The sequence below is a fragment of the Ammospiza caudacuta genome, chromosome 9 (genome assembly GCF_027887145.1).
Source record: "Ammospiza caudacuta isolate bAmmCau1 chromosome 9, bAmmCau1.pri, whole genome shotgun sequence".
In the NCBI taxonomy this organism is placed as follows: domain Eukaryota; kingdom Metazoa; phylum Chordata; class Aves; order Passeriformes; family Passerellidae; genus Ammospiza; species Ammospiza caudacuta.
This window is the reverse complement of record NC_080601.1, coordinates 32,435,327-32,579,505: the sequence shown is the minus strand read 5'-3', so window position 1 is coordinate 32,579,505 and position 144,179 is coordinate 32,435,327. Positions and strand designations below refer to the sequence as shown.

Genomic DNA, 144,179 nt, shown 5'->3' with positions numbered 1-144,179 from the left:
GACCCTGAATGCAGCCCTTGAGAGGGGAGCACAAGGCACCCCTGAGAGCTGCTCCAGCTGCATCCCAGGGCTGGGAAAGCCAATCCTGCTCCCTGCCCAGGCAGCAGAGGACACTGCATGCAGCATCTGCCACGCTGCCTGGGTTTGACAGTAAAAACAGGGCACAGGCAGGAGCGTCAGAAGAAAAACTGCTTTTACTTGTGTCTATACTGAGTGAGCGTGTAAACAGCTACTGGAACCCAGCAGAGGAGGGCTGTCAGCCTGGCAGAGGCTCGCTCAGATTTTCAGCTGATGTAAATCAGGAGGACTCTGTCATTAGCACTGAGCTGGCTCACAGCAGCTGAGGCTCTAGCTGAGCCACTGAAGTGGTGAATAGTGCTGACAGCAAGTTGTGGCTTCAACAACCTTAAATGAACTCCATTAAGCGCTCATTTCTGAAGAGAATGTTGTTGAAACCTGGAAATAAGTCTTCCAAAGGTTTAACATATTTGTCTGTTGTAGAGGGGTTTGTTTTGAAACCAGATGCACTGAGCAGCTCAGCGTTGCTCCACATGGCAGCAGAGGCAGCAAAGCAGGGACGGATCCTGCTCTCTCCTTCCTGCTGGAATTGGAAGTAACCTCTGCACAGGCAATGTCATCACATTAGTGTCAGTGGGACGAGAGGTAGGGCAAGTGTGAGTAATTCCTTCCAGGGAGATGGAGATGATGACAGCCTGAAACCTATCTGAGTAATTGAAAAATGTTGGTGATGCTGCATTCTTGGAAATAAAACTGGCACACGTTCCACAGAAAACTCAAAGTAGCTGAAACAATTGATCATGACAGGGTTGAGTGAAGAAATGAACAGGCTCTGTGGGTTTGAGCGACTCACAGGCAGATTTAGTGAAAGGCAGAGTGGGCAGGGGCAGAATCAGGCAGCAAAAATCTAGAGAGAGCAACTTAGGGTGAAGACACAGGGGAGAGCTCAGGGGCTGGCCACACCAGGAGCAGGGATGGGGCTTCAAGAGATGGGGATGCAAGAGAACATCCCAAGGGACTGATGTGCCACACAACTCACAGCACCAGGCTGGAGATAGCAAAGGGCTTTCCCTGCTTCAATTTCTCAAGTACTTGGTTAAGATGTGCCTGCAACCTATTTTTAAAGGAGTGAATTTCACTGCAGCTGTGCTGAGGGAGAAGTTCCTAACCGTGGCAGTGGGGTGGTCAGAGCTGCTCAGGCAGAGTTTTTGGGTAAAGCAGCCCCTGCCTGGAGCAGAGTGGTGGGAACAGAGTGAACACATCCATTTCCAGGTGAACACATCCATTTCCAGGTGAGACTCCACCTCATAACCAGCAGCTCCAGGGGCCAGGGGAGGCTTTGTGGTTTAAGGGATGCAGTGCTGGATGGATGGTAGAACTCTGGATGATTTGAAGGTCCTTTCCAACCTTGATATTCTATGGTTCTGTGTAAGTATTTTTCACAAGTCAGGCAGCAGAAGGTGGATTGGCTTCTAGAGCCCTGCCTGACTCTAGTGCTGGTTCACTCAAGTGCCACAGCCTCTAAGAGAGATGCTGGAAAAGAAGCTGGCTGCCTGGAATCACAATAGGGTGAGTGGACATGTTCCATCACTGCATTAATGCTCCTCACCAGCCCACATTCAATTCCTTGGCCAGATCCAGCAAAGGACAGAGGCATCTCCAAGAAGAATTTCAATAGAATTCCAGAGAGTTACAATGGAATTACACAACAGCACAGAAGATATAATTTATTGGTTATTATGGCTTGCATCTTGTGGATTCCAAAAAAACTCGGTTGAATATAAATACTCCAAAAGCCACCAGCGTCCTTTCCCTCTATTAAAAAAACCCCCAAAACCCCAAAACTCCAAACAGGCACACTTGAAGCTCTGCTCAGTGTATTGTTGTTTATTCATTCAACAACACTTTAAAAGGGACACACAGGTGTGTCAGCAACAAGTTGTTCTTATCTCAGAGAGGTTTCACTGCAGAGTCAGGCTGGAGAAAGCACAAACCATCAGCTGGAGGAAAGAACAGGTGACAGAGGACGTTTTGCTCAGACTGCAGGATCTGCTTTTTCTCTCTTCCTGCCATTCCCAGCACAATTGTGGCCCTTGGCACTTGGGCTTGACTACAGTAGAAAATATAAACACCAACAACACAATAAGGTCTAAGATATTTTGAGGTTGGTTGTCTGGAAGAAACCATTAGGCATCCATCATGTGGCAGTGTGAACACAAGCTCTGTATGCCTCAGACTGGGAGGTTTTTTGGTGATTTTTCAAAATTTTCAACTGAAATATGCAGTTAAAATGGCATGTCAGTTATCTCTGTGTTATTGATGCTGGTTTTCACACTACAGGCATATTTATTGTTGGGGAATCATAAATACTTTTCATTTTTTTATCCTGCTTTACACTATAAGGACAGAGACATTTCTTTGATTATGAAAGCCTGGTTTGGTTTTGTTTTGTTCCCCCCTCCCAATTTCTTGTTGACATGAATAGTCTTTGTCTTTTCTTTTCCCACGTTGCTGGAGGATGGTAGCAAAACCATTAATGGACTTGGACCAGCAACACTATTTACAGACTGGGAGGGGATGAAGAAAGTCTCATTCTTCACCACTGAGGCCTGATGCTAATTCACCAGTTAATCCATGGCACCAACTTTGCTGCAACAGATGCAGGGATTCAAGTGAGCCACTAAATGATAAAAAAGTCTTTAACCTGATCAAATGAGACCAAAGCATAAATAATCTCATGCAGCTTCCCATATTAGATCCTAGAAAATGTATTTGTCTGTCTTGTAGCAAAGACCATCATGTAAGTATGCATTGCACAGAAAAATATCTTTATCTTACTGTAGGCAAGTATTGCAGCTAAATTATTTTTGATCATTTTCAGTGAATATGAAATCAGAAAAAAAAGATCCTGGCAATCAAATAGAAGATTTTAGGTTTTTAGTGAGCCTCCAAATGAAGAAGTCCAGCATCCTGTCAAAACCATGAAACAAAATAATAAAAATATCAGTTAAAAGCTGCATGGGCAATCAATACTGAAATGTGACAACTTTTAATCAGGGGATATTTTAAAAAGCCTTGGGAGAAGAAAAAAATAAAAAGGAAAGAAAGAAAAGAGAAGATTGTTTAATTGCAAGAGCAATATCTGGCACTTGGGAAGTTGAAATCAACTTCTGAAATCCAGCTTACCAAAAACAAGTACGTCAGAGTTAGGCTGCTGTTAAACAAGAGAGTTTGTAGCACTCTTAGATTAACATTGAGATACAGGACCTGTTTATTTAAGTGAATTCATGTGGTTTATGAAGAGAATTCATGTACTTTTTATGCTCAAAGTGCAATAAGGGGAATGAAGTAGCCCATGCAGAGAATTCCATTCAGACCTATGGCACAGCACCTGCAAACAAAACCTTCCTGACCACGACCTCTCAACAAACCCTACAAACAGCCACCCTGAAGCTATTACAGTGCAGAGGCAGCCAGTTCCCCAAATCTGAGTGGTTCCAGAGAAGATAAAATCATCCAAGCCAACTGTTACTTTGCATTAAATTTCCCTCAGCCAGTGTGTATTATTGCCATACCAGAGTACGTTTTGGGGTTTTTTAAACCAGTTTTGTACAACTCTGAATCTCCCCCCAGAGCTCCAGCCCATCCTGCAGCGCACAGAGGATGCTGGGGTGATGGGTTGGGCTGGAGCTCTTGCTGTGCATGCCCCAGGAGCAGCTGTGGGGCTGGCTGCTGCTGAATGGGCACTGTGCAGCAGCTGGGATGGAAACAGGGGTTCGCCATTCAGCCAGCTCCTCAGGAGCAGGGCTTTGGCACCTGAGACATTCCTGCTTGTTCTTTTATGTGACCCCATGGGACAGCTCCCTCTCATGAGAATCCACAGAATCACAGAATCACTGGGTTGGAAGAGACCTTGAAGATCATGGTGTCCAACCCAGCCCCAACCCCTCAACTCAACCCTGGCCCCCAGTGCCACATCCAGGCTTTGTTAAACACACCCAGGGATGGGGACTGCACCACCTCCCTGGGCAGAACATCCCAGAACTTTATCACTCTTTCTGTAAAATCTTTTCCCTTCTATCCAGCCTGTATTTCCCTCGAGGCTGTGTGCTCTGGCTGTGTCAGTGCTGCTGCAGACAGAGCCCAGCCCCAGCTGAGCACAGGGATGTCACCCTGGTTTTTTAAGATTTTCTAAGCCTTCTGATGTTGACATTCTTGTAGTGAACTTTCTCACACACTTTGTGTAAATAATGCATTGTTTTGCATTCTTTCATGGAGGAGGAGAAATTCGATGGACTGTTGGGTTGACCAGTGTCATTGGAGGGGTGGCACCGTCACCCTCCAATCCGTTGTCACTTTTGGAAAACTATAAATGTTGGAGTCAGAAAATAAACTTCCCTTTTTTCTTCACCTTGAGAACAGCAGTGTGTGCTTGTGTTCTTTCATGTCCTATGGTGACACAGGCACATTTCAGAGAGTGATGGGGGCAGCCCTGAGTCTCCTTTTCTCCAGGCTGAGCACCCCCAGCTCCCTCAGGGGTTCCGCACAGGGTTTGTGTTCCCAGCCCCTCTCCAAACTGGATTTGCTGTGTCAGACTCCAGCTGTGGGTTCCTTGGAGCACACACAGCCACAGCTCCTTCCCAAAGCCAGGGAGGGAGAGCCATGGTGAGCAGAGAGGGAAGGGATGCAGGGCTGGGACTGTGCTGCAGGAAAATCTCCAGCTAAACCACCATCTTCTGTACACGATTGCCTGTGCTTAGCTCATTCAAGGCAGTATTTTTCCAAATAAGAGGATTTTTGCTTTCAGATTAAGTGATTTCTAGATGATTTTTCCCATAGCAAATCAGCAGGGGGTGAGTTTAGCTGCATTTTGCCTGCTCCACAGAAAGAGAAGCTCAATCTTCTGAAAATCATCCACTAAATTAATGAAGACATGAACCTACATTAGGATGAACTTATTTAGCTTATTAAAGCCTCTCTCAGATCATTTCCCTCTGTGTGTCTCTACATCACAGGCTCTTCTGTTTGTAATTTCCAAAGCTGAAAAAAAGGGAGATTTTAATCTTTTTTTAGGGGTTATCCTCAGCTTTCAGCAGCCAGCAGCAATATGTACAGTAGTCAGCCTAAAATCCCATAGCAAGATTAAAGACTATGCTGTATGCAGTTATTGCAATAATGACAATTTCACCTCACTCATCAACATGATCTGAGGTGTGTGCCACTGTTAGCAAGGAAGGAAGAACCTAAATGTGATACCAGTTTATGTTCTGCTGTGTTGGACTTATTACTGGAATCTTTGTTTTCTAAAGTTTTGGCTAGGATCATTCTTACTCTCCTGAGGGAAATAAAATCTTTTGTCAATGCCAGTTTCTCTAACTCCCATTGTTTTCACTGTCTTTGGGAACAGATCCTTATTTTTTTTCTTTATTTTTTAATTCTCTTTTACATCCTCCTATCTAGTGAATAGTCTGATGCAAGAAATCAGCAAAGGGAAACTGCATTGATGGAAAATAAGGAAGTTTTAAAAAAAGTTACAGAGGCCATTTCAGGAGAAAGCAGAACAATTTTCTGTAGAATGAAGACGCACACTGTTCTTTTGTCCTGAAAGACAGAAGAATTTTTCTGCTGTTATTGGGCTGAGGTTCCCCAAGTAGGAAAAACAAGAAAAAATGGAGGACGGCATAAATGACAGATTCTAATCTGTGGTTCAGTTGTCCAGCATCTCACACCTCTCTCTCCATAAAGAGGACACAGTGGACATATCTGTGGGAGAGCTTGCCTTAAAAAGACCCACAGGTAAAACAGAACTTTTCCCAGTCAGAATAAGAACTTCAGCATTGCAATTGACTCAAATTAATGACAGAAATTTTTTGAATTTGAAGTGTCAGCAAATTAGGCTCCTTCTAGAAATTTCTAGATGAAAAAATATATAACATTCTTCTGCACTCATTCAGCACCTGGTGTTCCTGGGTTGAACAGAATTTTAGAAATGAGCTGCCATAAATTCTGCATAAATTAAGTTTTGCACCAAACTGAAGGAAAGCACCAAGATAATCTATTTGTAATAAAATACTTTCCCCTCTCTTTAGTAAACTCAGTGGTTCCCTGTAAAAACAAACTCTTTAGTTACTCAGGTGTGACTAGTCACCATATTAAATCACCATACTGCCTCCTCAGTGTAATAATACATTTATGTTAAATTGCATTTTAGAATAACTCTTCTCTTGCTGACATTTAATTTTGCACAGGAGTAACTATCATAAAAGAACACAGGTGTAAAAATATTACATTTTTAGTAATTATGTACTGTCCATTACTACTAAAAACTAGAAAAACTATCAATATTTCTCAAAATTACCTGGAATTACTAAGTTTAAACATTTAAGGGAAACATCTAAGAGCATAAATGTGTGCCAGCTACATTTGACCACTTGCTGAGGCATTTTTTAAAAGTGAAATTAAACTTTTGCAGAGGTAACCAGCGTATTTTAAGACTGTAACATTAACATTGCTGAGATACAGCTCAGTAAAATGCAGACAGCATCAGAAGAAGGAGAGACAAAGAGGAGTCACAGGTTTGGTGAATGCCATTTTGACAGGTTTGTGTCTTTGGCTTTCAGATGTTCCTTTGGCCTCCCAAATGAAGCTCAGCTTCTTCCAACGGGAACAATTATCACTGCAGTGCCTGTAAGTTCTTGGGCTTGGGGTGTTTCCTTCATTTTGATAACAATTCTAGCCTGGACTGAGAAACTTTCCACAGGTACTGTTAGAACCAACATGGCTCCCCTATCCTGACTTAAAGAAAAAGTTTTTAATTTAGAGAAGCAGCAATAAAGACATTCCTCCAAATAAAATGGCTTAATTTTTTTTTTTTCCCCAGCAAATTTTATTTCCAAATACACATGCCCTTGTAGGACTTGACCCAAACATGTCAAAGTCCTCTGGGTGAATGTTTCCAATTGAACATGAGCCAGATGAACACTGGATGTTTAAAGCTGAACAAATCCTGGTCCATGGAGCAAGAGAGAAGCAACCATGACTCACCTGCTGTAGGTGCCTGCTTCAGGGTGGCATGAATCCTCCCTGAAGCTTCTCCCAGTCTCACTCATGGAGACTCTACTTCCCCATGAATGAAGAAATGCCCATAGTTGATAACCTGTTGGTTATCTTGCTGTTAAACCACTCTGGCAAAGCTCTCAGATTAATTCCAGCCTGGTTTGTCATTAACCTGGGTTAGACTCTGGATCCTTCAAGTTCCACTACAAAAAGCCTCCAGTACACCAAATTAAGACAGAAGAACCTTGTGGTGACCCAGCTGAGATATGGGAGAGCTGACCTCACCAGTAGGTGAGGCAGGTGTCAAGGTCAGTGGGTTAATGTGTGCTGTGATGAGAGCCTGTCTCTGTTTGTCACTGTAAAACATCAGGGAGCCATGGCTTCATTCTAGCACAGACCAGATTAGACCATTTTTACAATAGAAGTTTTCATAGGCTAGAAAATATTACTTCCCCTTTCATCACTCTAAAAGACTATTCCAGAGGGCAGACAAAAATCTGCACTAAACACCAGCTGACTTTGAATTTTGGCTTCCATGCAGGGGCCAATATTATCTTTCCTAGGCTAGAAGGAGTCAGTCCATCCAGTTTTGATGCTGTGAGACTCAGAATTTACTCTGCTATTTGTTATTTGGGCCACTGCTGTTGTCTCAGAGCCCGAGCTGGGGACTGAGCCTGGATTGTGTTGTACCAGGTTAAAGAGCTGAAAGAACAGCTTCTCTCACAAAGTGACAACAAGACCTGAGGTTTTCTCCAGACCTGAGCTGTAGCAAGGCTGAAACAGCAGCACTGTGTCTTAGTAGACCCTCCTCCTTTGGGCAGATGTGTCCAAGGTGAGGCAGAAGATGTGGGGTTTCTCCTCCTTTCATAATGATCAGTGGCTGGGGAGGCTCTCCAGAGCTATCACAGCTTCTCAACTCCATCTTCTCACTATTGCTTTCCCTCACGATTTTCTTTGCTCTGTTGGCATTTCAGCACATTTTAATCTCTTAGATTTCTCTTTGTCCTTGTTTTTCTCCCTGATTTCTCTCAGAAATTTTCCCCACGTTGTTATCTGCAGCTCCCATCTCTGCCTGGTTGCTGTTCTTTTTCCCGAGCTGCAAGTGGTTTGCATGGTGGTTTCTCCTGTCATGTTTTTATCAGGCATTCTCCAGTAACATTCCTGCATTTGCCCATTTTTGCCCAAGGTTTTGTTTACCTTCTCTATCTGCTCTGAGTCCACATGTTTTGGGGCTGTTGGATTTCTCATAATTGCATGGTTTGGGTATTTTTTTAAAAAGGGTTGGGGTTTTATCTTGCTAAGATGTATGTTTCTCTTTTCTCCCTGCATTGGCCTGCTCATTTAAAAACTTTCTTTTAATCAAATGAAAGAAATTAAAAATGAGGAGCGAAAGCCCAAGAATTTAAATTCCAGTCCCCTTTCTACCACAAGGAACCAAGAATTCTTTCTATTTAAGACAATCACAGATTTTATCATTGTGACTGGTTTCCATTAACTTTGTAAGTAGAAAGACATTTAGTAAAGTTGAAAGCTGTCTCTTACATGATGACAGACTTTGCCTGTTTTAATATTTTTGCTGGTTAACTACCAAATCCCAAGTCTAGCACTGTCTACAGCCAACATTTAGTGTTCACTACTCCTCTGGCAAGAAACATGACTTAGAAATATCTCTTTCCTACTAAGCTTTTGAAATGTATAGTGTTTTGTGTTAGAAAAAAAACAGCCTCAACATGTGAAAGAAATTGCCACAGCAAGCCCCTCCGCCCCTGCAGAGAAAGAAACAGCAAAAGAAAGGACGAAAAGTGTCAGGCAGAGATTTTTCTTCAGTAAACACAAGACATGAGAATCTACTCTAATAAATACTGATGCATACACCTCAGGCAGGATCAACTGGTTATGTAGACTGGGAAACTGGTTAAACCAATGATGGTGCCATACTGGGATGCAGTGATGCCAAGAGGGATTTTCCTTCTGGAAGTCAGGACCCAATTTAGTAATGTCGGAGCCCTTATTGTTGCTGTCAGTGTGACAAACACGGCCCTGGCACCTGGGATGTCACCTGCCACCACACCTGGTGCCATGGCCACCTGCAGCTGCTCTCACTCCTCTCCTCGCTCAGGAAAATGGGAACAAGGGGAGATAAAAGAATTCTGAGCAGGAATGTATGTGCCACTCTTCAGTGTGAGCAGCACTGACTGGACTGATGCCAGCTTCCAGCTCAATTCCAGCCAGAAGCAGGAAGGCACTGCCAGCCCAGTTCTGCTGCAAGGAGTGAGAACACATCCCCTGGGAGAGCAGTGTTGGTAAAAATGGCTATGTGGGTAGAGCAGATGTCCACAGAGCTGCTCCCAGCACAGCTGGCTCAGAGTGACCCCACAGAAACCAGTTCTGGGGTGCCTGGTGCTGATGGGCACAGGGAGGGCAGAAATGCTCACCTGAACTGCCCCAGCTGCTGAACTGAGGCCCCTCATCCTCCATCTGGTTTTCCCCCTCCCCTGAGGAAAGCAGACAGGAAGCAAGGCATTTTGCTCTGCCTGTGAAAGGAGAAATTTGCTCTTTCTGATTCTTCCATGCTGCAGAGTCTATCTGGCCCCAGTGACACGTGACAAAGGTCCCAAATCACCTTCTGCAGCCAGGCTGCCTCGTGCTGCCTATTTTAGACTGAAGGCCAGAGAAGTCAGATTTGATAGAGGACTGAGAAGAGAAACAGCCTCCTCCCTTAACCCATATCCCACCTGCCCAGCTTTTCCTTCTTACAGTTTCTTGGGAAAGCTTTTCCGTTACAAAAAGTTTTTCTCTGATGTCCCTCTACACTGTTTCTACCTTCAGTATCTGAGCTTCTGAAAGGCTCCAATGCTACAAAAAGTTGGGAAAAAAGAAATAAAAAAGCCCCATACAGCTTTGCAAACTTCCTTTCAAGAGGGTTGCAGGGCTCAGAGGCAGGGATGGTGTGGAGTCACACGTGGAGTCTCCTCCAAGCCAGGCTGGGGAGGACTCAGGTAACCCAAGCGCCATCTATTCCCACCTGCCCTCAGAACTGCAGCTTTGGTTTTCATCCTGAGTGTTTGCTTCTCCTCAGATACATCTGTAGCTAATTGCATTCTCAGTTTATCATCGAAAAAAGTCTTCCCTACTTAATTATTAGAAACAGAGAATCCATAATGTACTCAAAGCTGTGAAAATGTAATCCTGGATAATTTTTTACTCTCAGAGAAAAGTCACTAGGACTGATCTATTCTTTCAATCAAGTACACCCATTTAGTTTATTTTTAACATTCTTTTCATTATGTTATGAGCTTCTTAAGGATAATGAAATAATTGCTTGTCTCTTTGATTGATCTTTGTTTTGAAAGGGAACTTTAATAGTGTTATTTCTAGAGCAGGCTTACAAAATAATACAATTAAAGGAAAACATGACATTAAAACACATTAAAGCACATGTTCCAATAATTAGACCTACAATTCTTGTCAACCAGAGCCCTGTGTAGGGAGGAGTTACTGTAAAAATTTATGAGGGAATAATTCATATTATTCTGCCGAATAAAGCAAATGTATTAATAATGGCATTTGATGACATTGTGTAGCTGTGGCAATCAGTGAACAAGCTCCTTCCACAGATTTCTCTGGAAAGCTGGAAACATGCTACAGGGGATCCCTGGCATTTTATTTTGTTAACATGAAAACATGTCAATAGAAAGTGGTGCAGAGGAGAGCTTTGTCAAGCTCTGGTCTTTCAGAACTAAGAATTCTAGTTTGCACAATTGTCTGAGATAGCAAATGGTGGGGGAATTTAAAACCTGATATCACTGGGTGTGAAATGAAATGAAATGTGGATGTGCATACATGCAAATTAGAAAGCAAAATAAAAGGGGTGAAGAAAGCAGAGATCCTGAACGTGGATGTTCGTGCTGCCAGTCAGGAATTCAGTTGTGCTGATGATTAGAATGAAAATGAGATAGTATAGCCAGATTACACTAGACTGGATAGGCAGGCCTCTCCCAGGAAGAATTAAACAGAATTGGTCAGAAGAGACTTTTACCCTGTTAGGACACTGACACAAGGCAAGGCTGTAGCACTGGTGTCAAGGATTTTCTAAAATATACTTTCTTGTCCACTTTCTGTAACTTTATTTCTCAGTAAGAAGGCTGAGATCCCAGATAATCAAAATACTCAGTTTTGGTGGGGTTTTTAAGGTTCAGTTGCATTCAATTTAAATATTTGGGGTTTGGCAACAAAGGATGGTATGGAGGAAATTTTTCACTTTTTTTGAATCCTAAACCAAATAATCTTTTCTTCATTTAAGATCAGTGAAATCATTTAAAGGCTGCTTAGAGTTTGGTTGGATTTGTGCTGGACACACAAAATCTGCCTTGGAGGAAAGGACAAGGGGGTCTGGAGCATCCTGGGGAGCTCTCTGTGGATGCATGTGGCTCAATCCTCTGATGAGGTTTCAGTGATTTTGCAGTGATTTTTTATAGCAAATGCAGCTATATGTAATTCTAATGAGAATTACTCTCTTTAACATCCACTCACACGTGGCACACGCAGTGCAAATCCACATCGGTGCTTGAGCAATACCTGGAAGGGTGATTTGGCAATTTAGGAGGGAAAGGGAAGACTCTGGAGTGAACTAAGAGGGTTTAGGTCATGCTCCGCACTTGTCCAAACTGGAATCACAGGTTTCATTCTTCTGCTTTGGAGGGGCTGTGACCACTGTTACCTCTGCGGTGTGGATGGCATCTCCAGGTCTTCTCTGAGAGCTCTCCTGGCTCTAGGTACATGCAAGAAGCAGTTCCAACCTGGGAATCCAGAACTGCAATCCCAATCCAGAATGCAGAGCTCATGCTGGGAAAGGACAGTGTCCTTGTTTTTCAGGATGCCTGCAAGGCTGAGCTCGCGAACGCTGATGACGGCAATAATGCCTTTGGGAGAATCTTGGCACATTGGGACTGGCTGTTTTTCTGATGGAGAGCTGAGATAGCAGGAGGAACCTTTATCCTCTGGCTGAGCGAGAACATCTTGAATCTGTTTATATGTGTATGAAAAAAATTAATCAAACCTCCACAGGCGAGATTCCTCAAGGATGATAAACACTCGGCTGGCTCGGGAGCCCTGCAGCAGCAGTGTGGGTTAACCTGGAGAGCTGCTTCACTCCAGATACACTTGAGGAGCAAGGCTGTGGGGCACACAGAGAGAAATATCTCCAGGAGAGCTCCAGCATTTTCTGTGCACAGAGCAGGTACTGGGCCACTCCAGTTTTACCCACTTGGGTGTCTTTCACTCTCTGTTATTAACAAAGCCAGCACATATTACTCCCCTTCTTGCTTTTATTTGGTGTCCCGGAGGTCAGAACCTGATCTCTGCCAGGATGAGTAAGGCTCCTGGCTCAGTGGCAGTTTCAGTTTAAGGAGGATTAAAAAGAAGTCAAGCACAGCAATCAAACACTGGTTTCTCTGGGAGATGGCAGGGGTGAGAGCGAGCCCAGCCTCACCTCTGCATGAGTGAGACAGAAGAAGGGTGAATGTAAAAGTGGTTTGGTTTAGCCTGCGAGGTAAAAACGAGGCCCCTGCTCAGTTTTGTTCCCCATCCCACCTTCCCTGCAGCCCAAGACCTGAGGAAAGCCCCAAGTGAGACAAGTAGCTGGTCAAACCTCTTGAATCATTCACTCACCATTCCTACACAGCAAGATGCTGATGATAGTTACCTCCAGGGGGGTGGGTTCAAATCCACTTCTCCAGAGAGATTTGAACCTGCCATCTCCCACACCCTGGCTGAGTGCCTTAAATATTTGGTAGAGTATCTGGATATCCTCTACAGAGCTGTAAACCTAGGCCAAAAATAGTTTCCAGCTGCAACTATATGACTGATTTGACCTGAGACTACTTGGGAAGGGGTGGGGGTGGTGTCAAGTATTTTATTCACAGAAGAAAAATAATTGCCCTCCCCTATTAAGAAGACTGAAAGGAAGAAGCTCTGTTGCTACAGGAAATGAGCAATGAGATCTTTCAGACAAGGCTGGAAGGCTACACTAATAAACGCCACCTTTCCCCAAGCTGTAGTTTGAAAAAATACAGAGTTCTTCTCCCTTTCTCCTTTTGTATGTAGCCATACAGTTATGTTTGGGGTTTCAGGATATCCTGGAGTCACAGCATATTCTCATCATGTGCACTAATAATGACACACATTTTATACCTGTGACCCCTGGGAGTGCAAGTGGGTGTCTCAAATACACAATGTCTTTCCACAAAAAAATAAAGACCAAACAATCTACATTCAAGTTATAGAATCATATAATTATTCAGGTTGGAAAAGAGCTTTAAGATCATTGAATCTGGGCCTAGGTTTTAAATGACACCTGAAGTGAGGCTTCTAGAGTCATATTTAGGCTTATAAATAAATAATCAAATTTTCATATGTGCCCCATTCAGCTTCTCTTTGATTACGCAGTTGCAGCTGGAAAGCCAACATTTTGGAAAATCGGCATAATTGGGGGCTTGAATGCAGACTTGAAGTAGAGATTTGCAAAGGGAGTTAGGAGCACAATTTCTGTGGAGAAAAGGTGTAGTAGTTCTACAAGCACAACTTTTAGGTATCCATTAGGAAAATCTCAGCCTTGCTGGATACACCTCTGGATTCCTGAGATTTTGTGCATTTGGCAGCCAGACCCCAAGTTCTGTCGTCTGACCCGAGAAGAAGTCTACTGAGTTCTGTATAACTTATGTAGCCTTTCTTTGGAAAATAAATAAATCACTCAACTGGAAATACTCAAAAAAAGCTGGGCACGTGTCCAGATACAGTATGCCTAGCTTAGTGGCAAAAAAAGTTACGGCACACATCCTGCATTGTCAAGAACACTGAATGTTTTGGCTGCCCTAATAGAAAAACAATAATTCAATCATGTATTATAAAGGAATTTCCTGGAGAAGTTTGGCCCCACTCAATCATCCTATTAGATTTATCCTTAATGTGGAAGAACAGCACATTAGATTCATTACATACATTAGGCCAGCGACGTTCATTTCCAGATGGGGTTTCCGTAGAGTGGTCAAAATGCCTAAAAAAAAGGCATTTTGAATGCCTAAAAAAAAAAGGCATTTTGAAGATGCCTTCATATGTAACTCCTAAAGCATGATAATAACTCTGCAGTCTCACACCATTGCATGCCCAGTAATTCTTCCTTGCAATGGAAGGACGCATTTAACACAACTAGCTGTAAGTATTTTATAAATCAATAATGGCAGGCCCACAGGGCTGGGATCATTGTTTTGTTTTGCTGGCAGGGGCCCACAAGGCTGGGATATTATGCAAAGAAGAGAGAGGATGTGTGAGGAGATAGTTATGCTAATATACAGCACTTCCTCCCTCCCTCTCTCCTCCCTGGAGTAACTGTCTTAGCATTACACGTGGTGATTTATCCTTGGCAGTTCCAAATTACCTACACCTGTTGGCTCTGGCACACTAAATAAATACCCCATTAAAGACTTCTCTATTCACCAAGAATGAGGAAAATGCAGTTCAAAGTGCTCTGCTGCAGCCCTACAACCCTCACTGAAGTTTAGCTGCCTTTCAGATGAGAGGAGCTACATCAGTATCAATACTTTTGAAAATAGAGCTGCAGGGTGATATTTGTGAAATTTTAGAGGTTTAGATTTCTCAGAGCCTTGCAGCCTTGGTCCTGGCTGGGGTCTGGGATGGTGCTGCTGGGAAACAGCCCTGTGCTGCCATCAGAGCCTGTAAGGGACTGTGTCTATGATGGAACAGAAACAAAAGTAAGGGAGGTGAGTCACCTCTGGAGACAACGATCTTTCTCATGCAACACTGGCTAGAATCCTTTTCTTTAAAGCTTCTCAAGGACCAAAACCTCCTGCGTTTGGGAAGACTGGCCCTACATTGTGTGAATTTTCCCCAGCTGCCAAAACACAGCTCTCAGCACGCTCTTGGTGTTGACAGGATACCTTTGAATTTCTCAGGGTCCTTTAGATGTTTCCCCCTCACATTCTCCTCCATCTCACAAATGTGCCACGTGTCCAGCTGCTTCTCCCTGGATAGGAGACCTGGATGCTGCTGGTCAGCCAAAGGCCCAGTGGTCACTGCCCCTTGGGGTCCCAGGGCAGAGGAAGAGCAGAACTTTGAGGGGCAGCTCTTGTGAGTGTCTCTCCATGAGAAAAGCAGAACTGCCTCTTCATGAGCCTATTGTGGGAGGTGGGTTTTGCTGTTCTGGTGTGCAGCACCTTCTCTGCTGATCACACTGCACACACTGCAGATGTGAAGGGATGGGTTGAGGTACTATTTTAGTAAAAAACATCACTCCTGAACTGAAATTGTATAAAACTGCTCCAAAACCACTCATTACTTTAGTAATAAAGGGTACTTATCTAAAAGACTTCACTTTTTGCTCTATGCTTTTGCACATGCAGGATGTTTTTTGCACATCCAGACCAGGACACAGTTGTGATTATGGAGCATCACAAAGCAGCTGGCCCCACTCAGGTGCTGTTTGGGGCCACTGCTCTACCAGGGTTACCAGAGATGTGGAGGTTCCACAGCAGGAGTTCTGACTGAGGCAGAGATGGAGGGTTGTTAATCACACACAGCAAACGACTGCAAACCATCACTCTGACTGTACTTGATGCTGGGAAAGGTTTTACTATTCTTGGATCTGCCACAAAAACATTTCAAGTTGTTACAATGCCTCTCTCTCTGCAGAGAGGCAGGAGGCTCCAGCATTTCAGCTGTGCCAGTGCAAACAGTTTCCTCACCACCTTCACTCCAGTGTCTCCTAATGACACCCCTGGACCCTGTGCTACACTCCATTACACAAATGTAAAATACATCTACCTTCTGTGCATGTGTAAATATACAGGCTTTGCATTCATGCATGTAATGCAGGTATCAGCTTTCCTAATTCCACAAGATCTGTAGCTCTACTGGTGCACAAGCATGTCCTCTGCATACTTAGAAATTGTATCAACAAGATATGTGTGCCAAGACTTTTCAGGAAGGAATCTGAACCAGCCAGAAATTTCAATAAATCCCCGTGAAGTACTGGGACATGCACTGGAGCTGCATGTTGTGTTCCTCCCATGCCAGCAGCAGGGGCAGGCAGGATGCTCTGTGGTGGAGCTCTCCTCCTGCACATCCAGAGTTTTTAAGGAATAACTCCTGTACCCTGCTGGGACAATTTGCCAATAATATAAATTTTACATATGTTTGAACTGCTTTTGTGGTCTTAAAAAATGTTAAAAGCACACGTATTTGTAGAAACTCTGGGTTGCCTGATGTGCTGGAAAGTTGCTAGGTGCCTATAATGTTTCAAACTGAATCCTTTCCCTGTTCAGGGAAACCTTGCCAGGTTTTCTGTAGTCCCAAGGGGTAAAGTTCTCATCTGTCAGTTCCAAGTTACTGAAACCATAAAGTTGAGAATACTACAATTATCAAAATCTCAGAAATGATAAATGGAGGGTCTATTTAGGATATTTTTCTATGTGAACTCCTGTTGTGATGGATCCAGTCCCCACTCTTCAAGCCCTGAGTCCTTTGTTCTGCACTGATGGAAATAGTTTAATACAATTTCCCATGTCCCACAGGAACAGTTCACTGTGGTCATTACATTAATTAATCTTTTCTCTGAACTTGCAATGTCCCTAATACTATATCTGTGTTTGTTGTCAAATCCCATCTGTAAATTTGTAAGTTTGTCATTTTCTTCACCTTTCCTGACAGTCAACACCTTCCTTCCTCAGTGTTTGTGATATCCAGAGGAAAAAAGAGGAAATGGAGATACAGGTCAACTAGACAGCCTTTCTGTATATCAGTTCACTTTTATTGTTTATTAAAATGGAGAAAACCTGATTTAAAAAGTGAAATCATTATTAAGCACACTATTAAAACTAAGTAGTAATTTGTTGCTCTTGCTACAGGGAAGCTCAGCATATTTTTCTTTCTTGTACATTTTCCTGCCTTATTTTTCTTATTTTTCTCCATCACTTAACATCCATTGCAGGAGAGCAAAGCCTCTCCCTGAACAAAGCTCTGCAGACAAACTGGGATCACAGGCTGCATTCTGATTTCCTGTATGTTACAGAAAATACAGCATGATGCCAATTACTTCGAGGGGGGAATGACTTTGGATTTAAACCACTGTATCTGAGATCATAACTGGGGTCACGTGCCTTCCTTTTTAACCTCAGCACTGCAATGCCTACGCCTCGTGCTGCAGGCTGAGCAGCCTGAACCATCCCAGATGACTGAGTCATGAACATTTTTCCTAGATGAATACATGAGACTTTATATGAGAGCAAGTAATTGCTCTTCATAAGTGCCTGGGATATTATTTCATTAACCAAACTACTCCCTATTCATGCAGAAGCCCTGAAGATCAAGCAGCTGCTAGTGCCAAATTAAGTTTTCCTTGGGGTTAGAGCACAAAGCCAAAATGTTTGGGTCCTTTTTCATTACCTTTCTCAATTTATGGCTTTAGACAAAGTCCCTGGGATCTCTGTACATCAGTTACCTATCTTAAAGTTGAATGAAAGCTTAATTTACAAGGGAAAGGAGATGTGAAAGTTAAGCATAAGAGGCCAAATTCTGTCCTTTTATTCATACTGAAACAGTCCCAGGTTCCGTGTTCCTTGACTGTTTGGCTCCATGATATCACCAAGGAAAGCTGCACTTGGTGTCAGTTCACGTGTTTACCCCTGCTCTCCAGGCAGGTAAAACACCCTGGAACAGGCTGAGATTCTCCAGTGAAAGCTGCCCTATAAATGCAAAGTGTTCTTGTGACTCAGGTTCGCTCTTTGTTTGTGTACAGATTCAACATCTCACTTCCTTGGCTTATGAGGCAGGTTGTTACTGCAACACTCTTTCCTACCTCTTAACACCTACTTAAACAGAAATCGCTTCTTATTGGTCTGATGTTCTAGGCAGAAATCTATTTAAACTTTCCTTGACATGAAGGAAATCATTAAAATCAACCTCAACCCCCCTGCCCCTGAGGGACTGCTGTCTTGTGACACCAAACCACCACAGGTAAAGCCTTCAGCATGCCTTTAACTATGCTTTTCTTAGGAAGGACCTCAGCTTCTGAGACTGAAGAGACTTCTCTGAAGCCATGAGCAAACAGCATGAGAAAGCAAGGGCGTGGGGGATAAGTTCTGCTCCCAAAGGAGGGGTTTTACATGGCTGAAGGAGGGAATTAAGACTTCAGATGGAGGCTTTAGCACCATGTTAGGTAAGTGGCACCTTTTAGCATAAAATCACTGTATGGGGAGTAAGCAGAAAATTATCAGCTATGTTTATATAATCATTTTATATGTTCTTATATTCATTTCATGCATGCATGGGTGGCTGTATAACCTATAAGGCACTAGAGGTCTGTTTTGTCACGTTTTCTCCCCATGGTAGTAACTTTTCTTCCCTATGTGTAATGTTTATGCTGTAGTCATCCAGGTTAGTGATAAAAAAACGCTATTTTCAAAATCCCACAGCTGTAATGGTGGCAGGTTGCTTTAATACCAGGATGGGGTCAAACAGAATGGCCCTGAGCCCAGCAGACACCCACTCAACACCCCCTCACACACACTGGACACTTCTTACCTTGCTTTTCACAAGCCCAAGAGCCCAAACCCATCTGTGTTCCAGAGATCTATTAGTGCACACACTAAAGAGCATATTTATGATACCACAAATATTTAAGCATGGTCTCTGCAAGTGGGAGGAGAAACTGCTCTCTCCAAGAGCTTTTGGCCATAGGATTTCCCTTTCTTGCCAGCCTCCATGTGTCCCCCTGAAGCAATGGGAGGCCTCAGATAATCATCTGACATCTTCCACAGGGCTCATAAAAAGAGCTAGTCAGAACTCCTTACATATTATCATATGCATTTGAGTTTCCACAGGACAGAGCAGCACTTCCAGGAAAGGAGGGATAAGCGTGCAGCGGGTGCTAAGGCATTCAGGGAGCCTGGAGTGGGAAGGAAGGATCCTGCCAATGTGTCTCACAAAGCTCTGGCCAGCTCCTTCCCTCTTTGCTTTCTTGTTGGGAAAATTCAAGTTTTTTAGCCTATATATATAGTGAGACTGTGAAATGAAGCTGATGAAAGGGTCAGTGTCAGAGGAGGCTCCCTCCTGAAGGGCTCAGAAGGTCTAAAATGCCAAACAGATTCATTTCTCAGGGAAGTCTGCTGCCTTCCTAGAGTCCAGATTAAAGATGTGAAGAGAAAGCTTTCTGCCCTGGTATGAGTGCTGGATTTCTATCCATCACTGATTTTTCAGGTAGGAAGTGACAAATTTGTGACAAGAATTTTGACCGCGATCAAGAGAGGCTTCAGGGGCTTGGGACAAGAAGTTAAGGGATCAGGAGCACAGGCAGTGCTCTCCTCCATCTTTCCAGTTGCAGAGAATGATGAGGGAAGGAACAGGAAGAGCCAGCAGATCAATAGCTGGCTCCAAGCCTGATGTTATCGACAGAATTTTGTGGTTTTTGATCATGGGTCAGTTTACACGACACTGAGCTTGGTGGCAACAGATGGGGTACACCTGTGTCAGAATGGGAAAGGATCCTTTCACAAGACTTAGCAGGGCTCATTGAGACAGCTTAAAACTAGAAAAAAAGACAGCTTAAAACATTTGAAGGGGGAAGGGATAAACCCAGTCTTGCTAGAGAGAAGCCTGGGCCAGCGCCCCAAAATTTGAGGGGCAGAGTGCTGGTGAGGTCCTGTGGTCTGCTCCTCAGTGAAAGAAGGGACAGAGATTTGTGCAGCAGCAGAGACATGAGTGTTATTGATATGTTAGAAACCATTGAAACACCTGAGAATTGTCAGGCAGGAATTAGGACTTCTCCCTGGAAAAGGTGGCAGGAGTGTGCAGGGGAGGATTTCCCGGCACAGCTGGTGAGGGAGCCAGCAAGGAAAGGCACCCACTGAACCTCTACTTGTGAACAGAGAGGGACTGGGGGGATGTGATGGTTGGAGGCTGCCTGGAGCACAGGGATCATGGACTGATAGAGATTTTCATTCTCAGAGAAGTAAGGAGGAGGATCCACAGAACTGCAGTGTTGGTCATCTGGAGGGAAGACTTTGTCCTCTCTAGGAGACTGATTCATGGGGTCCCTTGGAATAAGAGATGAAGTGCAGAGGAGTTCAGGAAGGCTGGGCATTCTTCAGGAAGGAAACCTTCAAGGCTGAGGAGCAGGCCATTCCCATGCACTCAGAGATGAGCTGGTGGGGCAACACTGGCACAGGCTGCCCAGGAGAGTGGTGGAGTCACCAACCTTGGAGATATTTCAGAGTCCAGTAGATGTGGTGCTCAGGGACAGGGTTTTGTGGTGGCTTTGGCAGTGATGGGTTAATGGTTGGACACAGGGATCTTAAAGGTAATTCCAACCTAAGAAATTCTATAATTCCATGAGTCTAAAAGATGATTTAAAGTGGATATTCAGTATCCTAGTTTGGACTAATAAATAGCCTTCCTGTAATATGCTGCTTTGCAGAATGGTCGAAGAGAGAGCCAAACTGAGCCTCTGCAAAATGGAAATGATCCTTGTCCCAGAGTTTACATTTTCAGCTGAAAATAAGGGATCAGGTTCTCTCCCTCAGGCTGAGCAGATTCTTACTCTGCAAGTAATTGTGCTGAAACCAGTGGTAGTGCAGTGGAGTTGAAAGATGTCCTCGCATGGAGGCCCCTAGCTTTGATTCCAAACTTCCATTCACCTTTTTTACTTCTGTACTAAAAAGCTGTGAGTGCCCTACAGGCATTGCAGTATATTGGGACTGAGATGCCATGGCTGAGCTTTGCTGCCTGCTTGGCTCTCCCAGCATACACAAAGAAATCCAGGCTCAGAAATGAAAAATTTGTCCAAAAAGCCATTTTGGTTGTGTTTTTTGATTGTGGCTTTTTTTTTTTTTTTTTTGCTTTTCCTCCTCCCTCCAGCCGAATTCTCAGTCACACTGGTAGAGTGAGCATACTTCACTGGATACCCTGACTTGAATAAAGGAGCTTTTCCACTAGCAGATGCAAAGGGTGGACCCCATGGGCATGGTCCTGCTGCATCTTTTCCTGAACAAAGCCAATTAGTTGAAGTACCTGCTCTGTGCCCCCTCTGTGCTGCTACATATATTTCTTTCATTTCCCATGACATTAATACAACTCTGCATGTGGTGCTATTTCCCCATGGCATTAACGTAGATCTGCACATAAGGAGACAGGAGAAGAAAGAGGGAGCTCCTGAAGACTGACTTGGTTTATCCTTTAGCTCTCACAGAAACAGGCTGGAAAATCTCAGAGAGGAATTTTTTACACTGGCAAAATGCCAGACTGATTAAATCAAAATGAGTCTCCCAGCATAAATCTGAGGAGTTCCTCAGGTTTCCAGTGAGGTCAGTGGGCTGGTGATGGGGAGAGCCCTGGCCCAGCCCTGCTAGAGCCACAGCTCCATGAGATAACTGGGTGTGGGTCACCACTCTCTTTATCTGGTTGTGTCACTGTAGGAGCTCAGCAAGCTGATGTAATTCGCACTGGACCAAGCTCATGGCTCGGATGCTGAGGCTGTAAGGCCAAGCTCTGCTCCCAAGAGCTTGTGATGGGCTCAGGAACCCTGCAGCTCCAAAATCTGTGCTTTTGCAAACACCTGAATCACCCCAAACAACACCCAATCACAAACAGGGTCACAAGGGGAAGGTACCCCAAAAAAGCATTCAGAACATTTCCAGGTGGTGAGGAGGAGCTCAAAGGCAGTAATTTTGGATGCCTATACCAAGTTAATTTACCCTCCATCCCTTTGGCTGTCTGGTCCTGTTCTCTTTTCTCCTTCCAGGCTGTCACCCAGTTTTTAAATGGCTTGAGGATCCCTGAGTGCCTAAAGGGGATAAACCCTGGAAGAGTCCAATTATTAATCTCTAGAAGTCTCTACTGAGTATACGATTTCTCTTTCAATTTTCTTTCTTATAAATAGATTAATAGTTTAATTCCCTTGTTTTTCAGCTTGAATGATGAAAATTTTGTGAGGCAATACTGAATGGCAAATAAGGCCTTTTCCTGGGAAGTTCTGAGCAACCTTGGCATGAGGTGGGACTCAGGCAGTGCAGGGTGGACTCACAGAATGTTTAGAAAAGCACTCCAGTGGTTGTGCCAGACCTCCCTAGAGCACTGCATTGAGTGGATAAATGTATGTGATCTGCCCAGAGGTCTCAGGGAAGCAAGGCTAATTCCTTGTTTCATTGTCTTTGATGTGATTGTTCCAGAATCTCCTTAACCTGCCCTACATTGCCATAAAACTCTTTCTTCTCATCCAGATCTTGATGTCGTCTTCTCTCTTCCCTTCCTGGGATCTCTGTAAATAATTTTAAACACATTTTGTACATATTTGTACATATTTTGTACATACATTGTACATATTTTGTCCTAGAGCCCCATTTCATCTGCTCCTCTCAGGTTGCCTCTCCTCTGCTCGGTGGGGATGCCAGAAGTGCAAAGATATCACAGCACAGAATATTTATGTCCTCTGATCTCTGCCACCTCCTTTACTGCAAGGATTCAGAGGCAGACCCAGCTGTCACTTGATGTCCATGCAAGTGTCCAACACACTGGGGTGGATCTGTAGAGAACTCATCTTTAGTGATCAGGCAGGTGCTTTGTCACTACTGTTTATTAAAATCTATAATACTTGGGATCAGCCTTTTATCTCCAAGAAAATAAACAAATTTTCCCTGTTCCCACACAGGAGGCAGAGAATGAGGCTGGTGCTGAGCTGGAATTTAGCACTGCAAATCTGCAGTTTTTTCCCCTGGATCCCAAGATCTCCTCCCTGACTAGGAGAAGTTGCCTGGCAATGCAAGGAAACAGTCTGTGCCTGCGCTCCTTCACAGTTACAGACAAAGAAACAGGCACGCTGTGCTGGCTTAGGAAAATGGTCTGTCAAGTTCTTATAAACAATAATAAGAAGTAAAATAATGTTTCATTTTCTCCAAATTAGGAGGGTATTTGTTTTGCAGGCATAAAAAATCCTCTGAAATGGATCAGTAGCGACATCCAGTGGCCACAAACTGAGACAGACAGTAATTTTGGGATGTAACGGCTCGGGCAGGATTTGCCACTATTTAAATGTCTCCTAAAAGTGTTCTGTATGCAAAAAAAATAATGTTTGTAGATTTTATAAGTGCCACCACCCAGGGAATGAAGAAAAAAATTTATTTTTATATATATATATAAATATATATATATATTTTTTATATATATATATATATATATATTTATATATATACACATATATAAATCTTATCTACATATACTTATATAAATCTTATATATATATACATATACACACACACACACGCACACATATATATATATACACTTATCCACCCAGATCTTAAACTAAGAGCTACTCTTCTGCTCTGACCCACACAACATTCCCTCCATAGGTATTGGCCTTCAGAATAAGCTTAATTCACTCAATAAGGTATTTTGGAGTTAAAGGTAAAGTATGGATGAACTTGGGGTGTCTATGAAGGTTGTCAGCTTGTTTAATCAGTTTTTTCCAAGGGCTTTTTGGCTCTCTGATGGTTTCTATTTATCTCCTTGGCTTCTTAGGCATTTTCTGGCAATGCTGTCTAAACAAAGGGGCTTTCTGCACTTGGCAGAGGCAAACAGATGTCGTGGTTTTTGTATGATGAGTGAAGGATCTGCTATCAATGATTTTTTAAAAAGAAATGTGTATGAAATACAGTGCAGACCCCTATTAAAACCTTCACAGCCCTATTTCCAAGGTTTAGATGGCCACTAGATCCAGGTAGTCCAAGTCCAACTTGGCAATCCTACATCATGAGTGATTTGTTTCTACATCATGATTGCTTTTTTTTTCTTACTGTGTTCTAACCCACAATGTGTTAAATACAGCAAGGGGAATACTTCAGTCATCCAAATGGCTCCCTGGCCTTGAAGAAGCAGACACAGGGCCTGTCTAGGATTGCAGCCACTCTGCTCCACTCCCTGCTGAGCCAGGGCTGCAGAGTGATTCTTCATGGGGACACGAACCAGACCACCAAGGAGTGCATCAGCTGGCTTGGACGAGTTGGGGAACTTGAGAACACCTTGATTCTCTTTATTGGTGGGTTAGAAACACACTGACCAGCCCAGTGTGAGCCAGACACAGATTATTTTTTACAACTGTGCGCTAGGAAATGCTCAACTCTCCCTCAGAGACAATAGGCTTTTCTTTAGTGAAGTGCTGATGCTGTGACTGCAGAAAGGAAATCCTCAGTAAAACACTGTTCCTTACTTGACCAGACTTGCAATTTAAGATGTTAAATTTACACCTTCTCTGGCAGCCCAGTGCCTCTCACTCAGTTCAGATCTGAAGCCACTGCTGTGGTTCAGTTGAGGGTTGGGGAAGATAATCAAGTTACTGTTGGCTGGAGAGTTGCTGTGTGTTCCTCGAGGCTGGGGGTTCCACCACATGCATTCTTCTAGACTCACAAACACTCAGCAAAAGTGTATTATCTTAAATCTTCCTCTGCTGACATTTAAATGAACACATTTTTCCTCAAATATGAGACAGGCCAAGAACATCTGGCTCCACTGATGCTCAGTCAGTAACTGATTACACTGCAAGAGCTCACTCATTTTTGAGCCCTGAGCTTTGGTAATGCTCTTGCCTGGTTTATGGCTCTGGTGTACTTGATTTGTGCTTGAGCCAGGGTTTTATATTTAGGCACTTGAGCAACAAGTTTTGCACAGAGATCCCAAACCTTTAATTCACAGTTGTGGAAAGGGCTGCAGTAAAACCCTGCTCACCATTCATAGCTTACATTTAGAATATGGAAGTGCAAGGAATGACAGCTGGATCTAAAAACTCTTGTATTGAAGCTAAAAAGCAGAGGCACATAAGCCAGCCTTTCAGATCCTGCTGATGTTTTATCTGAGGTAGCAGCCTGATAAAACATCCTGCTTGTCTTTTCAGGGTGGCTGTTCAAGGACATCATGATGATGACTGACATTTCTGCCATGTCACTCTTGTCAGGATGACTCTTATTTCTCTCCTGCTTCCATTTCTTGTAATGTTTGTTTGCCAAAGCTTAAAAGATGCTAAAGCTCCAAACAGGACCCAGATGGCAGCAAGCTCCTATCATTCACATACAACTATTTATACTCATCTTGTACTTACAATCACTTGTAGTAACTTTAAATTCTGATTCTTCAAGAAAATTTTGGGATGCCTTTCCAAACCAAATCCAAGGAATTTACTAATACTTCAGTAGTATAATTAGCAACTCTGCTTAACCTTCTGAACAGAACAAGTCCATCATTATTGAGGTTTGATTCCTGCTAAGGAAACAGAAGGGGAAAGTAAGCAGTGCCTGAATCCATAGAGATCTGAGCTACTCCCCTGTCATGGGATGTGAAACATCCTCTAAGCTAGGAGAGAGCGAGCAGATTACCAGATATCAGAATCACATCCAAGGAAAACATCAGGCTGCAAGGCAGGAGTTAAAAATGGAAAGCTTTATGTCATTGGTGCCAGGTGGGTGACAGAGCAGAGTGGTGGTAAAAAAGCAAGAAGTGAGTAGGTGACAGCACTGGTCTCCAGCAGAGTCTTTATGAGGCAGTGTAAGTCTAGCAGGAGTTAACAGAATGTAATAGGATTAAACTTGGCTGAGTTCAGAGCAAACAGTAAGATTTGCTTTCTCAGAAGTTTGAGATGTGGCGGTTTGGCACCTCAGTAAGAAATGAAACCTTAAAAGGGGTGGTTGGAGTATATTTTGTCACTATTATTATTAATATTTCCAAAAATCCCTGGCAGACATAAGGTCCTTAGGCGACCCATGTGCAGAAGAGGGAATATGTGTGGAGGGTGGCTGCAGGCTGAAAGGAAAACCAGCTGTGGACTGGCCATGCCTTGCCTTGCCTTGGAGCATGGTGTGGGTCTGCTGGGGTGCCCTGGGCTCTCTCCAAGACTTGAGATCACCAACACTACCACAGTGAGGGGTTCATGACAGCTACCTGCTGCTGGGGATAGTGAGCATAAAGATGTAATCTTTACTGTGTGTGGAAGAGGGAGCAGTTCCATTTGCACAGACAGCAACTGCTGGCTCTGTCTCATTTTTTTTTTTTTTTTAATTCTTGTAGCAAGAAATAGAGTTCCTTGGGCTTCCTGGAAAGAAAGTTTTGTTGGAGGAAAACAGAGTTTTACTTCCTAACAGAGTTTTATTTCCTAACTACTTCCCTCACCTATCCCACACTCTCCTGCCTCCCCAAAATGAAGAATGTTATGGCATTGTCCAAGTCCATTAACAAGGCCTGTTCTGCTTTTATTTCCCTACAGGATTTCTTCATCCCTGAGCTGGAATGGTCTCTCACTTTACACTGTGGAAATGCAAACAATGTTTGAGGAGTCACCTCATGGAGCAGGCACTGCACTGACCCTAAGGCTGTCCTGCATCCCTTGGAAAGGGACCAGCCCAGCTCCCAGTGAAGACACAAGAGAAATACAGAGAAAGATACCAAAATCTTTATTAAATTATGCTAAAAAAATATTGTGCATATGTCCAGAAAAGTCTCAGTATTGAGACAGCCAGGAAGTCAATCACTTTTGTGGTGGTGATGGTGCCACAAAACAGGGGATGTCCCAAAGGGAGTGGATTCAATGACTGGATTCAAGTCTGGTTCTAAGTGGACCTCCCTCAGGATCTGGATAGACATGATTGTGATGTTTGCTGGCAGTCTTTTATTTTTTCTCAACTGTTTTCTTTGAACATCTCTACTAGATTGTGGATTATCTATAGCTGAGGTACCAAAACTGCATGGAGAGAAATGCACTCATGGTCTTCAAAATTTGTTAAGAAATGGGGATTGTGCTCCTTGGTGAAGGCACCAGTTTTATCATTAAATAGACAGAAAAAAAAAAATAGCCATTAATGCTGCAAATTTTTATGAGTGAGTTCAGGCCTCTTTGTGCTGATTCTACCTCAATGGGGGCTCAGTCTGGGGGCAAAAAAGGGCAGAAACTGAAAATCTTCTCCATTGTAATGATTGCTTGAGTATGTCTACAGAACTGCAAATCTCTTCTCTTAACATCACTAAGTAGAACTGACAAGATATAATGGCACGTTACTGCCTGCAGAGGAAGGCTCTGCACTTAGCTTTTCCAGGATTCCTCTGCTGCTGGATTTAGTATCCTGTTACAGGAAGCCTGACTAAGACAAAGCTTGGCAAGATCTAATGGCCTCATACTCTTTGCTGCTCTGTTTTACCCACTGCTCTGCAGATGCTGATCTGTTTTGGAGAAAGCATAGGCTGGCTCTGCATCTTTTGCTATTCAAAAAGAACAAAGTTTCAGAGTCCCCTGTCCCAGAAGATCTATGAGGATGAAGCCTTGGACCATATTTTATCTCTTCAAGCCAAGAGTATCTTCAGGAGGAAGTGTTCAAAAGATAATATATTTGTATTGTGCTGGCCAGGCTTTTAATGTCACAGGAAATCTGAGGGTGCAGCTATGAGTCTCCATGGGGTTCACTCCTGAGGTATTTAATTAATTGAAATATTATATTTCACCCTTAGTGAAAAAAAAACCCAACCAAGTTAACAAACAAACCAAAAAACTTTGAAGAGAAAATCACAAACGTCTAGTATCTGTAATATAAGACAGAGGATCCCTTCCTTTCTTTCCTACATGAAAATCTACTTCATTTTGTTATGATCATTCTCTATTTGCTTTTACTTCCACACAGCTGTGCTAGTCTACAGCTCCTATTTAGCAATAGCCTGTTTGGGTCTGAATGTTCAGCAAAATCTTGCAAGTTACTCCTTGGCATCTTAATTGCATTTCCAAATAACTTGTTTTTCAAGTTCTCCACCTGCTACTTCATCACAGCACACAGGAACACACACACTGTTTGCCAGACCATGCAGGACCTGATTTCCTTGGATGAGCTAAATCAGGAAACAAGTGTAGCTAAGGCAGAATGGACCAAGGCAAACTCAGAAAAGGCACTGGGAGTTTTCTTCCCAGGTGAAAATAAGGAAAAAAATGCATGTGATTTACTGAGCATGAAATCTTCAGATGAAGAGAATCAGACATTGCAAATTCTCATAATTCATCGTGAATAGAGAAGCACTGAGTACAGCAGGGGTATTGCTCAAACTGTGAGCAGCTGGCTCTTGTGTAAGCAATGGGCTGTGGAAAGGAGGTGTGTTTGCATCAAGAAAAGCAATCCCCAGAAAAGCTGTGAACCAGAACTTTTCACAACCACCAAGAATCATTCTTGTGCTGTTTACCCAAATCCAGCTCTCCTAAATGCTTCTGTGCTAGAAAAGGACACTTTGTGTTGTTGGTAGATGGCAAAATGAGGTAGTGTGCAAGATGAGTCACCAAACCACAGAGAGAAAATGCAGTGAGGGCAACCACAGCACCCTCAGTGCCCCTTGTTCCTCCCACAGCACCTAAAGCAGTTTCCTGCAGCCCTGGCCTCCAACAAGAGCTAAATTAGCTAAATTATCTCACTAGTGTAGATAATGGTGAGGGATATTTATTCCAGCTGCCCCAGATGTGTCTATGTGTCCAACTTATCGAACCAGCCTGTAATTTTAATAAGCACATTTATCCTGATATTACACATGCAACTTCAGGGTTTGAAGACCTAAGCTTCAGGTGACCAAATACCTTCTGAAGATAATGAAACAACTTGGCTGGTGAGAATTCAGGCAGGAATCCTGGCATTGCTGTCTCACAGGGCTGTTCTCTCCAGGTCTGGTATCCAAATCATTAAAATACCCTCCTTAAGTGTTGGGATGGGGCAGATTCAAAGTAAAATCACCTTGAGAGCTGTGCATATTAAGCCCAGGCTCACAATAACAGAGAAACAAAATATTGAGCCAGAATTGTGGGCAAGGAGGGAAGGCAGCCTGTGCTGATGAATTGTAACTAAACCTATTTCTGTAGGCAACACTTGTGTCAAAAAAACCACCAAAACAACAATAAAATTAAATACAAAATGCAAAACAATTATAGATTGTTACTGCTAACTCTACTAAATATAAAATGTATGGAAAGCAAAAGGGAAAAAATCAATGGTGTTAGAAGGACAGCAATAACTTTCTATTAAATCTTCATTGCATCTGTGTGACCTTGTCTTCACCTAAATTTGAACCTGTGCTGGCTCTTAATGTCACCTATCTTGTGTCAAGTGAAAAATTTCCCCCAGTAAACACACATGAGGAGAAGACATGAAAAAGAAGTTACTGTGGGAAGATTCATGCTGATGAGGGTAACTGTAGGAATCAAATAACAACTTGGCCTTGTGGAAAAGCAATATTTTTATTGTTCTGGGAGGGTTTCACAAATAACTTGGCAAACACTTTGAAAATGTCCTTGATGGTGCCCTTCTGACAGCAAGTGAGCTCACATTACAGCATCAGATATGCTGAGCAACTGGTGTGGAGGAAGCACTGATGCCACAAATCTCCTGTGTAAAATCAAACACAGACAATTACCTCGCTGATGAGCCATGGTGGTGTAACAGCCTTCAGCCAGCAGCCTGTCCGGCTGCTCCTTGGCACAGATCCTGAACAGACCTTGCAGTTGGTCCTAAATCTTCAGCTCCTTCCCAGCCAGGAGCTGTACTGACCGCACTAAGCGTGCACAGAGCTGCTGATGGCTGCCCTTTTCCTAGAGACAAATTGCCATCAGCAAAGCCTCTCCCAGGCTGTCCCAGCAAAACAGCATGAGTGGAGGGGGGATATGGTCCTGAAGAATGGGGAACTTCCCAGGTAGCTGCCATTAGGAGCACAGCTGAATTAGCTGAAGAAATCTGTGCTCCTGTGCTAACAGAAGAGAGAGGAACACTCAAATGAACCAGCTCTGCCCAGCCCAGGCAATTCTGTTGCACAAATGGATATCTGTGAATCCCTGTTAAAGACCTCTGGTGTTCCTTGAAGAGATTTATAAAGGGACAGAATTCAATCCTTTCACCTACCCTTCTACACACTCTGTTCTTGACAAGAGCTGCTGTTAAACTCCCATTCATTTTTTTCCTTCTCAACACACATTTTTTACAGGTTTACCTGTGATTCCCTTCCCCTGCCTTTGACATCCTTTGTGCCCAAGCTGCTCCAGAGATGGACCAGAGCCCTGTGTACAAAATAGAGTGGATAATGGATGAATACACTCTCATGCTCCCTGTTATGTGCTCCCTCCAAAACAGATCATTTCTGCATGGTACAAACAGTATTCCCAGACTATGTTTTAAGCATTTAAGCTGATGAAGCAAAGATTAGCCTCTCAGAAGTCTATTAACAAACTTAGGAGGGTTGTTTTTTTACCCAGTACGTGTATTTATATATAATTAATGAAGTCTGATGCTTGCAGTACATGCCTCTATCCCTCCTGTATAAATTATTGCTATTATTGGTCCTTGCTGCTTGTCTTTTAAGAAGCTAACAGTGGAAAGGAAGATCTTTCTGTTCCTTTCAGAAATGAAGCCCCAGTATCAATCAGCACAGGGCTGAGCTCAGCCTTTTTCTACCTGCTTTACCTGCCTGAAATCTACATTTCCCTCTCAAACTGTAGGGTTGAGGAATCAGGGGAAAACAGTAGGATTACTCTGAGATAAAAAAGGAAAATGCTGCTTACAAGGAGGTTTGGAAATCCATGCTTGCCTTAACTCAGTCTTTATGCTAGAATCAGTAGGGGGTGAATCTTTGGGGACACTGGTCCAAAGGAGCAAGAAAATGCAAGAAAAACTCACACGCCGCTTCATTTCTCAGAAAAATATTAGCATTGTTCCTGCTCCTCCTCCAGAAGCAGCCATTTGGGATCCCTGAGATAAACCCAACTGTTTCTGTTGTTCTTGCTCGCTTAATCAAACTCTGCTCCCACAGCAGCTCCCCCGCTGCAGCACCTGACAGAGCTCACAGGGCTTTGAGGAGCTTTCCAGCTTCCTCCTCCTCCTCCTCCTCCTCCTCACCCTCCTACCTTCTAACTCTGCTTCCCCCAGCCCCACTCCCAGGCATGATGAGCCTCCCCAAACTCCTGTTTTCTACCATTCTGGTGGACTGTCTGCCATAACCTGCTCCAATTTTCCTTTTTAAATTCTTTTCTATTCCCACAGCTCTTCTGACTCCTCTCAGAGGAGAGAAAGCTCTGACAGGTTGATTTTTCAGACCAGCTGCCTGTTGATAAATAATGATGCAATATTTAGTGGAAATTAACTGATTGCATGGGGAAAAGCAAGCCTGTGGTGATCTGCAGAAAAACAAGGCAGGGATCATCCTTTCAAGCCTCAGCAAAGGAGTTTTGTTGGATGATTAGCTCACAGCAACATCTGCATTGGAAGCAGTTAATAGCTGTATTTTTTAAAAACCATGAACACAAGACTAAGAGCATTTAAAAATATCTGTTCTTGATGTTGCTACGGAGATCTTTATTGTAGCCACTGTACGTGATGTGCATTGATTATATTCCTCAAAGGTAACATTTCTCTCTCAGACTACTAGGAACTGACAATACTCCCCCTTGTAGGAGGTGGTGGGAGGGAGTACACAGGCTGTGGAACCAAACAGCACTTGAGAGGAGCTTTACTCCGTTTTCCAACCCTTAAAAATCTGCAGATGTACAATTGCAGCACTCTGTTAACAGCTTCTTGCCTTTGCAGATATCTCTTGTTTAACACATTTTGCCTTTTTTAAAGCAGAAGGGCTTAGGATCAGTGCTTAGGATCATTGTAATTAGGGTGATAAATGCAGCAATCCTATTATAAAAATAAGGGTTATCATTCACATGGCTGGCAGTGCGTGCATTTGGAGCTCCCTCAGTAAAATGTGAGTAGTTTCAACACATGGCGTTCACATAAAAACTGCATGGACTGCATTGAAGATTTCATTTGTCTTTAAGCTGAGCTGATCAGGTCAGTACCAATGGCAGAAAATGCATTGCTGGTACTCATGTAGTTACCTGGGATGCTTTTTTCAAAAGATTTGAGAAAATGTTGCTGATCAAAAGCAGTTAAGTCAAAATCTTGGCAAAAACCTCCAAATTTTTATTACCATATTCTAAGCTTTACTCGTTCCAATAAAAATAACATTATTTGGAAATACAGCCCTCATAGAACTTCAGTTTCACTTTTTAGATGACAGTTTTCATCTTTCTGGCTTTTTTTTTTTTTTTTTATTTTAATGTTGATTTGGATTAAATAACCTTGTGGGGATGACAAATTTTAGCAGAAATTATTCAGGAACCCAAGCTTCTTTAAGGCTTATTTCAGAGAAGTTTTAAATTTCATATTAAAAATATTTGCTTCAGTTTTTCCATTTGTTAGATGCAGAGCTCAATAAGTAAATTCAAACAGAAGTCTATAGGCTGCATTTCAGGCAGCTGTGGTTTTAGAGACATGCTTCTTAAATCAGGGAAATAACTGAAAAGTTGTAGGCTGGTAGTGGGAGGAAATGCCAATCTGCTGTGATGCTGAGGACAACAAACAGGTTCCTCACTTGTTTGAGCCTGCAGACTGGAATTTCACCTTCTCACTCAATTCAGCATCCTCAGCATCACTTGAGTGCCCAGGAAAAGAGAGAGGAAATCAAACAGATCCAAAACTGTGCAAACACCCATGAGCTTTTTCTTCTGGCCAAATGATGCTACAGGAGTACAGTTTGTCCAAAAAAAAGGGGAAATTGTTCTTCAGTTAAGAGGGATTTGGAAATTTTCCCTTGTCAGAAGTTTGGAAGTGAACATGAAGATCCTTGTTTTAAATTGCATTTCTGCCAGAGATTTCAATCTATTTTACTGATTTTCCATACTCTTTTTCTTACTTATTGTTGTTACTTCCTTTGTGTAGGCAGCTCACTTAGCCCATTCCTCTGCAATGTCTTATGCACAAAAAAAAAAATAGTGTTAAAAAAAGTGTTAAAAAATTATGGCCTAGACTCTGTGTCAAAGGATAAGGCCAGATTTCACTGTTACTACAGAGGTAATACAGTTTTCCAGCTTGCAAAATGTTTGTGGCTTTACAAATTGCTTCAGTCCTCTGAATGTATCACTTTCTGAGTGTGAAACGTGAGGTTGTGCTTCTGGGTGAATTTAAATTTGGCCAATGTTTGTCTTGCTCTGAACAGTAGCAGCACAGACAGAGTGGTATGAAACCAGACTATTAAATAAAGTCTAAAGGGAGAATGCAGGAATTGTAATGTTATGCTTTCTCAGCTGAAATGTGTTATTAATGGTATTTACAGAGATTTCAAAAATATAGCTATTTGTCTTACATAGTTAAACAAAGTAACTCATGTTATTACAAATATGTAGCCCAAATTGGTATGTATATGTATTAAAATACAAACATATGTACATATATTAGAATTATAGTTCAGATATGGTTGCAAGGATCATAATTTGTCATTAAACATGGCCTTTGGGACAGCTTCTGAGAAAATCTACTTGAGTTTGTGCAGAAATATGCTGTGAAGGGAATGAAACTACGTGTGTATAGATTAGCCTTGGGAACCCACATGCATATTTTCATTCTCTGAATACAGAAGCATCAGTACAAGCAGGGGAAAACTTGTAAAATCCTGTTAGTAGGATGAAATAGAAGTAAGAATATGTAAACAAATCTTTCCATTTACCTCCTGAGCTTCTTACCAGTACAAAAGTTATTTTTTCCCCCCCAGATTTATTTACTGATCTACTTTTGAGTGCTTGGAACAAGTTATGTTGATTTTAGTTTAAACTGCTGGGTTGAGGGGAGGAAGGGAGATGCAAGGATCTGTTCACTGGTTCAGCTCCTCACACACATTTACAGATGCTGAGATGGACAGCTTTATGTACAGCCCTGTGAAGGTGCCTCAGAAGTCCCAGGAATGCCAGGGGACAGGACACAGTCATGCCTGCCCACTGCCCTTACACCTAACACACCTTTCCCACAAAGTACATGAGCTGATCAGTAATTTCAGTAATTTCCTTTTTTTTTTTTTTTTTAATTGTTTTAATAGCTTGAGACTTTGTATGAAACTTAGCAGAGATGCTAAGGTGAATAATAAAGAAATCCCAGAGTCTTCCTTTTCTGAGAAAACTTCAATATGACCTAAAATTTCTGAGATACTCCCTCCAGCTTGAAGAGCTGGAGCAGGTTCCCCCAAATCTCCTGTTCCTCTGCTTCTTTTCTCTTTCCAGCAAAGCCAGCATCAGGATCCATGGAGGCTGTGAGCAGCTACAGGAATCCAGGACCTGCCACAGCTTGTCACCAATCCCAGGGCTGGAGCTGCTGGAATTGGATTAACGAGCATTTGCACAATTAATCACTCTCCCAGGACATGAACTCGGGCTGGGATTGTGGCAGTGCCAGGTGGTTCTTTGCCCCCAGTGCAGCCCTTTGCCCTCCCTGCTGCAGGACACAGAGGCTGATAAAGGGTCAGATACAGAGACTGATAAAGGGATAAAGGGTCAGATACAGAGGCTGATAAAGGGTCAGATACAGAGGCTGATAAAGGTCAGATAAAGAGGTGATAAAGGGTCAGATACAGAGGCTGATAAAGGTCAGATACAGAGGTGATAAAGGGTCAGATACAGAGGCTGATAAAGGGATAAAGAGTCAGATACAGAGGTGATAAAGGGTCAGATACAGAGGCTGATAAAGGTCAGATACAGAGACTGATAAAGGGATAAAGGGTCAGATACAGAGGGTGATAAAGGGTCAGATACAGAGGCTGATAAAGGTCAGATACAGAGGTGATAAAGGGTCAGATACAGAGGCTGATAAAGGTCAGATACAGAGGCTGATAAAGGTCAGATACAGAGGTGATAAAGGGTCAGATACAGAGGCTGATAAAGGGATAAAGAGTCAGATACAGAGGCTGATAAAGGGTCAGACACAGAGGCTGATGAAGAGATGGACAAAGAGGCTGATAAAGGGATAAAGGGTCAGATAAAGGGTCTGATGAAGAGATGGACAGAGGCTGATGAAGAGTTGGACATAAAGGCTGATAAAGGGTCAGACACAGAGGCTGACAAAGAGATAAAGAGTCAGATATAGATATATATCATATATATATGATGAGGGTTGAACATACAGGCTGATGAAGCATCAGACATAAAGGCTGATGAAGGGTCGGACATCCAGACAGATGAAGAGTCCCTCTCTGAGCCACAGGACTGCAGCCCAGCCACGTGTGCAGCCCTGACCTTTCCACAGGGGTGATCACCTCCAGCAGCAGGGAGGGAAGGAGGGAGGGAAGGAGCTCCCTTGCCATGGCCTGATTTGGCTGAGCTGATCTGGAGGCTAACAAGACACAGCAGATGCTCCACGACCGGCAGCTGCCAGACATGACCAACTACCTGTGGCCTGATGCAGGGAATTACACTTTTAATGAAGGGCAAGTGAGGCACAAAACCTCCCAGGGACCCTCATCTCAAACCCCACATTCATCCCTGAAGTGTGTATTAACCCTTTAGCCAGTGAATCCCTGTGCAAACCAAAATTGCTTTTTAATGCAGTTTCCTGAAGCATCTCCATCAGCCAGAGGCTGCTTTGGACTAATCCAGGAAATGAGCCAAGCATTAAAAAAAATAATGTGAGGTTATGGAACATCAAAAACATATTGACCATAGTGTAATTATACTTGAAATGGATTAGGGAAAGTAGCTAAAACAATCTCCATTCTGAATAAGATAATTTGGGAGCTTGCAAGAGGGCCTTGGGGAGGGTGCCTGCAATTCTGAGTAGGGATGTGAATGTGCTTCAGAGCACGTAAGGCAAAGGTACCAGAGTGAACACTAAATGACAAATGTGATCATCACTGTCCCAAACATATCACTTTGCAGAGCTTAAGCAAGCTGGCATTTACATGAATACCACAAGTCAGCAAAGGAAATGCAGGAAAAAGCGAAATACGTGTGACAAGTCTCACCCGCATCTGTGAATTAAGTTACAGTTTCTGGACTTAAGATGTACCAGCAGACAGGGAATAAAGGAAATCTTCAGTTTGCCTTGCATTCTGGTAATACTAAAAACCTGAATTTGTTATATTTACAATTAAAATAGCTGGTTTAATTTTTTTTTTTTAATCTTGGAAAAGTTATCTGAGAGCTACAGTTCCTAAGTGGAGTATCTTCCTTCATGATATAATAAAAACCAGAGTCTGTGTAAGATAGCAACAGAATCCCTAATTAAGAACCCAGATACTTTAAGCTTGAGTATCATGAGCCTCTTGAAGTAAGTATCCAAAGCATCTTTACATCCAAAATGTTAAGCTCTTGATTAAACAAGCAGAACATACTTTAAAAGATAATTAAAGATGAGCTTCAGTGAAAATACTGGGTTTGTATTTGGGCCAAACTAAATCTTGGATGCAAACCCTTGCTGTCTTTTTTGTTTTAACATGTTCAGATCCAAAGTGGTTGGGCTCTAAGTCACTGTTACCAAAAAACTCAAGTGTTGTACTTGTTTCAGGTAAGATTGATAAATGACAGCATCCCTGTTGTGAGACAGATTATACTAGATCTGCAAATTTGGACCCAGAGTTTTTCTTTTTCAGAAGTGTCAATTCACATCTTTATTCAGCCAGTGGAGTTCTTTTGTTTTTTTCCTCTTGCTGCAGGCAATATTCACAATTTCAAAGTAAATTCTGTAGTTTCTCTTTATCTCTGAAAACTGAGGGTTGGATATGTCAGGTAGGATCCACTAAAAGCAATATCTAATATGCACTTCCATCTTGAAAAAAATAAATCTTCCAGTGAGACATTTCTAAGATAGGAATAAAACCTTCCAAAATTCTCAGTTGCCCTCCTTAAAAATAACTAGAAGTTGGGGGATGCATGTGTCATATTTTTTAGTAGGATAAATGGATGCATTAATGCAAGAGAGCCAATGATTTTTTCCAGCTGACTAAATGCTGGTGGTTCACTGCAGCATTAACACAGCCTAAATATGATTGAGTCACCCAAACTGGAATTTTTTCCCACAAAATTCTGAGTGGGGGAATTTAGATTATAATAGTGAAATGTACTTGAGAGATTTGGAAATGAATATAGAACCCCAAGCAATGGATTCTCCTCTGGACAAGGAATGGGCTCAGAGGGGGCATGAGACAAATTCGAACAAATCTCCTCAGGGCCCAGCCAGAAACAGGGTGAGCTCTCTCTGCCAGCTCTGGGAGCAGACTCACAGTGCAACCTGCCCCTAAAAAGGCAGAATTAAAACAAAAGTGGGAATTCAGATGGCATCAAAGGAAATCTCACCCGAAGCTCCAGTGTTTTTAAAGAGGTTTATACCAATAAAACACAGAATTGCCTGATATTAAGGTAACACTGTTCTTGGCAGAGTTCCGAACCAGAACTGGAAGAAGTACCAATCACTGTGTTTCCTTTTTTTTTGGGTTTTAACACATCTTCAGCATTGGAGCAGAGCAGCTGTTCCCTGTACTGAATTTGTAGAAGCCTGAGGACAGTCAAAGTGAAAAGACACCCGCCAGCTGTCTGTCACAGTGCAACTTGCAGCAGTCTTTGTGTTTAATAGCCTTCAATGGATTGTTTTTTCCTCATGAATTTACCTAATCACTTTCTAAATCCTGTTTCATGCAGCACCATGAGAATGATAATCTAATTTTGGTCTCTAAGAGATGTAATACAAAAACAATAGGAGGCCTAGGAAAGAATGAAATCATTTTGCCAACAGATATTGCAAAAGAAGGCAACAATTCCACTCCAGTGATGAAGAAAATTACTAAAACCACTCATTACAAAACATCCTGCTTTGAAAAACAATCTATTTAGACTACTTTGCAGTTCTGAAAAAAATAAAACCCACCCATCTGTAACTGCCTTTCCAAGATTGTGGTGTGGATGTTTCTTTCCTTGGTTCCACAACATGAACTTTAAAGTGTGCAGCTTTGCCTGCTCCTGCTGCTTGGGGTTACAGAAAATGCTCCTAAAGCCCAGTGATCCTTGGACCAGGCAGGAGGGAGATGGATTGAGACAAATGTTCCCAAGGCACCCCCACTCCTTGCTTAGAACAGGACAATTGCCTCAAACATATCCCTTCTGTGAATTTATGCTACTTGCTCTGTGTTATCAATTATGGAACTCTGCATATTTTGCAATCTTTGTGCACTATCATTGTTGAAATCTCCCACAAAAGCGTTGAAATTAGATTTGCTGCCGTCATGTACTAAATTGATTTACAAATGAAAAGAGTATTTTCCTTATTTAAATACAGGTAAAATATCCCTTTTAATAAACTATTTCCTAGTACTTTTAAAAAGATCAGTATAAATATAGGCCTTTTTATTTTGCATGTCTTGAGCCCCATTTAATAATTTCCAGCTATTCAAAGAGTAAACAATTGAGTACATTCTACAGAGTTTTACAAAGCTCTGTGTAACCAGGGTGAAATTGGTGAGACTACATAAACCTTTCTATTCATCTAGACTTCCAGAAAATGCAAATAAGACCTTCCAAATGGAAGCCAAAGTAAAATATGTTCCTAAAGGCCCTTTTTAGACAGTATTAAAATGAATCTTCATTTTCTCCTCTACCTGCCAAATTTAAATATCTTTTCCTTTTATTTCAATCCCATGTTATATAACATTTTTGCACAATCGTTTTGTATTCACGTTAACACATTTGCTATTTCCCTCCATTCTCCCACTCTCATTGAAAACTCTAAAACACGCCCAACTCTTGCTTCAGAACGTGGCTTTTAAGATAACACAGCTCCTGTTGAAAATGTTCCCGGGGAAGGAGAAAAGCCATTACTGAGCTGAACGTTTCCGAGGCTCTTAAGCTGCCATCAGGTGTACAGAATGTGCCAAATTCCCTATTCTGCTTGTCTAACAGGAGAAAATACTCAATTGAGACATCTGCAACATGACTTTTTTTTTCATCCTCCTGCTGTTCCTCCTGACCCAAAAGCAAGGCTGCTATTGCCTTTTTGAATAGATTAGTCCTTATCTGAAAAGCCATTTAGTTGCAAATCCCAAACCTTTCCATTATTCCCACGTTTGGCTGTGTTAGCCACGGTGAAGGTAACAGAGCAGCTCAAATGTTGGACTAATGACCTCTCTGGCATTTCTAAAGGAGTGCTCTGTTAAACACCCAGGCATTTCAACTTTCAGTCACAAGACCTATAAAAAATTCATACTCTGAATCTCTAGTTTCAAACCACAGCACTGCATCATTAAGAGCTTTTCAATCCTCCCACCCCACACACTTTACGAAGGGGGATGGGGAAGAGAGCTTTTATCTTCTTGGCAATAAAATTTCACATTTTCTTCTCCTCTTGTTTGCATTTTTAAGCAGTCCTGGAGATTGGGGGAAAAAACAACCAACAATGGGAGCATGAGTTTTCTTTTATTCCATAAAAATATAACATTATCAAAGGACTTTTAGCTAGGTATTTAGTGTAAAAGAGTGTAAAAAACAAATTGAATGATTAAAGTAACTTTTGCCTCATTTGTTGCTGCCTTTCAGAAATCATAAAACTTCTATTCCAAGACTGAAAGAAAAGACTACCCCTGACAAAGGGAAGCACCTGGAAAAACAGTGTACAGCTGTACATTCTCTAGCAGTACATACATTTTTGATCTGGCCCTTCAATGAGTTTGCTGAATAACAGAAGTGTCTTTTGGATATATGTTTATATTTTCCAGTAAAAATATGGGTATTTCCTATGACAATTCTGTAAGCCGAATTTGAACGGCTCTTCCAAGTTAACCTCTCAGAATGTTCATAATTATTCTGAAGGGTCCCTGCATGCTGTAGCCCTGCCTCATGTCACATTTCTTCTTTCTCTCCTCGCTCACTGGTTTTGAAGCAGTGTTTTAATGTCCATCCTCCCTGTAATGTCCAATGTCCCCAGTTGGATGGGCTGTCACTGGCTGTGCGTGACACATCTGTCACCTCCCTGCAAGGTTCTGAGCAGCCTGGGCTGTGAGATCCCTCCTCTGCTTTCCTCTGTGAGCTCATCGAAGCCAGTTTGTCCTAAAACAAACCTCTGTCCTTGGTTGTCCTACCCACAGGACAGCAGCGGCCTCACACACATCAGAGGATGAAATATCACGCAAAGCTCTCAGCTTTCTTTTCTTCAGGCTCCTTCTCTCCACAGGCTTGGTAGGGCTTTTTTACCTCATGCACTCAATGACGACTTTTAAGCACAAGTAGATAGCTGGATGGGACGGAAACAGATTTATATCTCATCACCAATAATAGCAGAGCTGGATAAAATGTCATCTGGGCAAGGTTTTGGGGGTTTTTTTTGAATGTGCTAAAAGTATCTCTCATCAGAGGAAACACGGAGGTTTCTAGGAAGTCACACAACGCCCACGAAAACAGACTTTATGTCATCGCCCCTCTCCGGAGCAATTTCACCGAAGCAATCCCCACCCACCCGCCGATTTTTGAAGTTGCTCCATGTCCTTTTTCTGTCACCGCCCCTCGGTGCTCCTCAGGCGACCAAGTGCCACGGACACCGGTCACCTTCCCACGGGCGGCGCGTCCCCCTGCCCGCACCGCCACACGGGGCACGGCCACACCGGGCACCGCCACACCGGGGACCGGGCCCGGCCACACACCGGGCACCGCCACACCGGGAGCGCGCTCTTAGCGGGTGTCGGAACTTGCCCGCGGAGCAAATCAGGGGAGCGCTCACCGGGGGCGGTCGCGGGAGCGCGCCCCGGCACAGGGTCTTGGGACGGTGCGCCGGGAGCGGGTACGAGGAGCGCGCCCCGGGAGAGGATTCCCCGGGAGCGCGCCCTGAGAACGGGGCTCGGGAGCGATTTTGGGGAGCGCGCCCTGGGAGAGGAGTCCCTGGGAATGTTTCCAGGGAGCGCGCCCTGAGAACGGGTTTCGGGAGCGAGCTTGGGGAGCACGCCCTGAGCACGGGTCTCGGGATAGATTTTGGGGAGCGCGCCCTGGGAGAGGAGTCCCTGGAAGTGTTCCCAGGGACCGCGCCTTGAGCACGGGTCTCGGGAGCGAGCTTGGGGAGCACGCCCTGAGCACGGGTCTCGGGAGCGAGCTTGGGGAGCGCGCCCTGAGCACGGGTCTCGGGAGCGAGTCTGGGCAGCGCACCCCGGGCCGTCTCTCGGGAGCGCGCGCCGCCCCTCACGGCCGCGGGTGACCCCTCCGCGCGCGCCCGCCCCGCTCCGCCCACGCACCCCTCCCTCCCGCGCACGCGCCCGCCGCGCCGTGACGCCACAGCGGCGCCCGGCGACATCACGTAACCCTCTGGGCCCGCCAATCGGAGCGCGAGGAGGGCGAGGCCGGCGCCGCTGGTTGGCTGCCGCCGCCGCCCCGCCCCGCCCCGCGGCCGGCGGCGGGGGGGACCCGGATGAGGCGGCCCCTGGCGGCCGCGGCCGTTAAACGCCGGCGGGGCGCGGGCGCGACCCCCGCGATGGCGGCGGCGCGGTGAGGGCGGCGCGCCCGGGGCAGCGCGGAGGCCCGAGGATGCCGCTGCTCTACGTGATCCTGCTCTCGGCGCTGGCCGGCTGCTGCCTCACGCTCCTGGTGCAGCTCCTGCTCGTCTACAGGAGGAAGCCGGAGCCCCCCGGGGCGGACGGAGCCTACGGCGGCATCGTCTACACCCGCGTGGCGGCCGAGCACGGCCTCAGGGAATACCTGCAGGGCGCGGAGCCGGCCGGCGGCCCGGCGTCCGCGGAGCCAGCCCCCAGCCCGGCCCCGGCCTCCGCGCCCGCCGCCGCCCCGGGCCCCGATCCCGGCCCCAAGCAGCAGCACCAGCACCAGCAGCCACCGCAGCAGCAGCCGGAGCCCCCTCCAGCCCCCTCCTCCCGCGAGGAGACGTGCCACTTCCTCAATGCCATCTTCCTCTTCCTCTTCAGGGAGCTCAGGGACACTGCCCTGGTCAGAGACTGGGTCATCAAGAAGATCAAGGTGGAGTTCGAGGAGCTGCTCCAGGCCAAGATGACAGGGAAGGTGCTGGAGGGGCTCAGCCTCAGGGAGGTCTCTCTCGGCGATGTCCTGCCTGTCTTCAAGTCCGTGAAGCTGATCCGGCCGGTGGCCTGCAATGAGGAGGGCTGTCCCGAGGAGCTGGCCTTTGAGGTAGACCTGGAATACAATGGTGGCTTCCACCTGGCCATCGATGCCGACCTGGTGTTCGGCAAGTCGGCCTACCTGTTCGTGAAGATCTCCCGGGTGATGGGGAGGCTGAAGCTGGTCTTCACACGCCTGCCCTTCACTCACTGGTCCTTCTCTTTTATGGACGACCCCGTGATTGTCTTTGAGGTGAAGTCTCAGTTTGAAGGGAGGCCCATGCCTCAGCTCACTTCCATCATAGTGAACCAGTTCAAGAAAGTGATTAAGCGCAAGCACACCTTGCCCAATTATAAAATCAGGTGAGTTGGCCTGCGTCCTCAGCGTTATTTGGGTGCTTTGCAGCTGAGTTGCTGTTTTGCTCTTAATGGGTGCTTAGCACGGTACATTGCTTGTCTGCTGGCAGGAGCTTTCCTGAAAGGAAGGATCATTTTCTATTTATGACAGGTGAAGAAGCCTTGCACAGTGGGGTTGTTCCATGCCCTCCTCTGGGTGTAACTAAGTGGCAGAATCAATACGTATGAAAAGTTTGGGGGTCTTGTCAGGTGTGTGACGATAGGACCACGATGTCCCTCTTTGGAGGATGGCTCCATGGAGAGTGTGTGCATTTGGGGTGTCCTCCCAAGCTCCTGCCCTTGGTGTGAGCCACCAGGGCAAGGCTTGTGGCTGCTGCTTACCTCTAGAGGTGAGGTGATTGTTGCTTAATGTCAGAAAAGGTAGAGTTCTCTGTGTAAGGAATATTTTTGAGATCCCATGATATAGGCAGTCTGCTTCTTTTCTGGTCTGCTGAATTCCCTCAGTAAATCTTGGGGGAAGTCTGAAAGTTGATAAGAGAACTATCACCACTGCTGTGGGAACTAAACCTTCTGGGTTTCTGCTTTTTTTTTTTTTTTTTGGGGGGGGTATTGTAGTAGCTTTCCTTTACAAATGCACACACTGCAGCGCAGACTGCATTATATAGTGAATATAATGGAATATGCCCTGATACTTCTGTAGCAGAAGTGGCAAGAGACATGTTCACTTTGTTTCTATCCCATGATAATGATATTGAGTGTCTTACCACTGCTCAGGTACTGTTTCCTTTCTGTTGAGTCTCACCACTCTCAGGGCACCACGTTTCCTTTCTCTTTTGTTTGTTCTTTTGAGCTTTTGTTATGTGTTAAGTAAGGATTTTAGGTTTGTTTACAGCATTCCTCTGCAATAAGCCTTTTCCCTGAAATTCGTGAGAGATGAGCAACTGAAAATGCCTGTTTGAGTTTTGAAGTGTAATTAGCTTTGTAGTGGTGTAATTTCTGAAGACTTTTCAGCTGCTTCCCCTGCAATTGAATGTATGAGTGCTCTCATGAAAGTGGATTTTTAAAATATCCAAGATTTGGATAGCCCTAACAGAGCAATAAGTTTTTTTGAGTAATGTAGTGGCTCTTTCAAGTTTTGAGGTGCTGAACTCTCCAGAGGAGAGCAATCCCTGGCCAGCAGGGAAGCTGTCACGGCAGGTTTGCTTCCATTCTGTTGCTGTTTTGGAAAGGGTGAAGCTGCAAAGTGGAGAGGAGCCCGAAGGAGAGGTTGGGATTGCACAGTCGTGGTGCAGAGTCAGCACTCCCAGCACACTCAGACAGAACAAATGATCTTTGCACTCCAGACAAGTTTTTAGGATTCCTGTGCAACCTGTGATGGGTGATGTGCTCCCCCCCTCCAGCAGATGAGGACAGACATCTTCAGTTTGCCTCTGAGAGATGCAGAGGACAGTGAGGTATTCTCATCATTTAGTTGGAGACAGTCAATTTTTCACGGGTTTCTCAAATTTTCTGCCCCCATAAAGAATGAATGAGGCATGTGTGAGGGACTGGAGGGGCAAATAAAGAAGCAGAGTGCAGAGCCTGAAACAGAAATGAGAAGTGTGATGATAGAAGGTAACTGACACTCAGAATGATATATGAAGCATAAATAATTCTAAAACTAAGAAGAATTAACAGTTAACTTAAAATGTTCTCTGTGGTTGAAGGAGTTGGGAATCTCTGAATGCTTCAGAGGAAAAAGCAATACCATAGCTGATTTTCCCACTGGATAGTGGGCTGGTGGCCTGCTGTGCTCAGTGCAAGTGTCCAACCCTGCTTGGTGCTTCTGAATTTACATTTTATCCCATGCACCGAAGGTATCCTTCCCACCCCCGTGTTGTGAGGGGACACCAAGGCTCAATGCACATGAACGGAATTGTCCTCAGGGAGGAGGGTTGGCTCCTTGGTGTCCCAGCTGTCCACACCATGGCATTTACAGCTTCAGCTGGGAGCCTTGAGCTGTCCACAGGGGCCCAGGGTTTTCTGGAGCACAGACTAAAACTGCAAATTCTTGCTCAGCGTGTCCAGGCTGGGTTTAGGCAGGTGAATCCCCACTCTTGGGAACAGCTGAGCAGTAGCAGTGCACGCTTAAGTGGTGGCACAGCTGAGAGTTCAGGTGTCACTGGAAGCTGGTTTGGAAAATCAAGCCCCTTGCTGATAAGATGCAAAAGTGGGGCTTTAAATTGGAAGATTACATTGGATTTGGGATTATGGTATGCTAATATATTGCTTAGCAAAGAATATCCAGGAGAAAGTCAGGAGTTTCACAGCTGCTTAATAATAACCTCTTACCTTACCTAAAGCTGAAAAGTTTCTCATCTACATGAAATGTGATTATTCTCTCCCGTTTTTTCCCCATTGCCCACATGTCCTTAAGTACATAGAATTCGCTTCCATGTGTAGTTCAAAACCCTTTTGATGTCTCCCTGCTCTTGCTCAAGTAACTTTGTAAATAAAACTTCGGATAACAGCGATTGCAACTTTGTAAACAAAGGTACTTGGAGTGTGAGGAGTTCTCTCTTTGTGGGGCCAAAAAGGGGCACTTTGCTACTCTGTTGGCTTCCACATTGACGATCACAAAAGAGTTTTATCTTGCTTCAAGGTGTTAATTAGTATATAAAAATATGCCATTTTCCTTGTCTTTTGTGTTAGGCAACTTCTAGAGGTTGTTACTGAGTGGTGAACGGCATACAAAGAGAACTTTTGCCAGTAGTTGATTTTGAACATGTTATAACTCAGTTTGTGTTACAGATCCTGACCTCCTCTGTTGTTCAGTTACAAAATACTGTATTTAAAAATATATATATTCCTATGTGCACTGTCTGTTACTAAAGCCAAATTACTACTCAAGTACTTTGTATTCTTTCCAGTTAGGTACAAAATTTATGCAGCACAGCAGTGCTGAGTATTTTCTATCATCCATTTCTACAAGCTTTGTGTGATCTGCAGAACTGTACCTTGAAAGCAGGAAAAGGCATCTTGCATTCCTGCTGCACTCCTCAGAGTCTAGGGAGAGGCAGTGAAGCCTAGTTTAAGTGCATGTAAAGTTTGTCTAACATTTTATGCACATTTTTCTCCATAAAAGCAATTGTCTACTAATTGAAAAAGAAGGGTTGTGCTTTATGTCTAAACTAATAAGTAGTAATTTGTGTTTTACTCTAATAGCATGTAATCACTTTTCTCTGTCTCTTTAATAAATGTGTTTGTGTCTGGCAAAACCCCCTGTTCTGTAGCTGCTCTGCTATTGAATGGGAATTGCTGTCTTGTGTAGTAGATTTGAGGAAATCCCTGGATGTAAGGCTGTGGATAAAATCCAGTGACTGTAGGCTAGGTTTGTTTTTTTGGGGTTGTTTCTTTTTTTTTGGTCATAATTGATAAAGGATGTATGCAACTCTGTTGATAATAGCAATAGTTAAATGTTTGTATTTAATGTTAATGTATTTGCTGCTTTATTCTAGAAATGCAAACAGCTTTTTCTGCAAACATTTTGGTATGTCAGAGCAGTGTCTTGTTCAGATGTGGGGAAAACCTAATACAACCTTGTTTTCATGTAGATTTCTTTTGATAGACCAGGGCAATGAATGCTATCAGCACAAAGTGGAGTTTATCTTGTAACCTGAGTCCAGCTTTTGGTTTGTCATTGTATGCACTCCAACAGTTCTTTAATGCTGTGGACACTGTTCATGGGGGTTTTAACTTTATCATGTCCCTTTAACAGTGGCCATTAAGGTGGTTAATAGGATTTAGAGGCACAGAGTAGGGGCTGTTTCAGGTGTCTGATGGTGCTGCTGCAGTACTCGTGGGTTCATCTGTGTTAGCTCTCTAATGAGCTCTACCTTGCTCATTAACCTTTTATTAAGTTGCTTATGGTGACAGCCTTGCTGTGCCCTCTCTCACCTCTGGCTTATCAGTACACTGATTATGCTGTGGCCAGCATGTTCTTAATACTTGGGTGTATTTTTTCTCTTTTGCACAGCTCTTGATCTTGCTTTTAGATTTTGGAGAGGTTTGGGTGTCAGGTTGTTTCTAGCCAATAAAAATACACTTTGCCCTAACAAAGATCCAAAGCCTGTTGTGTATGTGTAAAGTGCTTCTTCTGCCAGATTTTAACTTCCTGCTGTTTCTTAAGCAATGATGTAAAAAAACCTGACAGTTTTTTTTTTTTTTTCTTGAATTAAACATCTCACAAGTTCATCCATTCTAGGCAGACCAGGTGTTGGTTAAGCAATAGGTCAGTTCTGTATATTTTAGGAATGTTTGGATCATATTCCAATATAGGAACACTTTGTTTCTTGGTTTGTTACATTAAAAAACCCAACTCTTTTGTATTGATGCTGGTCTGCTTTGAGAAAATCTGTTTGCTTTGTTTTAATGCATGCTACCACTGAGGGGAATAACTTTTCTTTGTAAGTATTCTCATAAAGCATTGCTTCTACCATTTCTGTATTGGATGTTTACAGGACCTCCTCTGGCCACTGTCAACATGAATTGTCCTTAGAACTGATCATTTGCAATATATTTAGTCATGTTAAATAGTTTTATGCTTTATTTGGAAGCTGAGGCTATATTGAATTTCTCTAGGAAGAACAATTAAACAAGCCTATTTCTATTTACCATTATAGAATGCAATTTGAGAGTTACATAGTAGTTTCTTATTTTTGGCAAAACTTAAGCCTAGAAGTAATTTAAATAGATATTGATTTGAAATGTGTTTTACAATAGAAATTACTTCATAATATGGAAATTGATGTATTGGAAAAAGTATAAAATAAAAAAAAAACATGTATTATTCATATGATGAGGCAGGAGTACCAGAAATAATCAGATTTTGGGACTGTGATCATGTCTGTGCTTCAGAGACCTTTCTCTGTAGCTGCTGCAAAGGGAAGGTTTTTCTTTTTGAGTGGATTTCCACAGCAGTTGATAAGAATCTCTCTAGTTAAATCTGTAAGACACCCCTGTTTGAAGTTCTCATTCCTGCTGCTGCTGATGGGAAAGAAGGCTGGTTTGTTTGTGGTTCTATTTATTGGGGTTTTTAATGCCATGCCTGTTTTAGGTACAAAAATAATCTACTGTACAAAAGCATTAAAACCCTGCAGGAGTCCTTTTCTGAGTCCTTTTCTGCTCTGCAATTTGATGGTAAAGCAGCACTGTGATTTTCACATGTCCCAGAGACACTGCCCTGAATGATGGCAGCACAGACTGTTCTGCTCATGGCAAAGGGGACATAATTTCACTCAGTGGATCTGTCAGTCTCTAGTCAGTAGTTCCATGCTTGGAAGATCATCTTAATAATGGACAAGCAGCTTTGCTTTGTCTTACAGGAATTGGATAAATGGGTCTGTCGGCAACCTGACACACAACGAACACAACTAAACCTCAGAACAGCAAATAATTATTTCCTTTTTTTTTTTCTTTTTAAGGATGCTACATGTAGAAGGAAGATTTTGGAACTGCAGAGCTTTTTACTGGTTTTGGTTTTTTTTTTTTGGGAGGGTTCCATCTCAGGCTTACATAATTTCTGGAGGGTCACTAAGTACCAGTTTCTTCAGAGCGTATGAAATTATATGGTACAATGGCTGTATGTAAGTCTTATGTAGCTAGCAAGTTCAAATCCTTTGGTTCTAAGGGGTTTGAAACATTTTTAGTCATCTTCCCCAGCTCCAGCACTTCATGAGTTTTCACTCTGGAAAGACTGAATTCTGAAAGAATGCCAGTTTGAAACTTGTTCATGGTAAAGTCAGAAGTAATGAGTGCCCAGCTACATACCAGGCATTTCCCAGCACACAGGTGGCATTCTTTGCAGCTTAAGAGTGAGCCTTTTTCTGTGGTTAGTCAACAAATCCTGCATTTCCTATTCTTACCTCCAAGGGTGAGGAGCTAACACATCACTGATTTGAGATGGATTAGTGAAAAAACTGCGAGACAGAGGTGTGGGGCAAAGAGAAAATGTCAGCTGGAGGGAGTGATGGATGAAGGTACAGGATAAAGGAATGTTTTGATCATTAGCATCTGCCTTTGCTGCAGCTGGAAATCCAAAAGGCATAATTGGTCTGACATGAAAACAGGACCTCCTTCAGCTTTTCTTCTTTATTTTCATGTACAGTATATAAAACACTGTACAGTAATAATGTAAAGAAAATTACCTCATTTAATCCTTTGCTGGTTTGTGTTAGAAGTCACTTGATCTTAGTCCTGCAGTGAACTTTCATGTGGATAGTGAATAAAGACTGAAAAATCTGCTGAGATTTATTTAGTACTTGATGGAGTTTTGCATGCACCAGCATTGAGACCACATTTCTGTTCATCTGGACTCTGCCCTTGAACTGATCATGCTGCTCAGTGAGCACAAATATGGATCTTTTTATTCAGTTGTCCTCATTGCTTTCAATGCATTTAAATAAATATTAAATAAGCAGTAGTAGTGTTTGTTTTTTTAAGGGTAACTTATTTCAAAATGTAGATCATATAGGAGTTAATCACTTCACTGAGCTGTGGGCACCTAAGAAATGTGAGGATGGTAAGAAATGTGAGGATGGTAAGAAATGTGAGGATGGTAAGAAATGTGAGGATGGTAAGAAACGTGTGGGCAGTTTCTGAGCCTGTCTGCTGGAGCAGGGAGGTGTGCTCAGGCTCTGGAACTGGGCTGTTCTCAGCCACCTTCTACAAGCTATATTATGATTTTTAGGCTCTGTAATAGGCAGTATGATTAGTGTCCCCCACTTGTCACGTGTAACTGAGCACTGGGTTTTCCTGAAGCAGATTATTTCAAGGAAAAGGACACAGAATTTGCCTGTGAATATCTGTAGCTAATACCGCTCTCAGTAGTTCATTGGGTGTAAAAATGTAGGAGGCTTTTTTGTCAAACCTATTTGTATGTATTAAATGCATGAAACAGTTAATCTTTTATTCAAATGGCACTTGATCAGAAAGCCCTTAAAAGCAGCCTGGGTGAGCACAGTGGGTTTTAGTGGGGTAGAGCAGTTCAGTGCTGGTGAAGCTCAGCCTCAAGCTGCTGCATTCACTGTTGGAGCTGATCCTTCCATGTTGTGGCTTTCTGTGGGAAGCTGCTTATTCTGCATTCCTGCAGGGATGGCCTAAAGTCACCCAGTGTGCTCCTGTGTTTGCACTTCATGTTCACACTTGTTTGATTTGAAACTGTTGCAACATTTGGGTATTCTTGATGTTATTTTTTTTTTTAGAGTATAGTAAAAGACTTAAAATATAACACTTCTAGGATTAATAAGCTTTATTTTCTTAACTGAGTATGGAGAGGAATTAGCAACTCACATAGGTAGGTTACATGAATAGATAATTTGTGTCACCCCAGTCTGTTAAAATCCCTGAATTGTGGAACTACAGGAAACTTTGTGTGGTGATCTCAAACCATCCTTTCACTAGAAAACAAGCAATGATCCAATGTGATGATGAAGATTCCTACACCTGCCCAAAGCCATTTGGGTACATCTGATTCCCTAAGCACACCCTACCTTGTGGAGCCCTGCCTGAGTTCAGTCCCCTCACGACTTTCCTGTAGGACCCAGCTGGGGGCTGGCAGGGTTTTGGACCTGTCTGTGGCCAAACACAGCTCTGCAAAGTGCCAGGAGATGCTGGGTATAGCAGAGAATAAAAGAAAGAGGGGGAAAACCTTAAATTTTGTGAGGTAAAAAACGCACAGAAATTACGTTCAACCCTGAGCTAGGCTCTGGAGAGCTACCTGGTTTGATTTTTTATTTTTTTTCCCTACTAGCTGCTCTAATTCTATTTAACCTTAAAGCTACTGAGTACAACTTCCCTTCATAACATCTAAATTCTGCTGTTTGGTGCTGCTGGAGCTCAGCAGAACGGGCTGTGAGCAGCAGTGTCCCCTCCATTAAAGCTCTTCCATGAGGAATTCTACTACACCAGCACACTTCACCCATTTTTGAAGGCTTCCCAGATGCCATAAAGCTCTGTCTGAAATAGAGTGTATTACAATGATCAGACACTGATAATTAATCAGACAGTTACACTCAAAGGCAGTAATTAATTGCCAGATATGATGAGCATAAAATTTAATTAGGATAATCACTTGGGAATTAATTTTTTGGCAGTTTTTTTGTTGCTCTGGCTGAAAAACTTAGAGGGACACTTTGAGATGTAAATTCAAATCATTATTTCTTACTTTGTCTTTTAGAAATGATCTGATGATATCCAATGGAAATCAACACTCACATACTTTGTTCCTGACTTTCTTTACTGAGACTGATGCTAAGCAGGATATTTTCCTGCATCAGTGTCAATGGCAACATTGCTATGAAAAATGCTCACTCAGAAGGAAATGTGTACAAATATTAAAATTCACTTTTGTAATGGCATTAAGTACAAGATTGTGGTGTTTGCCAGTGAAATGAAGAAATACTGGTAGTAACTACTACCACATGTGTAAAATGCTTTAAATTATACTTAAACCTGTGAAAAATATCCTGTGACATAAGTTTTATGTGTGTTATCTTAAAGGTAACCCATTGAGTAGTAAAATTAAAATGGACTTTTTAATGAATGTCACTTGTGTAGTAAATGGTTTAAACCATTATTGTTTGCCTGAACTGAAAAAGGAGGAGTAAAAATGGAAGATCCCAGTCTGGTGGTGACATGGCACCAGGGTTCCTGGTGGTGTTTAGATCACCTCTGAATGATCTGGCTTGGTGAATAGTTCCTAAGTAATTAACCAGAGGAAATTACTCCAAAAACTTCAACAGTTGTGTGGTTTTTGTTGGTTTGATGTTTTTTTAAAGAATAACCATATACTTGCTAACAAAACTTGATGCAGTGTGTTAGAAGAAACAAAACAAGCCCAATGTTTCCAAGCAAAGAGTGAATTAGAAAGGGAGGTGGGGTGGGAACAGCAGTGATAGGCAGTGGTATTGTTCTAAAACAATTCTGCAAAAACTCAGATGGTTTTTCTATTCCTCTGTTCCTCTGAATGAAGGGCAAATTAGAGAAAGTGTCCAAATTCATCATTTGAGCAGCTGCTTCTATCAAATGTAATCACAAGTTGTAATGTGCCATGAGTGCTGCAGGATTGGGAAAGTGCAGGAATCCTTCCTGTTAATTAACCTGCCAAACCCTTCCTGTGTTTGATTGTCACCAGTGGTGCCACAGGTCATGTCCAGACTGAGCTTCTGTGTTACTTGATCCTGTTTACCCTGTGGCTCTAGAAATAAACTGCTGTGACTTGCCTGGGGTGTTGGCTTTGCTTGGGGACAGCTGGCAGGTGCATGGCCGTGGTGTGTCCCTGGGTCTGTTTGTGCCCTCCCCAGCCCTGCAGTCCCTGAGCTCTGCCAGCCAGCTTCAGGGTGAGCTGGGAGTCAGCTCAGCTTTGAAAATGCTCCTGCTGAGCCTGAGCTCTCAGGCTGTGAGTTGGAGCATCTTCTGTCTTGTCAGAAGTGACTTGATAAATGTAGATTGAGGAGAAGCTTCTGCAGTTTGAGCATTTCTAGAACTAACTGGAGCAGTGAGGATAAACCTTGGGAAGCTCTTGCCTAGAATTTCCAGCAGATACTAATATTTTTTCCCTTTTGGTTTACAGCTGTCAGGGACTGCTTTCAGCAGTGAGACATTTTCTGGCTCAGCAGCCGGAGAGATTTTATGTCACTTTATTTCACATGGATGTGGGCTAGGGTTTGGAGCAGAGGATTAAAACTCTTCAGCTCAATGAGTGAGTGATGTTCAGAGCTCAGACCTCTCATAGAACATCCTCCTCTTTTTGCTGTAACCAGGATTGCAGACAGGTGATGTTTGTAGACTCGAGACTTCCTTATGGGAGAACATTCTGCTGAAGTGAGCAAAAGCAAATGTTTGCCTTACTCACTGGGACCAACCTCCGAACCAGCTGGCTGAAGGCAGAGCTTTGGGGTGGCTTGGGTTTTATTTGCTTTTTTTATGTGTGTGCTTTTTAGTTTTTGTTATTTTTTTTCCTGCTGCTGTTTTCCTTGAATGCTTAAAAGCTGGTTGCTAAACCACACCTACTTCTCTTTCAGCTCTATGTGAACATAAGCACATTCTGTATTTTCTGTCCCATTTGGAGCAATGCCACAACAATTCAGGCTTTTTGGTTAGACAGGGAAAATTTGTCTACATCCTGTCAGAATTACAGCAGGATTTTCATCCTTTAATTTGAATCAACAGAACCTGGAAACAGGGACCAGACATTGACTACATTCAGTTAATAAAGCTGTTTCAGTATTTTTGCAATTTAAAATTTGGCAAGTATTCCGGAAATACTAAAGAATATGCACATGGTCAAGTTGAGCTGGTTTGTGGTGATTAGAAAGAAATTTTGGTTAGATTTTTTACCTGTGGCTATTCCAATGCAAGCAGTAAAACCATATCATTGAGACCGTCCATGTTGTATTTGCAATTTCTGTCATATAAGCAAGCAAAAAAATCTGTGATCTTTTTTGAAGAAGCTACTAGACTGTTTGCATTTCTTCTTTTGTTTGTTCTTGGGAAGTCAAGAACAAACTGAAGTTTGGGAAGTGTCTTGTCTCAAATGTATGATTCAAGATATACCTCAGAACTACTGAGAAGAAAGAAAACTATTTTAAGAATCTGGAAATGTGTGAAGTTTCTTTGAAAAAAAAAAAAGACTAGTAAAATCTTTTTTTTTTCTTTTGAGGTCTTGGTTTAAAAAAAAAGGACTGTTCATCTATTGGGACCTTGTGTGTATGAGCCTCCTACATGTGTGTGGCAGAATATCCTGTAAGACAGTGGGTTGATTGCTAGATCTGATTTGCAGTTTACCATAAAACTTACTAGGAAAAAAAAAATCTTATTGCAGTGTTTTTTTTCAGGCTGCTTGTAAGCCAGATTTTCATGGCTGTGAATAAAGCTGAAATCTTATTTGTTATAGAAATCTACCTTAAATTGAATTGTTCAATCCCTGAGTGTAAATACTGATAGAGTTCAGCAGCAGCATAATTTCTTGAGAAATTAATGGAAGCTGGAAAATTGCTTTTGTAAAATCTATAACAAAATCTATAGAGAAACCATTACTGCTACTATTTTTTTGTTCAAAATAAAGATAAACCTCATTTTTATATCTTCAGTGTAAAGAATGATATAAGCTGTTTACATTATAATACCTGACAAGTGTAAATGTTAGCTGATAAGCACTTCTAAAATCTTATTAAGGTGATAATGTAATTTTAGGAGTGGATTGTAATATTTTAGAATTTTTGTAGAAGTAAAACTTCATCTTAAATTACATGCAGTGTAAGAACAGAGGACTTCTTTATGTTTTAAAATATCTGCTCTCAATCCCTCTTTGAAGTTTACATGCTTTACTAGTGCCTGACTTGTGTTTCTGTGACTCAGGTGAAAAACGCAATCTAAAAATGACTCAATTCTTAGAGTAATTTTTAGATTGTATTTTGTTGCATAATTCTGTTGCATAATTAGTTAAACATTTTGATTAATCCCCAAACTGAAAATAAATCCAGCAGTTATTCTTTCAACAGTATTTTAGATAAAAGAAGCTTCACATACAGTAGCACTTGCAAAACTGAAATCTAAATACAGTCTCTCTTTGGATTGTGATAGAATTTTGCTTAACATTCAAGATGAAAATAAAGACTTGCAATGCATTCAGAGTTGCTTTATGCTGAAGATGTTTGCATTTTTGGTTGGTTGATTCTTCTGAGGTTTAAAATCTTTTTTGCTCTTTATTAAAATTCAAATGTTCAGTTAGTGTAACTTCAAAATTCCCAAACCTGAAAATGTTTTATCTTTATGTCAATAGAGTAGTGCTGGGATTCATATAATCCAAGTGTTTAATGTGGTCTGAAACTGATAGTCAGTAATTTTAAATACTGTTTTAGATACCAAACTTCCTTTTTAAAACAGAGAATAAGTTAAAACTTCTCCTATAACTTATTTTAGAAAAATATTCTCACTTTTTAGCAAAAGCTCTACAAAATCCCACCTTCTCGTGCCCTTGGCAATGAAACCATAAGACTTTCTACTTCTCCAAGTAGAAGATGGAATACTGACAGCTTTTGAATTTTGTTTCTGGCTCTGTTTAGCTCTGAACAATTATTGGTTTTTTTACTGTGATTCTGGATATTAACTGAAGCAATGAGCAGACACAGAAGCATATGGTTATCATACCAGATAAATCAATTTTTTTTATTTCTCAATAGATTTCCTGATGCAAGTAAAAATATAATTAAATAGGTACTGAGGTGAGCAGTTCATTTGGGGATTAGGTTAATTAAACTAAGGTATGAAAGACTTCTGTCCTCTTTTCTGTTAAAAGTTGGCTAAAGAACCACAAAACAACCATCACAGAATGGTGAATTTAAATTAAAGGGAATGTAGGTCAGACATCTTTAAAATGAAATCCCCAGATCAGACTTGTTCCAAGGAGATGAGTTCTGCCTCCCAGAGCCGCCAGCTGCAAGGGACAATTCTGCCATCCCGGGGCTGGAAGCACTCGAAGGGAAGGGAAGGAGCTTGGTGTGCTTGGGGTTTTTCTGGATACACTTTTGATGTAGACTTTGAGGGAGGTGCTGCTGAGAGGGAATGAGCCACTGAAGAGGGAATGAGCCACTGAAGTGACTCTGAAGTCTGGCACGGAGGGAGTGCAGGAGTCCTTCACGCCAAGGAGACACTGCCTGCAGTGCCTGGAAACATTTTTGCTGTGCTTTGTGTATGGAAGAGCTTAGTGTTGTGCTATTTTAGTGTCTGCCTTTAATCCTATATATTAATTCACTAACTTTATCTTAATTACCTTCAGTATAATCATCTGACTAATTCCTCATGTGAAGGAAGAATTTTTACTGTTTATATCTTGCAATATTTGTTAAGGAACACTCACTGTGCTACTGCTTCTTTTAAATATTTTTTCTGTGGAGTTGAGATTTTTTCATTTGCTTAAATGTCACATGATTGATGAATATTCCACTTCATATTAATGCTAAGTTTTAGCTAGCTTTTTCTTAAGACTGTGCTGTCTGAATTTCAGACCTTTGGACAAATGAGTTTGTGGAGAGACTCTGATAATTTAAAAAGTTGAAAAGGCATGATAAGCATTTCAAAGCACTTTTAAAAGCCTTTCTGCAGAGAGAGCATCCATTGCTGGCCTGCTGCAGTCCTGCCATCACAAGGAGAGGAGAGGGATGGTGGCTCTGTAAGGTGTGCCCTGCTTTTAAAAATTGGGGAAGTTCCCAGGGTTTTCCTACCATGGGGAGAAAGATGGGAGTGCTGTGATGCCTGGCCTGTTGGGAGCATGGATTTCCTGTGGGTGATTTTACAACATGAGGGAATGGTCCCACCCTGGTACCAGCAGTCCCCATCTGGGTCTGTGTTAGCTCACCAATTCCCAGTGGGAAAGTCTTTCCCAATAAATGGTGTTGTTTTCTGCTTAAATATTCTGACAACTATTCAATTCCCTAGTTTGTAATTGAAATCTACAGGAAGTAGTAATTTGTCCAATGTTTAATTTTAGAAATGCACAAACTCTCTGTAAATTAAATAGATAAGTGCTATGATATAAATTTGGAAGGCTCCAGAGCAGCACTAAAACATTAAAAATGCATTTAATGTGAGATATTCAGCTCTTTGTACGTTGCTAGTGCCAATGGAAATAGGTGATGTGTTCCTTTTTTTTTGCTAATGATTTTGCAAATTAGTTGTGATAAGAATGTGAACATAAGTGCTTCTTGGAAATTAAACATGGTGTTGAGACTGCCTTTTAATTCTGTATTTGTAGAAAATTTCAGTAGTACTGCACCAAGTCCCCCAAGCACTGCTAAGTGTTTTATATATTCATGTATATAACTGTATTGGTATTTTAGAATGAATTCCTCTTTAATTCATTGTTGTATAAAATTTTAAAGGGATTTTGAGAATAGAAATCAAAATTACAATAAACATTGTCTTAACCTAGCAAGGAAAATAGCTTTTTCTGGGGATTGTTTCATTATTCTGTGCTGCAGCAAAGGCTTGCAGTGTGTGTTGTAGCAACACTTTGTTCTGAAGTCACTTGAGGATGATGTTTTTAGTTTGAATGTGTAGGTGGATATGTCTGCATCCTTACTGGAATGTTTCAGTGTTATTTTGCTTTCCTGTTCTTACTTTTAGGATATAAAATAGGTTTGTCCAAGTTTGAGTTCTTGTAGATGTCCTGCAGGATGTGTGAATACATCATCCTGTGAAAGACCTTCAAAATGCCAACACTTTTAGGCATGGTATTTGCAGAAATTGGGAGAGCTGATGGTAACCTAATGAATCCCCTTCCTTTGCCTTTTTTCCCTGCCAGAAATCTTGTTTCAGTAAGTCACTGAAGCTCAGAATGGTTGTTGTTAGTTTGATGCTCCCATGGATAACTATCTTTATAATAGATTTGGGAGAAGGACTACTGGCAGTTGCTGGTACTAACTGAAAAGCAGTTTATTAGTGCTTAAAAATCCTCAAACCTGCAAGTACCTATTCACTCAAAACTTACTATTGTTTTCCAGTGTGCTTGCCTAACTCATCCTTTTCTGCTTAACAAAATCTGAGCTAAGTCTGTATTTTGAGGGGATAAAATCATTCCTAACTGGAGCAGGGTACCTTTGCTTGTACTTGAAGTGAGAAACGTGGGGTGGGTCTGGGTAGGAGGTGATCAGGCACTGAACTGGGATGGAGTTTTGCAGAATTGAAGCAGTGGGGTCATCTTGGTGGTTTTTTCCCTATCATTATGATGCTTGCTATTACTTTAGTAATTCAAGACCTATAAGGGAGGATTATGAATAAACTACCAGATCAGTCAGTACTTGAACAAGGCCTATTTTGAGTTAGTTACTTTTGTTATGCTCATAAACCTAAACCATAGCCAGAGTGATTTAATAGCCTCATAATTTTCATGCACAAGACCTTTAAAAAAAAAGTATTTAAAAGTGAGTATTTTTATGCGACATATTTCAAAATAGTTTTCTTTATGAAGGAGTTAATGAAGGAGAAACTTGGAACCAAATTAAAGTTAGAAGTTGAATTGGATTTCAGGAGAATAGCTGGAGTGTTGAGTTGTGTTTATTCACAAAGAGAACAAAAGAAATTACTTTCTCATGGCTCTGTATGAGGCTGTTGCTCGCACAGAACCGAAGTGTCTGGAATCAGAGCATGGAGCTGCCTCCCAAAGTGTGTGCTGACAGTTAAAGGATGCTTAATTATTTATTGGAGTTTCTGAAAGTCTTCAGTTCAGCTCCATGTGACTGTTTCCTGAACATATTGTGATCTCCGAATGTGACAAGCAGATGCCTCTGATGGTTGAGCGAACAGTGCTTATGAAAGAAAGAGTTTTTCTCATGGAATGGCAGAGCCGTCCCGCAGCCTCTGCTGCTCCTTTCCTGCTGCTTGTGACTCTCCACACGAATACTTGCTGGGGGGCTGCAGCAGTGACAGAGGATGGAAACCAAGGCACAAGGCAGTGCTGGGAAATGGAGCAATAAATAAAGACAGAAAGAAGGAATGCCCTCTAAGAGTTTTTTTGTTGTTTTTTTTTTCAAAAACTTCAGCACAGATGCTGTGATATCATTCTTTGTGCAGGGTTGTGGCCCTTGCTGTTGGGATTTTCTGTGTGTGTCAGCCATGTGATGGGGCTGCAGCTGTGCAGCCTCTCCCCCTCCTTCCCTCCCTCAGATCAGGGCTGTGTCCGACACCAGAGCACTATCACTTAAAAACCAAATTGGTATTTATAACTCAGCATTTTCTAATCAAAGACACAGAATTATGTGGTGAGATAGCTGGTGTTTTGCACAGTTATCTTGAACATGAACTGCTTTTCCTGTGAATCACACACTGCAGTGAGGGAAATAAAGCTCAAGGGCAAATGTTTAGAATACCTCTATCTTTATTTTTATTCAAGAGGGCTGGCTAAGAAGAGCCACTTAAAGTTTTTTACAAAGTGAGAGAAGAATCAATCTGTGTAACTAAAGTGAACTGTTCACTAGGGTGCACCAACAGTACTGTCATAAAAAGTTTAAGCTTTAGGGTCATAGCACATTTTCATCTTTCTTTGCTGTGATGTTTATGCAGAAAAACTTAAAGACCTGCTAAGATATTTACTGCAGTAGGACTCTTGTGTTAAGTCATGTTTGCAATTGTAAAAATACAATGTGATTTTTACCAGCTTCCCACTTCTTAAAAATTATCTGTGCTAGTAAATGTAATTCAGTCTATTCCTGTGAAGCATTTTTTGTTTGTATTTTTCAGTCTGCTGCATTCAAAAAGCTTCAGTAGCTCCTACTCATTCATTTTGACCAATGAATACATAGGAATGGCAGTATTTCTCTTTTTAAAGAGTGTTAAAGATTCATTACTGTCCTGTTACCTTTTCTATATTTTTGTGTGTTCATGCTGTGTAATGTGAATTAAGAGAAGTTTCTTCTGTATTTTTCAGGTTCAAGCCATTTTTTCCGTGTCAGCTATTGCCAACTGATGAATATGAAGATCGAGACCTCTGTATACAGGATTTTCTGTTGATAGAAGGTCGCCTGAGGGTCACATTAATTGAATGTACAAGGTATATTTTGGTATATTTTTGTGCACTTTTGCTTATTCTTGACTAAGCAAGGACCTGTGTTTCCTCAGTTTGTAGTAATTATTGTTGTAGGGCAGTTCTGATTTGCAAAGTGGCAACTTTGGTGTTATGATTGCACTCCAAACACAACCTGTACTTTGCTTGAAGTAAAAATGAACAAATGAAAGTTGCAGTTACTTTCTTGAGGCACTTTGGGTTTGTGTGGGGGCAAGCCTTTGCCTTTCTGAATTTTGCCTGGTTACAAGCTCTGTGCCTCCTCTTATTTGCTTGGTTTGCTTTTCTGCCACACCAAATTATGGGTCTCTTTCCAGGACAATATAAATGTTGTAATTATATTACTGTGTTATGTAACCAAAGGGAAATAATGGTTTCACTCAGTCTTACTCAGAAAAATCCAAATCACTTTTATAAGGCATTATTTACTGTCTTGGTCTTGAGTAAACAATGGAAAGAAATAAAAATCTATTTCCTCCATTCATTGAAGAGAATATTATTCTCTTCAAAGCTGGAGAAAAGGTGTGTGGGCTCTTGGTTTGTTGGGGGTTTTTTGTCAGGCTCTTGGTTTATGTTAGATCTTATCCAAGTAGTGCTAAGGCTTTGATCTAGTCATGTGCAGTTCTACTCTTTATGAACTAAACTGCTCTGCAGAAAGTCTCTTTTTTAACCTGTTCTTTCATTGCTTGTATTCCCATCCCAAATTCTCTTTGCACTTTTTTTTTTCTGTAGCAGTGAACAACACTGTACAACATTTGAGCTGTATTTGCTGTACTAATGTGGTGGTCAGGATTTCCTGAAGCTATTCTTCTGCTTCTAAGGGTTCTGTGGGGGCAGCAGGGGTTATGTTTTTTGTGATAAAATTCCTGCTTACCTGTCTCCCTGTCTTTGTGGTGGTTTCTGTGGATGATCCAAGGATGCTGAATAACTCTGCATTCCTCGGCCACCAGGAGCATTTCCCCTTTGACTGTACTGAGTAAGAAAACTCTCATCACTTTTCATAACAATTCTCCAATTTCAGCCCAGTGATACATTTGTTTTTATCATGAGGGCCAAAATGACCACCTTGCACTGTGATCAGTTGTTCTTTGTTTGGGAAGTAATCTTTAAAAGTTGTCTTTCCTGAATCTGAAACACTGAGCAGCACCAACTCTTGAGTTTCTTTGCACTGAGAGCTCAGATTGCTCAGTCTGACATCATTGTGAGCTCTCAGTGATTTCAGCTGTCACAGATGCTTATCAGATGGCTGGGAGAGGATGCAGTTGCTGATTTGTCAGGTCTGACATAATCCAAGTGTTTTATGCAGCTTGGAATTTTTCAACACACACTTGGAAATTGTCTCAGCAGACACTTCTCAGGCAAGATGCCTGACTGCTGGACCCACAGTAGTTCCTCAGATCTTCCAGTTGTCCATTCTTTTTTTGAACTAAACAGCTACAACTGCTGTCCATAGAGTCCCTCAGTGAGTAAACACTCTTGTTTGATTTGCATCTGAAGATATTGATGAGGTACAAAGAGAAACAGAGAATTTTGGTAGTGAAAGAAGAAATATACACTACATACAGTGATCAAATTTCCCTTTTTCCTCAGCCCTCTGTGAGTGGTGTGAGTTTGGCTGGGCCAGTTCCCAGTGCAGCACTGGGTGCTGACATCCAGGGCTTTCCACTTATATCTGCCATAGGAACCTGAACATTTTTATCCTCTCATTCTCATTCCAGAATGAAGGATCACTTTAATTTCTGTGTGGTTTTCAGTTTTGCTCAGTGCCCCAGAAGGTTTTATATTTTCTCAGTAGATGATCTCTGACTTCTCTACAGAATTTGGAAGTAGAATTCTTCCATCTAGTCAGGTAACAGAATTCTGCTGCTTCTCTCATTTAAGTCTGGACATCAGTGTTAAACCTCTCATTGTAAAATGTTTAGCAAACTTTTTCTGTATTATAATGGCTTGTTTAATTAAATTATACTCTTCACATGACCAAGTACTTGCACTTTTCACACTTCTTTTCTAATTGCAGGCTTGACCATAGCAATTTTCTGCTGTCATGCTGTTGAAAGAAAAATTAAATTTGTTAAAAATTAATGAAAGGTTGGGAACTTTGGTGTAAAGAAATAATAAGGAATATATCTTGCAAATCTTTATCTGACCTGCACAAAAAACTGAAGTTTTCAAAAAATGCAATGCCCTCAAAGAACTGAATTGTTGCAAAAATGCTGTTTTCTGTCATTATCTTAAAACTTTGAAGAAAAAGGGAAAAACAAAGCAACACTGTTAAATTTTGGCTTTATTTCTTTTTAATCAGGAAACACTCTGAAAAAAGTAACAAAGGTAACAAACTCTGGTTTTATTAGGCAAGAATACACTTCCAAAACTGTGCCATAAAGTGGGCACTTCTCAATCTGTAGGATATAGATTTAATATTTAGTAATATATAATAATGTCAGTCTTTATGTGCAGCTGTCTTACAGGATAAATCTTCTTTCTTTGCATATTAATGGAGATACTGTTCAAACAAAAAATTTCTTAGTGCAGCAGAAGTTACAATTTTGCCTTTGTCTTTCTGAAATTGGAAATTGAGCTCCAAACTCCAGCAGAGTTTGAGCTCCTAAGAGCTCTTTAAAATTTAAATGTGTGGTTTGGCTGCCCTGTGGTGTTTGTTCACCTGACACCAGGTTTGCTGTTTACCTGCTGTAAGGTGAAATCTCAGCATGCCTCTTGGTTTTGCTTGTGGTTTGGCTAAAAATTGTTCTATTCCTCTTTTGAGCTGACTCATGTGCTTGTTTTTCTATCCAGTACAGCAAAATAGCTCCTGGGCTGATATTTTAGAGGAGGGCAGTAAGTGCCCCTGAAAAATTTCCCAAGAGTGGGTCTCTGTGAGCAAAAGCAAGTTTGAGAGCTGTCACAGTCAGAGAGGTGTTTACCCTTGGGTTGTCTTAATTTTACCAGTTCTGATCATTGGTGAAAGTTGTCTTCAATAACTTTACTTAATTTTCAAAGGATGTTTACTACAAATCCCCACATCTGAAAGATGAGACTTTTTGATTATAAATATTTAACCTAGAAACATTATTTAACAATGACAAGATAAACTGAGAAAATTGATGTTTTCCTGACAGCTTGTGTCTGTATCATCTAAGGAGTTGTATAACACATCACAATCACAAATAAGATACTTGGGATGAAAGCTTAGAAATTGTTCTTGTAAAATGTGTATAGAAAGTTTAGGGGGGAATTAAAATCTAACAGCTCTTTTGAATGAGTAAGGTTTGTTTGAATTTTTATATTCCAAAATATTTATCTGCTTCCAGCTACTGTGAGATAAGTTATGAACAACTTGATTGCTGTTCTATAGCCTAAAGTTTATAGTCTGGGTTGTTTTGTTTTGTTTTTTTCAAGTACTAATATCTGTCTGAAAAGCTTTATAGCCTTCTGGAATAGGGTATCATGCATGAAGAACTACTCTGTTATAAATGTTACAAAAATCATAGATAAGAGGATCCCAGTTTAGTGAAATACAAATATAAGCAGTAGTAAACTGACTTTAATCTACAGTAGCACTCTCTTAAACCAACAAGAGCTTCACTTTGTGATGTTTAGGATTAAAGTGGAAGACTCTGGTTGCTCTTCCTAAAATAAAACAAAAGCCCTTTATGGGAAAATGCCAATTGAACACTTTATTTAAAAACAAACCAACCACTCCCCTTCCCCCCAAAAGAAAAAAGAACAACACTGTAGGAAAAAAGTCAACCCAAAAAAACTCCCTAGCTAAAAATTCTGTTATATTTTACGGTTTTGGAGTTCTTCCACTAGAGGGTGGCAGTGTCTTTCCTTTGGTGTAAGGCTGTGCCTGTGCAATCTGTTTTCTCTGGACTTCTGTGTATACACATTGGTAATAGTCATGTATAGATGAAGAATAGGGAATTTAATATTACAATTCTTACCATAGGCTTTTCTATTTCAGGTTACTGGTGTTTGGATCCTATGAAAGAGAAACAAATGTTCATTGCACAATGGAGCTGAGCAATAATGTTTGGGAAGAAAAATCAAGAAGTTCTATTAAAACGGTAAAAACAAAAAGGGTGTCATCTTTGCATATTGCACTTTGTCTTCTGCACTTGATACATGGTCTAGAAAGTGTCTTTAGGTAATCAAATGGGTGACAGACCAGAAAAAACCAAACCCAAACAATAGCAGACCAGTTATTTACTTTTTAGTCCACTGACAAATTACCACGTATGGATAACATCGTGCTCAGTTCTCACAGCCGTGCTTGAAACTGTACCTGGTTTGAATATTCTGCCAGCTGTCCAGCTGCATTAAAACAAATAGTGGAAAAATATTCATTTTATAGTCCTGTTATATTTGGGTGGGGCAGTGTTTAGAAAGCAGTGAGTTGAGTTCTATTTGGGGTATATTTGGGTGGGGCAGTGTTTAGAAAGCAGTAAGATTCACCTGTCTTTACCTGGCCAGTGTTGTAGAGTTGTGTTTTACTAATTATTGCACTTGATAACAGGAATTTAGCAGCATACAGCCTGCAGATTGCCTGCCTTTTTTTTATTGTGAGGGTGAGATTGACCTTTTTCTATTTCTTCAAAGAAGAGGTGTGATGTATGAAACAGCCTTTCAGTTTTACATTAGAGGGGTATTGTGTTAGTAATCAAATTAAATTGGGCTTGTGCTGAGCATTAAGTAGTGTGCTTATTGAAGAAAACCCCCCAAAGCTTTAACAAGACTCTGTGTTAACAGTTGGTTTCATGTAAAGAAATCACTGGAACAAAAATCCTTGCCCTGAATTTTACCCTCTGCTGAGTGCCACTAACTTAAGCCTTTGCCTTTGTTACCTCTGACTGGAGTTGTGTTTGGAGACCAGCATTATTTTCCACTGGAGCAGCAAGAATGCAGAATTTCAACATCTTATTCAGTTTTCCACCATTGAATTCCACTTTGCATTGGGTCTAAAATCCTTGTAACAAATGTTGTGATCCTTGTTTTCAGCTTATGTATATTATGTTTTGCCAAAAGGGGAGTATGGCTGAGCAGCAGCTGTGTCTGAAAACATGCACAGATCTGCAGGGTTGGTGCTCTGACAGTGAAGGTGGCAATGCATTGATTTACCAGTGCACTCCTCTAGACAAATTAGCCTGTGATTATTTTTACAGCACATTCTTTTACACAGAGGAAAGAAAAAACGCTCTGCAGACACTGTGGCACTGATGTGTTTGTGACAGCAGATGGCAGCAGGAGTAAAGGAGTGAGGGTGGAATGGCTTTTTTAAAACTATGCAAAAGTACTCCCGGGGAGGCTCTCAAAAACTCATCTGCTGTGTCAGTATCTAAAGTGAAATGGCAGGTTTTTAAATTAAATGGCAGCATTTAAAAATGTCCTAAGTTTTTGGAAATCTGGCCCTCAATGTACAGAGGGTTTTCTGTGCATCTGTGGTGCTGTCCTTCATTCAGTGGGTTCAAACACTGCCAGAGCAGAGACTCCTCAGTTTGGGTTGCTGCATCTTGAGCTCAGCTGGCACTGGAGAATTCACTGTGCCCAACCACCTTGAACTTGAGGATTCTGGAATGCTTTAAAGCTCCTGCTTTTGAAATCTCAGTATGGGACAATATTGAAACTGAAAGTTCGCAACTTGCAGAACTATTTTTTATTCAACAGATGTAGCAAAGTCATGTAAGTATCTTTTTTTTTTTTTTAGGAAATCTGGTTAAATTTGCAAGCTAAGTTACAAAATGTTAAGACATCTCACTGAGTGGTAAGAGTATTTTCAAAGATCCTCAACAAAATAGGAAGTGTTGCTTACACATTTAGCACTGGAACTTAGTTATTTTCAGAAATATTAACTGTTTGAGTAGTTAAATAGTAAGTGTTATTTTTCCACACAAAAAGTTTGCTTCTAGCCTTAATTGTGATTATTAGCACTATTGCAATATTGACTATGAAGCAGCTGATGGCAATACTTTAAATCTTTTTAATATTAAATCCTTATTGTAATGATCAAATTTGCAATACTTACTCAAGATGAAGTTAGAATGAATAACAATTTCAGAAACTACAAAAGAGAAATAGCAGAAAAGTTAAAGGTACATTCTGCATTAAAAGGTCTAATTTATACAAGCCTCACAAAGGCATGACAATACATCCCCTGATTCAGACCATGTTCTACAATATTCCTGAGGAAAATTCTCATAACTTTCTATACTTCCTGACATTTTCATTCTTTTTATTGTGTTAGTAGTAGTGATAAAAGATTAGACAGGTTTAATACTTTGTAATGAATTTTGGCAAGACTTTAATCTGATCCCAGAATTTATGGAACGTTAGTAGATGTCACAATTGATTTTGAAAAAATGCTGTGTTATTGAATATATCTGGAGCATTATTGAAGTGTCTGTTACAATACAAAGGTGTCTCAGGTTTATGTTTGTCAAATCTGAAACAGGAGTAAGACTTCAGAGAGTGATTTGGCACATTCCCATGTGAAACATGTAAACATCTTTAAATACCTTAATTAGCAGTACATGCTGCTGGAATTAAGGTTAATGAGTGCATTGCTATGTAAAAGTGATGTATGGTGAGGATGCAGTAATTAGCATTAGCAGCATTGGACTGGCAGACAGGTGTTCTGTGGTTAAATAATGAGATCTCTCTGAATAATGAAATACATGATTGTAGATATGAAGTGGAGGCTGTGTCATAACTGTGGATGGGTGTGTCCACTGGACTGCAAGTCAGCAGTACCAGGTTGATTTCTACAAACAAAAAGAATTGTTCTATTTTTCTTGGAGCACATCTGTTCAGTGAACCCTGTGCCCTTTCTACCCTTGGTGAGACTCTTTACAGTACCAGCACTTCCTGTGTAGTGTTGTGAAAGAACAGCATGATTTTTCAGCAAAAATCAGAATTTCTTTATTTATAAAAGGAAAATAGAGTCTGCTTTCTGTACAACTGGCAGAAGGATGGACATGGAGATGAAGTATGAGTAGCAGAGACCAGAGGTAGCTTTGTAAGTACTCTGTGCATTGACTGCTCTGTATTTGCTGGTGCTTTTCTCTGGGTCCACCTCTGTAGAGAAGAATGACTCAAGAGTGCAGTTGTATTGAAGTGAGAATCTTGTCTCTTATGAACTGCTCTGCAAATCTTTGTAGTCATGTTTCTTTTATCTACATACTGATTTTTCTGATAAGGATTAAGTAATTATCTAGAAATTGTAGAAACTATTGGAAGGAATTTGGTATCTTCTGATAATCTTATACATATGTAAACTGTAAATGGTTTGTGCTTTTTATTGGTTATAAGAATCCAAAGTAATGTGGAGAGGTTCTCCACTGCACACCAAAAATATCTGTTCCAAATTTTCTCTTAAGGTCTTTTTTTATAGAAATTCAGGAGCCCAAGGGAACCATTATTGATCATGAAATAAGTTACATAACCCAAGAAAAATTTGAGGGAGCACCTTTAAACTCTGGTGTCAGCTATGTTGTCTGAGGTGGTACTGCAGGAATAGCCATGGGTTCCTATTTCTCCACAGTTTCTTATTTCTACAGGCAGTAAGTCTTGGAGTTTTTTAATTGTTGATAGGGTTTTTCATTATGATTTTTTTGAAATCCCTTCTATAAATATTAACTTTGGCAATACTGAAACTGGATTTCATATTCTGCAAAGTAAAAATTTGTGCTTTTTATTGGCTGTAAGAATCCAAAGTAATGTGGAGAGGTTCTCCACTCCACACCAAAAATATCTGTTCCAAATTTTCTCTTTAAGTCTTTTTTTACAGAAATTCAGGAGCCCAGGAGAACCATTATTGATCATGAAATAAGTTACATTACCCAAGAAAAATTTGAGGGAGCACCTTTAAACTCTGGTGTCAGCTATGTTGTCTGAGGTGGTACTGTAGGAATAGCCATGGGTTCTTATTTCTCCACAATTTCTTATTTCTACAGGCAGTAAGTCTTGGAGCTTTTTTTATTGTTGGTAGGGTTTTTCATTAAAATTTTTTTGAAATCCCTTCTATAAATATTAACTTTGGCAATACTGAAACTGGATTTCATATTCTGCAAAGTAAAAATTTCCATCTAAAATGCCACGTCTGGTAGCCCATAGGATTCACTCTGGCAGCAGTTGTCTCAGAAGCACAAAAATATCTCCTGAAGTAATCTAATAATAGAAGGAATTAAAGAATTAAGATTAGCATCCCAGTGCTTTTTTATGAATACTGCTTGGTGTTTTCTCCAGTTCATTCTGAACATTGTGATCAGCACTGGAGTAACTCAAGGGGAGGACCTATAACACCACCTCACCACCTTTCAATATTGCACTATAAAAAAAAGAGCAATATTTCTCAGCTTTTCATAAAACCAGATTTCCTTTATCAGGGATTAAGGGCAACTTCAAGGTATTCCAGTACCATAACATATGAATCTAAAATGAAAAATAATGTAAATCAAATCCAGCACCTTCTGAAATGAGTTGCCTGAAGGTACTAAACTATAATGTCAAAATTTAAAGCAACTGTGAAATGTTAATTTGTGAATACATGGAGTTAAATGCCTCACAGTTGGCATTTCACTGTGCTTATTTAACAGCCTGCCATTTCAGTATTTAATCCTATCAAAAGAAAGAAGGAGGATTAAAGCAAGAAAAGCTTTTTGAAAATGTCACTTTTTATGAAAATTCATGATCTTGTAAAACTTGGTAATATTTGTAAATACAATGGGGAATAGTTCTGAGATTTGTGCCTTACATAATATTCTGTAATCTGTCTTTCAAATAAACTTGAAGGCCACCAGAATTTTTTCAGTCTCATCCTAAACATTTAAGTCTTTTGACTTGGGGCTTCAGAAAGCTTTGCTGTGATTTAATGAACAACCTTCTGTGAAAATGCACTGTAGTTCTTTATTACTTAGTAACTGTTCAATATGAACATTTAAAAAACCCCACCAAAACCCCACTGCTAGAGAGATTTATTTCAGTGTAAATTCAGATAATTCCTTAGAGCCCAATGCCATTATTTCAGTCACAGCCTGACCTGGAAGTTGTTACCTGCTGCATCCTGGCCATGAGCACCCTTGCTGGGGCAGGCACAAAGTAGAGCTTGCTCCACTCTGGCATTTGGCAGCAGACAGTCCTAAATGCAGAATGTGCATCCAAGGCTGGGGCTTCCCTTCCCTGCTCCTTTTTCTCCCTATGTCCAGATCTAATCCTGAGTAAGCCTGAAGTTTCATGCAGCTTTTGTCCATGAACAGAGAAAGTCTCCCTAAGGACAATTCACCCAACATACCCAACTAAAAGGCTGGAGCCTCTTCCATGACTGATAAATCAGGTCACTGCCACATTTTCAGAGGTCAACACCTTGCAAAATATCAGCTTGGAAAACCTCAGCTGGATAGACAGCATCACCATCTGCAATCCAACTTGGCTACAAAATCTAATGGAGATTTCAACTGGAATTAGGTGGCTTCAAATCAAACTCATTTCACTATCCAAGATGAGTAGCTGGTTGCAGAACTCCTAAATCCAAGGAGCATGGATCAGCCTTGCTGGCAACTGAGAGTAAGAGCTGGGCATGGGGAAGTGCAAGAACACAGAGAGCACTAACAGACATTGACTGCTTGCAACAAATCTGACTTGAGTCTCAAATTGAAAATAGTAGATGAAAAGATTAATGGATAAAATAACTTGGATGAGAAGCTGTGCTGAGCAGTGCTTAGTGCTCTCTGTGTTCTTGCACTTCCCCATGCCCACCTCTTACTCTGTTGCCAGCAAGGCTGATCCATGCTCCTTGGATTTAGGAGTTCTGCAACCAGCTACTCATCTTGGATAGTGAAATGAGTTTGATTTGAAGCCACCTAATTCCAGTTGAAATCTCCATTAGATTTTGTAGCCAAGTTGGATTGCAGATGGTGATGCTGTCTATCCAGCTGAGGTTTTCCAAGCTGATATTTTGCAAGGTGTTGACCTCTGAAAATGTGGCAGTGACCTGATTTATCAGTCATGGAAGAGGCTCCAGCCTTTTAGTTGGGTATGTTGGGTGAATTGTCCTTAGGGAGACTTTCTCTATGACTGTTCATGGACAAAAGCTGCATGAAACTTCAGGATTAGTCCTGTTCTCTTTTTTACAGAGCTGATCTGAAAAGAAACCCATTTTTGCTGTGCTTTTACTCATGGAATAGCCAACCTGAGTACAGATTCTGAGTTACCTTTCAGTTGACTATTTTATGTATCATCCTTGATACATAGGTACCCAGTTTGACTGTCAGTTGTAAGCTTTTCTTGTCATATTTTAATGTACTGGTTCATTTTTAAAGATATGTAACTATTTACAGTAAATTATGCCTTTTCCTTAGAAATGCTTGTAAAAGTGATGACTGTTTCAGAGTGTCACCAGATGTGGTGCTGGTGACTCTATTTTTTCCCTTATTCTTGTTGCCTGTTCTGTAACAGGCCCAAATACTGAATGCAGTAGAGAGTTTTAAGTAGGTTTTACAGCAGCTGTCTTTCTCATTCGCAAAGAAATTGATTTACAGTGATAGCTGATCTTGCTAAATAAATAGATGGCTGATGCATGAAAGCTAACTTTGTGTAAACAGCATGGCTTATTGTAAGAGAGATAACACTGTTTTATTGACCAGAGTACACAAAGTGGTTCCTGGCTAATTCAGTATTTCTGGAATGGCTTTTTCAATTATTCTGTTACATCCTATTGCAAAATTGCATGGCCAGATGAGCTGGCAGCTTGGAGGCTGCCTCACATGACTGAAGTGGAAGGGGAGGGACTTACTTCAACACAGATATCTGCAGCCAGCTTTGGAAAAATTAGCTGGTTCTGTTCTCATTGGTTTGTAGGTTTTTTTTCCTCTTCAGCTCTTAAGTTTACTTTTAAAATATATTTTCTCTGATAACTTTATAATAGTTAGCCTTTTCCTAATGTAGGGATTTTTTTTTCAGATTAAGAGGCTGGGATCTGTTCTTACTAAGGAGATAGTAACTGGATTGGAGCTAATTTACTCATGTGTATGGATTTTAGTGGTATTGCAATGTTTCCTAGCAAATCAAGACCTCTTTAAGTTGAGCAGGCTGACAGCTATTTTCCTTCCATTGGTGAACAGTTATGTCTCCAATAATGAAGAAGGGGAGTCTGTGCTTGAATGTGTAATTACTGAACAGAAACATTTTCTAGAGAGAAAGCCTGGGAGTGGGTAAAAAGTTGTGAAAAAGGGGCCCATGGCTATGAGTAAAAATCTTGTTAAGAAATAGCAAGGTATTGGCACTTGGTGCTCACAAACCCTCCTAAAACCAGTTATCTCCCAACATCTGTGTGAGATGTGTGCAGGTTTGACATGACAGAGTTGCAGAGTTGTTCTTTTCTGACTGCAGGTTGCTCAGTAAGAACCTGCCTGAGCGTTACTGCCACAAGCAGTTCATCATCTGCAAGTTCATCTTGCAGTTAAGGAAGAGAAAATGACATTGGAGTTTCTGCAGATTGTCAAAGGATAGGCAAGTGCTTGTAGTGTCACAGAATAGCTGATGTTTAAGTTCTGCCCTTCAGGAATCTGATATTGTCCTTGCTTCTGAGTATAAATATCTCACCTGTTTATAGACTTGGAGTGCATTAGTAACTGCTGGGAAGACCATACAAGAAATCTCAGCTGCTTGGTTCTAATTCTTATTTTTTTGTTTACACTGGCTGAATTAACAATGACATTAGCTTAAACAAAAGCATCATCAGGTTGCATACCAGGAAGAAATTCAGAATGGAGATTTTTTAAACTATCCTTAATTAATAACTATAAAATAATTATTTATATTAATTATTTAACTAATAAACATACCATTTTTAATGTACGTATCTGGTGCCCTTCAATGGGATAGAAATGAATTTCCATATACCACAAATAGTTGATGTCTAGTAATTTTATATTTTATGGTTCAAATGTCAAAATACAGGCATAAAATGTACTGTGTGACTGCAAAGAAAGCCTTTAATTTTGTGGGAGGAATTGCTTATTCTGAGTACAGTCTAATATATTGTAACTATTTTTATGAAGTCAAATGCTTTTAGTAGTTCAGATTCTTGAACTCAAGGTAATGCAGTGTTGTTACATGTGTCACATCTTGCCTTCCTAGAATGTAATTCTTTAACTAAACGTTATCTCAAAACAACTGTTTATCTTTTTTTCTTTCTTTCTCCCTCTTCAATCACAAGCTGAACCAGAAATTACATGCTTGTCTCAGTCTTACAAGTCTCTTCTAGGTCTGGTGGAGCTCAACACTTGGAGGCCACACAGAGTGAACGAGAACAGTGGTATATTTATAGTGTTGTTATAATTTTCAGTGGTTACTGCATTACCAGTTGCTATGGCCGTTCTGTCTGTAGAATAGCAGGAGTGGAATCTCACTTTGTAGGCAAAAGTGAATAATAAGATAATTATCAGTGTAAGATAAGTGATTTTTATTGGTGACCAAGCATCTTAAAAAATGTTTCCATAATTTAAAAAAAAAAAACTATAAGCAAAAATTTCCCCAGAGAAGTGCAGTGCATGTTCTCCCAGAGCTCTGTAATGATGGCAGAGAGCAGTAAGAGAATAATGTGAGTGGGCAGTGCAGCAATTGTCCTGGAAAAGCCTTGGGGATCAAACCTGGAATTGCCAATTCCCGTCACACAAATGAAATGACTAAAAGGTCACCTAGTGTATTAAGGTTAGAGGGAGCAGAGTGAGGCTCTGCAAAGGCCACCTGCAGATCAGGAGTGATCAGGAGTAAATAATCATTAGAAAATTGAGCATTTCCCTTAATGCAATCTGGTAAAAGGCTGTCTCTGTCAGACTTTGGGTGAGATAAACAGAATTTAGGAACTATGAGTGTCTTCACTGATACTTTAACCAAATGTCAGTATATTCAAATCTATACTTCTGTCATCTCTTTCCATTTTTAGATGCTTAGTTTGGAAAAATATCATGTCTGTGCACCCTCAGATCCATTTGATATTAATCGAAGCTTTAGATTTTCCTTGGCTGAAGGAAAAAAAGAAGCTTAATTCCTTAGAAAATTGAGGCAGATATGCAGAAATACTTTTGTGTGTTTTGTTTGTTTGGTTTTGTTTTTTTAATTATAAAACCCATCTAAAAGCATATATATTATAAATATGCACATGCACTGTTTAAGTCTAAGTTGTGCATATAAGTACATGCACTTATATATATGTACAATGAAAAACATCAGTTGCTCTACTTCATTTGAATTGATATGGAAGTCTCATGGATAACAAGTTGACCATGCATTAAAAAAAAATGTTGATACTTGTAAATACAATAAGCGACCCTTGAGAAACTGGAATTGACTCACCCAAAGTTCATCAGCAGAGTCAAGAAATAACAAAGTTGATGTTTAGAGAGCAATTGCAAAAATCAGTTTCTAGGTTCCACAGTAGGTAAATCACACATCTGTGGGAATAGATCAGGAATAGCCTGTACAGCAGTTTGTGAACTAAAAACAATCACTTTATATAATAATGTAAGCTACATGTGAAGGGAGCATAGGATTACAGTGTCCAGAACTTCTAGTGCAAACATGTGGCTCATCTCCACTGTAAATCTCCCCCTTTCAAAGCAGTGAATTCCACTGGTTTCAATCAGATGCACATTTACACATTTCATTGGACTGGTTAAATGTACAACAAGTAACTCGCTTAAGTCACAAACTGCTGTTCAGTCCCATGGTATTTCTGTGAAATGTGGAGTCCAGTTCTGTTTGAGCTGTACACTCTGTTCTTGGGGACTATGAACCACACCAATATGACAGTTAGTCTATTTCTGGATTCAAGACTTGTGTGTAGACTCCAGATCAACTTCTCTCTATGGACATGTACATAAATGAAAGAAATTTGCAATATTTAGCTAGGGAATCTTTAAAGTGCCTGATTAATGTATGTTATTTACAGGTTTGAGAAACTCCCAGGAATTATGTGGTTGTATCACCAGAAACACTCAGCAGAAAAATTGGCTTGATTCCAAGCATTTCTTTATAATTATATATAGTCCAAAAGAAGATGAAAAATGGTATCTGGACAAGGTATCTGTTTGAGTGGAGTCAGTAATTTAGAATGGAAAGGACCTCTGGAAGTAATCTGGTCCCAGCTCCAGCAAGGTCAGTGCCAAGCTGGCTCAGACCTTCTTCCTGCTCATTGATAAAAGAGTCTTTTTTCTTCAAATTCTATTTTCACTTTTGGTAAATAGTACATGACAGACTATGCTGTTACACAGGGAGGGGAAGGCAGCAGAGCTATCTCGTTTCAACTAGTTAAATAAAAATAATTCAAAAAATACTAATTTAGTCTTCAGACTAGCCTGAGAATATATCTGTAGGGATGACTTCAGATGGAATAAACTTTCTTTGCATAGCAGACAGTCCAGGCTGGAGGCAGTTTTAGCCTAAAAACTCTTAATTAAATCACATCAAGATTACATCTGAGGTACAGACCTGCTGGAGAGAGAAAGTAATATTAAATGTCTTCATTCTGGCTACAATGGATGTTTAGCCAAAACATGGGAACATCTATGATGGATTTTTACTCCTTGCAAAACAATATTTGAGAAAATAATTCATTCTTTTAAACAATTTTCTTGCCAATCTCGATAAACATTTTTATTTCCGCTGGAGTTGTTGAAGCTTTCGCTATTGGAAGAGAATGTGAAATAGGGAGTATTCTAAAAATGTTTGTAATAACTCAGAACAAACTCTTGGCTGCTGTTGTGAGCAGAGGCATTCAGATTCTTGCCAACTGATGTGTAGAAGTGGATGAGGAACCAAAAGTCTTGGTTGCATATGATTGAGGTAACCAAGAGTTGTAATTAATTCCCGAGCTTAAAAATAGCTGCTAGGAGGAACAGATTTTATGAGAGGTCATTAAAGCAATATTCCCTCATATCTAGTAATTGTAATGAAAATAAAAGAGATTTTCCAGAAAATTAAGAACCTGATTCTCACTAAGAAGAAAAAAAGTTACTTCTGCAGAGATTAGTTTTGTTTCTGAATTTGTTTTAACAGATGGAAGTAGTAACTTATAAAGACACTGGAAATGTGTCCTGGACACAGCACACACTTTTCTGCACATTCAGAAATAATTTAGTGGAGCAAAGGGTTCTTTTTGATTTTGCCAAATCCTCAACCTGGTGTATAACTCTTCAAATGCTGAGGTAGATGTTTTAAATCTGCAGTAGAAAAGACTCAAGGAATGCTGCTGTGGCTGCAGGAAGAACAATGCGGGCAAAGATGCTGTGTGGGTCTTGACAGATTTTTGTCCTGGGACTCCTTTTCAGCAAAGCAGTGGTAGAATGGGAGAGGTACAAGCAAATTCCTTTCTCTTTCTTCTCTTCTGTCCATATCAGAAATAAATCTTTGACATTGAACTTTGGCACTCTTTCTTATTTTTTATTTTTGCATTTTACTGGGAAGTAACTTTACCAACCAGCTTCTGAAAGAGATTCTTATTCCTTATGAAAGCTAGATTATTTTTTTCTTGCAATGTGCTCTCCTGATGATTGGTGTCTAGCAGTTCTACAGATTTACTAGGTAAGTTTCAAGTGTTCTGTATTAACAAATGCAAACTGCAAGAGTATAAATTTCTACTATCAATGGAACAGATTGAAATTTTTTAAAGTGGAATTTCTCTTGAGACAGCAGCATAAACCCAGAATAGCAGAGCAGTGGTTAATTTGTCGTTACTGAAAAGTTAAAATTTTGCAAAAAGTCATGAACTTGAAGTGTACAGTCATCTCTTTATGAATCTATAGGTATCATGCATTTCTACATAGCATTTCTTAAGGAAGGAATAGCAGTTGAGAGTGCTGCATGAGCAGGCAGCCAGTAACTATCAGCTGGTCAGAAATACTTTAAAGCAACACCTTCTGTAAGACAGAGAGTGTGACTGATATGAAAATGTGCACGGTAGATGCAGACAAGCTTTTTTTGAGTTTCTATCACTTCACCTCTTCCCCAGCATACCTTTAGTTCTATTTTTTGAGTATTACTCCCATTTGTCTTGAGTACTCTGTAATGTGAATGTTGGCAAGGAAATCTAGGGAATCTATGCACTAGAATCTATCTAGTGTATAGATTTTTGTAAAATTGTTTATTGTTAGTAGTCTAATTTTTTTGTTATTTGAGAATTTCAAAAATCATATTTTAGCCACGCTGCTTTAAGGTTGGTAAGTCAACTGAGTGTCACTGAAATCTACAGGCATAACTTTGATAATCCATTTCAAAGTGCCTCATTGCTCTTTGGAAAAGTCTCATGTTTGTATTAATTTAGCTATGTCTCCTTTTTTGGTATTTCTGAGTGTCTGTATACCTGTAGATTTTTTATTTTTTTTTTTTTTAGGAAGGCACAGTTATTTGTAAAATAGAGCTGGAACTTGTGTTGGAAAAAAGTTGTTTACCCAGGCAGAGACTTAAACCAAGAAGGTGGCCTAGCTTGGCTCTAGTCCTTGCTAGTGTTGTTGGCCCTGTGTCCTCAGAGCTTTGCTACTTGTATGAGTTTTTTTAAATTGTATTTATTTCTCATGCATTGTATGGTGTTGACAAATTCTTTGTTCAATTTTCAATTAAATGAGTGAGTTGTGAATTCTTTGGGGAAGGTGATTGGCCACAGTCCCAAGCCAGCTGGGTTTGTGGTGGTGGAGGAGAGACGGAAAGCGAAATAAAAAGATGTTGGGTTATGAAACTGGGTGAGTGCTTTGCAGAGAGCTGCAGCAAGCCCAGGTGGAAAGCTCAGTGTTTCTGTGGGGTGGGTTGGCTCTCAGGTCCCCCCACTCATTGGCACCTCCCCAGCAGGGCAGCCTGGCTGCCAGGATGGTCCTGCTGCCATGGGCATCCAAGGTGCTGCTGTGGGACCACCTTGTCCCTCTCCACTCACCTTTGGGCACGGGTGATGCTGCCACCATTGCCACTGTCCCTGTCACGGCTGGGTTTGCCCCTGTGACCACAGCTCTGGCAGCTGCTATGGAAGAGAGTCTGCAAAAAACCCAGATATTCTCCATGGTAGCAAGCACATCACTCTCTGTGTAATAAAACCATAGCTCTTTCAAAAATTATTAATTCAATAATTTCAATAATTATTAACAGCTCACTGGTTGATGTTATCATAATATTCAGATTGTGATCCTTGCATACCATTTTTAACTTTGGTCTGCTTTCTATGCAAAATACTTTTTCAACTTAGAAATGTGTCCTTGTATGAAAATGGCAAAGAATCAATGATGTTTCTGCTGAAAGCATCTAAATTACAGTTAATTTTGATGTTTGTCTGACTTAACAGGATAGATTTACCTGAGGCTGAATTACTTTGTAATGTTCTTGATCAAATGGTATGAAAGTCACAGGCTGGATTTTTGGGCTTCAGGAGTTCATGGAGAAGGGCAGGTTGTGCATGATGAATACATGTGTTTATTCATTATGATTTTCTTTGGGTAGAAAGAAAATAATTTTTTTACTCTTAAGTAAAAATAAAGCATTGATAGTTTCGCTTTCTTTGCTCCCAAGTTGTCTTTTTTTTCCCCTTTTTCATTAGAAAAAGGCAATTCTCTTCTTAATATATTGTAATGTATGCATGGATGTCTACTGAAATGTAACACTGTACACAAATAATTGAAAATTATCCATTTTAAGTTTAATCCATTGGTTTCTTGTAGTTAATGTGAGTTAATTAAGTTTTATTAATCGGAGGTCATGGGAATGGGAAAAGTACAAGTGTATTGCTGTCATAGTGCAGCCATGGATTTACAAACTGCAACTTAATTCCCTGTCCAGATCTGTTGGTTTTTTTTCCATCTCCAATCTCCTTTCCCTTCCCATCTCTACATCACCCAATCTTTTTACCCTTTTTTTTTCCTCCCCAAACCCTGATTGAATATAATTTTTCTGGTAGTTTTTTTTAGAATGTCATAGAGGTTATAAAAAATTTTGAGCTCTAGTGGGAGTAAAGTGACTGTATAACATTGAGAGCGAGCTGATGATTAAATTTGTAATTTTGTATCCTGAAGCTTTGCTATTGGGAATTTTGTAGGATTTCCTCTTCTTTTTTACTGTGAAGTATTTCATCATTCATCACATTGCGCATTGGTTTTTTCTATGGAGTCGTAATGTCTTAAGCCTGTAGGTTTTAAATGAAATATTTTTACAAGTACCACTTGAAAAGAGCAACCTCAGACTTTGGAATACTTAGTGTTGAATGTGCCGTTTATGAACGGTGCCCTTACTGTGGTGATCAAACAAGTATAGTACCATGGTCTGAACCAAGTATTCAAATAACTTCACAAGTTTTCATCAACTTCTTGGATGCAATTTTCTTATTTTTATTATAAGGGTCATTGAAGTTATTAAGTAAGCTGAGTTATTCCTATCTTCTTCAATATGAGGTTTTTTTAAACTTAGATTTATTTCTCAAGCCTTGTATGGTATTGACTAATCCTTTGTTCAATTTTCAATTTAATGAGTCAGTTCTGAATTCTGTGGAAGAGGTAATTGGTCACAGTCCCAAGCAAGCTGGGTTTCTGGTGACAGAAGAGAGAAGGGGAAAAGGGAAGTAGAAAGATGTTGCTTTATGAAATCCTGTGGGTATTTTTCATATATATTTCACCAACTATCAATAAAATATGTTGCTAATTTAAAAATAATAGAGCATAAAACCAGAGTGTATGAAGTTATAGTGAGTGCTGAAGTAAAAGAAGTTTTTAAGCTTGACATAATTTCCTATTCATTCTTTCACTTACCTTACAAAAGGGAGATGAGGAAATGGTATCTATTATTTCCCTGAGCCAGAAGATACTGAAAAAAAAAAAAAGGTCAAAAGGAATGAACTTTTACTTCCACTCTGGGTAGTGTTCTGCTTCTCTTGCAACTTTTTTTGGGTTTACTCTTAATAAGCTGTTCCTGGAAGAATATTTCTTTTTATCTCTTTTACACTTTAGTGTTAGAGAGGTCTAAAATTGGCTTCTGGAGAAGACGTAGTTACACAAATTGTTTTCTTGTCATTTAGCTAGCTGACTATAGGGAAAGGAAATCCTACTTTTTATTAGGCCCTTATGGTCACGTTGGTTGTGTGGAGAGAGCATTGCAGACAAAGATCCCTTCTGTGAAAAGTTCAGATGTTTGGATTTTCGTGAAGCGTTTTTAGAAGCTCGGTTGCAAAGCGGGTGGGTATGTGCATTCCAATTTACAGCTAACATTCTGTTTCTAAGGCATTCTTTGAGTGTATTGGGAACTGATCTTTATGTGTATTAAAAAATAATCTGGATTATTTTTCAAGTGCAGAGGCAATAGAGCTGGCTATTGATTTTTTTTTTTTTCGAAGTGAATTGTCAGTATTTGCGTTGATGTAAAGATATTTTCAGTTTGATAGTTGTGACAATTTTTATAAGTGGTGATCGTCGGTAACAGAATGAAAATCTAGTTTCTAGGTGTGCTGTTGTCTTGGTGCTGCTAATTAGATGTGACATTGAGCTGCTGTTTCACTGCCTGCCAGGGACTTGTGCTCTATAACCATAAATAAATTGATTTGATGTGATGTGTTCAACAAAATAACCAGAAATAGATGTATGGTCGTGGAAACCTTTACTGGTTGTATATTTGTGTGTTTATACTGCAGTGTTTTGTCCAGAATTTAATTGAAAACAACTCAGTGTGGCTTGGCTGCCTTTCTAGGTACAGAAAAAATTATTATATACAAAACCTTGGCCTTCTTGCAGCAATTATTCAGAATAAGTTAAATATAAATCCTCATTTCTTCTGGCCATGGTAACACAGAATTTCAGAAAAGTGTTGGTCTGGATTTTCTGGGCAAAGGGTGGGGCTAGGGCTTGTATGCAGCAGGAACTTCATTTTGATACAGATGGGTCTTCTATTTAATCTCTGAAGAGCTGTTAAGATCACGAATCATTTTACTACATCTGCTTCAGTTCCTTTGGGCTTAGCTCGTTCGGTGGGAATGTGGGAGTCTGAACACTGTGGGTCACACAGGGCTTGGGCTTTGCTTTAATAGCCATCTAGCCATTAAAGTTGATGAGAAATGTACCACTTGCCAAGAAAATAGTGTTTCTGCTGAAAAAACAAACTATTCTTTTAAGTTCTATGATATTTCAAATTGTATGATTATGGAGCTTCCAGGTGCACGTGAGGTCCCTATTCCTTTGGCTGTGTTATTGATGAGAGTGTAATTTGTATTACCTGCAATCTTAATGCTTTGTTGGTGAGAGTGTAGCTTTTCTGTCAGAAAACTTCTGACAGAAAGTAGCTTCTAAGCTTTTAAAATGTGACTTTTAAGCCCATTATTGAAATCAAAGAGTTACTACTTTTTAGTGCATATAAATTATATTGTGTATCTTATTTCCATGGAGACTAGCATCTGTAATGCATATTATTGTAATCACAGTGGATAATAACATTTCATATTTTTAGTTCTGATGGCAATATCCATGTCAGTATTCAGATATTTAATGCTGCTGGGTCTGATAGTGAAAATTGCCCAGCAGTTTCTCTGTGTGGAGAAAACTCTTCACTGTGTCTGTTAGTTCCATTATAAAGAACTTCACCTCATAGTCCAATATTTTGAGTTTATTGCAGGAAGATTAATAGTAGCTGTCATATCACCATTAATTAGATACTTCTAAGATATGTATAAATAATTACTATTTTAGAGGGTTTACTTTTAATGCATAGACTTGAATGTTTTCAGTTTTTTTCTTCCATCTCACAGGTTCTCATCAGTCTCCTTTATCTGTAATTTGCAATGCAGTGATTGGTAAAGTTTTTATTGTTTTGATGTCACACATGGTATTATTAATGAACTTAGTAACATTATTTCAGTATTTCTTATTAGACTACCTGAGTTTTGCACAAAATATTTATATGATGACAAAGTACTGCTTAACCAATATTGGAGGAAGCCTTTTTCCTATCAAAGGCTTATATGGCTGTATAACATTAGAGAAACAAAAGTTGATCTTTGTCATTTCTTCAGAGCCAAAGGAAATCATCAAAGTTGAATTTAATAAAGACTAAAAGGATGTCAGTGAGTAAGAGCACTTAAAGACGAGCTATGTTGGTGTTTGTGCTAAATTGCTCTGCAAAGAAGAGCTCCACCTAAGACTGAAGGCCTTTATTTTACCTGCTTTTGACACTTCAAAGTTAAATGCAGGTTTTCTGCTGCCTTGTCTTTATCTCCTCCATTCAAGTCCTGTAATTGCTGTAAGAATGCCCCAGCAATTCATGGTAATTGCTAAACAGTTTGCTTTTTACATGTCGTGTAACCTGCCTCATGCAATTGGAAGGTGCAATTTTTTAGGAGTAGCTTAGCCAAAGAGTTCCTGCAATGTGTCAGAAGTATTTGGGAAAATAAGGTACAGCTCCTTGTTCTGTTCAGTAAAAAGCCTGTTCTGGATTTTGCTGATGTCTAAAGTTTTCAGTGCTCATCAGGCAGACATGCAGATGTTTCATCTTCCTACGATGAATTGTCACATTTCTTTTCAGACAAGTAGTTTATGATGGTGAAGTTAGACATGTGCATAACATTTGCCATATTGTGGTGTTAATGAATTGCTATTTTAAATATGATCTTGGCCCAATATGTAACTCGTTTTGGAATGAAATTATCGTCATACTTATATTTTTTGGGTTTTAGAAGTTAAATGAGTCCCACTGGTTTGCTATTTAGGATGACTAGTAAGAAAATATGGACCTTTGTCCATAAGTACACTTCTTCCTAAAAGTAAAACAAACCAAACAGAAAAATGCAGTGTTCATTTGAGATGGTTGTATCTGCCCGTGCACAGACAGTTCACAAGGCTGCAAAGATTAATAGCAAAAGGTAGAACATCCCACTTCCTTTTTTCACTGTTTTATAGTCATCAAAAACTTGGTTTTCCCAATATTCCACAAAACATTGGTGCCTGTTCATTCAGTAACACTCAAGGAGACACCAAGGTGTAACCAGTCCTATAAAGCTGCTCCAGCTGATGGGGTATGGAATGCAAATATATGTCCAAAATGCAGAAATTAGAAAATGGGCAGTGTTGAATCAAAGGAAAGAAGCTGAAGAACTTATTTTCTGATATTGCACTAGATATTTTCTGATATTTGTACTAGACAAATTGATTGTGAATAATTAATCTCAAGATGATTTTGAGTGTTGGCCGATTCCTTTGTTTCACTGATGAAAATTGTTTTCAGGACAGAGTGTGTTGTTCAGAGGTGTTGTTCAGAGAGAAAGGTGAGCAGTGTGAAAAGTTAACTTTTTTAGGGGCTTAAGCAAGTGGAAGTCTGCTCAGGACAGCAGTGAGTACAGAAAAACTCTCCTCACTCATGGGCTTTCAACACACAGTCAGAGCTGCAGTGGAGGAAAGCAGAACACCAGGTTAAGCAAAAAAGCAATTAATTAAAACTGTCTAAAATTTGAATATGTCTAAAATTTGGTCAACTTGGTCCAGAAACCCACTACAAACACTCCAGTGAATGTTGGGTACAAGTAAGGAATGGTTTAGCTATCAAATAAGAGGCACAGAACAGAAAGAGAAATTACAAAAATATGGTTGAAATTTTATTGTTGTTTGGTGATATCTCCTTGTGGTAAAAGTCCATTTTAGTAGCTTTTTCAAACTTATTTTGGTTTTGCATGTTAAGTTTTTAATAGTGTTATCAAATTACTTCTTTCAGGCAAAATCAGCATAAGAATATTTTTATAGTAGTTGCTCAGCAGGAATTTTTTTATAAGCAGCAGATAGTTTCCTTTTGATTTCTTTTTGGCAGTTCTATTCTCACACACACACATATATATATATATATTTAAATGTTTAAGTGTACTAATAAATTTAGTTATTTCACCCCCCTTTCACCTACCATTCTGTATATCTAGAAGAAATACGTATTCATTCAATGTATTTGTCTGATATGTTTTGTCAAAATATTAAAAAAATGGAGAGGACAAATCAAATTGTTTATTAAAATTAACTGAATCAATGTAAACCTGAGAATGGTAGAAAAATACATTTAAATTTCCACTTGAATGATACTAAAGATGTGTATATCTTTGGCATGGAGGAAGGATCACATAGCAAGGAAGAGTATGTTAGTTACTGTTATAGAAGTCTTGATACAAATTGTGGAACAGTAGCAATTTTAGATTTAGGATTTAGATTCGATTATGGAAAAAAATTGAAGCAGATTTTTATTCAAGAAGTCTTTTGTTAATTATTTGAAAAAAAATTATTTCACAAATCAGTAAATTAATTTCCAAGTTTGTAAATGTGTTTTCTAGTATATTTTGGTTTCTAGAAGGACATATTGCTTCTAGCTATAGTATATACTGATGTTTTAAGTAGCCAGTGTATTATCTTTTACATTACATTACCATCAGTCTTCTTCTAATGAATGATTTGTAATTAATGCCTCTTTCTAGTGGGGAGAAAAAGAACTTAAGTGAATTTTCTATATAGATTTAATTTGATTGCAGGGATTATTTCCTTCCTTTCACTGTTGTACTGTATGGTGTAGTTATTCGGTAAGTATTACTACAGCTTTTTATTTTATTTAAACCTTCTGTCACTGTGTTTCAAGATTTCTGAAGCCACTAAAGGAAATTCCCAGGTTAAATCTGGAGATGGAGGCACATCCACATGTGTGCATCGTTGCACCTGTGCACGTGTAAGACATAACAGTGAGTACAGTGCAGAACTGATAATTAAGGGATACTTTATTGATACTGAGCTATTTAAACATCCCAAGAACAGGGGTAGCTCTTGAATGCTCAGAAAACATTTCTCTTTCTGTAATTGGGAGTTTTCTCAGTGCCTGGGAAATGAAAGTGTTTCTGTCATCGTGGATTCCTTAGTCCAGGTTTACATCGGAACATTTCTGATGTTACCGTGCCTGTGGACAGGAGGGCTGGAAAAGCCTTGTTCCACACTGCCACAAGCTCTCCTTTTAGGCTTCAGGGCTGTGACACAAGGAGAAGAAAAACACCTACTCCTGTTCTAAACCATAGATTGAAATCCTCTCAGAACATTACAAGAAAATTATTTTATTCCCTTTGCGTCCAGGGTTTCTAAGGAGCAAATCATGAGTTTGGCGATACGCGTTTCCTTTCAGTGCCTCCTCTCCCCTGTAAATAATCTCTCAGCCTCTTTGCTGTGCAGGTCATACATAATAACTGTATTCAGTAATAGGCTTGAAAAAAGCAATAATATTAAAGTCAATGTTTTAAGGATGTTTGCCAAAAACGTTTTTTCAATAATACAAAGAACTGAATCTTCTGAAGAGAAGAAACTGCTTCCCAGTTTTTACTTTAATGTTTTGGGGGGTTTGACATGAAATATTCCTTCCTCTCCTGTCGGCGTGCAGGGTTGTCTGGGAGAATGTAATATTTTACAGACATTCTCACTTTTTTCCTCAGAAGGCATTGGACTATACCTTGCAAGAATACCTAAGATATCACCTTTAACAGCGCCGATGGTTTGGCCAAAAAGAAAGATTTTTATCCACAGTACAGCACGGACATGGGTTCAGTTTCTGCTACATGGAGTGTTACACACACCTAATGGGGAATACGAACAATTTGGAAAAACAGTATTCTTCTAGTTGATGTAAAGTCAGTAAAAAAAGATTTCTTATTTGTGATTGGGTGATCAAGCTTTTTTAGCAATTATTCAAAAGAATGTGACATACTTACTAAATTCTAGTAAAGGTTTATGATGTTAATGCTTACAAATAGTTAAGCAAATCTAGACTATTGCACATTATTTTACAGTGTACAATTAAGCTTACAAAAGCAACTATTTATTTTTTAATTCCTGAAAATAAGCAGTTAAGTTTAAAAGCAAAGCTCTGCTGCTCCAGTTATCCTGCCAGGGCTTAATTTTGTCATTTTCTATTTTTCTATGCACCTAATAATTTTTAAAGTTTAGCTGAACAGTGTTGCAATGCTGGTAAGAAATTGTCATACACACTTTCCTAGATGTTGTAATCTCTGTATTTATTAATGGACATTATTTATTATGTCTTGTCTGAGAAATTCTGAATGGAAATGCTGTATCTAAAGTTAACTAGATTCTACTTATGAGACTACAGTATTACTGTTGGCATTCTAACCTCCGAATCAAATAATAATCTAACTTCATACATAGTTCTGGAATAAATAGTAAATGAGATGGCATCACATTTGCCTGTTGCCTGTAAAAGGGATGTTTATCATCCCATTTTATTTGTAAATTATTTCAGACTGATAATTTCATGAAGCATTTGCAGATTAAAACTACATCATGTTTTGACATTCATGTAAATATTTGGCCATTTAAACGATACTAGCAAGCTGTAAACCTCTGATTAATCTCTGTGGAGTTCAGTACTGGTATATTTGAAAAGGTTTGGAAAAATTTCTTTTCACTGACATTCAACTGCTGGGCTTTCAGAACAGCAGGGCTGAGGCAAGGAAAGGCTGTGAGACTCAAGGTGATTTTCTCCTTCATTGTGTTTCCAGATCACCCATCCAGTACTGAACTGAAAGTGGCAGTGAAACTGTGCTGTGCAATTCATGCTTGTGGACTTTGTGCTGTAAAAGCCAAGTGTTCACAGCTCTACATCAAATTGTTCTATTAATTCTCAAGTTAATTGGCATCTTGTGGTCTCTTGTTTTGTTGTTGGATTTGGGGATATTTTTAATAATAAAACACTAAGGAAATTACTACCTTTTTTTCTCTCTCTAGGACAGTCATTCCTGTTTTGTTGCATCTTAATCTCAACAAGTATTTCATAAATAGTCTGGGGATTGCTTGCCTTTTTTTTTTTTAAGATACATTTTCTAAGCTCTGTGATACAATTTAGCTCTATTTCAATATAAAATACATTGAATGTATGCTTGTCACTGACAATGAAGTACTAATGTCTGCTTTGTCTTGCTCCTTATTTAAATAACTACTAAGGTTTGCAGGAACTAGTAAAACGAAGCTATTAATTAGAGCAAATTAAAATAAACTTGCTTTAATATGATATAGCTAATTGGTTAAAATTTCCCTTTCTCCTGGGTGCAGCTGTTAGTTTTTCTCCCTTGCAGCAAGGTTTCTTGATAATAAATGTCCTTTCATTATTAGCAATTTTCTTCCAACCTCTGTGTCATTTAGCTGATTTTCATCCTCCTTGTGTTCAGTGTTCCAATAAGTCTTTGGCTCTTCACATTTATTATCAAGTCTTAATTTGAGTGGGAGACAGAAAGTAGCTGTGCTGGGTATACAAAGATGTTTGTTTTTGTGAGTGAACTTGTTGGGGTGGGGGATGTTTGAGAGCTCCAAATGGTCTTCACCTGCATTCATCTTAGCCTGAGATGGCGTGGTGTTTCTTGCAGGTGCCAGAAAGAATAATCAAGAAAACCATTCATCTGTTTTGGGTTGATAAATAAAACCACTTTACTTCATGAGAAACCTTGTGACTGTGCCAAAGTTAATAAAAAAGTTGAGATGAACTTTGCTTGTTATGTTCAAAGGCACTCTCCTTCCAAAAACAGCTTTCCATCAGATACTGCTGGAATATGGGAAGTCTCCTTGCCATCAGTGAGTCATACATGTTGTAATCTGCAGGCTGTGTCCCTGCATGGGAGCCAAATGTTCAGAGATACCTACATATCTTGGGTCCCAGCTGTCCCTCATTTCTTTCATGTGGTCTCTCCCTGGAGGAGGAGGGAAGGGTGAAATGCTGGGGATCACCTCAGGAGTTTCTAGTCTTTGCACTCCAGAATATTTTCACTGTTAAATCATCCACTGTGTAGTTCTGCTCAAAGGAGTTCTTGGGTTCAAAGGAAACTCAAGAGCATCAGAGTCTGTACTGACAAGCGCTTTAAAAAAGAGCTTTTGGTAACTTTTTTATTCATTTTTGCTGCCTAATTATGCCCTTTCTCCATATCTGCTCATCATGCACTTTGCCATGATTGCAAGTACCAACAGTTTAGAGATCATTGCTGCCTTTCTTTAAACAGTCAGATGTTGCAACACCAGCTCTTTTCCTGACATTCTCTTTGAGACAAGACTTTCTGGAGAAATCTTACCACCTTGGGCCATTTTTTGAAGAGATGAGAAAATACCAACTGTAAAAGGAAGGAGTAGGTTGGCCTGAGGTAACTCCTGTGGTGGGGTTGTGATGGCCACCTTTCATCAGTAGGTGGGTGTTTTACTCCTCTGCTCAGAGACTGCGTGGACAAGAGTTATCTCATATGGAGAACAAACTCACAGCAATGTCTCTTCTGCTGCCATGCAAAGCTAACAGGGTGTCCATCCTGGCTGGGCCTTGGCTCTCAAACGTCTTGTCTTGCTAAAGAGCTCCAGTCCTGGGCTGTGAGCTACAGAACTAATGTAAGACTTCAGAAGAAACTATATACAGTCAAAATAAATGACTTCCTAAAGGAGTATAATTAAATGGCCAGAATAACAGGGTGTTCAAAGGAAAACCATCTTGAGGTTTTTGTTGGGGTTTTTTTTCCTTTCACTGTTCTAAGCATCCATTTCTTTCCTGGAATTCACTCACTAAACAGCTTTCTACTTCAGTGCACTAACAGAAATTAGGGGGGAAAGTGGTTATAATTTGTTTTTCAGCCCTTTGCAATTTTCATGTTTGTCAGCATTCCTTAAATGCGAGTTTACTTCCTGATCTTCATTGTGATAGTTCCTCTTCTATTCAAACACAATGATTTGGAAGTATTTTTTTGAGCTTAATCACTTAGAGTGAGACTTACAAAGGAGCCATCATAGGAAAACTGAGATTTGAGTACTTGGACTCTGAGCAAAGCTCAGAAATAATGGTTTCCTCATTGTTTGATAAGAATGTGCAGTTATATTATTGTGATCTTTGGATGTTGTTTTTGTTGCAGCTTTGCGTGCTGCCAAAGCAAATTCGTGTCATTTGTGTTTTTGACAGTTAAAATATTCAATTAATGTTGTTTGAAATTGCAGTAATTGTTCATGTTGTTTCCATACAGCAGATTGCAACATTTGTGAAGTGCTAGCTTAAAGCTATATTGCATATAAATAAAGGGCTAAAGCAGAAGAGCAATTCTTTTTTAAAAAAAATAGTTTGTCTTCTTCCACAGACATTTCTAATACTTCTTTGTTTCTTAATGCTTAGTATTTTATTATTTAATTTTTTTTAAATTTAATTATGTAGCAGTAGTTTTGGTGTAAATGAGGATGGCATTTAAACAAACAAATGAACAAAAATCAACTGGAAAACTCCATCAGGGCTGTTTTTGTAGGCAACTATTTACTTGTTTCATTCTGGAATAACCTTTAAGTCTTGGAACTGCAATTAAACTTATATTGGTCTTGTTATTCTTACATACATTACTGGGGATTTACAATAGAAGTTGGAGAAAAAAGAGTAGGTGCCTGTGGGAAATGCAGAAAATATTGACAAAGCTTTGAAAGTTAATACAAGTCTGCTTCTTCAAACTCAATAAACTGCTGAGCAGTTCAGCATTTTTATTTCTGCAAGGAACTGAACTACAATTAAAATGAACCAAGATGCAGTGCTATTAAGATTATGGCAAGGTAGTGACAGCCATGCAGCCAAGGAGAGAGCCATGGACTGAGTAAAGGAGCACATCCTCCAAAGAGGAGCCTCAGCTCCAGACAGTTCAAACATCCGCAACTGAACAGCAACAAAGTAAATGCAGAAGGCTGGAGGAGAAGAGTGTCTACCTGAACTCAGTAAATTGAAACCAAATACAAAATTTCCTGTGGAGGCTTCTGCACTGTCGGCCTCTCTCTTCTTGGGAATCAAAAAAACAAATTAAATTTCTATCCTTGAAGCTGAAACATATGAGTTCTCCTTTCAAATAGAATATCTGTTGATGGAATGATGGTAGGCAGTCATTTGGAATAGTCTAAAAGGAATGTGCTTTAGGGGAAAAAATGATATTGTTAAATTCATTAAGGGCTGCTTTTATTAGGAAAAAAGTTGCTAAAGATCTCAGCCACTGAGGTCTGTAAATAATTGATCCCTACCTAGGTGTGTCATGCAAAAGTCAGCTACAGGGATTGCACCTCACATGTCCTTTGTTTTCATTTGTTTGTTTTTAAAAATGTATTTGAAGTTATTTAAGTTAAAATTTAAATTCTATTTATTTCGCAAGATAAGTATGAGAAAAGGGTTTCCCTGTTTGAAGAAACTTTTTAAGCTATTGTTAATTTAGATTTGTTCTAAATATACTTAAGCAATCTATAAGTACATAAGAGTTTTGTCACTGCAAACACTTTTGCACAGACTACTGGAAAGCTGCTCACAGTGTTAGGTTTTATGACACAAATGGGCTACATTCACAGTGATACCTAGGGTTGATGGTGCAGTGCTCCTAATAAAATGGATAATGAGGTTGTGTTTAATAGTAGTATTTCATTTAGGACTGGGACTTTCTTTGAATACCTCCAAAGGGGTAAAAGTAGTTGGCAGACAATCAATTAGATGAAGTCAATGGATGTCCTAATGCACTTTTAAATAATAATTTGTTTTTAATAATAAAATGGTATAATTTAATTTTTATTTAAATTATTGTTAGTAGCCTTGAATCCTTGCAGTCAGCTTTACTGAGATACTTTTCACTTCTTTCTCTGCAGGCAGAACTTGTGAAGGGGAATCTGCAGAGCGTTGGGCTCACGCTGCGCCTTGTGCAGTCCAAGGAGGAGGATGCAGGGCACGTTGTCATCGAAACTGTGACTCCAAACTCACCTGCTGCAGCTGCTGATCTACAGAGAGGAGACAGACTGCTGGCAATTGGCAGTGAGTGATATGTCAGCTTTCACAATGAGGGTCCTCCTGTCCTGTATGCAGTTCAGCCAATCTCCCGTTCTTAACAGCTACAGTTGTGCTTGGCACTCAAAAGCTAACATTAATGTGTTTATGGTCGCTTAAGATCTTTGTTTGCTTGATTTATTTCCTTGCACATTTATTTACTCCTTCTTAGGTAAAAGGCAAAAGAAGCTTGAATAAATATTTGGCAACAACATTAAAAACAGAACAAACAAACAACAAAACAAAACGATAAAAAACCAAGCCAAAACATTAATGTGACTGGGCTAGCAGGAAGTTTAACCTTTTACAGAGGTTTTACAGACCACAGCTTAAAATCTACAATGAGTTCTTTTGCTTAGGTACTGCCTAAATAAATCTCCATTGAAATACTCCAGTAATTTAAAAGGGTTTTCAGTTCCTTTGAATAGATTGCTGATGATTGCTGATGATTGCTTTAGAACAAAGGAGGAGTCATTTTTATGTGATCCTCTGCATGACTGTATTTGCATGCTCATCAAGATATTTTAACTTGCATGTAATTTGGAGATACATCAAATGGCTCTGAAAGTTCTGCCCAGAAAGATGGTTCAGCTCACTCCAGCCACACTGATAATGTAGCATTATGCCCATATTTCATTAATATATTGCTTTTTTATTTTAGCCTGCTTCTGTTATAATTATAACTGTGTTTAAAGATACACATCTTTTTGAGCTCTTTTTTGAATGTCGAATGTCTACTGCTGAAAAGTCCAAACTTACAGTAAGAGCAAGGTTAAAACTGTTACCATATCAAATCAACATTACTGTGTAAGATTACAGTATTATTACAAGCAGCAAACTGGAGTGTTTATGTAATTATTTTTTCAAGCTCCACATTTATAGGAATAAAATAGAGAGAATCCATCTGTTACATTTCAATTAAGCTCTTCTGTCATAATTGACTTCCTTTGTTACTGAGCAGCAATGTGTTTGTTGACTATTTTTGGTCACTTAGATTATTATCATAATTAGAACTTAATAATGTTTGTCTTTTTTTTTTTTAATAGGTGTTAAAATCACATCAACTGTCCAAGTGTTGAAGCTGATTAGACAAGCTGGGGAGAGAGTTTTAGTCTTTTATGAAAGGCCTGTTGGGTATAATCAGCATGGCTCAGCACTGCAGGATGGATTTGGACAATTGGAGGACACAGCTTTCTTGTCACAGGCAGAAGATGACCAGAATAGTTTAACAGCTGATACTGATAGCAGAGATTTTGATTCAGAGTTTGAAGACTTAGCTTGTGATGCACCTGACCAAAAAGAAGATCTGCCAACATCTCAGAGTCCCAAACGGTCGGTAGTAATTCTTGCTGCTGCTAAACCTCTTGGAACTATATCACCCATCCTGAATCGAAAACTGCATTTAGGAAATTACCAGGCAGCATCCAAAACGCAACAAAAAGATGGGGCTAAAGTGGCAACACCTAAAACTCTTGAGGTTTCAGATGCACCACAGCCGTCAGGTAAACAGTCACAAGGATCTAGTACTAAGCCTCCTGTGCCACCTAGGCCCCAAATTAAGCCTCCTTTGTCTACTAATGATAACCAAAGTGTGTTAGAAACTGGAAATGTATGTCCTGATAAACCAGAGAGGCCACCTCCCCCTGCAAATAATGGAGAAAAATCTACAGAGAAGCTAATTAAAATTAGTGATCAGATAGAAGATCCAGCAGTATCAAAAGTAGTAACAGCACCAAAGCAAGATACATTAAAAGATGGACTTACAGAAAATGCACGTGGCAGCAAAGATAGTGATGATCATCGAACGTGGGAGTCACCAGAAATTCCTTATAAAGCCCGTCAGGGCCGATGGCCGGTGGCGAGAACATCCTCCTGTCTATTTGAAGTAGAAAAATACCACAAGTACCTTAATGTTGCACTGTGGTGCAGAGACCCTTTCAAAGCAGGTGGTTTTATCTGCTTAGGGTATGCAAGCATAAAACTTGAAGAAATTGCTTTAGATTGTCTAGCTACGTCCTCGATGGAATTTGTTAGAAAATTTCAGCTGCTTGCTCCCACACCTAAGGCAGCAGTCACCAGAACAGCGTTGAGGAGTTTGACAACCCATAAAGGTTTCAATGAAAAGTTTTGTTACGGTGACATAACTTTACAATTCAAATATTTAAAAGAAGGTGAAATTGATGATTCAAGCGCATTTCTGGAGAAAGAGAAAGAATTTCACTTAGAAGAAGAAGCTCATGCCCTTCAGAAAGAGGATCATTTCTTGGGACAAGTTGTCACAGAGAATAGGCATAGCTTTCAAGATACTCAGTTTCAGAATCCAACTTGGTGCGATTACTGCAAAAAAAAAGTGTGGACTAAAGCAGCTTCGCAGTGCATGTTCTGTGCTTACGTTTGCCATAAAAAATGTCAAGAGAAATGTTTAACTGAGACACCCTTTTGTGTAGGAGCCGAAAGGCGGCTCGATCGAACTGGGGGCAGCGGCAGAGCGGAGGGCCAGGAGGCTCCTGCAGCCGCCTCCTCTCGGCTGGATGCAGAGGCCAAGTCCGCTACCAGAACCACAGGCCTGACCAGGCACATCATCAACACGAGCACGCGGCTGCTGAACCTCCGGCAGGTGCCCAAAGCCCGGCTGGCCGAGCAGGGCCCCGACGTGGCCGAGCCTTCCCCCAAGCACACCCCGAACACGTCGGACAACGAGAGCAGCGACACCGAGCTGAGCGGGCCCAGCAGCCCCTCCAAGCGCGTCGTGGGCGCCGGCATCAAGCTGGTGCGCAAGGAGGGCGGCCTCGACGACAGCGTCTTCATCGCCGTCAAGGAGATCGGCCGGGACCTCTACAGGAGTCTGCCCACAGAGGAGCGCTTTCAGAAGTTGGAGTTTATGTTGGATAAGCTGCAGAATGAAATAGACCAAGAGCTGGAAAACAATAATTCGCTGGTTAAAGAGGAAAAAGAGACGAGCGACGTGAGGAAAAAAGCCCTGATATCTGCTGCACTGGCCAAGTCAGGTGAGAGACTGCAGGCCCTCACGCTGCTGATGATCCACTACAGGGCAGGCATTGAGGATCTAGAGTCCCTGGAGAACATGCTCTTAGAGAAGCAATCCAAAAAACTGACTAAAGATTTTGAGGAATCCAGTATAGCAGAAGAAGTGGATAGCGAAGATGGCAGTCTGACAGAGGCTCCGACATTGAACATCATATCAGAAGAAGAACCTGTTGATCCACCTCAATCAGTAGACTGATATTTACATATTTAGTCTTTGAAGGAATGGACTAAAAGAATACTTTGCACTTAAATCCAAACACACACAAATTAAATTAAAACACTGGTATAATGTGCGTGTCCTGCTTCTCCACAGTTAATTGCTAATAGTGGTTCTTCTCCAGCTACAGCACCATCATTTTGTTAAAGTAGCTGGTTAAAACTACACTTTGGGTTTTATATTGGAAATTTATTTTTAATAACTTATTTTTATTTTTTCTAATTATGTAACCTTACCATTTCACATCAATGTGTGTGGTTTCCCTAATGCATTACTTGACCCCACTTTTCTTCTCTGTATTTTTTGTTTTGTTCTGTTTTTTTAGGTAGTGTTTTCAATGGGAAACAGGCAGGGTTTTCAAGATGTTTAGTATCCATTGTATGATGAAAACATTATAAGCTTGTTGCATGCCTAAGCTGATGACTGACTCAGAAGTCACCAAGGGGCCAGGCTTTTAAGTGTTAATCGCAGTTTTATTGTATGTCTTCTAGGTAATTGTATATTTTTTGCCAAACATATCATGAAAGCAAACAAAAAGTCTTTCATTTTGTCTGTTATTAGTACTTACTGAAGTTACCATTGCATATCATTTGTTTTCCATGTTTTTGTTAAATGCAAGAACTTTTTGTAGTTTGTATTTAACATGAAATATAGTAATGCTATGCTAAAAAACTCCTCCTTAGAACTTGGGACTATTGTTAGATATCAAAGTATAAACTGGTATCTCATAATAATTTAATTGGGAATATTTTCAAGGTAAGAGGCTTGTTGCCTTCCAGAATGAAATCATATGTTTGTGATGTTGTATTATCTGATAGCCTGATAAAGGAAAGTTGTTCTTCACAAGAGTTGGAGGTTTCATTGCCTTCTGTGTAAAAGCATGTAATCATGGTGTAAGTAATATAAAGAAATTAATATTTTGCTGCAGACTATCATTTTGGAAAGCTTAAGGTGCAAAATACAAAGTAACTAATGTTCTCTCAACACTTTTGAGTAATCATAGCATGGTAAGTTGCATTCAGCTTCTCAGACAGAAGATAGAGTCTGAGCAGAAGGATCACCTTTGTCAGCAAAATGTCTTATAGTGTATATAACATGTTTTATTTGAGTCAATTTGTGAGTCCAGTAGAGATGAGGAAGAAATTCAGCCAGCTGCTTTTGAAAAGAACTGTCTGGTCTTGTGCTATGTGTAAACTGTGGATCTTAGCATCACCTGGCTAAGGCCATCATTCTTATTTATTTCCTGTAGACATTGTTTCATCTTCTGTGTATAGAAATTTTGTATAAAATATCATCTTTATTTTAGGTACTGTGCTAGGTACTTGTATCATTATCACTGGTATTGCTGGTAGTAGAAAAAAAAGCCTTTGTGGGAGTTACATTTGAGATGGTAAAAATAACTTCTTTAGTTTTTGAGGTCATCTGTAATGTACCTCTCCTTTAAATTTGCTTCTTGGTTTAGTTTGTGATGGGCAAAATGAAGAAGCAGTGGTTTTCATCATGGGACAGTGTGCTTGTGCTTCTAAGCAAAATGGTTACTGCCAGTCATGCAACTACTTGCACTTTTTAGTGAGTTCTGGGCAGTTGATACTACTTAGTTGATGTATGGAAAACTATCCATGCTAAAACAGCATGTGACACACTTCTGAAATTAAGCTTCAGCAAATAATCGCACAAAATGAGCTTCCCTTCTTGTCTGAAAGTTATTTAACCTGTACTTGCTTGAGATGCATATTAAGACTTCCCCACTCCATTTTCTCAGCAGCTTACCATTGGTGGTGATCTGCATTCAATGCCATCAGAGTTTGCTCTTACAGACTACTACAGAGGTTTTCAAATATATCCAAGTGCTTCATTTAAGCCCTGGTGCACATGAAGGAGCTGTGAAAACAATGCAAATACTGATTTCAAAATACACATTCATGGTTTCAAATTGACTCCTGTAACACAGTGGGTAAGAAAAGCTGGGAATCGTTTTCCTCACATAAGTGTTGCTAATGATGATGATTGTAAGAGGTAAATTAAATGTGGTGCAATATTTTTAAATATACTGAATGGAAAAAGGGCAAAATAGTTGTATTTTAGTGGTAAGAAGGAAAACATGAATTCCTATCTGGCATTATTTACAATAAGCAGTGAATCTCCAGGGGGAAATTGTAATACTACATTCCTGATGTAATCTTTGCTTCATGCTTGACTGTAAATAGCTGAAAATAAAGAATACCACAGAAAACAAGAATATCTTGACTTAATGATATCTGAATAGGTGGCAGCTACACACATTTGCAGAAGACCTGCCTAATATGATTTTGTTGGCTATTATTTTATCATGAAAATAAGCTTTAATAAAATAGTTTTGCTAAATTATCAACTTTCTTGCATTGTGTCAATGTTTTTTAAGCACTTCTATTGCAGTAGCTTATCATCTAAAGCCACCACTTAAAGGAGGGATCTTCAGGGGGAGAAGCACATTTTGCATTATATAAAACTACTGATAACTGGATTATTTGGGGTGAGAAATTTGAAACAAAGCATCTGTGGAAGTTTACAGCTGCAGAGGAGGAATAAATAGTGGGAGTAAATGAATAAAGTATCTTTATCTGTCACACCTGAATTGACACAGATCAAAATATACAAAATAGGAAAAATCCACATTTTTCCAGGACAGAAAAAAATCCATAACAACTGCTAAGTTTTTATTTGGGAGTGGGGGGAAAGGTGGCTTAGAGATTACAAAAACGAGTGTCTATGTGGATTTTAATTAATCTTCCTCTTCTGGTGGAGCAGGAATGGAGCAAGAGAAGGGGAGCCACTGCCTTGATCTGCTCAGCAAATCCTGGGAAGATGCTGCTCCCTCAGGCCAGCAGAAACTGGCACCAGCTGTAGAAAAGGAATGTGATCCATTTCTCTCCCCTTGGGTCTCCTCCTCAAACTCATGTTGCACATTAATGCAAACTCCTCCTTAGTTTTGATGTGCTCAAAAATTCAACGCAAAGCCATGAAGAAAGCCTTTTTGTGCTTTTGAAAAAATGTGAGTTGCTATGTTTGAGTCACATATTAGTGAATTTAAGAAATACACTGGTTGATCAGCTGGCAAAAGGATGAACACATCCTGTAATAATTCGGAATTCTTGCATTGGTATTTCAGTCTCAGATTTGATCAGATTAGCAATTTGATGTTGACCAAAAGACTTCAATGAAGACTTCAGTAAGTAGAATAACATCTCTTGGAACAAAGTTTCAGTGTTCAAATCACAGTAAAATCTGAGCCTGATGTAAATAGCCACTGATCTGCACAATTATTACTTACTTGGTGTTAGTGGAGAATTCATCATGTGACAGAATCTTGGTTTCTGAAGGAGCTCTGAGAAATGCCAGCTTTCCCCACACTGGTAAAGCACACTGCATAAGGCAAATCCTGAGAGGGGTTGTTCTTTTTTAATCCTTTTTTCACTTTATTACAGTAGGTCATGAACTTCTGTCAGATAACTTTATTTTGATGCGTTCTGAATGCATAATTATTGACAGAGCAACACTTGAAGTTTGATCCACTATATTTTTCATATTTTTTGACCATAGTATATACGCTTTACAAAACTATATGTAAACATAGTATCTATGCTGTAGTACATAAAACATCTGCAATTACATGAGAGAAGGCACATCAAGATTTTCATTTTACAAATGAAATGATACACCATGGCTGAGAAGGACATGGGGATTGTTTTTAAAATGCTTTCTTTCCAAGTCTTGTTTTTTCTAAGTGCAGGCAGGGACTGCCTAATACAATACTTCACCTGTATTGGGCTGTTTCCCCAAATGTTATGAGAGATTGGCAACAAACTGGCTGTTTCTTCCATTTTTTTAAGCCAAAAATGTATTAAAAAAAAATAACTGTACATTGGATTTTTAGATATATATGTAAATGCATGTAGAAGTTGTTTGAACTGCTCCAGGTAGCAGCTCACTTTCAGTACATGCTAAGACTGAATACTGTAATACTGCAGCTGTTCCTAACCAGTCACTGAAGATGCAATTAAAATAAAGTTGAAATATGTTAAAAGATCCAAAAGATAGAAATACAAAAAGTATCCTCATGCTGTTACATTCCCTGCTAAGGGACAGGAACAGTGCATGTTCACACCCACTTGTTTGCCTGGTGCTGAGTGTTTGGGGGCTTCACATTGCACAACTGCTTGATTAAAACTTTGTTAGATACTAATAATAGCAATACACTCATCTGTTTAACAACATGGTTTCCTCAACATTGGTGGTTCAGGGAGAACTCAGTATTTGAACTGACAGAGAAGTTGTGCCTCTTATTTAGTTTTTTGTATATATTATTAGGACCTGAAGTTGATGGAAAAAAGTGATAGTGCTGCCCACACTCTGAATTCCAGCTTCTCTCAATGCACTTACGAGGGTGTCGCTTAAAAGGATGTAAATTGGATGGGTTCTCTTTGAGGGTTGCTTTTTAAAATTTCCAATTAAATAAGACTCAAGTTTGACAGTAACCTATGACTTCAAATAAAATATGAAATACTGTCCATGAGGTGACTTTAAAAACCAAATTGTTAAAATTCACATTTTATACAGATTTATGCTACACATTTAATAAAAAATAGAGTGTAATATTCAATAAAATTAAATACACAAAGAGTAACACTATACAAATGGTCTATAAAAGCTCTTTCCCCCCATAAGGCGGTTTGCAGTCTGCTTTCTAGTCACCAATAAATAATATACCTTTGGTTTTTCTGACCATTTCACTATTAAATGTACAGTACAGCTAAAACCTATTTCTGGATGAGATGTTTCACATGAACCACAGCATTTTGTACACCTAAATATGTTATATGGCTTTTCTGTTATTCATCACTTTCATATTCCTCCTCTTCTTCACCTATGGGGTAGGATTGGATGTTGTTCTGGGTGTACATTTTTGTTTTCACAGGACAGTTGTGATCCATGAGTATTGCCTGGAAGAGAACAGAGTGTGAGTATTTCTGCTTAGCATCCAGCTGAGGCTGGGGCTGCATGCACCACTCAGGGATTCACCTCTCCTCCCTTGAGGCAGAGCCCAAACTGATTGCAATTAGGGTAAATTGAGTCCTCAGGTCTGTGTGAGGGGGGATTTTTGGTGCTAAAGACCTGGAAAATTTCTATTTCCAGTATTTCAGCCCAGGTATTACTGATACATATCTACCTGCTCTGCAGAGACAGTAGTTTACCCCTCCCAGAGTTAATTTCCATCTATTAAAACCTGAATGAATGGTCAAGAGCAGTCCTACTGCTTCAAGCCAATTCTCTTTTACTGCCTTTGTCCCCTCTTTCCATGGAGATCCAGAACAGCAAAACTGAGTATGATGCCAGGAGTGATGGTCCCAATAATATGCTTTGACACAGCAAGCTAAAAGTGGTAATCATGGTAAGGGCCAGATAAAATACTAAATTCTCTGGGCTGAAATTTTCCAAGGAGTTTTGGAGCAACTGTGTACTGTTCTTCATGCTGAGTGTAATTAAGCTTGGGAATTATTAATTAGGCAAAGACCACAATTTTGGGACCCTCCTTCTGACTCTCCTCCAACCTGAAAGAACTGGTGCATCATTTTACAGCCATGAGCCACTTGGGAACAGGAGCTATTTTGCATTTAAAGGTATATTAGAGGTGGCAGATGTTGGAGCCATGGAGAGAGATCCTGTCCCTTCAGGGTTGTGATGTTACAAATCAAACAGTCAGGGACCATGGAAGTACCTGATAAATTTTATATTGCCAAGAAACAGCAGCTGAGTTTTTGTTCCCTTCTGTTCCTCAGCCTTATTTAATGTACAAAAACCAAAACAAACTAAACCAGTGCATTCAGCAAAGGTCATGACAAGGGATTAACTGGGATTCTGCAGTCCAAACATGAGCCAAACAGAAGCTCTCTGGCCTCACACACACCATTATTGCAGCAAGATTCAATTTTCCACCTTCTGCCAGCACAAAGTGAGCAGCACCAGCATCAGGTGCTGTCCTTACCTTGCAGAGAGGTGCCACTGCAGAATAAAACCATTGCCATGCAAAATTAGTTTATTTTCACCCAAATAAACAACCAGCGACTACATTTTGGGCCCAGATCAGCCTTTTTCAGGAAGAGTAAGGATGGAGTGCTGAGTGGGTTCAACCTACAGATGGTGACTCTGTTCTTACACACCCTACAGTGTCTGGGGAGCACTGAGTGCTCCAGATCATTAGGTCTTTGGCAATTTATGTTAAAAAACAGAAAAGAGAGAAGCCCTGTGGTACATACTGGACAAGACAAACCACTGGTTTGTAGGGATCCATGAACTGTATGAAGGGAGGAGAAGGAGGAAAAAAGATGATTCAAAACACACTGTGGTATATTTTTCTATTTTTTTTTCCCAGAGGACTGTGAGGAAAAAACAGTTTGAGGCACACCAAGGAATAATTTGGTCAATTGGCCAAATAGAGTTCTGGATCCTCAATGAAAAGAGAAATGAATTCTCTACTGACTCTACCCCAGCATATGCTGGTGCAGAGGAATGTCTGTAGGACCCTGTTTCATAGAAATCAAATTTGTGACTTTGTAACATCTAATTAATAAAGGGTTTCCCTTTATACATCTTGGACATAGAAGGAAGGGGGAGTTCATTTCAAAGTTAATGCTTGAGAGTGAAATACACTGAGCTGGTCCTGTTTTGAGGAACTTAGAGGCAAAGATGCAAATGTAAGTTATCATTTGTTTCACTGAAAAAACCCAAAATTTATAAAAAAGAAACCAAGTTACACTTACCATTTTCTCCTCTTTGGCGGGTGGACTTCGAAGGAAAAAGCACAGGGGAGCAAAGATGATATCCACAATTCCTATAATTGTCATGAGCCATGGGAATCCAATGGCCTTGGCAATGGCACCACCAGCAGAGGGACCTTGCACAGATAAAAACCCTTTCCTGCAGATTGCTCTGACACAAAACTTGCAGCAGCATATTTTGTATACAAGTAATTCTGTATACTAACCCCCTATCTCACAAACAGATTTGAGGAATGTAAAGACGTGTTTGTAATTATAAACATAAATATAATTATGATTTAACATAATTATATGTAATTATATAAATATATATAAATATACAAAATCATATAAATTTTTTATATAATAAAATTTATATAATTTTATATATTATATATATAAATATTATATATTATTATATAAATATTATATAATCATAAATAATATATATTATATAAATATTATATCTATAGATATAAAATTATATAAAATATATATCACATATAATATATTATATATATAAGTTTTATATATAATAGTTATTATATATAAATTTATATAAATATATATTTTATATATAAAATTTATATAATATATATTTTATATTATATATGTAAAAGATATATTCTATTAATATATATGTTATATAATATATATTTATATATATTCATATATATAAATATAAAATATAAATTAAAATATAATATGATTAAACGTAATTAGATGTAATTATATAATATATATAAATATATAAAATTATATAAATTTTATATATAATAAATTCTATATAATTTTATATATTTTATATAAAAACATTATATATAATTATATAAATAATACATAATTATAAATAATATATATTATATACATATTATATTATATATATTATATATAATTTTTTATATATAATACCATGTATAATATTTATAAGTTTTATGTATAATAAAATTATTATATATAAATTTATATAAATATATATTATATGTATAACTTATGTAATATATAATATATATTGTATATTATATATGTAAAATATATTCTATTAATATATATGTTATATATATTTATATATAATTATATAAAATATAAATTAAAGTATAATATGATTAAACATAATCATAAAAAATTCCTGGCTCCATAGCTCACATTCCCTGGGGAGATTAGAGATGTTCCTGAGGGCATCTGTGTCATGCTCTCAAGGGGATCAGGGGAGCCTGATTCCCCCACACACCCTTGGAGCACAGCTGTGGTAGTAAAGTATCCCAAGGCCTCTTTCCTCAGCATATCCCATTTGTGTTCAGTGCCCTCAGACACCTTTAGGCCTCTCACAGCCCATGAAATGTGCACAAATTGCAGCAGGGGAGGGGAATGATGCCAAACACAATCCCCCCACTCTGATTTCCTGCAGAAAATAAGAACCTCCCCTCATAAAACCTGCAGGCACCACTGGGATTCGCAGCTGGCATTGTAGCAGACTCCCCTTTTCTTAGCTGTGCTTTCCAGGCAGGGGAAGGCTGGACTTACCGATGGCAAAACCCATGCAGAAGGCAACGTCAGCTATGGCATACACACTGCCATAGACTGACACGTGGCGCAGATCCACCAGGTAGCCCATGATTGGCATCATGGAGGAGTCCACCATCCCTGCAAAACACATCCCGGGAAAATGCTGCCTTTTCTTCCCATCCTTTAACCCTTTTGGGTGAATGATGTGCCAAGAAGGGGTGCAAAAGCAGCTAAAAGGATGCTTGTTCATAACTAAGCAAGATTTGTGTAAAATAGTCTGTGTTAGCTTTGCTTTTTATGGTCTTTGATGTGCCCAGAGTCATGTGTGGACATTATACAGGTGTACACAGCAATATTTGTGTAAAATAATCTGTGTTAGCTTTGCTTTTTATGGTCTTTGCTGTGTCTGGGGTCATGTGTGGACATGTATAGAGGTGGCACCTGCTAAAGGACAGGAGAGATGTGAGTTTAGGATGTATCCACACTTCCCACCGAATGTCTGAGCAAAGCTCCCACCTCACATTCCCTGCCAAGGAATTAGGGCAAGGTTATCTGGTGTGAACTTGCCCTGGCTGAAGGCCTAAAAGGCAACATTAGCCCCCAGTCAACCAAAATGATTGACAGTGTTTTTATCATGTCTTTTGATACACACCCTCATTTCTAGCAAGAAACAGCACAGACAGCTCACAAAACTGCTGAGACACCTGAAGTCTGAATTTGTTTCTGTAACTTCTTTCCTCACTGCACATCCCTGGTGTGGAGATGCCCCAGGACATTTGCTGAGCACCAAGCACTGAAAACAAGGCAGGGTCCCCAGTGCACAGCCCAGTGTAAGGAAAGTCACACATGTCACTTGAAGAATACATGTGTGTGAGCCTGGGAATTCCCCTTTATGTACAATTTAAGCCTTTTATTCCAGTGGAAATGTCTACATAAATCCTTTTCCTCTGCAGGAAAGGCTGAGGGTTTGGGGCAGTGCACAGCTGCATTTCTAAAAACAACATTTACATTCATGGACAGGTTGAAAGGTCTGTTTAGGTGGATGGAGCAGTTCTGGACAGGCCTGGGGCTCCAGCTGGTCTAAAGCAGCCTGGTTCAAACTCCCTAAGCACTGTCCCTTAATTCCTTCTTGCTCTGCCTGCCAGTTTGGGCCACAGCTCAGGCTGCAGCACTGTTAGATCAGAATGGCAACAAAACTGATTTTCTGTGTAACTTCATAACAAATCATTTTTACAGAAATAACAGAACTCATGTAAAGAACTCACGTAAGAACTCATTGCAAATGTTCTTACCTATGGCAAATCCAACTCCAAAAGTTGGTGCTATGAGCCCATAAATGTTTTTAGCAAATGGTACCTACAAAGGAAATTTCAGGCAGTTAATTACACCATACTGCACATGGTGGTTAGCACCTTTTTCTGAGATAAATTCTCCAAGTAGTTATGCCCCACTTTTGTACAGATCTGGGAGTCTGATCCTTGTTCTGAGCTGTCATTTCAGACAACTGTGCCATTAAACCACTGACACACTTACTATTATAAACTGCTGAGTGACAGCTCAACAGAGCAGCATGCTCCTCTCAGAGTCACCATTTCTAAAAATAATTGAAGCACTGAAACAGGAAAGCACTCAAAACTCTGATCTGGAACTTATTACCCACACATTGTTTAATAACATGTCATAGAACTCTCATGGGAAAAGCACATATTTGAAGATGAGCACCCCAACATTCACATGATTTAAAAGATGTGTGATTGTCTACTTACACATAAAATACTTATTCCCACGATTAGCATCCCGAGCAAAGCACAAAGCCACCTACCAAAGAAGAAACATCACTCAGAGATGGTGATAATGAGATGTTAGAGCTGATCCTGAATGTTTCAAAGCCACGTCTGAAGCATTGAGTTAAACAGCAAAAGTAGCAATGTGTTCAAAAAAAACCACCAATTTTGCTCCCATAGAACAAGCTTTAATAATTTCCACTATCAATAAACTGCCCTGGGAAACGCTGGAAATGGTACATGAAGAGACTGGGAGGTGATTAGTATTTTTAAATTAAGCATACCTTCCAATTTTGTGTGCAAGTACCCCAAAAAGATTGGTCCCAATGAGATAAGAGATGCTGGCTGGAAGAAAAGCGACGCCTGAAAAATATGAATGAGAGGTTTTATCAGCAAGGCTTTCAGGGAAGTGTTAGAAGAAACTAATAAATGCCAGACACTGCAATTTTCATCTGGACACATCTAATGGAGCCCAAAGAATCAAATATCCGGTTTGTTGCAGCCTCCCCGTGAAATCTCAGGACATCATCTGTGAAATGCAGCAGCAACCTGATGCCTTGGGAAAAAAAAAAAAAAAAGAGTTTTTCAGCATTAGATACAAGAACTGCTCTGGGAGAGGGGACAGAACAACAAAGAGCAGAAAGTTTATGTGTGACTGCAACAAGCTTTGGGATGGGCCAAGGAGAGCAGCCCGGGGTTGTGGAGCAGGTGCTCAGCACATGCAGCCAGCCCAGGTGCTCAGGGTGGGTGAACCCCCTGCAGGAGGGGACAGCAGGGCTCTGCAAGTGACAGTGCCCCTCTGAGCCTGGCAATGCCACTGAGCCCCCTGTGATACTGCCCTTGGCCAAGCAAGTATCAACGATGTAAGGATAAAAAAACCCTTTGAAAATAGTATTAGAATTATTAAGCCAACATCTTCTTAATATTTTTTTTTAAAAATTACTTAAAAAATAAGTAGAAAATCTTTAAAATATAAGCAGTAAAACTTTAAAAAAATTTAAGTAAAATAAAACTTTAAAAACTTCAAAAAATGAGTAATAAAACTTTAAAAAATAAGTAATAAAACTTTTAAAAATAAGTAATACAACTTTAAAAATTATTTTTAAAATATTGCTTTAAGTAAAATAACAAATTTTGAAACTGTAATAGCTTGCAGATGAGGACACCTGAGTAAATTCTGTCTCTCTCATTTCCCACCTCCACTTGGAAAAACACATTGTTGGCACCAGCAGTGCTTTTCCATCCCTGAGGTTGCCACAGCAGTGGCTGTATCTAGAGCAGATGCTGTTGTCTGGTGACACCTCTGGTTTAAAATCCAGTTGTTACAGTCTGTACTGGAGGATTCCTCCTCTCCTTGCACAGAATCCCAGGGCAGGACCCAGCCAGAGATGCAGAAATCAGCTGTGGTGTCAGGGTACAATCCCAGCCCTGCCTCTCGTGTGTGTGCTCCTCATCTTCCACCAGGGCAACAGAGCTTTTCTCATTTCCTGCCTATCCATCTTCCTTCCCATCTCTCTGATATATTCATAAGAAAAAAAAACAACAAGGGGTAATTTTTAACACAGCAATATCCTGTGATTAAAAACCTTGTGGGTTTTACAGTGGTGGTGCTGGGGAAATATTTAATTTCAGCCTGTGTAACCACAGCTACTTCAGTACTGCTTGGAGCTGTCTGGTTATACCAAATGGTCACACAGAGCAGACCTTGACAGCTGTAAAAGAGAAATTGTACTGCAAAGGCTTGTTAAATAAGACTGGAACAGGTTGGTCTGTAAGCTGTGGTATACTGAGGCAGAACTATAATTTTCTAAATGGGCTCTATGCACAGTAATATTCATTGGGCAAATCAAGGTACTTTATACCTTCTTCAGTTCATGCTTCAAACAGCTGGCTTCCAACTGCATAAGATAATAATTTGCTTAAAACCCTGCAGTTTAATTTACAATTTAAGAGGCTTAAAAATTTTAATTAATGCTGTCAAACCAAAGTGAAATGGAGTCAATTACTTGTATCATTAAGGGGTTACATTAGTCTTAATTTAAAATAGATATTTTTCTTCTAGTGACCTCTGTTCAATGAAGAATTCGTAAATCTCATTTCTATTGCAGCAGTAATATGAAACTGGTGAGGGAGGTAGATAGGCAATATTTATTTTTCCTTTTTGAGGTTCAAAATACCCAAGTTTGCATGTTCATTCTGCTGTATTGCAGGCTAGAAGTTATAGCCAGGTTCAGCATTAAGAGCTCATAAGAGGTTCACTCATTAAGAACTGCATCTGTGGCCACTCTAAATCTCAATTGCATTAATTAGAACTAAGATTTGTGCTTTACATAGGGTGTAATGTGCACATTAACACACAGCAGGCATATCAGCTGAACATCATTTTCATGAAGGATTTTTTGTTTTCTTTCAAACTATACAGTGATATTAAAAAATACCCTCATGACCAAACTATTAAATTAATCGGAGATAGATGAAGGCTGAGCATTGCCCACTTAAGAAGATTCACATAAACTTCTCACACATAGTTCATCACTCACTAGAATTTAATCCACTTTCCGGTGGTTTTTTCCTGCTCTTGCTCACGTCAAAGAGAAATTAACTGTCCTACTTTCTTCTGGAGGGCAACATTCCATGGTTGCCCAGGGATTTGGTTTCCCAAGGCTGTGTCCCTGCTAAAACTCATGACAAGGTCCAAGGTGGGGCTCCCCAGTGCTTTCTGTTGAAAGGGATGATTAAGCAACCACTAAAGCAGCCAAATATGTAAATTCCAAGGGAAAGTGCTCCTCATGTCCACGTTTTAAGCAGCAGTCCATCTTTCCCCCACGTGTGTGTGAGGAGGAGGCTGCGCTGCCGTGACCCTGCTGCCCATCCCTGTGCACAGAGCACCTGCTGCCCATCCCTGTGCCTGCCTGCCTGTGCAGTTCAAACCAGGGACTGAGGAGGGGCTCCCTGCAGGGAAAAACCAAAGGGTTTTGCTGTGCAAGGCTCCTGTGCAGCTCAACAGGCACACTGCAGCTGCCCTGGCCAGCATCCACAGCCCGAGCAGCGCTGGGATTCCCAATGGAGAGGGATCAGTGCCACTCCTGAGGCTGCCTGCAACTGTTTTTCCTTGAAAAACAGTTCAAATAGTTCAGTAGTTTAGTGTAGCCCATTCCAAGAGCCTCTATTGCAACAACACCACCCCACTGTGTAATATTTTTCTTACCTACCAGCGTTTGTAAATTCTGCAGGTTTAGCACAGGCACTTTACAGATTGTAAAAAAAAAAATAATTAAAAATTACCCCCCTGAAGCAAATAATCTTTAACAGGACCAGAACTCAATAGAAAAAATATAGAGATGCAAACAATATACTGTACTTTACCAAGCTGCCATTTTTTTGAGCACATGGTCTCCATCATCCAGATGGGTAAAGCTGGTTCAAGCATAGCAATAGCCATGTTTGCAAAACAGATTGAGCCTGGAAGAAAGAAGGGGGAGGGAAAAACATAGCACTAATTATTTCTTTTGGCTATAAACAAAACACCATGCAAAGAATGGATGGTTTTACGTAAAATATTTCACTTTTTACTGGTTTTACGTAAAATATTTTATGTAAAATATTTTCACTTTTTACTGGTTTTACGTAAAATATTTTATGTAAAATATTTTCACTTTTTACTGGTTTTACATAAAATATTTCACTTTTAGGGCTTATTTCACAGCCCTATTTGTCATGTGTCAGATGGTGATTAACATTAAATAGAACACTGTAAAACCACTGAAGGCTAACTTTTTGTATGTTTCTATTCTCCTAGAAATTCTACAATAAAGGTTAAGCTGTTTCATAATGTGAAAGTTTGCAGCGAGCTTGATGACATTTGGAAAGTTCACGAGGTCTGTTGTACAAATGATTAGCTAGAACCACAACCACTTGGTTTGACGTGTTCTCCCGGGGCAATGGCAGAGCCCTGCTGTGCAAGAGGCTCAGGCTCTGACCCTGTGCCTCTGCCACCTGAGAGCTCATCCTGCCCCACATGGCAGCATGGGGAGGGCTTGGTCCTGGAAATACCAAGGTGCAAACACAGGGATGGCTGCTCCCAAAAATGGGATTTTATCTGGAGATCCTACAGGCAGCAGTGGGGCAGCAAACGCAGCTTTGAGCTGGCACAGCCCTGCGAATTTCAAATCTCTTTTGAGCTGGCACAGCCGTGCGAATTTCAAATCTCTTTTGAATCCCAGGAGCCCCAATAACCCAGCACAAAGGATAACAAGGGTGGAAGTGCTGATTCAGCCCGGCTGCCAGCTCAGCTCTGCCCCACCCCAGGGCCCGCAGAGCCGGAATCAGTTTGGGTTTGGGTGGTGCTCATCTCTCCCAGTGCTGCACTTCAGCTCCAGAGCAGGGATTAGGAAACCCCACCGTATTTCTTGGGATTCAAGATGCCTTTCACACTTACTCAAAAGACCCTGAGGCACTCAAGGCTTAATGCAGGGCAACAGGACCTGTCCCCTCTGCTAATCCCTTTAAATGGCTCTTGGGAATCACTGCTGCAAGTGACAACCTCAGACTTGTGTTCCCTTTCTTCCTAATATTTACAATCTCTGAATTTCAGGAAAATATTCTAGACTCTTCCAGTCCTTTACTATACAAATTCTACCTTTAAAAAAAAATCTATATTTTTCAGAGGTCAGAGAGGCATTATTTCTCTCGGAGGGAGTTCCTCATCACAAGGTTCAAAACCAAATGAGCACTGATGTCATTCTTTGCTCAAAGCTGTCAGAATACATTAGACTATTCCTAAAATGACCTTGCTGGCTAGCTGGCTCTCTCCCTTCCCCAGGCAAGGAGCAACAGCTCAGCACTGCTTTGCCCTAAGGACAAAAGCCAACCTTTCCACTTGGGTGCAAGCTCCCAGAGTGGGTCTGCAAGGAGCCCCAGTTAAACTCCTTGGGGCTCTCCCAAGCCACAACCAGCCAGGCTCAAACAGCTTCCCTGATGCTGGAAAAAACATTTCACTTTGTGCAGCCAGAGGAAGCAGGACCGTTCTAACTGAGACAGCTTAAATAGCAAAGGATTTGCTATTTAATTAAATATTCTATTTAATTGAATATTCAATTAAATTTTCTATTCTATTCAGTTTACTCTGTGCTGAACAGAGCTCACAAAGGAAGGAGAAACAGGCGTGCCTGCACTTGGTTCTGGAACCTGCTTCTCTTTAGGCCAAGAAGCAGCACCAGAGCTTGCCAAAGCACTCAGGGATATGGTGACAAAGGTGCTTCAGACCTAGAATGTGCCCCAGGAGAAAAGTGAGAGCCTGAGCTGTGCTCTGCAATCTCAGGGCAAGAGCCTGCTACCTCAGCAAAGCTTCCCCAAAAGAAAATAAATTAATTTTTTCCTCAGTCTTGCCTGGAGCTGACCTTACTTTAAAGTGCCATGAGTCAAGGGCATGAATCCTACATCTTTTCCTCCTTGAATGGGATTAAATGTCCTGTGCTGGCCAGAAGGTGGGAAATTGCAGCCTTCCAGCTGAATCCCATCTCCAGAGCCCAGAACCCCCCAGGTTTTGGCAGAGTGCCACAGACATCAGTGACATTTCCCTGTGGAAGAGCAGGACCCAGTGCAGAGCTGTCCCACACCTTCCCAAGGGGTGCTCATGGTGATGTCTGTCTCAGCTCTGGTTTTTAAATAGTTTAAACCAACTTGTCTGTCCAAGCAGCTCTGTGAGGCAGCAGCACTGATTTTCCTGTAATCCCTGTCAGTGAGGTTGGGCTTCAGGAGTGACACTGACTTCACTCCCACCAGCAGGGACAAAGCATGTCAGGGACATTTCTTCTGCCTGGTCAGGGTACTGATGGCACAGGCTGTGAAGCATCACCTCTGACACAAACCTGGGCATTTGACAGAACCAAATTTGGTCTGCAAGGGAAATAAAGCAAGGAGAAGAGGCTGAGGTCAGAGAGCATCAGCATCATCTGTACTGTCACAGCACTGGGCAGCCTCTGTCCTGGGAGGCAGAGAACCCAAGTGCTCCCCTTAATCCCACTGAAAATCCATGGGGATTTCTCATATTTTATATACTTTGCTGTAGGAGAAGTTACTGAGTCAGCTGAATGACAAATCTGATCTCTTATCACAAGAACTGTCTTTGCTATACTTTTATTCAGTGGTTTTTTCAGGCTGCAAGAATTTCTCAAGCAAAAGAGTTTGTATAATTTCAGTCACAGCTCAGCCAAGTCACAGAAACAAGGTTATGATAATTTTCTAAGATCAACAATAAACAGAAAACTTCCAGAAATGTCTGGAAGAATTGCTGTTAGACAAGCAAGTTAGGATGATTAACAGAACTGTGAAAATAATTATCTGTTTCCTGGTGTTTTGTCAATATTAGAAAGGGCCAGGCTTAATTACAGACTTCAGAATAAACATTCAGCAACGTTCAATGCAAAAAGGCAAATTTCTCTTGAGACAGAAAGGCTCATCAGAAAAAAGATACATATAATACCAAACAGCATTCACCACTCCAGCAGACCTTTTCTGAAATACAACAATTCACACTCAAGAGACCAAACTCACTCCCTCTTCAAACAGGAACAAAGTTCAGTGCTATTCCCCGTGCCTGCCTGTGCTGTGCTGGCAATCCCTCACTCTAAAGCCTTGCCCCAAGTCACTTTCCTCACAGGAACTTTCCTGGCCACATCCCATTGCCCCAGCAGGCACCTGGAGGTCATCAGTGGCCTCTCAGTTGGAAATACACATTTATTTCAAATTTTCTGCCTATTGTGCTTCTGCTGGTTCATTCATCCTGTATTACCAACACATTCTTATTAGAACTTTGCATAAAGTAAACCAGCAAATGATAATGCTGTTAAAGCAGCTCAGCCCAAGGCATGCCAAGAGGGTAGGAATGACATCCATGGCTGGTTTAAAGAAGGAAAAAGAGGTCTAGTACCTGCTGCAATAATGATGTATGGGTCCTTCAGAAGTGTCAGCAAAGGTGTTCCCTTCTGACTCTGTGAAACAAAAGCTTGGGATTAGGAAAGGCAAAGTGACACCCATTGCTGCAGTGTTTTACCTTAATACTCACTTCTGCCTGTGTTCTGGAGGGCTGCAGGACAAGTAACTGAACAGCTGTGGAAAGAAAGGCAAGCTGTGACTCTCCTGCAGGAGGGGATGGATGGCAGGAGCAGGAATGGGCTGTGCCTCAGGGAGACACTGACGCAGGGACCTACTGACCTCCATCAAACAGAGCCAGGGCTGCCAGCACCAGGAAGGGAGAGCTCTTCCCCACAAACTCATACATGACACTCCCAAAAGGGGGGCCCACTGCCAAGGAAAGGGAAGGACACACTTGTGAAAGCTCTGACAGAACAAAACCCCTGCGAGCGTTCAGGCATCCTGCTACGGGCACGCAGCGACCAAAAATCCACTTTGAAAATCCCCACAAAGATCATTGATCATGGCAATAACCATATTCTCCGTTCCCCAAAAACACTGTGCAGTGTAAACAAAACCCAAACACCTCAGAGATTATTGCTTGACATGTAATTCCCTGTGTGAATCCACACAGGGAATGCCTGCTGTGGGAAAAGCTGCTCCTCACATGCACCATGAACCCAGTCTGGAGACTGCTCAATGCCACAACACCCAGGGAGACCTTTCTGCTGTTTCCAGAGCTCCCAAGAACAAGCTTTGGGATGGCTTGGGGATGGTTTCTTCTGCCAGCAGAGCCTCCAGCTCACTGACCTAGTACTCCCATAGCCAGGCCTCCAAGGGCAATTCCCATCGCGTTGCCTCTCTCTTCATCATCCGTGTAAACAGTGGCAAGCAATCCCATCCCTACAATTAAAAATCAATAAATAAATAAATAAATATTTTTAAATTGTTTTTAATAAATAAATAAATAAATAAATAGACATTATAAAATAAATAAATAAAAATAAATAAATAAAGAGACATAAGAAAAAAGCACAGGCACAAAATTAGGCATCTGTGCGCTACATTTTATGGTCATAATTTGCCACACCTCCTAAACATTATAGAGGACTTACCAAGTGTTTGGGGTTTTTTTTGTATGTGTATATATATATATACACATATACTCCCTTCCCACAGAATTAACTTCCAAGCAAAAATGGTTCTGGCAGCACTCATGGTCCCCAAGACCACATTCTATTGTGCAGCATTAGTCAGGTAATTTAGTGATGCCCTTATTTGTTAGATTCTTTATTCTTCTCTTTGTCACAGAGCTTTTTGATGATGCTTTCCAATGAGCAGAATCAAAGCCTCAGACAAGTATTCACCATCATTTATTCATACTCAGAGTGCACAAAGGTCTGGTGACCACTTAGCTCCAATTGTGGACAGTGCTCTGGGCATGAGGTATTATGCAGAGCTGATTGCTTTGTAAATGAGTATTTCAAGTTCAGCACAAAAAAATTAAAGGATCCTTTTGACCTTTATCTCCACATGCCTTATTTCTGCACTTGATGATGAGCCTTCATTTCACAAAAGGAAACATGAAGCCTAATTTGCTTGTCTTTTTGTGGAGCACTCAGACACTGCAGACGTAAATGCTGCAGGAGAGTCCTTATAGAAATTAATAATTCTGTTTTCAAATCAAGATTTACATAGGACTCAGTAAATAAGTTCTGCAGCTACACAGAGGAGGAAAACAATACATTGCATGGTTGATCACTCAGTAAACACCATCCATCACCAAAAGAGCAGAGGTCCTGAGTGGATCACCACGTTTATTGAAAAGAGTGGATGACATCAAATTGTTTGCATGAACAGCTGGGGAGCTGCATTAGAATTCACAATGAATGTGGGATTTGGGGAAATATTCTGGAAGAAAAGAGGGAGGGGGAAATGCAAAAACCATAACACAAAGTTCTAGGACACAGATGTATATCTGTGTGTTCTGTCACACATGGATAGGAATAACTGCACACACAAATGCAGGGGAGGGAATGACTGCCAGCAGTGGCTCACAAAACTTCCTTTGCTGTGAGATGCAGGGTGAGACTCTCACTGCTGAGGGCCCTGTAAGGAGCCAGAGCTTCTCTCAGAGCTGGGTCTGGCTCTGGTGCAGCACAGGGAGAAATCTGGGGCTGCTTGGAGACCATGCAGAGAATGGCAATGAGAGTGAGCAAGGACTCAGAATAACATCTGTGAGGGACAACACAAGGACTCCCAATTCAAAACCAGAGAGGATAAAACTGATGTGAGAGGTGATAACAGCCTTGCAATACACAAGAGAGCCAGGAATATAAAGAAAGGAAACGGATCTTTGTCTTCTCTGCAGGATGGCAAGCAGAAATCAGCTCACATGGCAGCAAAGAGCCTTTAGATGAGACATCAGGAACAAAAAACCTTCCTGGCCATAAAGGTGCTTAAGCACTGAGCTGGATGCTGAGGGCAGTTCTGGAGGCTTCTGAGGTCAGGCCTGTCAAGTGTGCATGAGGAATGACAGATATTAAGTTGATCCTGCCTTCAGGAAGGGGTGGACTAGATGGTCCCTTGGCCTTTTCTGCTCTTTTGTGTTCATTGGCTGAGAAAAAAGAAAATCTTGTGCTCACCTAAGAGCCCACAGCTGAAGGTGCCCCCTTGCACAGGGACTGAGTTACAGCTGAACAATAATTTTGATTCTGGCATGTCTTCCCTTGGGAAAACTTCACTTGCAGCCCTAACTGATGTCAGTTCCTGCCATTCCAGGAAATTTTTCCAAGATTGGAATATTCAGCATGAACAAAACGTATTTTCCCCAGCCTCAGCCTCAAGAATGCTCAAATAATTTGGGCTGAAAACCCATACTACATTCTACCTACTCATTTAAAAATGAGACACGTTTTTTGGAACTCTGGTACCTTAACTGGCAGCCAGCATGGTAAACCCTTGAAAACAACATTTTATAACAGAAATTTCCATAACAGACAGAGCTGCTGTTCTAACTGCAATAAGTACCAACACAAGTTCCCAGTGACCTTTAAAATGGCTAAAAATGAATTTAAAATGTTGAAGACACAGGTGCAGAAATCCCAGGGAGAGTGCAGTTCATTTAGTGCTCTACCTCACTGCAACCCAAATACCAAGGAAGTCTTAAAAGGCATTTGCTTTTGAGCTACTTCATATGAAAGAGACAAAAAAACAAAAAAAGAAATTGATTCAACTGAATATTTTGTATTAATTATATATTTTGTATATAGAGAGTATATACTCTATATACATATATAATATAACTATAAATAGATATTATATTTATATAATATAATTATATTTTGTTTATAGAGAGTATATTAATTATAAATATAATAATTTCAATTAATTATTGAATGTGTCAGCACATTCAATAATTAATACAACATATTGTATTATTAATATACAAAATATATGATAAATATATTGTGTATATTAATTATATAATATTTTGTATTAATTATTGAATGTGCTGACAAAATTCAATTTAAAAAAAGACTGAAAGTGATCTGCATTTTCCTCTATCATCTCTTACCTGCCACAGAAGAACAAGAGGAACCCACTCCTTGCAGGGACCTGGCAATAAATAGCAGTGCATAGCTTCCAGAGAAGGCAAACACTGCAGGAAAAAAAGAAATAAAAAACAGAGGCAATTTTTGAAATTAGGTTAACTATAACTAGGTTAAAAAGTTAGATTTCTTGAAACTATCACAAAAACTTCCTACAATTCAGTCAAGTGTTTACAGTGACTTGTGCCACTTTCAATGCTAACTGCATTATTTCCCCTTATTGCATTTGGATGTGTCAGTGTTGAATGGCTCCCAGGTGTCTAAGCCTCCAGGTGACACAGAATGCAGGAGCCCAAGCAGTTTTAACTAATTACTCTGGATTTGATTACCTCTGCTCAGGTTCAGCTGCACACAGGAGGAGTAATGAGAGTTTTCTTTGCAGCCTCACCTCTCCGTGCTGCTGCAAGCACCAATGCTGCCTCCAATGAGGGGGTGGAGAGAGGTTTTCCCCTGGTGCTGCCAGATGTGTGGAGCACAGCTGGCTGGAGGTGCAGGGAAGGCAGATCCCCCCATTCAAAACCTTCAGCAAGTTCCTCCTCCTGCCTCTAGCAGAGACATTTGCCACTCTTTATTTCCCCAGGAGATTCAGCCCCCAGGGTTCACCCTCAGCCACTCCCTGCCCTGGGCGCTGCACTCAGCCTGGCTAAATTCTCCACCCACAGCACTGGAAAACAGGAGTTTCTCAGAAACCCAGCCACATCCCTGCTTGTAGAGCCCATGTTGTCGGTGTCATTGACTCTACAGTGAGTTTACAAAGCTTTTTTTTCAGCTCCCATCTCTTGGCCACCTAAGGGATTTTGCTGGGCAGGTTGTAGCTGCAGGAAGGTGTCATGCACCAACCAAGCATGGGATTCATGTGCACTCCTCCCACCTGCCCTGTGGTTGTGCCTCTTGGGGCTTTTCACCTCATTTTACAAAAATCCCTACTGTGTGGACACGTAAAAATAAAGGGGAAAAGGATTTCAGCAGATCAGCAGCTCTCTCCTCTGCCTGAGTTAGGCTCCCTACTCATATCTACATCCCAACCAGAATTTATCTAACATGTTCCTAAAACACAGAGGTGTCAGTGGCTCTAAGACCAGCTCATCTTCTCTAGTACTTCAGTCCCCTTGATGATACAGCTTTAAGATCATAGACTCACAGAATGTTTTGGGTTAGAGGAGACCTGGCTCAGTCCCCTGCCATGGCCAGGGACACTGTCCCCTATCCCAGGCTGCTCCAGCCCTGTCCCACCTGGCCTTGAGCACTTCCAGGGATGTCCATCCCATCCACATCCCCTCTGGGAATCCTCTCATTATTCTTTCTTTTATGTACAGAGGACCTGGAAAACTGTTTATCCCCTTCTCATTTTTTTGTCACAGGCTGTAATACATCTCACATTTGCCTTCTGAGGCAAAACCAGTTCTTTCACTGATCCTCACAGGCTTCTAATGAACCTTGATGTTCTCTGTACTCTTTCTGTCTGGGCCCCGGGTTTAAATGTCAAATACCAAACATAAACCAGCAGCTGAAGCCTTATCAATGCCATTAGAGCAGGGAAATTATCTCAGCTGACTGGCAGGCTGTGCTGCTGTTTGCACATCCCACAGAGATGTTTAGCCACACTGTGATCCTGTTGACTCATACCCTACTCATGAGCCACTGCAGCCTCACAATCCTTCTGATAAACCCCCGTGGTATCTGCCTGTACAGGGAGAGCAAGGCAGCTCTCCCATGGCTATTTAACAATGTCTGAGCACTGCTCCAGAGCAGAAATACCTGAAAGGCTCAGCTAAGGAAGGTTCTGCTGAGGTGGGATGAAGGGCTGTGATCCCTCAGAGCAGGTTCCCTTGTTCAATCTTATCAGCACCACCATCAATGTGGAGCTGACTCAAATTTTCCCTCAAATTTCCCCTCAAATCTTCCTTGGGAATCAGTCCCCAGACACCAACAAGAAGAATTCCTAGTGATAATTATTGTGGAGCATTCATTTAAAAGTTGTGCCTGGGCCAGACCAAGTGAGACATGGACACTTACTGATTGTTGACACAAACATGATGCAGAAGCCAGCAAACAGTGGGATCTGGTACCCTATTCTGGAAAACAAAATGAATATTCACATTGCTGAGGTTTTGAGTTAGTCTTACACGAGTTCCCACACCACACAAACCCAACCTGTAGTTCCTTGGCAGGCTTTGAACTATTTATTGTGGACCACATGGCCATATTTGTCCACACCACAAACCTCTTTTCATCTGACACAGCAGACTTTTTATCTGAAATCCCTGGGAAAAAAATCCTTCTCATGATTGCCCTGATTGCCCTGTTCTCATTCTGCCTTGATTGTTCCCAATAAAACCCTCTGGGGCTCCATGAGGCTGCCAAAGATATGCCAAGGGAAGATTTCCATGAGTGTGCTGAATTTTGAAATACCCCAGTCGTGTTTCAGCGCTCATCTGTTTCCATCCTTGTGAGACAATGATTATAATGAGACATAGTCAAGCCAATGGCTTTTTTACTGGAAAAATTTGTCATCAGCTTTTCTGGGAGTTTTGCCTCCGGAGCACTGGAAGAGTCCCAAAGAGCCTGAGAATAATGCTTCTGCTTTCCATGGGTTTAGGAGCAGAAATGGAGCTGATCAAAGCTTTCTTCATCAGCCCATTTCTTCATTAGGACTCCAAACAGCCTGTAGAAATGTCTGGTTTATCCAAGTATTTTCAAGTTTCCAGGAAATAAAGAACTTTCTGGCTGGGAAGCATTTATATTTTTTGAGCAGATAAAACTGAAAATTCGACCACAAAAAAATAATAAAAATCACAACATATTATTTTCCACACCAATAAAAATCTACCCTGGAGTCCCAACCTAGGTGGCTCTGAAGACAGAGTGCACATTCTATCCAACATACTTTGTTCACAGCTTCATTTTTTGTAGGATTGTGCATCTCAAATGTATTTGCCAGGACATTATTTAATGGCCAAATTCAGGAGTACTTTCAAAGGATTTCAGTTTCCAATGATTTGACAGTGTTGCACATTTAAATGGGCAGCATTGGCTAAAGCAGGTCAATCAAATAATGGAAAGGTCAAAAATGGCCCTTATTAATAACACTAGTCATGACATAAACAAACCAAAAAAATTATTCTGAGCTTTGTTTTTGTATTAATATTTTTATACAGTCAAGGACCTTTGATAATGGAAAACTCCCTAGAATGCAGAGCTCAGTGTTCATTGTTTGTCTCATTCTTGTGAATGAAATAAATTGAGCTTCCACGTGGTATTTTGCTTTAAATCACCACTGCATTAAAATATGATAAAAACATATTATAAAACATTTTAACATAGATTCTCCCAGTTGAAATCTGTAAGTGAGTGTTGTAAATATCCAGCAGAGACTGGTCACTCATGTGCTACTCACCTGAACTGGTGTCCCCAAAGCAAATTAAATCCCTGTCACAAAATTCCCCTGTACTCTTAGGATAAAAACTTTAATCTCCCAGCACCTTCACACATGGTATATAAAAGAGCAATATTTTTTTTGTCTGCTTTATTTTAAGTGAATGATTTTTTTCTCAGCCAGCCTTTCCCTTGCTGTGTGTGTAATAGGGATTACACAATGGGGTGCTGGTCTCCACTGGTGTTTCTGTGTACATGAGGAAATAAAAAATTACCTCTTGCCAAATTCTTACCTGCCTCAGGGCTGAAGTGAGCACTTCCCAGTGGGCCCAGGTAGAACAGGCCACTGAGAGTTTGATCACAGTTGCTCTGATTTTGAGTTTTTCAATTAAATAAAGCAGTGACAGGAGTACAGATAAAAAACTAAATAAACCCTGCAGGTATGGCTACTGCTAGTGGTGGGCATTATCAGCTGTTTCTGGAGTGTTAAAACAGAAGGTGAATGTCCCTCATGCATTTCCCCATGGCAAAGTAAACTAGGGCTGGGTCTGTCACGGCAATCCCAGATGTGTCTAGGATGGATAATTGAGGGATAATTCTGATTTCAGTACAGGAATCAAGGAATTCGTACACCTGACACAGGGCCTGTAAGATAGCAGTTTGCTACAAGTACATTGAAATAATATTCAGTTATTGCATGAAGAGAAATGCCATCCAAATTGGCTCCCACATTCACATTTCCATCATTGCATCAGAGGCAATGTAATGTCACATGAGCTGTGAGATCTTCCACAAACATTCACAAATTAAACACAGAGCAGTGCTGTCATACTAAATAAAGGAGATTTCAGCTCTTCCAATGGGCTTCCTGCACCTGGGAACTTCCTGGTGGTTGAAGGCAGGAAGAAAACAAACATTTTGGGAGCCACTTCTAATGCTCAGTGTAATACTGCTCAAGCACTGTTCTTTCATTTTTGCAGTTGAAGATCTTATTCTTCCTTTTCCTTGGACAAACAGGGCCACAGCAAGGTGGAAAGTGACACATAGCAGAGGGTGGGAGTTAAACAAGTCCTTATAATGCTCTGGAAGGATAATACTGCCCAGAGCATCCCCCAAAACGTGGAGATGCACAGTTCTGCATGGAATTGCTGAAGCCCTAGAAGCCATGGCTGGGCTTTCTCAGGGGACAGTCCTGCCCACATCCAGCTGACATTTCCTTAGATATGCAGATTGTCCTTTCCTGGGCGATCTCAACACACCCTGCCTCTTAGCAAACCCTGAAATAGCAGCAATAATTAACTGCCAGTTGTGCTGCCACCAGTGTCCAATCTGCAGCTGCATCCCCTGCTCTGTTCTACAGGTGTTGAGAGCACAGACTGGGAGGTTTTGCTGAACAAGTGCATTATAATAACCATAAAAAGGAGAGGCACCACCTGCAGCAGCCAATTTTGTGATTCTGCCCCTTGGTGCTGGGCCATTCATGTGAAAAGTGAATTTACAGTTTTTCCTCAGCCATGACACAGCACCCTCCATCACAATCACCTCTGCATTTTGTTCCTCTGCATGTATGCAGCACCAGAGAATATTACAGCCTGTCCTCTCTCTTATCTTTTCTTGTTACTATGGCTAAACATATAATTTTCCTGGGCACTTCTTTCAAAACCCTCCAAGCAATTCTGAAGCAGAGTCCAGCACGCCTCACCAAGGCTACTTGCAGCTAAAAGTGCTTATTACAAGTGTTTGTGATCTCTGGAAAAGTCTGAGTCACTGGTTGAAGGAGGGAAAGGAGAGGCTGCCACAGCAGGAGAATGATGCCCAGATGAGCTCCATTTCAGCCCCTGTGGCTCCAGATTGTGGGGCTCTCAGGAAATGATTTATGCCCATTAACAAGATTACTCCAAACTAAGACAACAGATTGTTGGTCCTGTGCAACTGCACAATAAAGGTTACATTGACCAGGTGAGCAGCTGTGGATTATTAGAGCCTAATTACCAATTAGAGTGCTGCAAATCCACTGGTTCCAACCTTGCTGTCGCACAGCTCCATGTGAGCACCTCTTGCTGGCTCTGTCCTGGCTGGAACTCTGGCTCTCTGCTTCCCTGCCAGTGAGGACTGGGGAGGATTTATGGCAAGAATATGTTCCTTGAGGTTCTGAACCAATGAACCACTGAATATGTGTGGAGTTCAAAAAGAACATGTAGGGTCAGCAGGGACAGAGTGACCTGAACAGACAGAACAGGTCACTTCAGCCTCTGCCAAAACCTGAAAGGAAAGCTCACACAGGAACTGAACTGTAAATATGTAGTTATAAATGTTATTTATGCCTCTGCTTCCTTCTCTGTGCGGGTCTTGGGCATGAACACATTTTGGTCCTAGCTACTCTCTCTCTCTCATGCTAAGGAGTTCAAAGCTGCAGCCAGGATGGTGATGATGAAAATAGCTATTATTTTTTTATGGTTTTTGAGGCTGATATGAAGAAAAACAAGGTTAAAACTACAAATTTTCTTTCAGACTAATGAAAACAAGAAGGGGACACACATGGCAGAGGCATTGACTGGCTCTGGTGGTTGAGGGGCTGGCACAGCTGGGCTCACAGAGAGAGACTGATAAAAGCACTGGAGTCAATCACAGAACCACAGAATGGTTTGGGTTGGAGGGGAACTTAGACCCCATCTCCTTCCAACCCCCTGCCATGGACAGGGACACATTGCACTGGACCTGGGTGCTCAGAGCCCAATCCAACCTGGCCTTGGGCACTTCTAGGTATCCAGGGGCATCCACAGCCTCTCTGGGCACCTGTGCCAGGGCTGTTGGATAAGGCAGGTGGTTACAAAGGGCACCTTTTGCCCACCCTCTTCACAGGACAGCCTTTTGCCCACTCTTTTCACAGCACAGCCTTTTTTTTTGTCCACCCTTTCACAGGACAGCCTTTTGTCCACCCTTCACTCTGCCCCTGCCAGAGCATCCTCCTCACAAAGAGCCCTGTGTCACATGCTGGGCTTTGTGGATAGCTCCTCACAAATTTCACCATCAGGAAAAATAATGTGCTTCTGACCCACAAAACCTTATCAGCTCTGCCCTGAAAGCGTGCCAGGGTGGGAAGTGAACTGTTCACTTCCTATGGCAAAGCCATCACTGGTGTTTGCTCTGCCAGGACTTTGTTAGGGCGGAGGGAACTTGTATTGTTTCAGGAGCTGCAAACCTGTTCTCTGAGCCAGGTGTGTCTGGTGTTCCGTGAAAAGAGATAAAAAAATGGTTTTTGCAGAGCATACTCCTTGAATGAAACCAATTCCGAAATTTGTTTTCGAAAATCTACATTTTCAGTAATTATAAAAGAAAGGAAAACAAGCTCCAAAACTTTCAGAAAACCTAAAAAACAGTGATTATTTGCACAGACTCATATGAGTGGAACATCCTGTTGCTGGCTGTACAAACTCAAAGCCAGTGCCTGGTGAAAACCAGCACTTGACTAAAACTCTAAATCCTTCTTGTTCAGCTATATTTGATTGAAAAATAAAAATCCCTGTACAGAGTGTGCTACTCATTTGAAAAAGAAACATACTGGTCATCTTAACCAACTGTGAACACAGAGCTTGAAACAAGCAATCATTTCTCTCTAAGCTTTGATATATTGCTGGAATTTTGTAGAAGTAATAAAGGTAAAAGCTTAACAGTAACCAAAGAGCTCATTAGTGGTAAGGAAGAGTCTTTCTATTGATAACCCAGATATTTTCTGTTTGATTTATACAATCACACATTTTAGCTGATCATATACATTGACCTGCAGAGGAGCTGTGGCATCCTCACTAAACAATACAGGTAAGAAAAGTCCTTCTCAACTTGCAGCAATATTCGTGAAAAAGTAATTTTGTGGTGGTGTACTCATATTTGTGGAGGTGATATGTATTGGTGATAAGGGGAAATGAGAGAGAAATGAAACTGTCTCCCTCATTTAAAGCTTTTGTGTTTAGATCAGTTCCACAGATCAAGCACAGGTTTTGAATACACAACACTGTGAGTCCAAAAATGCTACTTAGCCCTCAGCTGGATACTTTTTATGAGATTGAAAGGAAGCACTCAGACAATATTTATATATATATTAGGTTTAATAGCATATATATACACTATATATATAGTGTATATATATACACACACTGTAAATATATATATAGTAAATATATATAGGCTATATATATATATATATGTGTGTGTGTATGTATATATACACCATAAAACCTAAACAAGGTAGTTTTTGTTTCAAAACCTGAAATACCTGTCATTGGATTGTGTTGGTTGTTTTAAATATTGCCACCTATGATGGGCATATTGACTGCTTAAACCAAAGTGTTCTACAAGTCCAAATTTCTGCTGCATGTTATTTTCTGAAAGGAATAATTCTCTATGAAAACAGCTTACATATAAAATATTATGCAGATCATATGTTCACTAAATACAATTTGGAGTTTATTTCCTGCAGAGATTGATCTCATAGAATGTTTGGGAGGACTGAAGCTGCTTCTCTGGGGAGTGGTTACACAAAATGCTAACAGTGAAATCAAATTTATTATTAACACAAAAATTTGAATATTATATATACTTTTTAATCTTCATGTTAACATCATCGGTACTTTCATTTGGAGAGGAGTTTTAAGTCACTGATATTGGTGTTTATAAGCTTGATCCTGGCCCAAATAAATTTTCTGTAAAGTCCCATTTAAACATATTTTTTTCAAGACATCGTATATTTGCAAGAATTTAGAGGGAGCAATTAGGAGGTTGGGCAATGTCATGTACTAATGGGAATGTGGGACCCACTGAACCTGGTGATGAACATGGCATCAGCAAAGTTGGACATTTGTGCCCTTTTCCCTGAAGTCCACACAAATTTCCCATTGATTCTCTCCTCAGACAACTCCACACAGCAAGAGCTGCTCATCTCAGTGACAGCAGGGAAGGGATCTGAGCCCTGCCTACAGTTTCAATATCATCTTTGCCTCATGTGGGTGCCACAGGATTATTGACAATTCACAATCTTTGTGAATTGCAGTGTCTTTTGGCCTCCTATAACTATATGGGAGATATTTCAACAGAATCACAGAATAATGAGGTTGGAAGAGACCTCTAAGATCATCAAGTCCAACCTGTGCCCTAACACCTCACCTAGACTACAGCACCAAGTGCCATGGCCAGTCTTTTTTTAAACACATCCAGAGATGCTGATTCCACCACCTCTCTGGGAAGAGCATTCCAGTGCTTTATTATTCTTTTGGTGAAAATTTTTTTCCTAATATCCAACCTGTACCTTCCCTGATGTAGCTTGAGGCTGTGTCCTCTGGTTCTGTCAGTGCTGCCCGGTGGAAGAGATCAACCCCACCTGTCTGCAGCCTCCCTTCAGGAAGGTGCAGAGAGCAATAAGGTCACCTCTGAGCCTCCTCTTCTTCAGGCTAAACACTCCCAGTTCCTTCAAACGTTCCTCACAGGGCTTGTGTTCCAGGCCCCTCACCCCTTGTTGCCTCCTCTGGATGCGCTCAAGCATCTCAACATCCTTCCTAAACTGCAAACACCATCTCTGCAAAGGCTGGTATAAAAACCCAAGGTTTCAGGAGCTGGGGGAAAAGTGTGAGATACTAATGGCTGACGTGCAGCTACTTTGGAAAGGGTGTAAACGTTTAGAAGTGTTCACCAAACTGATTTCACTAAAATATTCCTCCAGAAGGCAGCAATCCAGGGAGAATTAAGAGAATTAAGAGGAATCTGTTTGAAACGCTAACCTGGGCTAAAACAGCAGTGTGGGATGGAGCAGCAGCAACGCCATACCTGTTAGTCAGGGGCCCTATGAAGGGGTTGGTCATCAGCTGCACTGTTGCTTTTGAGGCAAACAAGAGGCCGACGCGGACGTTCTCGTTCAGCAGCTCCTTGTCATCCTTGGGGCAGTCAGAGGGGGCCGGAGTCACCCTGACAGCCATGGGCTCTGTCTGGCTCTGAGGCAGCTCTGCACGCTGTGTCCTGTCAGACTCGTTTCCAGCGAGCACGGTGGAGTTGTCGTAGTAGGAGAAGATGCTCTGGAAATTGTCCATGGTTGCTGAGGGGAGGTTGGGTTTAGCAGTCTGGATTTCTGTGGCGTTTTTCTGGTGTTCGATGCTGTAAAGGTAACTGGGAATTATTGGCACTGGAAAAACAAATAGAATACATTGGCGTCTTACTGTCAGGTTACTTGGAAGTGGAATCACCAAGCTGCTTGCTCTGCCATCGATCAGGAAATACAAGGCTTTGTATTTCAGAAACACAGAATTGAAAGAGAAATTTGCTCATGGGAAAAAACACACCTGTAACTCAGAAGTGCAGTTTAAAACAAAAAGTTCATTTACACTGATCTTTATTTTTGCCAGTTTTCATAAGATTCCCATGAGGTTTTCTATGAATACATCATTAAGCAAAATATCAAAAGTATCAAAACCCATGTCTGAAGCCTCTTTGTTGCAGGTGGCTGCACAAGTCCTTTTATTAGGCTGTGAAAGCATGAATAATGAGAAGAGCATTGGAATGATTATTAAACAAAAATATAAAAAAATACTATATAAAACATTTTTAAAATAAACCACCAAAATATTGATAGGTACTAGCCATAAGAAGGAAAAAAAGTAACAAACCTATATCAAGGAATCAGAAATAATATGCCTATATTTGCATTGGCAATAATTGTCTCATTATTTTGAAATTTACATTGAAAAGATCATCCAGAAGGAACCATGTTTATATGTTTTAGGATCCTGGCTGCAATTTAATTGCATTAATATGTATCTCAAACATTAGGATTTTAGAGTTTGTAAAAACAGATGTCAGGTTCATTCATTTTAATACAAGTGAGAAAACCATCCCTTCCCATCTTGCATTTCATCCTGAAAAAGTTCAGCCTCCCAAATCTGCAAGTTATAATAATTTCTAGGGCCTCTAGCATACTTATTACTAAACAAGCAATTAAATATTACTAATATTATATGGAAATATATCAATGTAAAAAAAATCCAAAATCAACTGCTAAAAATATATATTTTCTTAACTAAGGTCTACCTTGTGGCATCAACTTTTAAGCTGAAACCCCTTCAAGAAATTCAGGAGTCAGATTCAGAAGCTGAGTCTGAAGCATCATCTGAGAGCTGAGCCCTGCACAGACAGAGCCACTTCCAGGAGAACCATGAGCATTCAGGTGTGTCTGTGTGCACATCCATGAGCCACTGGTTCCTCTGGACTATATTCTTTTATTTCATATAAACATTTGAATGGGAGGAGTTCTAAGTCTACCAGAGAAAAACATTCAACTGTTTTATTTGAGTAGATTTCTGAATCTTGACACTGTGCCACTGAAGCCATTAAAAGTTGGATCTTAGACTTTGATCAAAACTTTTATTATTTTATTAAACTTACTCATGGAAGTGCTTTTCTTAAAAGTGACCTAGATAATTTTCTTATTAACCTATCATTTTAAGACCAATGTGGGGGAAACAGAACTATCACAAGGAAACAGGCATCTCCAATGTTATCTAGCCTGTTGTTTCAGTTGCACGACCACAGGAGAAAAAACGATGATGAGCTAAAAATACTGTTATCTGTCGTTCTACAAAGTATTAGTGGCGTTTAGCAGAAAAAAGGCAAAAAAGAGAAAATAAAAAGAGGGGAAAAGGAGTTATTAAGACCTCTTTATACCATTCCTTATCTCGCAATTAACATGGAAATAAAGCAAGACTTTGATGTCCACGGCGGCGCGTTTGCAATGCCTGCAATATAATTCACGGTTAAAAATAAAATTAATCAGTGTTTGAAAACGCTGGGTTTGAGAGCATTAATCGGGCATTCGGGCAGCACATCTGCAGCAGCCGGGGCAGGGACAGCAGCCCGAGCCCGCTTCACCTACCGACCACGGTGAGCAGCATGTTGTCCAGCAGCAGCGCGATGAAGACGATGAGCAGGATGAGCTTGCGGGACTGGCGGCTCTCCCGCAGCCAGCGGAGCAGCCCGAGCTCGGCCCAAGCCATGCTCCGGCCCGGCGCGGACACGCGGGGACCGGGGGGACACGGGCAGGACACGGGTGGGGACCGGCGGCAGCCGCGCTCCTGCAGCCCCGCTCGCCCCGCGCTGCGCTCCCGGCGCGACCCCGGCGCTGCTCGGCGGGAGCGGGAGAGGAGGAGCGGAGGGAGGAGGAGGAGGAGGAGAGGAGGAGAGGAGAGGGGCGGCTCCTCTGGTCCCCGTGAGAGCCGGGGAGCGCTGGCCAGCGGTGCGGGGCACGGGGGGCTCCTCTGCTCTGCTCTGCTCTGCTCTGCTCTGCCCTCCTCTCTGCGCGCCCCCACCACAGGCGGGGATGCTCCGGACAGCCGGGGCGGGGCCGCGCCAGAGCCTCTGAGTGCCCGGTGGGATGTGCCAGAGCCTCTGTGTGCCCGGTGAAACCTCTGTGTGCCCAGCGGGATGTGCCAGAGCTTCTGTGTGCCCGGTGGGATGTGCCAGAGCCTCTGTGTGCCCGGTGAAACCTCTGTGTGCCCAGCGGGATGTGCCAGAGCTTCTGTGTGCCCGGTGGGATGTGCCAGAGCCTCTGTGTGCCCGGTGAAACCTCTGTGTGCCCAGCGGGATGTGCCAGAGCTTCTGTGTGCCCAGAGAACCTCTGTGTGCCCAGGGTGATGTGCCAGAACCTCTGTGTGCCCAATGAGGTGTGCCCAATGAGATATGCCAGAACCTCTGTGTGCCCAGCAAAATCTCTGTGTGCCCAGTGGGATGTGCCAGAACTCCTGTGTGCCCAGCGGGATGTGCCAGAGCCTCTGTGTACACAGAAAAACCTCTGTGTGCCCAGTGGGATGTGCCAAAATCTCTGGGTGCCCAGGGGAACCTCTGTGTGCCCAGGGGGATGCACCAGAACCTCTGTGTGCCCAATGAGGTGTGCCCAATGAGATATGCCAGAACCTCTGTGTGCCCAGCAAACCCCTGCATGCCCAGAGAACCTCTGTGTGCCCAGCAAAGTCACTCAAATTTTGTGCTCAGACACCAGAGCACATCAGTGCTGCCTTTGGCCAGCCACAAGGAACAACTGCCTAAAATTAGGAATTTCACACAATCATAGAATATCAGAATGGACCCACCAGGATTATCGTGTCCAGCCCTGTGCAGGACACCCCAAGAATCCCACCTTGTGCCCAAGAGCTTTGTCCAAACATTTCCTGAGCTCAGGCAGGCTCAGTGCTGTGCCCACTGTCCTGGGGAGCCTCAGTGCCCAACTGTTGCAGCAAGGTAGAAAAATCATAAATAAAGGCTTCATAAAATCAAGGCTGCTCTCCTGGAAGCAGTGGCTGGCCTTGTCAAAGCCAGCATTTTGTGAGTTCCCATGTGAAAGCAATCCTGTTGTGAGCAATTTGTTAACATAACAAGCTATTTCTGGGGAAAAACATAACTTGCACCTGCATAAACGGTTTTACACAGAAAAATGAAAATTATCTTCCACAAACAACTGTCCCTACACATAGACACCAAGGGTTTGAGTGACCAATCAATGCAGAATAACAATTTGTTACTAACCAGTAAAGGAAATTGGCCAGAAATCTACCAACCAATTGGGGTCCCACACAAAGTCTGCAAAACTGTATAAAAAGGAGTTATGTGAATAAAGAATGGCCTTTTTCAACCATGAAGAAAATGGAGTCCCGTGTGATTTATTCCCATGCCCAACCACTGGTCATAAACTTCCTTTTAATACCCAACGGAAACTTCCCTTAACTCAGCTTCATGCCTTTCCTTGAGTCCTGTGACTGATGATGAGAGGGAAGAGATCAGTATTTGCCCCTCATAAAGTTATTAAAGACCACAATGAGGTCTCCTTTCTTTTTTTTTTTTTTTTGGTCTTCTCCTCATGGCATTCCAAGTGTTTGACTCAGCCTTATCGATTTCTTCCCAATTTATATTAAAAAAGAGGTTAACCACATTGAACTGGCCAAGAACACATTCTAACAAAGGTTTCCACTTCTGTAAAACTCTTGTCTTTCCTATCACACAGCACACTACTTTGATTTAGTCACCAAATACTGAGCTCTGTGAACTGTTCTTTGCTTCACTTTTGGAAAAACCAAAGGGAGAAGTCTCTTGAGGAGCTCAGTAGCCCCAGATCCAAATGTCATGCTGAAGATATTGACACCATCACTGCACAGGTCATTTATTTCTGTGGCTGCACTGCCTGCAGTGCATTTAATCTGTTTAGTGTTTCCATCTCCCATGTGTTGCGATTTCACTGCTGATGCAGGTTTCTTAGGAAAGTGCTCAAACTTCTGCTGGTGCCTCTGTGGCAGCAGCCTTTTCCTGCTGTGAACACCCAGATTGGGAACAAAAGACATGTACACTGGAATTTTGCCAATGTCAGTTATAACAGGAGATAAATGTTTATGGTCTAAATTGCTCTCTTGGGTCTTAACACATCTCTGGATGAAGTTTAACAGGTCTTGGAAATGGGAATAAATTTTCAGGGCAGTGGGTTATTTGCTATGCACAGATTTTTTTTTATAGAGTTAAAAATGGGAGAGGATCTGCTGACAGCTCAGCACTCTTTGGTTTGCATGCAGGTAGCTTTGATTTTATTTAAAATGCCCACCACACATTATTTCTAAACAGAACCTATTATGCCAGCACATGGCAAGTATCACCCAAAGCTATTAATGGGTTATTGATTCTTGAATGATGGCTAATAATTGGTTTGGGGTTGTTAAACTTTTTTAACCAGCAGCTTCAGCAGCTGGACACATTCACATTTGAAGCTGAATTTTCAAAAAAGGACTTCTGTATTCAGAGGAGATAGAAAAATACAATCAACTGGACTGAAGTGATAGAAAAATACAATCAACTGGACTGAAGTGAGAAGAAATGTTTCATCTTTCAGGTGTCAGATACTGAAGGCACTGGCTAAAAAGTGACATTATTTGGTTGACAGCCTGCATGGATAGCAGTAGGAGGAGGGCAGCACCAGCTCTGGTCAGCAGCAGGAGCAGCATTAATATGGAATGCATGTCAGTGGAATGTCAATAATTCTACCAGGAAAATGTGGGCCTGGGTATTTTTTGTTCTCAACCGTTCACAGGAGAGAGAATCAACAGCAATGCTTTTGCTTTGTCACCTGTCAAAAAGCAGATGTGGAGAGAAATAAGATGTTTTTCTGATCATTCCTAAAGAGGGGCATGACTGTAGAAGCAATTTATTTCTATCTCTTGGAATCAATGACATGACAGGGGGGAAATGACAATGACATTTTCCTTCCTGTGCCTCCTCTCTCAGTCCTTTCTTGTGGCATTTTTCTCCTCCTCATCCCTCTCTTGCTGTGGTGCTACAACACACTGACAATATCTGCTCACTTTGCTGGAGTTTTACATCACTCCCTTTATCCTGGTTTCTCTTGCCTTCAGCTAATTGATTGTTTGATGAATGATGCTGAAATATAAATGCAGAATCATGCCTGTTCTATTAGCCTGGGTAGACAGAAGAGCCCTCAAAACCACCCATCTGCATGTGAAGATGCCTGTTGGTACCTGGATATTTTGCTTTCCCCATCCAGCTGATGGAATTGGGGTTCCCCAGGCAGGGAGCAGGGCAGAGCCTGCCAGGTTTGCTGCTCTGCAGCTGTGAACTGCATTCAGGCAAAAAATTATTCCCTCACTAAAACCCATTTGTCTTCAACCAGCCATCTCTGTGTCTACTGAAGAACAAGCAGAAAAGGAATAGCCACAGCCAAAATCAGCTGTTGATGATTATAAGGTTTTCCTATCCTGTAATTTCTAATTAAGATTGCTCAAAAAAGAGTGAAGAAAAGCCAGGGAGTTGTTTCTTCCTGTTGTTATTTTAGCTTTCAACAGAACAGTGGAGCACAAATGCTTTCATGCTTTGAAAAATGCTGGTCAGCTCCATTTTATTTGCTTTGACTCCTTTAACTATACACATGCTTATTAGACCCATATTTAATAATGTGATCACTTTATTAATTTTAATAAGAAATTAATATGAAATAAACTTCTAATAAGAACATTTTAAAATAAATAAACTCTGAAATTAGTTCCAAAAGCATATATTTATTTAGAAATAAAAATTTTCAGGACTTATAAATGCTTCCCATCCCTGGGAGTGTCCAAGGCCAGGTTGGATGGGGCCTGGAGCAATCTGGTCAAGAGGAATGAGATGATCATTAAGACCCTTTCCAACCAAAAGCATTCTGTGATTCCATTGCAAGCACCAGGGAGAAGTGGAATTTTGCTCATTTGCCTACAGGTTCCTTAAATGTTAAAATTTAGGAAAAGCCCTCCTGGTTCTCACAGCCCAGTCAGAGAAGTGCATTACCTTGCTGACTTCTTTGGGAAAATAATCCCTTTTGAAGCTGTCTCTTTTTAAGATTTACATTTATTTTTAGTGCTTGGAGTTTTAATTTGCAATACTTCATCATTTACTCAGCTTTCTGTATGAATTAATCATTGGCAGCTATTGCTGCTGGGGAAGAATTCCTGCTATAAATAATTCTTACCATTTAAGTTGGAAGCCATACCTGGCAGCTTATATTTTACTAATAGCAAGTAATACCCTTAGCCAGCTTTTCTCATCCTTTGCAGCCCTTTCCAGACTTTTTTTCCCCCCTCTGTGCCCGACAGCCATGCTGCTAATTAGTCTGCAGTGAGACTGGGTGGGAGTTAGTTCCACTGAATAATGCATCTCCTCTTCTCCAGGCACACAGGGTGTGCATTGTGTTTTAATCTGCAGAAATTATAACCTACAGAAAGTGTACGTGTGGATGTGGATTTCTATATTTGCAAAAGTGAATGTGTATTTCTATCTATACAAAAGTGGATGTGTATTTCTATATACACAACTGCTCACTATGGCATGGAATGTTCAGAGGAGAGAGGGGAAAAAAAAAGCAGAAATTTTGCTTGTGAGAGAATCACTGACCAATTCATCAATAATGCTAAATATCTGTTTGGCTGAACAGCTGTGTGTGTGATAACCAGGTCTGACATGCTCTGAGGGGGCAATTTTTAAAGCTGGAAAGGCTCAGGGTGGAGAAAGGGGGAGAAGAAGAGGGATAGAACAGCTCCTGTGTCTCTGCTAAAAAGGAGTAAAATATCACTTGTTCCCTTTGAATAGAAACAACAACATTAATTTCAATGTCAGAATACAGGGCAGACACTTCCACATCCAGCAAGAAACTGTGCAGGAGGTGTTTACAGATGTAGGAAAGCTGTCGTGGAAGAGTAGGTGGAAATACGAACATAAATAGGTGATTCTTTGTTGTGATGCTTTTGGAAGACCACACATGTATATATGTGTCATGGACAAAATCCTGGACTTCTACACATAATGGCAGATCTATATGCACTGAATAATTTAACCTCTTCAAAAATAAAGACTTTCAAGTTAGGGCACTTATTTCTAAAATATTGTTCACACGTAATCACTACTAAAATAGTAGTAGCAGTCTGAGATGGTGTTCCCTCAGGTTTGCTTTGTACAATTCACACTGAAAACAAATCAAAAATACAATATTGTGAGGGTTTCGATGAAGGTCTGAAATTTTCGTTGCATTTCACATTTAGGAAATTTGATTCTACGGTAAGATGTCTTTAAAATTTATTTTTTAAAGTATTTTGCTATGCACATTAGAAAAAAAAGCATTTGACAATTCTGTACTTGGGGAACTGCTTGAGCAGAAAAGCATCACTTAATCCTGCTCCCTGTCTAAACCCCTGAAGAAAACACATCACCTGGGACACTTAAACGAGTTACAGCATAAAAAGGATGTTTAGGTTTAGCTGGGAACATATTTGTCTACATATATACGTGGTGGCTAAAGTATATATATATATATATATATATATATATATATATAACCATTGGTTTTATATATTTTTATATATATATAGGATATTAAGATATACCTGAATGTATTCCAGGTATATCCTCATCTTTTGGACTTGCCTGAGAATTTAACCTCAAGAACAGGAGGCAGGAGAGGAAGGAGAGGCAGTGCCCTCCATCCCACACCCCACAGCATCATCATTTCTCTGCTGGCTTCTTGCACCCAGAATATTTTCATTCCTGAGAGCAAACATTGCCAAGAGCTGCATGGGGCAGAGGATTTAATGTTTCTGTGCTCATGAGCTGTCCAGGAGAACCATCACCCTGCAAGATGCCCAGGGAAGCTATTTTCAGCATTTCCATGGCATTTCCATTTTGTCTGAGCACTCTGGTGTTACTGACCACAGGTTAGTGATGGAGAGATCTGACATGCTTCATCTGACAAGAAAAAGAGGCTCTGCCAAGCACATTAAAAGCTGGAAAATAACTGGGCTAAATAACACCTTGTTGTATCTGTTCCTTCCAAGCTGGTTTTCCCTTTGGAGTGAACGCAGCCCTGGGGCCACTCTTAGCTCCGTGATCAATGGGGAGAAATGCTGCTCTCAGTTTTACAAATCTAATTATTTTCTTCAGAAACCTGTCTGAAACTAAAAAGCCTCTGACAAAAAAAAAAAAAAAAAAAAAAAAAAAAAAAAAAAGTCCTTCTTATCCCTGGAGCTCAGAGGAATTCAGTCATTGCATGTGAATTGTGTTTATATTGACTGCTTACATGTCTTAGAAACTGGTGTCTTCCAGGTGGCTCTGCAGGAAAACACAGCTCCCTCCAGGCACCAACTGTGAACTCCTTTTATAAGGAAAAACGTTCAGCATTGAGAATGCAGGATGAGTTTGTGTTCACAGACACAGGTACACAAAGGGATGCGTGTGCCTAAGATCAGTAATTCAGGATAATGGTGCACAACCCACTCAGCCTGGGAATTCTGGTGGAGAACAACATTCCTTGTTCTTTAACACATTTTAAATGCAGTTGGCTTTAAGAATGTTAAACCAAGCTGTAACTTTGTCTCTTTAAAGGGCAAGTTAAGTGTGAATTAAATAAAACAAGATTCATCTGCCATTTTTAAGAATTACGATGTCACAGTAGACTCCCTCAAATACACAATCATCAGTGAAAGAGGCTTCAAAAAAGCTGCCTTGCTTAATTAAGATTTAATTGCAAATCCTACCCATCATGAAAAGTGAATCCACTCTAAAATCCTTGAATTGTCTGCCAGACCTACCTCTAAATGTATTATCCTGGAATAAACCCTGTGGAAAATTCATAATGCAAAACCAGCCCACCGCCCTGAGCAGGTGTGACCTGCAGGCTGCTGAATGCTGTGATTGCTTCCCACAGATTATCATTTTAGCTACACCTGGGCTGAATGGGCTCTGCTGATGCAGCAGCCTCATGGGTCCTAATGAAATAATTATGGGATAAGAGCACAAAGAAACAGTCAGAGCTTGCAAGAAAACAAACACCTCTAATGCAGGAACAAAGATACTAGATCAGCTTGGGGACAAAAAGCTTTTGTATGGCCTTATTTATATTGCTGGCATAAATGAAATCTCTTCAGAGCTTTATGCAATGTGTTAGATGTAAGTGCAGTCAATGAGAAATGTTAACTGCCTGCTCTGGAGGAAATCACATTAGTTTTACAGGACAAGGCTTTACATGAAATCTCCTGGTCTTACAGGAAAGAGAGGAAGGCAGAAGAAGAGGTTTCTGCCACCCACCTACATTTGCAAGTAGGAAAAAACCTAAGAAGTCAATGGGCTTTTCTTTTGATAGGTGATAGAGGCCAAGTTGATTGGTGAGATCTACCAAGAAATAAATATATTCAAAATAAAAATGCACGAGAGCCTCTAAAATATCTGAGGGTTAAAAATTGACATTGAACAGTTCATTGAATCCTTGCAAAATACACTTCTAAGACTGCTCTGAAGAGTGCAGTAGAACATCAGTGAAATGTGGGGTGTGTGAGCTGCACCTCTCAGCCACTGTGACTCACTCAGGATCTCCCACTGCCAATGGGTGAAATTCAAAGATTTCTACTCTAGCACTCTGACAGACCTAAAAGTTACCCACATGTTTAATCCCTGACTTCAAGATGTGACTTTGCAGGACTTGATCTAAAATGTCTTAGCAATAATTATAAATATATAAGTATTTTTTAAAAGCATTTTCTATTGTGTAACTTTTAATTAGAAATTGTATTTCTCTGAAATATCTGTTCTAGAGTCAATGAAGAGAAAAAATACTAAGTTTGTATCCTACATGAGTTTGTTGAATTCTTAACACAGAAAACCATTATTTGCAATCTAAAATGACTGAGACCCTTTGCTTCAACAAACCAGTCACAATCTCTTAGATACCAGCATACACAACTGGAAATGCTGCAGTAAATTTTTTGAGCCAAGTTCCTTTCTAAAGATCTTAATTGATTTTCTTCCACCAATACAGCTTGTGGTTTGACTCTGATTTCCAACAGGAGATTTTTTTTTTTTTTGTCCCTTGGGCTGTATAATTTTCGTATGAGTTTAAACACACTTGGAAAAATAAGAAGCCCTGCCTGGGAGTACAAATTGCACTGCTGTGCTTAGTCACAAATGGCTGAGCACAATGAGATTTTACAATAAACCAGAAATGTCTGTGTTTTGTTGTGTCAATAAATGTTCCAGTGATGCTCTTAAAGACAATAAATTACTGGTAATGGAACACTATCCCCAGCATGTAGAACTCATTTTCCACTTCCAGGCATTCTCAGATTAGGTTTAAATTGCTATTAGAAAATCCTAAATGTGTTTGGTTGAAGGAAATCTTTTTAAAGCCTAGAAATAATCTGGCAGTGGCTGGTTAGAGCGGAGTTAGCAGGAGTATTCCTGGGGAGAGCAGTTTACACATATGGAAGGGAACTTGGCTCCAGCAGATCCCTACCACTCACAGAGGGAACAATACACAGAGATTTCAGAGCCTGTAATTTTTTACAGCTGCTCAAATGAAAGGGAACCATGTCAGTGCTAAGGAAATCATTGTGAGTTTGCAGCAGGGCTGGAACTCCTGGTCTGGGCTGCCCTTGGCAGAAATTTCCCCATAATGGTTGTTCTCCAAAAGCTTTTGAGGTGGCAGAATTAATGATGGGCATGGGAAGCAGGGCAGAAGGAGAACAGGGGAAGGGAAGAATCAAAAGTGAAGGAAACAGCAGAAAAACTGGTGTACAACCATTTTTTGTGAGTAGAGCTGTTGGTTTCCCTGGGGATCCACTGAAATCCATGGTGTATTTATCAGCAGTGCTCGTGTGCTGGTGGATGTTCATGTGCCCAGGCCTGAAGGTGCAAATCCTGGGGTGCTTACACACCCTCTTTCCTTCAGCAGTGGCTTTAGCAATAGCAAATCCAAGCAGGACAACCCTCCCCATTTTTTTCCTTATTAATGGCTGCAATTACAGAGCCCAGAAAAGTGTGTGTATTTATCAGTGAGCAACCTTCAAGACTGCCACACTCGTCCTGGTCCTACACTGAAAAATAGAGTTAAGTAGAAGTGCATAGCATTAAAAGGAACTTCTGTATTGACTTTCTGAGGTTTTCCAGAAAGAAATCCACAAGGGACTGAGGGGGAATTTTCTTAGGGACTAATTAACTTCATGCTCTATGAGAAATACCATTGCTAAACATAGACTCTGCTGGACTGCACTGCACTTTCTCCCACACTAATGACCCCAAAACATGGGGCAAATTATTCATTCGTGATCAATGCATTCAAATTAAAGAATTCATTTCCCTCAGCATAAATCCTGCTTTTTTTCATATTTTAGTTTGCTTTGTAGAAGCCTGAAATGAAGGGAGAATAAATTGGTGTTGTTAATGGATATATTTCCATTGGCTATAGCAGGGTTTGCCCATGGATGTCGTGTGTGGCCTGTGGTATGTAAATTAAAAATAAAGGTTACTATTTATTGTCAGAAACCATCAAAACTGGCTGTGCTCCCTTCTGTTTTCTGTCAGTTTTTCAAGCTTTTGTGAGTCTTGTCTAGTCTTAATGTGATAGATAATTTTGTTGTATGTGCAGAGGTCCATGAGCTCAGACATGTAATGTCACACTAATGTATAAACACATGTATTTATATGCAGGTGTGGATACAATACATTCATAAACTGAGATCTGCAGTTTTGCTTTCAATCCTACTAAAAAAAAATATATAATATATGCACTGCAACTGGACATTTATATTGATTGAGCTTTTCCTGGTGTCGTTATGGACATTTTCCAAGGGAACACAACGAGTAAAAGCATGAAGCTGTGTTAAATGCATTCAGAAAAAGAGGAAGCAAATATGAGCCAGAGGGCTCCCAGCAGTGAAGAAAGTCCTGGCTGTCATGAACTTGCTGCATATTTTTATGTGATATTCCACTTTTAAGGCTCAAAACTTCCCTGGTGTGTTAGTGACAGCTTCTCAGGTCCTAGATGAGCCCTCAGTGGTACATGGGCTGGAGGATTTCCATGGATCTTCCAGGGGAAAGCAGTTCAATAGATTACCTCTTTACACCTGCACTCTCTCAGATGCCTTCATTTTTGCCATTTTATCCAAGTAACACAACAGAGGAGCAAAACTGGCCTGGTGTGAGATGGTTAAAACCAGGAATTAACAGGTACAATGGCAAGGAACTTCCATGGTGGTGTCTGGCAGGTGGAAAAGGAGGAGTGCAGGGGTAACAAAATGCCATCAGCCTGCCCACAGGGGAGGAAAGAGATCAGCAAGGGTCTCCCTAGAGAGGGGAGTCTGGAGCAGCTCTCAGGTGAGACTTCACTCAGTCACTGGGAGCCCTGGTCAGCACCAATCCTCCTCTCAGGGTCCTGGGGGGAGAGATTCAGGCCTTGGATGTTGAAAATTAACTACAAATAAAGGGAGAGATTCAGGCCTTTGGTATTGAAAAGTTCACTATAAATAACAGAGCCAGTGCTGAATCTAAAGATGCATTTGAAGCCATGAACTGCGAAAACTAAGCTGAAGCCAGAGCTTTTCCTGACAGCATTAAAAAGGCTTAGTTTGGCAGCAAGAGATTTTCTTTTTCTTTAATATAGCAGAGTGCAACACAATGGATAAGACCACAGAAGCCATGAAATCGAAAAATGTGATTTGCTGAACACTTTAAAAACCTTCAGTACATCCATCTTTATCCAGGGAGCAGCCCATGAGCAGGAGAGTATTTCTGCAAAGGGAGTGAAGGGATTCCTCTGTGCATGACATCAAAGGTATTGAATTTTCACTCTATAACATTTTTGCCTTTCTGGAAAGGAAAGAGAACTTATGTAAAATCAGGATTCTGTGACATGGAGTATCTTCTTTGTCATGCAATCCTGGTTTTATATAATAAACATATATTTATATAATTAACATATATTTATATAATACATATTTATATAATATCTAATTATATAATTATGTAATTGATACATGTTTGTTTATTTACATAATAAGCATGTAGTATTAATGTAATAAACATAATCCTGGCTTTTTTTAAAAGTTATGTAAAGTTTATATAGTTTATAGCTTATAAGTCATATAGTTACAAGCTGTAGTTAATAGCATATTGTTTATATATAGTTTAAAGTTTTATAAAGTTTACACAATTTTATATCATTTTTCCTTCCAGTTTCCTGTGTAAACAAAGGCAATCACAGAGCAAATATTTAGGAACAGCTTTTCCAAAGTCATAAATCCTTCTAGCTCCTCTGCTCTCCAGGGCAGCTCACCACAACTGGTGTTTGGACCCAGGGCAGGTCAGTCAATCCTCGTGAAGTTTAAACATCCTAGGGGAGGGAGGTTGCACAGTTAGATATTCAGATCTGACAAAGGTTCAGCATCCCAAGTGTGAATTTGGGTGGAGGTTTCCATCCTGCACCCCCTGTGACGCCGCCTGGGCGCTCCATCACATTTAACATCTCCAGGCACCAGATTTTCCCTGCAGGAAGAGTCACTGTCAATATTTATAGAGCCCGGTGAGACCTCCTCGCTGATGGAAAGTGTTTCACCATTATGAGTTTCCAGCTCTCCAGTGACATCTGATGAAATCATATTAAAGGTAATTATATTTGAGGGGCGCACGTCTAAGTTTTAATGAGCCTTTATTGTTATTCATTATCTGATTTCTTCATTTTCATTTTCTAAAGGTTTGTTTGCTTCATTCAGCTAAATTAAGGGAGAACCACGTTCATAGTCTCTTCCCTCCAACTTTCAGATCTTTCGCTGTGTTTTATGACTGGGCTGGTGAATATTTTTGCACACAATTATCTGATTTTTACCTTCTAGGGACTCCAATCATATGTGAGAAGTTATGGACAAGAATAGCTTTATGAATAATAAACAGCCCCAGGTTTACAGGCTAGGATTTTTTGGTTTTTATTAAAGGAAATTCTTACATAAAGAAAGCTGGTTTTGCCTTTTCAGAAATGTCTGAAGTTAGTGGGACAAAATCCAGGCATTACAGATGCTTCACACGAGAATTATGTGCAGATTTAAAGCAGAAATCCCATTTTGACCACATATTCTGGATTGAAAGGGAAATGGACTGAGCATCACACTGACTTGTACTAAAGATGAATATCTGCTTTGGCTTAATTCATTATTTAAAGCCCTGACATGGGAAAAAGGCTCTGGATTTTAACAGGAGAGCATTTCTTCATTCAGTTTTTCCTTCTCTTTCTGTGCCTTTTCCATGAGGAGTCCAGGTAAGATATATCCACTGAAAGTGGCAAGTTTTATCTATAACCATAATTATAATTATAATTAACTATCTAGATTGCTTGCAATAAAGAAGGTGAAGAAGTGATGCCAGTTGCTTCCCAATAACTGTTCCTGATTTCTGATTAAAATTCTTTTTCCAGAGGAAATTAAACATGCTTTTGAAATTCTACATTGTGAACAATCATAAGGAAAAGCTTCTGATAAGAAATATGAAGCACCAAAATATTAATGACCTTTTTCACCTCCTGGGCAGTTTTTCAACATTGTATATATGTAACTGATTGTTTTTTTGAAATAAATATTTTGAATTTCCTAAATTAAATAATGCTTTTTAAAATGTAAAACCTTTTTCCTGTTTTTGCTTAGATTTTCATGTAAGTATATAGTAGCAGATCCCTCATAACTTTAAGATACAGGCAAACCAAGGATCTGAGGATCAAGCTCCTGTAATCTTCAAGTGTTCTGGAAATTCAGAATTCAAATCTTGATATTTCTAAGTAACCTTTTTTTTTTTTTTTTTGTAAGCTGGACATCTGAATTCTGGGCTGTTTGCAGTCTCAGTTTGGATCAAATTGTATCTTGAGCACCTCTAGAATTTCACTTGCAATCAAATACTATGTTTTTCTTTCTATATGATTTCTCTTTGTCAAAAATAATCAGGTGCTCCCACTTCTTTGCAAAAAAAAAAAAAAAAACAAAAAAACCCAAAAATAAAAACCTCTGATTTAGTTCTGCTTTGAGCCTGCATCTACATGAAAGGAGATTTCAATAGGCTGTCTCCATTGCCTCTATTTTCAAATCACAATATTTGCACAGACTGCCTCTTCACAAGAATAAATAAAAGAGAGAAAGCAAAGCAACAAAAGGAAAATTCGAGGATAAAAGAAATAATTTGCAACCCTAGTGAAGGCGCGGCATCGTGCTGCATCTTTGTTTTTCAGATAACCCAAACCAACTTCAAAGTTAGACTCCAAAGGCAGGATCAATATCCATAGCAACTAATTGCATTTTCTGCACCTGCTGGAGAGCGCAGGGGCTGCGTCCAGTGACACCAGAGTAGCCAGGCTGCTGCAAGGAGCAGAGCCTGGCTCAGGGTGTGCCTGGGGCACTCTCTGCCAGCTTCAGGATGCTCCCCTGCTGGTCTCACACTCCTTATGTTGTTAATAAACATACTGCCTATTACAGCGACCTGTGTGGGTCGCTGCTGGTGAGAGAGAGACGGTGAATCTTGTATCTTGAATCAGAAGGCTGAATTTATTAATATATGATATAATACATTATGACTATACTAAATAGAATATAGAGAGAAGTTTGCAGAGCTGCTAGCTAAGATAAGAATAGATAGAAAAGAAGCCCACAACAAAGTTGTGGCCAAGGACTCAGTCCCCTGGCTTGAACTGGTGATTGGCTCTTAATTATAAACATAGAAAATGAGCCAATCAAGGTGTTCCTGTTGCATTCCCCAGCAGCTGATAATAATTGTTTACCTTCTCTTCGGGGGCCTCTGGCCTCCCGAAGACGCAGAAATCTGAAAGAAAGGATTTCTGTGGAGAAATGTCTGCGACAACTGCCCTTCCTCTTCTGCTGTTCTTGACACCAAAAATATTCTCTAAAGAAGAATTAAATAAACTCTGTCCTTGTCCCTCAGCCCGTGAGTACACAGATCCTGGCACACAGAAATCGCTCCCTGTTGACCCCAGGCAGCGCCAGTGCCCCTTGCACTCCTGCATGCAGCCCTCCCTGTGCTGTTTGGAGTAACCAGGTGTTGCTCAGGGCAGGAATTGCCTTTCCATTATTTAGTGATGCAGTGCATAACAAAATAATAAATAAAAATAAATCACTCCCAGTGCCTGGCTGGGGCTGCAGGCTCCCTCCACACCAGAGCCAGCCCCAACAGGGGCTCATCAGTGCCCTTTGCAGCACCTCCACCAGGCACCCCGAGCTGAGCAGGCTGTTACACTGCACCTGAGCATCACCACCCGAGCACAAACAGCACTGCCATCGACCATGCAGCAGGGCTGCCTCGGAAATGTTTACAAAAGCAGAACAATATCCTGGAGCTGGAACTGCTCCTCGTGGGTATTGCACAGGCAGGACACTCCCCTTCTTGCTGTTTATCAAATACTGTAATCCAACTGAATTTCTTTGTGAGACAACAATCCATTCAGTGTAGAAGGCTGATAATATTAGATACCCTTTTGTGTGTGGTTAGTCCAATTTGATTGCACAGATAACATGTTTCTGTTTCTATTTGTCAGTTTTATATACACAACTTGTAGAGTCAGAAAGAGAGTTGGGTCTGAAATGTATAGCAAAGATCATTAAACAGCAACAAAGACATCTTTTAAATGTTAACATTTCCTTTCTGGGTCCTGTAAGCCTTGCCAAGAATTGCCTATGGATATATGATCTTATTAAAGCACACTGCTTTTGCGATAGGTGTTTCAAAGGTAACAGATCTTGCTCTTTTTAAAATTTGTTTCTCCCAAAAAAAATTAAATTGTAAATGTTACTTAATACTCACCAAAACAATTTGCTTGCTCTGATATAACCCTTGAGCCTTTTGTTACAGCTTTCCAGCCAGTCTTTTTTAACAAGAGAAGCAGCATTCACTGGGCAGGCAGAAAAATGAATGTTTGGGCTTGTTATGAATATGAACGCCCCCCCATTCTTAACATAATGCAATTAATAGAACATAATTAATACAATATGATTGAACTATTTACCCTAATTTAACATAACTTAACTTTTACCTATAACAGGCTCGTTTTCTGTCCATGTCCATGCTCTCCCTCCATGCGTGAGCAGCCCTTGTGGTGAGTATTGCTCTTATCTGCCAACAACCCCAGCCCAGAAAAGCAGAGGCTGCTGCAGCCCCAGGTCACAGCCAAAAGTGAGTGAGAGCTCTGAGAAGTCCAGAGTAACAAATCTGTGTGGGGAAGATGGATTTAGGGTGGGTTTCACCCCTCTGTGCAGCCCTGGATCTGCAGAGCATCCCCAGGGGCTCAGCGCTGGTGCTGCCCTGTCCCTCTCAGGAGCCCTGGCCATAAATCCATGCTGCTCCCTGCCACACTGATTTCTGCTCAAATCTGTGTTGGTAAGGTGGGTTTGGGTCGGGTTTCAGCCCTGGATCTGCAGAGCAGCCCCAGGGGCTCAGTGCTGATGCTGCCCTGTCCTGTCCCTCTCAGCAGCCCTGGCTGTAAATCCATGCTGCTCCCTGCCACACTGATTTCTGCCCGGGTTTCTGTCTGAAATGATGTGGGAATTGCCCTGGAGAAGCCAGGGGGAGTGGGAGGAGGGCAGACAGGGAGGACAGGGGAAGGGCACGGTGGTTGCTGTATCTGCTCTGCATCCTCAGCCCCTGCTCTGTTCTCTTCTCCTGAAGCAAACACACAGAAATCCCTGCCAGGTACAGCAGTGGGGACAGCAAAAGGGACAGCAGAAGGGGACAGCAGAAGGGATCTGCACCCATTCTCCTCCCTCCTCCTCTCAGGAAGTACCCCAGGGTCACACAGTCCCCTCCATGGCCTGGGAATGACACTGAGGAGCATGTCACTCCTGCTCAGCATCCCCTTTCCTTCACAGCCCCATCAGCCATGCCTGGTGTGCTGGTTGCCATTGCTGGCAGCCATCCTCCTTCCCTGAGCACTGCATTTCCTCCTCCTGCACTCAGGGCAGGCAAAGTTCAGCATCCAGGCAGCATTTGGAGGGGTGGTGAGGTCGGTGCTATTCTGGGACGGGGCTGTGGTGCAGGAGATGACATTTGGTGTGTTTGCATCAGACCTGCCTGCTGCAGTTATAATCAGCCATGCCAGCAGGACCAGGGGCTGGAATGATTCAAGTCCCGTGGCCTCCACCACTGGAACTTAAATTCCACTAAAAATAACAATAAGAGAAGCTGGAGACATTTAAGCAGAAGTCTGGGCCGAGTATAAGCAAGGATGGAAGAGAACAAATAAAAGATTATCTGTCCTTTGAAACACCCCATCTTCCTGCCAATTCAAATATTGACTGGCTGCAGAATAGGAAAAATCACTGCCTGCAGTGGGATGGAAATGGCAGAGTTTGCTTCAGAGATAACTCAGGAAGCAAAAATGATGTTTGGAGGCTTCCATCAAAGACCGGGGCTCCAAAGCAGGAGAAAAGTCACAGTGTGCCTTGAGGGGCATATCTCAGAGATGGTTTTTTGGTCTGAAATCTGAGTGGAGACATAAATTTCACATCCAGGAAGCATTGTGGCATTCAGTATTCATAGATTAGAATATCCTCAGTTGGAAAGGACTCACAAGGGTCACCAAGTGCAGCTCCTGGCACTGCTGAGTTGTGACACCAGCTTTAAGGAGTGGTTGTGAAAAGCTCCCTGCTGGTTGCTTCCATGGACATGGTGGGAAATGCAGGGGGAACTGCTCTGCCAGAAGAGAAAACTTGTTCATTCGGGGTATCCTTCAACCAGATCTGCTTTATTTCTCTGTTCCTAACCCTGAAATTGTGACAAACGCCTTCCCACTGAGTTCCTGAAGTGATTACCCATCTCACACCACCAGTGCATGGGCTGTGCTTGGTGATATGAGTTTAAAGAACTCCCCTGTCTTCCAACACACCCTGAATTCAGCATTGTTCTGGCTGTGTTAGGGTTTGGTTTGACCATTATTTTAATTGCAGTGTGATGGATGGTGGTTTGGTTTGATTTTTTAAAATGTTGTGTGTGTATCCAGTGATTTTTTGTCAGTGAAAGACAATAAGCTTCAAAATAAGTCTTTCTGTCTGAGATGTTCATTTTTCTAATGCTAGAAAGGCCTGTAGAGATCAATTATGGGAACAAAGAATTGGAATCTAGCTCCTCCTCTGGTATTAATTAAATCTTTTATCCTATGGTGAGCAAACAGCACATTAGGCTTTGCCACAGCCCTCAAAGGTATTATTACCACACTTCAATGGATGAGGGCAAATAATGCCAAGGGAGGCTGTCATTTCCTTTAGGTCATTTTTCCAAATTAAAATAAAAACCAGAGCATAAAATGCCCTGCTCTACATCAGGCTCTCTTGCCATCAGAATTGCATGCAGAGCAATGTGGGCAGCGCTTTTACCCTCCCTGAATGAACAAGGATTGCCAAGGTCTCAGTTTTTACTGCCTGCCTCCCATGTGTGTTTGGGTGGGCCTGGCTCAGGAACTGACACTTTGTCACCTCCTCTGTCCCTGCTTTGGGCAGTGATTTCCACTGCAGGAAACTCTTTCCACCTGCTGAGGAACAGGGGAGGAACTGCAGAGAGGCAGAGGGAGCAGCAGCACTGCAGACCCAGCTGCTGGTTCTGGCTCTGGCCCTGGGCTCCTACGGGCTCCAAGTCTTCTGTGCCTCTGTTTGCCCATTCATTTGGCCATGATCAAGAAATTTGAGATTTTTCAATACTTCCTATATATTTTTTCTCTAAAAGGAATGTTAAAAAAAAAAAAAAAACTTGTTGCGGTGTGACATGGATAAGAACTGATCAAGGAGCATCTTAAAAATCTATGCTCTCTCTGTGACAATGCATGTAGGGCAGCACATCAAATGATCTTTGTGGCCCCTTTTTGCATTAAACCCAATAACAGATTGGCTATTCTGTGTGAAGTATTTTGTTATTCTTTCCTTCCCAAACTTCATTCATATCCTCCTGCTCCTAAAGTCCCCATCTAACAATCTCACTGTTCTGATGTTGCACAGAATTTTCGAAGGCGTTCTCTGGTTACATTGGCAGAAGAAAGCTGAGGAGCAGACGGGAGGATTTGAGTCCTTCTCAGCCGTCTGCTGGCGCTGGGCTTCCCGCAGCAGCGAGGTCTGCTTGCACCATCTAGTGGCTTCAGGTAAGGGATTTTCTATCCCCAGCAAGCCTGAGGAGTAAAAACACAGATGAGGTGTTTGCATCTTCAGGTAACTTTAAGTGAACCTAGGGAATGCAAAAATCACACTTCCTCCAGGAATAAAATGAGAATTTTCTCTTAATCACTTCTTCCCACCCCCCGCCCCCGAATTTTTTTTTACCATTACCACTATTCAAAGAACAGGAAAGCATGAACTTTTAGAAATAAAATAAGGAAAAAAGTTCTTCCACAGCAATACCAAAGGAATCTGTCCAATCTCACAGTCAGGATCGATATTGTGGAGGTCAGACTGGGATCATTATCACACATTATCCTTCCTTTTCCAGCTGCTTAGGGACAGATTTGCTTCACTCCAGAGAGAAGCAGAGATGTGAAAGCAAAGCTACAGAGAGTTTTTCATCACTCTTATTGAGTGAATGGAAAGAAAAACATCTGCAAAGACTTCAGAAGCACAATTGGAATGACAGGAGCTGCATTATTCAGGGATGGAGTCACATTAAAGGTTTCCAGTGAAGAAAATGAGAGTTTTGTTGTCAGTCACTCTGAGTGTGGGAATTCACCTGAGCTTAGCAAACAGCCCCTTGTTCTCTCACCATGGAGATCCAGGGTCATGCCAGAGGATGGAATGCCTCCAGGAAGAGAGAGGCACTTGGCTGTGAAGCTCCAGGTTATGTTTGATGGATGCCTGAGGACTTCTTCAAGTACAGATGATTCATTCCTCAAGACAGCATAACATACCTAGAGAGTAGAACACATCCACTATGAAACACAGGACCTGCTGATCCACCTGCACAGAATTCTCTGTAAATCATCTTCTTCACTCAGAATAGCCTTTGAGTCATGGCTGTGCACACCATGGCTTGGAAAGCTTTTCTAGGAATTTAAGCACTTGCTGCTTGCCATAAAGTGTTTGTTTTTAGGGTGCTCCTTGCAGAGGAGCCTATTTGCTTTAACAGACTCTGGGGCTTTAAGAGAACGTGAGTTCAACTGGACAATTTTTTGTGCATATTGCTTTCCTCTTGTAAATACAAATTTAACATCCCTTGACTCACTGTGTTCTCTGGGACTAAAAACTAAATTTATAAAGGCAAATAGACCAGAGAGGTTATCCCTATGTTAATCTTGCAGGAAGGAGCAGAGGTGCATTCCCCAGTCTGCAGGGATCCAGAGACCTCTCTGTAGAGCTAAAGGGATGAAAGGATGCTGCTTGCTTTGCTGTCTGCAGAGAGCCACACAGACCTGCAGAAGTTCATGTCCCTCCCAGGTTTGACAGCTATAACTATCAGACTATTGCTCAGCTCTCTCTCAGACATTAGAATCTGCTTTGCTTTGATCTTCTTTCTTTTTCATTAAATAATGTTGCTTCAAGCCCTTCTTGCTATGAAGTTCTCTTGCAGCTGAGCATCCTTCTGTACAGTTTTGACAAATACTTCAGGCAGTGAGACAGTGAAGCATCTCCTGTAAGGGTCAATTAGTGTCTCAGTGTCTTCTCAACAATAACAGACATTCAAGTGTGGTTGCTTTTCTGACTGATCTCTTTTCTGCACCTGTTTCATTTTAGTCCTAAGGCAACTCTCGCCTGTGAAGAAGTGATGCTCATGGACCCCTGAGTGCGGATT

General features: G+C 40.8%; 2 protein-coding genes across 2 annotated transcripts; one reads left to right on the top strand and one right to left on the bottom strand.

Annotated features, from left to right (window-relative positions):
- The first annotated feature begins 41,491 nt into the window (after positions 1-41,491).
- Positions 41,492-94,380, top strand: PDZD8 (PDZ domain containing 8). Its single transcript, XM_058810244.1, has 5 exons — positions 41,492-42,396; positions 58,853-58,975; positions 62,949-63,051; positions 88,630-88,792; positions 89,851-94,380. The coding sequence occupies exons 1-5, from the start codon at positions 41,492-41,494 to the stop codon at positions 92,046-92,048; spliced, it is 3,492 nt and encodes a 1,163-aa protein (XP_058666227.1). The 3' UTR covers positions 92,049-94,380.
- Positions 94,381-95,575: 1,195 nt separating this feature from the next.
- Positions 95,576-124,135, bottom strand: SLC18A2 (solute carrier family 18 member A2). The gene is made up of 15 exons (XM_058810245.1): positions 123,967-124,135; positions 121,872-122,223; positions 114,696-114,754; positions 112,646-112,729; positions 109,879-109,971; positions 109,369-109,458; positions 109,220-109,263; positions 109,085-109,145; positions 105,520-105,615; positions 102,438-102,516; positions 102,136-102,187; positions 101,662-101,725; positions 100,388-100,507; positions 98,867-99,000; positions 95,576-97,048 (listed from the first exon to the last, which is right to left on the bottom strand). The coding sequence occupies exons 1-15, from the start codon at positions 124,085-124,087 to the stop codon at positions 96,938-96,940; spliced, it is 1,560 nt and encodes a 519-aa protein (XP_058666228.1). The 5' UTR covers positions 124,088-124,135; the 3' UTR covers positions 95,576-96,937.
- Between the last annotated feature and the right edge of the window lie 20,044 nt (positions 124,136-144,179).

Excerpts from the sequence above, each read along its gene's own strand:
- PDZD8 (XM_058810244.1), top strand. The coding sequence starts at position 41,492 with ATGCCGCTGCTCTACGTGATCCTGCTCTCGGCGCTGGCCGGCTGCTGC. Across the intron at positions 58,976-62,948 it reads ACATTAATTGAATGTACAAG|GTTACTGGTGTTTGGATCCT; the intron begins GTATATTTTGGT and ends TTTCTATTTCAG. Across the intron at positions 63,052-88,629 it reads CAAGAAGTTCTATTAAAACG|GCAGAACTTGTGAAGGGGAA; the intron begins GTAAAAACAAAA and ends CTTTCTCTGCAG.
- SLC18A2 (XM_058810245.1), bottom strand. The coding sequence starts at position 124,087 with ATGGCTTGGGCCGAGCTCGGGCTGCTCCGCTGGCTGCGGGAGAGCCGC. Across the intron at positions 109,146-109,219 it reads CCTCCAGAACACAGGCAGAA|AGTCAGAAGGGAACACCTTT; the intron begins GTGAGTATTAAG and ends TTTGTTTCACAG. Across the intron at positions 97,049-98,866 it reads CCGCCAAAGAGGAGAAAATG|GCAATACTCATGGATCACAA; the intron begins GTAAGTGTAACT and ends GTTCTCTTCCAG.